This window comes from Myxine glutinosa, chromosome 3 (assembly GCF_964187855.1).
Source record: "Myxine glutinosa chromosome 3, kmMyxGlut1.1, whole genome shotgun sequence".
Lineage (NCBI taxonomy): Eukaryota > Metazoa > Chordata > Myxini > Myxiniformes > Myxinidae > Myxine > Myxine glutinosa.
Window position 1 is genome coordinate 192,620,964 of NC_136263.1, and position 144,179 is coordinate 192,765,142.

The 144,179-nt window shown below is 47.4% G+C and overlaps 2 protein-coding genes across 3 annotated transcripts in view; both read right to left on the reverse strand.

Annotated features, from left to right (window-relative positions):
- Positions 1-43,313, reverse strand: part of POLDIP3 (DNA polymerase delta interacting protein 3) — a 59,595-nt gene extending 16,282 nt beyond the window's left edge. The window contains exons 1-5 of one of the 2 annotated variants that reach the window (XM_078774914.1): positions 42,938-43,313; positions 35,287-35,689; positions 32,384-32,455; positions 7,807-7,887; positions 4,659-4,808 (exon numbers count right to left, since the gene is read on the reverse strand). In XM_078774914.1, the coding sequence (XP_078631040.1) occupies positions 4,659-4,808; positions 7,807-7,887; positions 32,384-32,455; positions 35,287-35,689; positions 42,938-42,996 (765 nt within the window). In that variant the 5' untranslated portion in view covers positions 42,997-43,313. Of the gene's footprint in view, positions 1-4,655; positions 4,809-7,806; positions 7,888-32,383; positions 32,456-35,286; positions 35,690-42,937 lie in introns of both variants that reach the window. The other variant, XM_078774912.1, reaches the window with a different exon arrangement.
- Positions 43,314-60,508: 17,195 nt separating this feature from the next.
- PSMF1 (proteasome inhibitor subunit 1) lies at positions 60,509-112,568 on the reverse strand. The gene is made up of 8 exons (XM_068109605.2): positions 112,447-112,568; positions 106,605-106,746; positions 96,463-96,621; positions 95,101-95,183; positions 94,742-94,921; positions 93,983-94,033; positions 86,234-86,377; positions 60,509-61,093 (listed from the first exon to the last, which is right to left on the reverse strand). The coding sequence occupies exons 2-8, from the start codon at positions 106,725-106,727 to the stop codon at positions 61,042-61,044; spliced, it is 792 nt and encodes a 263-aa protein (XP_067965706.1). The 5' UTR covers positions 106,728-106,746; positions 112,447-112,568; the 3' UTR covers positions 60,509-61,041.
- Positions 112,569-144,179: the final 31,611 nt, after the last annotated feature.

Here is a 144,179-nt window from a genome sequence, read left to right on the forward strand (position 1 = left end):
GGCTTCACGCTGTTGAATCCAAAGCTTTCAGAATCATTGGAATCTCCCGCGATGAAGCTATCTCTGAGGGCCTTTCTCTCACTCACCACAGGCAGGTAGGTGGTCTTTCTGTCTTCTACTGACACCACAGGCAGGTAGGTGGTCTTTCTGTCTTCTACTGACTCCTCTCAGGCCTTGCTCCCCCAGCTCTCTCTGTGCTCTGTCGCCCAAATATTCCTACAGGTCGCACAAGATCTGCCAGCCACCCTCTGATGGTTAAACTGCCGAAATCTCGGCTCTCTGCTCACCTTCACTCTTTCATTCCTCTTTTCTCCCGCCTCTGGAACAAACTCCCACACTCACTTCAATCACACTCCTCCCTCCAGGTCTTCAAAACAGCTGTTCACCACCATCTCTTATCTTCCCCCATCCAAAACCTTGATCTTTTCTACCCCCACTAATTCACCCCAGATCCACCTTGTTTGAAATTCCAACTTCTTTCCTGGAAGTCTTGGCAGTGTCCATATGTTTTATACCTCTCCCACCCCCCCCCCTTCCCATGCCTCCCCCCCAAAGCCCTCTCCCTCCCACAGTTCTCTCGATGTCTCCATGTCTCTCGGTCCCTGCTCTCAAATGTTGTGTTTGTGTCCTTCCCCCTCTCTCCCCATCTTGTCTACCGCTCCCGATGTTATTTGTTTTGTGTGTCTGTTTGTCTTTCTGTGTGATTAATGTTCGCTCTTTCACGAGCCTCGATCTTGTATACAAAAAAAAAAAAAAAAAAAAAAAAAACTCTGCTCACCTTCACTCCTTCATTCCTCTTTTCTCCCGCCTCTGGAACAAACTCCCTCACTCTCTTCAATCCCACTCTCCCCTCCAGGTCTTTAAAACAGCTGTTCACCACCATCTCTTATCTTCCCCCATCCAAAACCTTGATCTTTTCTACCCCCGCTAATTTCACCCCAAATCCACTTTTTTGAAATACCAACTTCTGTCCTGGAAGTCCTTGTGTTTTATTCTTCTCCCACCACCCCCCCCCCCCCTTCCCACACCTCCTCCCCACAAGCCCTCTCCCTCCCACACATCTCCCTGCTCTCAAATGTTATGTTTGTGTGCTTCCCCTTCTCTCCCCATCTTGTCTTCCGCTCCCTCTTTTTATATATTTTGTTTATTTGGTTGATTTGTTTGTGAAATAAATGTTAGCTCTTTAACGAGCCTCGATTCAGTGTACAAAAAATCGATTAATTATTTAATTATTCGATGAATGACTTATTCAATTAATTTTTTTTGAGTTAGAGATTCGGATGAAATGGTGGTGTTTTATGTAATCTATTAGCGAATTGATTAACTATTTAATTTTTTTATGATTATTATTTATTTATTTTCATTTAATTAATCATTTATTTATTTTCTTTCTTTTTTTTCTTCTTTTTTTTGTATACTGAATCGAGGCTCGTGAAAGAGCTAACATTTACTTCACAAACAAATCAACCAGACAAACAAAATATATAAAAAGAGGGAGCGGAAGAAAAGATGGGGAGAGAAGGGGAAGCACACAAACACAACATTTGAGAGCAGGGAGATGTGTGGGAGGGAGAGGGCTTGGGGGGGGAGGCGTGGGAAGGGGGGCGGGTTGGGAGAAGTATAAAATACAAGGACACCAAGGACTTCCAGGACAGAAGTTGATATTTCAAAAAAGTGGAATTGGGGTGAAATTAGCGGGGGTAGAAAAGATCAAGGTTTTGGATGGGGGAAGGTAAGAGATGGTGGTGAACAGCTGTTTTAAAGACCTGGAGGGTGGAATGGGATTGAAGAGAGTGAGGGAGTTTGTTCCAGAGGCGGGAGAAAAGAGGAATGAAGGAGTGAAGGTGAGCAGAGAGTCTTGATTTTGGCAGTTTAACCATAAGAGGGTTGCAGGCAGATCTTGTGCGACCTGTAGGAATATTTGCGGCACAGAGCCCAGAGAGAGCTGGGGGGGGGCAAGGCCAGAGAGGAGTCTGTAGAAGACGGAAAGACCACCAACCTGCCTGCGGTGAGTGAGTGAGAGGCCCTTGTAGTTAGCTTCATCGCGGGAGATTCCAATGATTCTGAATGCTTTGGTTTCAACAGCGTGAAGACGAGCTAGGTGTGAGGCAGGAGCACCAGCCCAGAGGGGAGAGCAGTATTCCATTGAGCTGCAGATGAAAGCCTTGTAATGTGTTGAGGAGCTCAGGTGTGCCAAGGAAGGACTTCGCACGACGGAGGCGTCGGCGACTGGCTTTGGAGGCCAGATTTGAAATGTGGTTTTCCCAGGAAAGATCATGGCAGATAGTGAGACCCAAAAGCTTGAGTGACAGAACTTCTTGGAGAGGATTATTCAGAAAGTGGATGGGAGGGTTGTCTAGTCGGTCTTTTCGGAGAGACATCGTAAGTGTGTGAGATTTGTCAGGATTGAAAGACATGTTCCACTTGTTTGCCCAGTCTGTGATTTTGTCCAGGTCTGCAGAGAGTGAGGAGGCTGCAGACCGCCGATCTGAGGGATGAAGAATGGAGCGACAGAGTAGAGTCATCAGCAAAGAGATAGAGGGGATTTTCAAGAGAGTCAGAGAGATCATTGATGAAGACCAGAAAAAGCACAGGGCCCAGAACACTGCCTTGGGGAACTCCAGCCTGAACAGGCAGAGGAGATGAGAGAAACCCATTCAGGGCCACACGTTGACTTCGACTAGAGAGGAAGTCCGCCAGCCATGCGTGGAGATTTCCATGGATAACAAAAGAGGAGAGTTTGGTGAGCAGACCGGGGTGCCAGACCGTATCGAAGGCACGTGATATTTCAAGGGAGACAGCTCTAATTTCCTGTTTGGCATTGAGGACCTCCATCCATTGTTGAGAAAGCAGAAGCAGCATGTCCAGAGTAGAGTGACCAGGTCTGAAACCAAATTGATGATCAGAGATCAAGCCATTGGAGAAGAGGAAAGATTTCATATCTGAAGCAATGATGGATTCCATGACTTTGCTGATAATTGGGAGAAGGCTGATTGGTCTGTAGTTGCTGGGATCTGTTTTTGCACCTTTTTGTGCAAAGCGGTGATGTTGGCGATTTCTAAGCAGATGGCAGATGACCTTGAGCAAAAGAGAGGGTGAAGAGAACAGAGAGAGGGAGTGAAAGAGTGGAAGAACAGGATTTTAGGATCCGTGGGCTGATGCCGTCAGGTACAGTTGCAGAATCAGAGTCGAGGATTGACAGAAACTTTTCCACCTTGTCAGGAGGAAAGGACACAGAGTCCAGGAGCAGCTGGGTATGACTAGGTACGGTGGGTACAGAGAGGGATGGGTTTGGGACACAAGATTTAGAGGCAAACACAGAGTTGAGGCATTCAGCTTTTTCACGTGCGGAGTCAGCCATGTAGCCATTTGAGGTGAGGGAGGGGATGGAGGGGTAACAAACACCAGAAACAGATTTGACCAGATGCCACCAGGATTTGGAAGAGGGAGACAGAAAAGAGAGTTCGGTCTTGAGAACGGAGAGATATTGTTTCCTGGCTCTCCTGAGGGTGGACACACACTTGTTTCGGGCTTTGTGAAAGGAAATGAGATTTCCTTCCGTTGGATTTGCTTTCCAGGAGATGAAAGCAAGTTGTTTCTGGGCAATAGCCTCACCACAAGATTCCGTGTACCATGGACAGGAGGAAGGGGCAATATCTCAGGGCAATATCTGGGCAATATCTCAGGCACCTTTTGAGCTTGGAAGCTAATATTTGGACATGACAGTGACCAAGTGATGTGACTACAAAGGATATTTTTAATTTATTGATTAATCATTTAATCGATTAATTATTTATTGATTAATCAATTAATTATATAATTTTTTATTAATGACTTATTTAATTAAATTTCTAAAAGATACATCTTCGGATGAAGCATGAGTGGTTTAGTTATGCTATTAGCCAATTGATTAAGAAAATATTTTATGATAATCTTTTATTGATTTTAATTGTGCAATTAATCAATCAATTATTGTACACCTCTCCCTCCCAATGCAGTCTCTATGAGTTGCACTACAGTATTGCCGGGCACCGGAGGCGCCCCGGCAATGCCGCGCTGTAGGATATTTAATTATTTGGCATGGGGGCAGTGTACTTTGAATGTATGTGTACTTGCTTCAAATATGTTAATGTTTATTTTTCGCTTCATGCATCCCCCGGGTACTCCAGCTTTAAACGCTTATGTACTTTACTCAGGGTACAAATAAAAATACAACTTTGTCTGGGGGGGGGGGGGGGGGGGGGGTGGGGGGGTAACATAGTCTATGTGACCGCCGCCTCATGCGGAGGCATGGGGGACCGGGAGAGGGGAGTAAATTCTGGACGTAAATGTGTACCGTGTTGCACCACCTGGTGATGGTGGCAGAGGGTATTACAATTTCATTTTTTTTACCTGGGCAACACTGAGGTTATGAAATACTCTTTGCACGAGAAAAAAATTTCCTCCTTCCTCCTAACCCCTTTTCCTCCTTCCTCCTAACCCCTCCCCCACCCCCCACCCCCCCCCCCCCCCCCCCCAGTACTCCTGCTAGTTGCATATAAATATCTCACGGTAGGAAAGAACAACCATGGTGTATACAAACACTTGTGTGACGTTCCAACATCTCAAAAACATGCAACATGGGGACAAGCAAATGCAAATAGCCATAAACTCACCACCTGTGAAAAGGCTGTTGGGCTGGGGATCTCTTGGGGTGGAGTGATCTTGAGAGGAATCGGGTGAGCTGCCGGAGGGGGCATGCGTGCCGGTGCGTTGTTGCTCCTGCTGTGTCTTTTTGGCAGAGTCTTGTTTTCCACCACCTTCCTCAGCTTCAGGCCAAACAACAATTGGGAGAAGCAACATGACACATAACTGATCAATTCCATTTTATACATCCTCAGTAGCCCAGGAGCATTAGCCAAAAATGAAGAGGAAACCTAGAAGAAATTAGTAGAAAGCTGATTTTTTGCACAAAGCTCCAGAATGTCATGTGGACACCCACAGTACAAAGTCCCACGAGTAACATCTTGTGGCATTTTCAAAATTCAAGATGGCCGCCGGTTAGACGGAAAATGCATAAATTGCGATAACTTCAGCCTAGAACCTCATGAAAATGATATCTTGTGGATGCAAGGCGGGGTGTGGAAAACGATGCACTTGCTACAAGTCTGCCCGCCTCTACCTTGACCAGATGAAAGACCTTGAAAGTACCATGTCTTCAGTGTAGTTCTATAACTACACAGAAAGAGGGTTCTTTTGATAATCGTGTTTGATGGGTATGGCAGTGACTCATCGACAAAAGTAGCAGAACAGCAGCGACGAGCACAACAGAACACATCAGCTGATATTCTGTTTGAGCTGGAAATGAAAACCACCACAAGAAAAAAAGCATTTTTGGGTAATGGCAAGAACAAGGATCGACTGATTAAAAAGATGATGGAAAAATTTGCAGCCAAAGGTGTGAATGTCAAGCAGAGCACTGCAGATGCAGATTGCCTGATTGTATCAACGGCCATGGACACTGCCAAAGCAGATACAGCACCGGTTGTTGTTGTGGGGACCGATACCGATTTGCTTGTGATGCTGGTAGCACAAGCTACCACAGACATGGACCTCCATATGCTCTTTGGATGGAACCCATTGCAAGTGTACTCTATAGGGGCAATTCAGGCAGCCTTCCAGAACATCAAGCAACACCTGATGTTTGTGCATTCAATAACAGGATGTGATACCGTCTCTGCCCTCTACAATCAAGGGAAGAAGAAGGCTCTTGCAGTGTTGGATAATGGTGACAACTGGGATTGCCTGAGTGTTTTCTCTCGATCTAAAAGCACTCAACAATAAATAGCGAGAGTGGGAGAGCTGTTTCTGCTGAAGCTGTATGGAGCAGCTCGATCGAAGTCACTGGACAAACACCGATATCTCATGTATTTCCGATCAATCCATAGAACATCTTTGACGTCATCTGGTTTCAAGCTGGAATCACTCCCACCTACTTCGGCAGCTACCAAATTCCACAGCTACAGAGCATACCATGCAGGGGAATGAACTGCTGCCAACTGAGTGGGGGTGGCAGTACAGAGAGGGACAACTTGTTCCAATCGAGACTGATAGGCCTGTCGCCCCTGAGAAAGTGCTGAAAATGATATCTTGTGGATGCAAGGCGGGGTGTGGAAAACGATGCACTTGCTACAAGTCTGGTCTGGAGTGTACCCTCTTGTGTACTGTTTGTAATGGCCATAATTGCAAAAACTCAGGACATTGATTTAGAGGGTGATAAGAGTGTTTCACAGTCAGGAATAAGAAAAGTGACATTCAGTTAACACGGTACTGTCCAAAACACTAGAATCAGGTTGGGATGACTGGGATCAAAGAGTTGGTCTGCTTTTGTGTCGTATTGTAATTAAATGTCAAATCCCCATGTGTTGTTTACCTCTTGCAGGCCTTGTGGTCACAATGTGAAACATTTTGCATTAAATAAAATAATAGCAAATTAAACTCATCATGATTTTGATGTTTTTTTGCATTACAGCAGCGGCAATTTTGTCAGCCATCTTGGATTATATCTATATATCATTATCTGAGGTCACTGAAATATATTCTATTAAAATCCTAGTGTGCTAAAACATATATTTAGCCACGAAAAGTACACTTTTATGAGGTTCTAGGCTGAAGTTATCCATATTTATGTATTTTCCATCCAACCGGCGGCCATCTTGAATTTTGAAAATGCCACAAGGTGGGACTCGTGGGACTTTATATTGTGGGCAGCCACATGGTATTCTGAAGCTCTGTGCAAAAAATCAGCTTTCTACTAATTTATTCTAGGTCCTAACCTAATGCCCCTGGGCTACAGGAGAAAGCTTTAGAGGAAGAAACACAAGAGCTGATGTGGTCATTTTAACACTTACTTACTTGAATATTTGGGTTAAACAACGATGGTGCAAATAATTAAAATTGTTTTAAAATGCCAAGAAGGATTTCATCTGCAAAATAATCATGCAGGTTTCATAGACTTCAGATTTCTGTAAAAATGTCCATGAAATTCACACACGGCAATTAATTATATTGGCTGTGACGTGAATTTTAAACCATCAATTGTAAAAGGTTGATGGACAAATCAACCAAGAATAGTAATGTCTTTGTCTCAGGTAATTTTCCAACTATTTAAGACATATTTTTGAAGCTTTGTGAACCATTTTACCCAACAATCCTTATCTCGCACGCACAACTAGAATTTAGCCGCTGTTGCTCGGGGCTTGTGTGCATGCACGATTGCACGTAAAGCATTCTGGGGCATATTCAGACATTTTGAAAGTCACGTATTGCTGAGTATTATCGACACACTTTTTGAAAAAAAACCAGGGAGATATTGTAATCAGCTCCATCCGACCGTCGCAGTTTCCAACCTAAACGGTTGTGCAGAAATCCACCAAACTTGGCTGTTATGATCACCATGTGCTAAGAAGGTGCACGAGCAGTATAATTTGTAATATGGCCCCATGGGGTGGGGTCAAACAGTCAAATACTAAAACATGCAATTACAGGCACATTTTACAACATTTTTAAAATGAAACATTGTAAGTGCAATCAACATTGAGGGTCACGAGAAACATGTAACGATTTTATTTTGGATTTGACCCCCAGTTCATGCCCCAGGAAAGCAATAAAAACTAAAAAAAACAAATCAAAAGGAAAGTTAAGCTTCTAATGGAAGAAAGTAACCTGATACAAGATTGAGGTTCAAGGAAGAGCAAGATAAAGTGCAAAACTTAACACCATTTTAACATCAAATCAAAATTGTGATGTAAAAATTTTAAAACCAACCTTCTTGTGAGCGAAGTCATTAAGAGCAGTAATTTGCATCCCATTGTCGAAACCCAATGGCTCTTCTTTCTCTTCATCGATCTAAGAAAAGCAGCCAACCATAAAATTTTACAGTTGCAGTTGTATTGTAAACATTCCCAAAAAGCCTTCATTTTTTTTTTTCTTTTTTTGAGGCTCTGACACCAGCCTCGATCATGTATTCAAAAAATAATATCAATGACAGAGAAGCAAAATCTAATGATGCCAATATTTAGATAAGTGGTTCCCAAACTATTTTTTTTCCACGACCCAAAATTTGAAATTACATTTGCCTCACAACCCAAGTGGCATCGGTACTTAGGACTAAAATTGCCAGAAAAACGCTTCAAACCAGGATTTTGAGGAGGGTGATTTTTTCTCAGTTTGGGTCTATCCTGGATATCGATCCAAATCTATCCTGGATTTGGGAATCCCCAATTTCGATGTATGTATGTATGTATGTATGTATGTATGTATGTATGTATATATATATATATATATATATAATCAACGAACATAACAGCGTGACGAGCGCTGTCCCGATCTCCTGTGGACCGAAGTCCTAGATCAAAGCGTCACCTCCGACCCAAAGGCTCGTCACGCTGTTATGTTCGTTGATTATTATCCCCGCCGATCGCACCGCACCCCCTGGTTTTGGTTTGCACTGGTGGGAACGATGGTCTGTGTGGCAGACAGGCTGTTGGTTCCTTGCGGGTTATGCGGTATTTACCGTGTGAGACATAATTCGTGGCTGGTGCTCACCATTAAAGCTAGGAGGTGCCTTGATCATATATATATATATATATATATATATATATATATATAGTCATCCCTCGCTATATTGCGCTTCACTTTTCGCGGCTTCGGTACATCGCGGGTTTTTCTCGCTAGTATATGTAAAATTATATATCGGATTTTTCATTATATCGCGGGATTCTGCGGCCTATAGGTATTTTTATTTTTTTAGATTTTGCAGGAGGTCACGCGCTCGACCTGTCGTATGATGGCGTACAAATAGAGTTCTTACCGCCAAACACCACATCGCTGATACAGCCCATGGATCAAGGCGTCATTCGCGCATTTAAGGCACTTTATATGCGAAACACCCTGCAGCACCTGGTCGAGGCTATGGACTCGGACGAAAACTTCTCGCTGAAGGCATACTGGCGTGAGTACACCATTGCAACGTGTCTGCAAAATATTCAGATGGCCATAAAGGAGATGAAGACAGAAACTTTGAATGCCTGCTGGAAAAAATTGTGGCCAGAAGTAGTCCACGATTACGTGTACTGTACAAGGGTTTCTCTCCTGACGAAGTCCACCACTCTGCAGTAGATAAGGCAGTGAAGCTGGCAAAATTACGAGGAGGAGATGGCTTCAACGATATGACTCCCGATGACGTTGAGGAGCTGCTCGAGACCCACTCAGATCCGTTAACGGACGAAGACCTGGCGGAGATGACGAAGTCAGCAAGTGAGGAAGAAGAAGAGGGTCCAGGGGATGAAGAAGAAGAAGGCCTATCACTGGAACGCCTCGCAACCCTAGTGAGAATGGCAAAAGAACTTAAGGAAAGGGCTGAAGAATGGGGGACCCCCAGATGATTCGTTCGTTGAAGTTCAGAAATGTAATCGACGGAGGCATTTAAGTCTATAAAAACCTCCTCGCCCAGAAGAAAAGGCAGCGCCAGCAACTGCCCATCACTATGTTCCTCACCCGAAAAAAGAAAGAAGACACGCCTATGTCTTCAGCACGAAAAGAAGTTCCGGACGACGACGAAGATACTGCACCACCTGACGAGGCGCCTGCTGAAGTGGCGCCTCAGAAGAGCTGTAATGCTCTTCTTTGCTGTGCAGTACAGTAAAAGCTATTATTGATATACTTACCCAGTATCTATTACAGTATTTTCAAATATACTGTACAGCTATATATACACGTACAAATATTTTTCTAATACGTAAGGATGGGTATCAAAAGTGTGTTTAAGAGTGTAGAAAGGGTTTATAAGAGCATGGGAAAGGTTTATAAGAGTATGGGGAGGGTTTTTAAAGGCTTAAAATATATAAAAATAATAAAATTAATATATGGTTTCTACTTCGCGGATTTTCACCTATCACGGGGGGTTCTGGAACGTAACCCCCGCGATAAACGAGGGATGACTGTGTGTGTGTATATATATATATATATATATATATGTACATATACAGTCACATGAAAAAGTAAGTACACCCCATGTAAAGTTTTGACTTTTTCAACATATTTCAACATACAGCTATTTGATCTTCATTTCAACAATATTGATAGATAAAGGTGATATAATAAAACAAATATCATGAAACATTTAAATTTTGTAGTCCATTGTATAATTCAAATAAACGTAAATGCAAATTTCGCATGTGGAAAAAGTAAGTACACCCTTGGCTCAAATAGGTGGTATTGCCCCCTTTGGCAGAAACAACCTCAAGTAGGCGTTTCTTATAACTGTCTACCAGTCTCTGACATCGACTGGGAGAAATTTTTGCCCACTCCTCCATGCAGAATTCTTTCAGCTGTGCGATGTTTGAGGGGTTTCTTGCATGCACAGCTCGTTTCAAATCCCCCCACAACATCTCGATGGGATTTAGATCCAGGCTTTGACTTGGCCATTCCAGAACCCTCCATTTCTTTCTTTTCAGCCATTCCTTGGTGCATTTACTGGTATGTTTAGGGTCATTGTCATGTTGCAAGGTCCACCTTCGGTTGAGCTTCAACTCTCCGACAGATGGCCTCACATTATCCTCAAGCACCCTCTGGTACAATGAAGAATTCATAGTGGATTCTGTGATGGTGAGCTGCCCAGGCCCTGATGCAGCAAAGCTGCCCCAAACCATAATATTTCCACCACCATGCTTTACAGTTGGTATCAGGTTCTTGTGGTCAAATGCTGTCTTTGGTTTTCGCCAAACATGTCTTCTGGTACTGTGGCCAAATAGCTCTACCTTTGACTCATCTGTCCAGAGCACATTGTTCCAGAAGTGCTGGTCTTTGCCGAGGTGTTCATTGGCAAACTTTAGTCTTGCCCTGATGTTCTTTCTGGACAGCAAAGGTTTCCTCCTAGCACACCTCCCATGTAGATCAAATTTGTGCAGCCTCTTTCTAATGGTAGACTAGTGCAATTTGACATCAACAGTGGCAAGAGCTACCTGTAGGTCCCGTGATGACATTCTGGGGTTCTTTGAGACTTCTTTCAGCATCTTGCGGTCTGCTCTCGGGCTGAACTTGCTGGGGCGGCCTGGCCTGAACAAGTTGGCAGTTGCTTGGAATCTTCTCCACTTGTGGATGATCTTCCGGACAGTCGAATGATTGATTTCAAATTGTTTCGAGATCTCTTTAAATCCCTTCCCAGACTCGTAGGCATCTGTAACCTTCTTCCTGAAGGCCTCAGAGAGCTCTTTGTATCTGGGCATGGTGACGCCGCACACTTCAACAACAAAGAGCAAACCAAACGAAATGTCTGAGGTTTAAATAACACAGGTTCCTCCAAGATCCTCTCCAACGATGTTCTAATCATTTGCACCTGAGCTGGTGCACCTGATTCTAATTTTAGGTATTTGAAGTAGTGATAAATGTCGGGGTGTACTTACTTATTCCACATGCGAAATTCGATTTATGTTTATTTAAATTATACAATGGACTACAAAATGTAAATATTTCATGATATTTGTTATATTATATCACCTTGATCTTTCAATATTGTTGAAATGAAGATCAAATAGTTGTATGTTGAAAAAGTCAAAACTTTACATGGGGTGTACTTACTTGTGCGCGTGTGTGTGTGTGTGTATATACGTTTTAATAACGTTTTTAATATATATATATACACAGTGAAACCTTGACTTACGAGTGCACCAACTTACGCGTTTTCCGAGATACGAGCCGTCGCTCGGTCGATTTTCTGCTTTGTGATGTGAGCCGAGAACTGAGTTACGAGCGAGCGAGCTTACGCCACCCGCCACTAGGTGGCCCAGCGAGCGTTCAGTTCACGTGGTTTACTTGCCGTGCAAGCATCTCTGCCGTATCGCTGTTGCTTTGTTTTCGCATTTTGTTTATTTTGGAAAATTTCTTAGTTTTAACCATGGGTCCTAAGAAATTGAGTGCCAAGGGCAGTGCTGAGAAGAAGAAAAGGATGATGTGCTTGGATATAAAACACGTAATCGTCGAAAAACATGAGCGAGGTGTGCGTGTTGTCGACTTGGCGAGGCAGTACGATCGTAGTACTTCTACGATATGTACGATTTTGAAGCAGGAGTCGATAAAGGCTATAACGCCAGCCAAGGGCGTTAAGATTATTTCAAAGCTCCGGACCTCTGTCCATGAAGAGATGGAGAAGTTGTTGTTTGTGTGGTTGACGGAGAAGCAGCTCGCAGGAGATAGACAGGGCTCTTCTGGAAAAAGATGCCGAGGAGGACGTATATAACGGCAGAGGAGAAGAGCATGCCAGGCCACAAACCCATGAAGGATAGGTTAACCCTTGCACTGTGCGCGAATGCGAGTGGTGACTGCAAGATTAAGCCGCTACTCGTATATCACTCTGAAAACCCCAGAGCCTTTAAGTCTCATAAGATACTTAAAGAAAAACTGCAGGTTATGTGGAGAGCAAACGCAAAGGCGTGGGTCACCAGGCAGTTCTTTGTGGAGTGGGTAAACCTGGTCTTTGGTCCTGCCATCAAGAAGTACCTTTTGGAAAATAACCTACCCCTGCAAGCCCTTCTCGTCCTTGACAATGCTCCCGCACACCCACCAAACCTCGAAGACGACATCCTTGAAGAATTTAAGTTTATTACGGTCCTCTACCTTCCAGCCAACACCACCCCTATCCTGCAGCCCATGGACCAGCAGGTGATTTCAAATTTCAAAAAGCTCTTCACCAAGCACCTGTTCCGGCGCTGCTTTGAGGTTACGGAGAGCACAAACCTCACCCTTCGAGAGATCTGGAAGGATCACTACAATATCGTGACCTGCCTCAGAATTATCGACATGGCCTGGCAGGGTGTTACAAGGAGGACCTTAAACTCTGCATGGAAGAAGCTGTGGCCTGAGGTTGTGTCCGAAAGGGACTTCGAAGGATTCGAACCTGAAGTGTTAGTGGTGGAGGAGATTGTGTCCCTCGGAAAGTCCATGGGCCTGCAAGTGAATGAAGAAGACGTTAATGACCTCGTCGAGAAGCACAACGAGGAACTGACAACGGAGGAATTAAAAGAGCTACAGCAGCAGCAGAATACGGAGGTTTTGCAGGAAATTAACACGGAGGAGCCAGAGGCGGAGGTGGTTATCGCTACAAGTGAGATTAAGGAAATGTTGGGAATGTGAGAGAAAATTTCAGAGTTTATTGAAAAGAAACACCCTGAAAAAGTTGCAACAGGTCGTGCGTTGGCGCTGTGTAACGACACTTGCCTCACTCATTTTCGAAACATTTTGAAAGGGAGGAAGAAACAAACCTCCTTGGACAGGTTTTTATTGAAACGCCCTGCAAGTGAAAGCGAGGAAAGTGTGGCGAAAAAGGCAAAAGTTATCTCCTCCACCTCCGCCAGCATCTTCGTCTGATCTTCAAGGTAAATACACTTAATAAAACCAGTTTATTTCTTTACATTCTCTTTTATTATGTACAGTATATACGAGGTCGTGCTTGTTTATACATTATTTGTAATTTATAAAGTACATTTTTCTTATTTAAAAACACGTAACAAAAAAAATTGGTGTGGTTTTTGGGGGGCTGGAACGGATTAATAGCATTTCAATTCATTTTAATGGGGAAATTTAATTTGAGAAACGAGCAAATTGAGTTACGAGCTCGGTCACAGAACGAATTAAACTCGTAAGTCAAGGTTTCACTGTGTGTATATATATATATATATATATATATATATATATATATATATATATATATATATATATATATTGTTACAGATACGACTTTGATGGTATGGTGGGCCGAGCGGGATGGCCGCCGTATCCGTACAAGTTACCCGATTGTACCCGGGGTTGACTAATCGCGCTATGCTGGCTCAATAAGAAAAAGAAGACACCCGGCTGGATTATAATGACACAATACGACACCGGGGGTTCAGTTCTCAAGTATATTCGTACGGAAAAAGGTTAGATTACAACTACAAGAGGGACAGCATAGGAAGACAGGCACTTAGACACACTCTTATATTAACCCTAGACAGACCACAGATAAACGGGACAACGCTGACTCACACGGGATTTGATGGCAAGGAAAGCGGCAGTCGATGGCTCAGGTGCACCTGGCTCAGGGACAGAATCACGTACGGTGGTGTCCAGCAGATGCGGGGAGGTCGCTCAGCGCTCGTGGGTCGCGACTTTGGTGGAGATGCCGGGGAGGTCGCTCAGCGCTCGGGAGGGTGGCGTCTTGTCCTTCCAAGCTCGGGGCGCATCTTCGTCACGTCCGGCGCGGGGCCGCGTATATCCGGCGGGGAGTGACACGCCCTCGGCTCGTTAGCGCCGCCCCAGATGGCATCGGCCCATGGCTTCTCATTGGGTGCGGGGGTTACCGGCTCCGCCCTTGACGAGGGGCCGACAGGGAGCCCCTTCGTGGTAACCCCGTGGAGCGCGTGGTCAATGGCGGCTAACCGAGCCGGAAGGAGGACGCCCACTCCCCATGCCGTCACCGCGCCGCCCCCCTCTTTTGTTGTTGTTGTTGTAGTTGGCGCTTCTTCATGGGGAAGAGATGCGGAGAGGTATGGGGAGGTCCTAAACTTCCTAACAGGTGCCATATAATCACATTCTGGTGCAACGAAGAGTCATAATTAATGGAAACAAGTCCTTAACTGACATAGATTAAGAATAACTAGCAAGATGTCCTATAATTGTCTACGTGTGGTGCGGGGGACCTGGGCACGACATTTAATGGGGGGATGAAGGGGAAGATCGGCTCTAATGGGTGTTGTTTACAGACAATGGGACTAGGGAATGGGGTAAGGGAGAGTTGGGGAGTATCGGAGAAAATAGGGGAATATTTACAAGCGGATATGGAGGCCAAATTCCATATTCGCAACATTGCACCCTTCTCTACCCTCGGGGCGTCCCGACCCGATAAATTTTTACCTACTTTAGTGTGGCACGCAATGTAGTTCCCTCTACTATTAACTCTACCCTGAGTGCGACAGTTTTACAGATATTCACAAATGAGTAAATATGTCCCCCTGCGACGTTGCACCCTTCTCCTCACAGAAACACACCCACAGGATAACCGAATCCGGAAAGAATTCTCAAACTAAACATACAGCCGGTAGGGAGCATTATTTACAAGACTACGCTGCTATTTACACTACGATCCAGGACCTGTTTTTGGAGGAACACATGCAGATGTTATGCATAGAGAGAGCGCGCTTGCCAACATCGATACACCAACCCACGAGTGCTCTGTGGCCGACGGCCTTTAATAACGTGCAGAGCACCCTTTCCCAGCATCAAAAGCACCACCCCACCACCAATCGGTGCAGTCACCATTGTTCATTGGAATAAAAATAACTTCAACAACCCCTAACCCTGCAGGTGTCTCTTGCTCTTCTTGTGGTGCACTTGGTGGTGTTAACTATAAAGTGGTTCACCTGTATGGCATAGGTGCCACGTTGACCCATAGGTCCATCCCCGGGTGGTGCTTGGCCGCAAACGAACTGCGGTCCATTGTGGGTGGCCACAAACATTGCGGTCCATATGGTGTATCGATCCAGGCAGCCAACAGCGAAAGTGCAGGCCCACAACTGCGCAGCCAGCACCTCTCTCTCCTCTCTCTCTACCCCAAAGCCAGATCCTCGGAGGTGGGAGACAAAAGAAGCAGACAAGTGAGTAAGGTGGTAAGGGCGCAAAAGTGCACGCAATGTAAGGTAATGCACACTGGGGGCACATGGGAACCAGGTGAGACAGGTACGTTCCTATCGTACGCCCCCCCCACCAGGTAACCTACATGGCCCCTCCCTTACCCCTTACTGTATCAACAAAACACAACACTACCCATAAACATCTACTTTACAAATCCACAAACATCCCTACTGTCTTCCCCGTTCCTCCCATATACCAAATTCGTCTTCTCTCCCTCCTAACCAATCAAATTTGCCATTTTCAACTCTCATCAAAATTTGCCATTTCCAACTCAACATCAAAATTTGCCATCACCAATTCATCATCAGTCCCTCCTAGGGAGGGAGAGATGGAATCACCCCAATGTCTCATCCACGTCGTGATGCGTCTCACAAATCCAACAGCAATTCTCATTTCTGCAACACAAACAACGAAAACACAGGTGTGGAGTCATCATCATCACCACAGGTAAGTGGCTGCGTATGGTGCGACAGGTTCATCAATCCTAACTATTTCCTAAATGACTTTAACAACTTTACACTACCCGGGGTCTTTCTCCGGCCAACCCATTGGCCCTCTTACACTATGGGTTCTAAAAACCAATTCCCATTGGCCAAACTGTGGTGCTCTTCAATTTGGGGTCTCACTCCCCCGATTCATCTCCCGGTGCCCTCGCACAATTTCTGGGCTGCGGCGTGTACCTCTCCCAGTGGGTCTACCCACCTGCACACCTCCACCACTGCAGTTGCCTCCGAGCTTACCTGCTCCTCACCCTAACCTAACTACCTGGGGTAGGCCCTCTGGCTCTCTCCCCACTCCGTGCCCTCTCTGGCACTGGGCTGCCCGATCCACACCCGGGATCCTCAGGCACCCACTCACAACTACCGGCTCCCAGAGCCCACCTGCGGCCTCACCTGGCCGACATCCTCACAGTGGTGGAGTGCCCAACCAACTACACACACTAACAGGCTACACGCCCAGCCATTTCCACAACACTAATGCACCCATTCACAACACCATTCTGCAACCGCACCACAAATGCCAATATCCAACCACAATTTACCTGCACCCTCTACCTAACACTTACACTACCCGCCCCGGGTGCTCGTGAAAGGGGTCCACTCTTCCCCCATCCACACCTTCGCACCATGCACACCACTCCGTACCACTCACTCCAACTCTCTCCACACACCGGTACCTGCACACCTGTGCTCTCACACCTGGTGCCACCTGCACCCTTCTCTCCCCAAGCGCATTCGCGCTGATCCACAACACTCATTACTCACACACTGCTCCACACACCTGTCCAGTTGCACACCTGTGCAATCACACCTGTTCCATCCTCACACACACGGCATCATCTCAGCTAACTACTCCCTTCTGAAACTTGCGCTTCCCAGTCGTCCCTTTAAACTATTGCGCTCCCTCGTCATTATCATCCACTCTAATCTACCTGCGTCCCCACTACAGGTATCAGTCACTAACTAACCTTAACGTTACCTCATGTCATCTTCGCTAGATCCCTACACACCATATCCTAACCCACCCGGGCTAGTTTTCACTGCCATACACCCCATAATCTATTGCTCCTTTGCCCCCCACATGGGAAGGATGGTGGATTTGCCATCCCACCACATCGGGGGTCTCTCACTACCAATTTTGCACATCAAATTTCAATAAATCAAAAATTTGCCAATCACTACCCATCATCTGCCAATCACTACTGCCAATCCCTTGCCAATCATCAAATTTTGTTTTTCTCTAATTTTGGGTCCAAAACACTATCCTCATCACCCAGTCTACTCACTAATACCTCTCGGTGCGCCAATCCCTGTCCAAAGCCCGGCTTCGTAAAGCCAAACAATGAATGTTGGTTGTTTTGTGCCGGCGGCTGGATGCGTCCGGCATTCGGGGCAGGGACGGGGGCTTACCCGTGCCGAGATCCCACGCACCATCTCGGCACGGAGCCATCCCATGGCTCGATCTCGGCCTGCCGGAATGCCTCACCAAAAAGTGGTCGCCATGACGACCCTTCCTATCCTGCCGCCCGCTCCGCCTGGTGGAGCACGGACGCGGCCGTTCAAAGCGAGGCCCAGCACGCACCGAGGGCCCGATTCGGCTATAAGTCGTTCTAAACTCTAACCCGTGTAACGTCGATGCTTCACCTGGACGCTTACACCCCGCAGCCCGTTCCTTGCTCACACATCCAGCCGTGCTCATGCTCCTCGTACCTTTCCTTACACACCCAGGTACTCTCATTCCACTCACAGACTTGGTCACACACCTGACCACCGAACACTTTGGCACACATTCGTTGGTCGCACACCTCACCAAAACACCTCTTCGCGCCCCCTCCTCAGTCACCTCCTCTGTGACAATCACAGGTGTGCTCTCATTCGCACACCCAACCACGTGCCTCACCACCAACTCCAGCGTGCATTCCCACTCACGCTCTACCATTCCAGGTGTGCATCCTTCCATCCCAGGTGTACATCCTCGCTCACCTGTCACAACTAACTCACGCTCCATGTCACTCTCACTACTTTCACCTCCATTCCTGACAGCGCACTCACCCTTACTCTTGACAGCGCACTCTTTCCTCATGCACCTGTCCGTCACACACCTTTCTCGCGCACACTCTTGCGTGACACCCTCTGTAACACTCCCCACAGGTGTGCATTCTTCCTTGCCTTTGACAGCGCACTCTTTCCTCAGGCACCTGTCCGTTACACACCTTTCTCGCGCACACTCTTGCGCACACTCTCCCGTCACACCCTCTGTAACACTCACCACACCGCGCTTCCATGTGCTCCCTCGCACACGCGCTACGACCGACTCACTCTCGCCAGCACCCTCACTCCTTGGCACGCACTTTTTCCTCACACACCCCAGAGTCGGACTTTCTTGCACACCTCCTCTTTCGCACACCAGACCAGTCGCACACTTCACCAACGGCCTCTCACGAACACCCGGGTCTATCTCGACCCCCAAGCTTATTAAATCCCCTGGCGCATCATACGCACGACCATATTGGTCACCACTTACACCGGGTCCTCTTCCTCTTCGCTTCTCCTCCATCACCTGCGAATCCCTCATCCGGTTAATGAGCACATCATCACGATCCAACCACAGACTTTGGACCAATTCTTTTATCTCCTCTTTTATCTCTTTCTTATCCCCTCTCCGTCGCTTCTTAATTTCGCTCATCCCTTCTTCCACTTCTTCTAATTTGTGCTTCACCTCTTTTATTCCCCGGTACGTCTCCTCAAGCTCGTCCTCCAAGGCTACCTTGACCGTTTCCATGTGCGTCCTCACCTGCCGGTCCTTCGTCTCCATTACCTCTATCACCTCGTCCAACCTCGTTGTCAGTCCCTCACGTACTATCTGACATTCCCTCTTTGTCGCTATCAAGTCATCTTTTAGTTCTTTTTGTGTCGCCTTTAAACCCCCTAATACCGCAGTGTTCCTTTGAACCTGCTCCACTAACTCCGTCTGTCCCACCGTCAGCTGCTCTACTCCCAGCGTCAACTCCCCTATACCCCCTTGTAATCTTACAGTCCCCTTTCTCACCTCCTTCTCCATGTGCTCCTTACAGTGCCTCACCTCCTCGCGCACTCCTCCGACCTCCTCACTCACTCCTCTTCTGATCTCCTCTCCCATCACTTGCATCTCCTGCCCAGATGCCACCCTCATCTGCTCCATTTCCTCCCTGTGAGCATCCAGTTTGGTTTCTACCCCTATTCTGACCCCCTCTATCTGCTGCTCCATTTGTTTAACTTCCCTTTCCGCTTGGTCCCTCATGTCCCTCAATTTGCCTTCCATACTGTTTTCTAACCCCTCTAACCCATTTTTCACTCCCTCTATCTGATTCTCCTGGGCAGCCATTCTATTTTCTACCCCCGTTAACCCATTCTTTACTTCTTTTATCCCGTTGTCTAACTCCTCAAAATTATTGTCTAACTTCGCAATTTTCTTGTCTAACTCCTCAAAATTATTGTCTAACTTCTCAATTTTCTTGTCTAACTCCTCAAAATTATTGTCTAACTTCTCACTGGTACCCCTCGCTTCGTCCCTCATTACCCCCATTTGGTTTCCCATTACCCCCATTTGGCCCTCCATTCGCCCACTATCAACCCTCATTTGCTCACTCTGAGCATCCATCCGGTTCCCCAATTGGTTACTCTGCAGTTTGAGGGACGCCTGCATTTGCGCCATAAATTGCTCCATGAGGACCTGCATCTGGGCCATCCCTCCCACTTGTGCAGCGGGTGCGGCCGCCGTAGCTATGTGCGAGGCGCAATTTCGCGCGTCTGCTACCCCCGCTGTTTCGCTCTCCTCATGTCCCTCATGTCCCTCAATTTGGTCCTGGACCGACCCTGCTTCACTCTCCCCTACCGGACCCCAGCCGTCTTGATCCGCCATAGCGCGACTTTCAAAATTCGGTTTTTATTTTTTTATTTTCGTAAAACAAATTGAAATTTCGCCGTTATAATTTCGCGCGGGAAACGCGCTCCGAATCGATTTTCCCTCCCAAAATTTGGGCCTAACTAATTTAGTCCCGGGTTCGAATTCCACTCCTCGACACCAATTGTTACAGATACGACTTTGATGGTATGGTGGGCCGAGCGGGATGGCCGCCGTATCCGTACAAGTTACCCGATTGTACCCGGGGTTGACTAATCGCGCTATGCTGGCTCAATAAGAAAAAGAAGACACCCGGCTGGATTATAATGACACAATACGACACCGGGGGTTCAGTTCTCAAGTATATTCGTACGGAAAAAGGTTAGATTACAACTACAAGAGGGACAGCATAGGAAGACAGGCACTTAGACACACTCTTATATTAACCCTAGACAGACCACAGATAAACGGGACAACGCTGACTCACACGGGATTTGATGGCAAGGAAAGCGGCAGTCGATGGCTCAGGTGCACCTGGCTCAGGGACAGAATCACGTACGGTGGTGTCCAGCAGATGCGGGGAGGTCGCTCAGCGCTCGTGGGTCGCGACTTTGGTGGAGATGCCGGGGAGGTCGCTCAGCGCTCGGGAGGGTGGCGTCTTGTCCTTCCAAGCTCGGGGCGCATCTTCGTCACGTCCGGCGCGGGGCCGCGTATATCCGGCGGGGAGTGACACGCCCTCGGCTCGTTAGCGCCGCCCCAGATGGCATCGGCCCATGGCTTCTCATTGGGTGCGGGGGTTACCGGCTCCGCCCTTGACGAGGGGCCGACAGGGAGCCCCTTCGTGGTAACCCCGTGGAGCGCGTGGTCAATGGCGGCTAACCGAGCCGGAAGGAGGACGCCCACTCCCCATGCCGTCACCGCGCCGCCCCCCTCTTTTGTTGTTGTTGTTGTAGTTGGCGCTTCTTCATGGGGAAGAGATGCGGAGAGGTATGGGGAGGTCCTAAACTTCCTAACAGGTGCCATATAATCACATTCTGGTGCAACGAAGAGTCATAATTAATGGAAACAAGTCCTTAACTGACATAGATTAAGAATAACTAGCAAGATGTCCTATAATTGTCTACGTGTGGTGCGGGGGACCTGGGCACGACATTTAATGGGGGGATGAAGGGGAAGATCGGCTCTAATGGGTGTTGTTTACAGACAATGGGACTAGGGAATGGGGTAAGGGAGAGTTGGGGAGTATCGGAGAAAATAGGGGAATATTTACAAGCGGATATGGAGGCCAAATTCCATATTCGCAACAATATATACACACACATACACACATATATATATATATATCTGTGCAGCGTCTGTCCTGTGTTGTCTCGTCACTGAACTACTTTCTCAAACTTTTGTGAAATCGTACCAAACCTCTGGTATGCACATATCTCTCCCGTCGGTATGTCCTAAGGGTATTGTTTGTGAAAATTTTTCAATTTTCTTTTTTTGGAATTTTTTGGGGGAAATTTTTTTTTTTCAACTTCAATTGTTTATAAAATATGATATCACGTATAACAAATACATTTGTGCAAAATAATTGTTTGAATTATGATTGGTTTAAACCATGACAAAACGCCAACTCGGGTACGTGTGTGTGTGTGTGTGTGTGTGTGTGTGTGTGTGTGTGTGTGTGTGTGTGTGTGTGTGTGTGTGTGTGTGTGTGTGTGTGTGTGTGTGTGTGTGTGTGTGTGTATATTTATCTATATATCTACACATCTGGGCAGTGTCTGTGTTGTCACTTAACGACTCCCTCAAACTTTTGTTTCCATGGTTGTGGAGTGTTTTTAATAACGTTGTGGTGGTTTTGAATCACGTGGTGTTGAAGTATTTTGAATTATGTGGTGGTGAGGTGTTTTGAATTACTTGATGGTGAGGTGTTTTAAATGACATGGTGGTGAGGTGTTTTTAAATCACATGGTGGTGAGGTGTTTTTAAATCACATGGTGGTGAGGTATTTATAATTACATGGGGGTGAGGTGTTTTTACTTATGTGGTGATGAGGTGTTTTGAATTACTTGGTGGTGAGGTGTTTTTAAATGACATGGTGGTGAGGTGTTTTTAATTTCGTGGCTGTGAGGTGTTTTTATTCCGTGTTTTATGGCTGTGAGGTGTTTTTAATTTCGTGGTGGTGAGGTGTTTTTATTACGTGTTTTATGGCTGTGAGGTTGTTTTTATTTCGAGTTTTATGGCTGTGAGGTGTTTTTAATTCGTGTTTTATGGCTGTGAAGTGTTTTTATTACGTATTTTATGGCTGTGAGGTGTTTTAAATTACTTGGTGGTGAGGTGTTTTGAATGACGTGGTGGTGAGGTGTAATCGACTCGAACTTCCAGTCTGCACCTACCCCTCCCCTATGTATGTGCTGAGGGGTTCTTTCTTGGAAAAAAAAACATTCAACCTGAATCTTCAACCTAAATTGCTTATTAAAATGTAATATCACAAACACAACAAATACATTTGTGCAAAATAATTGTTTGTATTATGATTGGTGTAAATCATGACAACACAGCAACTCAGGTACAGTCATTATTCTCAGCTAAAATAAGCCCTTTCCTCAGTAACGACGCTTGGTGAGGCGAGCGCAGTGAGCCGAGCCAAGCTAGTATATACAGACTTGGCATTTAATATGGAATTTTTTTTTTTTCTTGACTTGGGTTTCCTTTCCGAACTCAGTATATCAATCTGGTGAGTTTCTTTTACGCTTCGGTGATTTCTTTGTTGAAAGAACCATGAACCTGATTGTCTGTCGCAGCAAGAAGTCAATAACAGGATTATATCACAGGTGGCGTGACAAAATGTACGGACAGGTACATTTGATGATTGGCTTCACAATCGGGTATATAAGGGTTGTTGCGTTCTGTATTAGTGGAAAACAACTGCTACACGTCTACAAAAGTTATTGCCGCTTCCTCTGGAGATGGTCCGTCAACTCGACAATGCTGTTTGTCATGGAGTGGTGGCTTTACAAAATTCCGGCATGAAACAGCGTGCTATTGCTCGGCAGTATGGCATCACTCAAGGTCAGGTGTCAAAGATCCCGAAACGAAATGCTCAGAGGGGTGTCCCTACTCCATACTCCAATATCGAGGCCAGGACGTCCCCACAGAACCACAAGGAGGGATGATCGCCAGCTGCACCGGTTAGTCCGCAATGGCCGTACCAAGTCAGCTAATCGGCTTCGGGCTGAGTGGCAGCAACTGACAAATGTGCCTGCATCCAGAAGGCTAGTCAACCAACGACTGGTTCAAGAACGCTATCGTGCCAGGCGTCCCCTGAGAAAGCCACGCCTGACAAGACAACACTGCCAGCGCCAATTGCAGTGGGCCAGAGAGCACCGTCAATGGCAGCCAGGACAATGGAATCACGTGACCTTGTGACGAGTCTAGATTTCTGGTCTATCGTTAAGATGGCCGCGTCCGAGTGCGCAGACAAGTGCATGAAGCCCACAACGAAGATTGTATAGTGCCAAGAGTCCAAGCTGGAGGTGGTGGGGTGACCGTTTGGGATGCTTTTCATGCAGGGGGCAAAACTGACCTGGTTGTTCTGAATGGAAACCTGAACCAGTTCAAGTACAGGGCCATTCTGGAAGAAACATTGCTTACATTTGCTCGTGCAGCCTTTCAAGGAAACTTTGTCTTCCAAGATGACAATGCACGGCCTCATCATGCTCGCATGATCCAACACTTTCTTGCTGACCGTGGTGTCGAGCATATTGAGTGGCCTGCCATGTCCCCGGATATACACGATATATATACTATATATATTGTTACGGCCCGCGGAGAAGGATGTTGGTTTGCCGAGCGGATGGCACCGCGGCCTAACAGTTACCCCGACTTACCCGATTCCCGAACGTTGGCCGGATCGCGCCACAGATATTCAATATGGAAAAGACTAAGGCGACACGGATGTGAAGATGAAGCAGAGAAAAAGGTTGGAAATACGAATCTAATTTATTTACTATGTACAGGCTCAATATAACCAAGGAAGAAGGAAAGATAAGAAAATAATTTACAGAAGATTTTAGACACAGTGCAACCTAGCTTATACAAACTTAATTAAATAGCCAGGACAGAACAAACGAAGACGACTCACACGGGGAATGATGATAGGAATGGCGGAGGTGGATGGCTTGGAGGGGGGAGGCCGGTCTACGGATACCGCAGCTCGATCGGCGCGTTTGGCAGCCGCCGTTCCTTTTCGGTCCTGCTCAAAACGTCCGTCCAGGCCCCAAGCTGCTGTGGCTGCAGTTTCGGTGGCTCAAGCTGCTGTTGATGCAGCCGCGGTGGCTCAAGCTGCTGTTGATGCAGCCGCGGTGGCTCAAGCTGCTCTCTTCAGGGGTCCCTTACTCAACTCTCTTCTCGGTGATCTCTTTGCCGCAACTCTTGTCATGGACCTCCTTACGCAACTCCTGAGCACTCTTGCGCGCGCGCTTTTATAACGCCTCCGGCGATCAAGCCGCCGGCCTTCAGGACACGCCCATCGGTGTGCTCACCTCAGCCCTGGTTGGTCGCGCGACCCTCTGGCTCCGCCCTTGATTACGATGGGCGGGCACGCCTTTCTTCCCCAACCTTGCCTCGTGGCCAATGGTGGTTGAAGAAAACCGCCCAAAATGCAGTTGGCCATTGAAATGAAATGAAAGGGGATCTACTCTTATTTCACTTGGTGCAATGGAGTATTTAAATTAATGGGAGACACAGCCTTACCCTAACACACATAATAAGGATATAAGCTACTGAACAAGGGTATTATAGTGTCCTTCAATGTATGCTTTATGGAATTAACTACCGGAACGCCCTTTGACCTTTATACACACTGGAGCAAGGAGGGCTCAGACTAAAACAATAATTCACAACCATTTACTATACAATACAACACAATCAAAAAAACTCAATCCTCATATCCGCAACAATATATACTCTATATATATTTTTATTTAATATATATATACATATTGTTGCGGTTTTGAGAACTCACACAGATAACATCATTAAAGGTTAAAGGTTGCACCCCATAGATAGGCCACATGCAACACGTTGGTCACCTTAGGACGGTAGTTATTTCTTAGTATGTGTTTAGATAAGGCCATGTCCAGTAGTTGCATCTGCGTTGCGTAAAGCAAATAAGAGTAGGCCCCTTTCGTTCATTTTGGCAGCCTCCCTCCAAGCGACGCCATTAAGCGCTCTTCAGTCTATACCCCATCGGCCCTCCCAATTTGTTACGCTCCTTGGCCAGCAGCCTTCGCTGCCCTTGGGCTTCCGTCAAACCAGCCCAAAAGCCACGAGGTGAGGCCCGAAAAGGGGGGGCGGAGCGCAAGGATGGCGGTGCGGCCACCTCAAACAGCCATCAAGGCGGAGCCGGTAAGCCCTCACCAGCCAACCAGGGCTGAGGGGAGATCGCCTGACCGGGCGTGGTTGGGGCTTCGAGAGCGTTCGCTGGCTTGGCTTATAAAAGCGCGGACACAAAGCCCTCATTAGGACTTACGCAGCAGCGCTCATTACACAGGACTGTGCGGAGAGGACTGACTGGGCGAGCTCGCATGAAAAGGACTGGTACGAGAGTTGAGTATGAGAGGGAAAGACGCGCTGTGGCAACCAGCTTGCAAAGGACAAGCGCACGGCACGCATTGCCGAGAACTGCAGCGTGCAGGACATTGGGGAAGGGGCGCTTGGAGCGAGTAATACCGGGAGCGCGTGTAAAGGCGCCGGTATGCATATTACATACGCAGCCAAGAGCCCCAAAGTCGCGCTAGCCCAGCTTACCGACCTTTCCCCGACACACTAATTGTCCGCTCGTGCCTACGCTACGCGGAGAGCTGTCTGCCGTCCACCATCATCGCCTGGTACGGGTCGAGGACCGGAGCCGGACCGGAGCCTGAACGCCATCGTCGGACCTTCCACCCTACCTTCTACATCCCCGCGTGAGTCTGAAGTCTGAGACTGAATCTGAGAGTGATCGGGCCCGTGTCCAGGGAATAGAATAACACTGTTATTAAGGCTGCCCTGTGTTCTTTTCCTTCCTCTTTCCTTGTACATTCTTTCGTTTCCTCTTTTTGTACATTGTAATAAATTGCCTTGTTCTTCCTGGTTTCTTCCTAAGTTTGATCGTCCTAGTCTTTTCTCCATTGGGTACGCGTGGCACGATTAGGAACCGCTATAATCGGGTCTAGTCCTTGTTAACAGCTCGGGTCGCGGATTGCTATCCACTCGGCATATTCAATCAATATCCGTGATTCCAGTGGGAGTTATTTCCTTGCTTCACAGTCGGTGTTAGTACTTAGGCAATAGGACTAAATTCGACCAACAACCCTATTTAACACCGACCGGAAGGAACGTGATAGCTTAGGGATCGCATCGGCCAGATAAAAGGCAAGGGGAGTAACCCCCCCTTGATAAGGGGAAGGCCGACGTCGGAGATCCGTAACAATTGGTGTCAGGAGTGGGATTTGGAACCCGAACCAAATTTTTTATCCTTTGGACAAATTTGGTCAAAATTACGAGCGGCCGGAATTTTTATTAACACCTAAATTTTAAATCGTGCCATGGATAGCCAAGGCGATCGGATGCCGGTGGGGGTAGATGGGGAGGAGTTAGAATTAACCCAGGACCCCCGGGAAGAAGTGGAGCAATTGGCAATGGAGGAGGATGCAGTTAATGAGGGTGCAGCAGCAGGGGTTGCAAGCGAACAAAATGGCGGCGCCTCGCACATGGCGACGAGGGCCGCGCCCGCTGCGCAAATGGGAGGGATGGATATGCAGGCCCTCATTGCGCAGCTACAGGCAGCCATACAAATGGGGGTGGACAGAACGCAGGAGCAAATTGGGGGATTGAGTAAGGAGATGGGAGAAATGATGGCCGATAGTAAGCAATTGAGAAACCAAATTGGGGAATTGAAAAATGATGTGGGAAACCAAATTGGGGGATTGAAAAACGATGTGGGAAACCAAATTGGGGGATTGAGAGACGGGTTAAGTAATTTGGAAACTAGAATCGGGGAGCAATTGGTAAATCAAATTGGGGGGTTAGAAAGCAAATTGGGGGGATTAGAAAGCCAGTTGGGGGGGCAATTGAAGGACATGGGTGATCAAATGAAAGAAATGAAAGAGGGGTTAGTGGGGTTGGAAAACAGGATGGCCACCCAGGAGAACCAAATGGAAGGAGTGAAGGACGGGTTAACGGGGTTAGAAGACAAGATGGGGGGCCAATTGAGGGAAATGGGGGATAAATCCACCCGGGAAATAAAACAAATGGGGGATCAGATAGAGGAGGTAAAAAACTGGCTGGAAAGCAAATTGGACGCCCAAAAGAACGAATTGGCACAAATGAGGGTGGCATCTAAGAGGGAAATGGAAGAAATGGGGGAGGATATAAGGCGAGGGGTGAGTGAAGAGGTCGCGGGGGTACCCGACGAGGTAAAGCAGTGTGAGGAGCGTGTGGAGAAAGAGGTGAGAAAGAGTACGGCTAGATTACAGGGGGGTATAGAGGAGTTGACGCGGGAAGTAGAGAAGCTGACAGTGGGACAAAAGGAGTTAGGGGAGCAAGTGGGTAAGAACACGGCCGTGATAGGGGGGGTGAAATCGGCACAGAAAGAAATAAAAAAGGAGCCTATAGCGACGAAGAAAGAGTGCCAGATGGTACACGAGGGGCTGACGAAGAGGTTGGGTGAGGTGGTAGATGCGTTGGGGGCGAAAGAATGAGAGATCAGAAACCATATAGAGACGACCAAGGTGACCTTAGAAGAAGAACTTGTGGGGGCGCACCGGGAAATAGAGGGGGTGAAACAAAAGTTTGAGGAGGTGGAAGAAGGGGTGAGTGAAATTAAAAAGAGACGAAGGGAGACGAAGAATGAAATAAAGGAGGAGGTGATGGAATTGGTACAAGGTCTGTGCTCACATCGTGATGACGTACTTGCTAGCCAGATAAAGTTTGCAGGTGGCGGAGGAGGAGCGAAGAGGAAGAAGCGCCGAGGTGAGTGGCGATATGATCGGAAATGTATATGGTGTGAGGGGAGGTTCAGCGAGCTTGGGGGTTGGTATAGACCCGGGCGTTCGTGAGAGGCCAATGGTAAGGTGTGCGACTGGTCCAGAGTGTGTGGAGAGTGTGCGCAGGGATGTCCGACCATGGGGAGTGTGAGAGGTGTTGGTGAGCCGGGGTGTGCGAGTATGGAGTGGGCAGCGGGTTGCGACGAGGTGACCCAAGCATCGACACCGACAGGGGTAGTCTTTAGAGGGACGGGGGACGCACGCGAGCCCCCGGGAGGGGGGGCTGCCTGTCAGGGTTTCCCGTCACGACGCGAGTCGACTCCTGGAGCCGGACCTCAACGCCAGTCTGCCTGGGCCTTCTCATCCCCTCCTCCAGTGATTCCTGCCTGCCATTCCCTGTCGTGTAAGTCTGTTTGTCTGTCCTTTTTGTTGTCTGGGATTTTAATATAAGACTGTTTAAGGCTGCCCTGTGTATCTTCTTCTTCTTCGTCCTGTATATTACTTTCGTTCTCTTCCTTTGGTTTGTTGTACATAATTAATAAATGTCTATTATTTCTTACCCTTTTGGTTTCATTCTTCCCCGATCGCTTTAGTCTTTTCTTTCGATTGAATACGTGTGGCACGATTTGGCCAACGCTCGGAATCGGGTTTAGTCAATTAATAACGGCTCGAACCGCGGATTGCTAAACCGCTCGGCAAATACCATCTTGTCCGTGGTTCGAGCGGTACTTGTCTCCCTGTCTTGCGGAGGGATTGGTGAAGGTATTCGGGATAACACCTTGACCAATAACCCTGATCAATCCCACCCCGCAAAATAGCGTTACAAGTACCAGGACCAGAAACGGCCGGCTTAACAGGCCAAGGGGATTAACCCCCCCCCCTAAGGGGAGTGCCGTCTCTGAGATCCGTAAATATATATATATATATATATATACATATATATATATATATATATATATATATATATATATATATATATATATACACACACAGTGAAACCTTGACTTACGAGTTTAATTCGTTCTGTGACCGAGCTCATAACTCAATTTGCTCGTTTCTCAAATTAAATTTCCCCATTAAAATGCATTGAAATGCTATTAATCCGTTCCAGCCCCCCAAAAACCACACCAATTTTTTTTGAAATATACAGTATATATAAAAATATCTCGCGCTTTATATTTCACCTGTATGCAGCATACAAGTTGGCAGGATGGCCTGGACTGGAGGTACGCACACTTGACTCTAAACTGTCCAGCCTGGGTTTGAATCCCAACCCAGCTATAACCTGTCATGTCGGTGTTTCACAGGCAGGGTGATTCATCAATGTGTGTACCGCTAAACTGGGCGCCCCGTTTGTGTCCCATTAGTTGTTGGATGTTAAGGATCTCACCGTGTTTTCCACAAAGAGAAGGCGAGCTGTCGCCGGCACTCTGAACAAGTTGTGGCCTGGCATGCTCTTCTCCTCTGCCGTTATATACGTCCTCCTCGGCATCTTTTTCCAGAAGAGCCCTGTCTCGTCACAGTTGAAGATTTGCTGGGGGATGTATCGTTCGGCTTCTATCAGTTCGGCAAAAGTTATAATAAAATCTTCAGCTGCCTTCACATCCGAGCTTGCTGCCTCACCATGCCTGACGACGGAGTGAATGCCGGTCCTCTTCTTAAAATTATCAAACCATCCCCGACTGGCTTTGAATGACTTCCGATGCCTTGTCCGTTGATGTTCCCGCCGCCTGCTGCACCAAATCCCCGTAAATGTCTCGGGCCTTCTCACACATGATGTTCTCGGTCACGGTATCTCCTGCGAGCTGCTTCTCCGTCAACCACACAAACAACAAATTCTCCATCTCTTCATGGATAGAGGTCCGGAGCTTTGAAATAATCGTAACGCCCTTGGCTGGCGTTATAGCCTTTATCGACTCCTTCTGCTTCAAAATCGTACATATCGTAGAAGTACTACGATCGTACTGCCTCACCAAGTCGACAACACGCACACCTCGCTCATGTTTTTCGACGATTGCGTGTTTATTTCCAAGCACATCATCCTCTTCTTCTTCTCAGTACTGCCCTTGGCACTCAATTTCTTAGGACCCATGGTTAAAACTAAGAAATTTTCCAAAATAACCAAAATGCGAAAACAAAGCAGCAGCGATATACGGCAGAGATGCTTGCACGGCAAGATAATCACGTGACCTGAACCTACCTGGTGGCGGGTGGCGTAAGCTCCAAAATAACCAAAATGCGAAAACAAAGCAGCAGCGATATACGGCAGAGATGCTTGCACGGCAAGATAACCACGTGACCGGAACCCACCTGGTGGCGGGTGGCGTAAGCTCCAAAATAACCAAAATGCGAAAACAAAGCCGCAGCGATATACGGCAGAGATGCTTGCACGGCAAGATAACCACGTGACCGGAACCCACTTGGTGGCGGGTGGCGTAAGCTCGTAACTCAGATCTCGGCTCGCATCTCAAAGCAATAAACCGCCCGAGCGACGGCTCGTATCTCGGAAAACTCGTAAGTTGGTGCACTCGTAAGTCAAGGTTTCACTGTGTATATACAGTCATCCCTCGTTTATCGCGGGGGTTACGTTCCAGAACCCCCCGCGATAGGTGAAAATCCGCGAAGTGGAAACCATATATTAATTTTATTATTTTTATATATTTTAAGCCTTTAAAAACCCTCCCCATACTCTTATAAACCTTTCCCACGCTCTTATGAACCCTTTCTACACTCTTAAACACACTTTTGAGACCCATCCTTAGTCCTTACGTATTAGAAAAATATTTGTACGTGTATATATAGCTGGACAGTACATTGATGCAAGTTCTTTTATAATTGCAATTAATTAACAAACAAACATACACATATGATCATGGAACTACACAAGTACAGTACAACAAAGTATTTACATTGATGCAAATTGTGTTTTTGAAAGCAAAAGGCAATAATTGACAAAAGTGCCTTTAATCAAACCTGAGGCCTAAGCATACAGAAGTCTTCATGAACTATTCAAAATAGAGATGATGATTAATTTTGAAAATTAATAAGAAATGCATTTAGCTTCCTCTTGCATATGCAGCAGCTTCCTGATGGTTAATTTGTAGGAAGCAGTGGGGGGTGGAGAGGAGGTGAGGAGGGTGGTTATTCCTGATCTGATGCAGTGATGAAGCAGATATCTCATCTGTATCAAAAGGTAATGACCGAAAAATCCCATCCTCCACAACCTCGGTCATTCATGTTACTCAGCGACTTAATTTAATTGCAGCTTTAGACAACATCATCGAAATCGTCATCATGATCATGTGTCTCTAAGTTGTAAACATAATTTACTGTAAATTAGAGGTTACCCAAAGTATGATGACTCTTAAAACCATATTGATCATTAAACTGCAGGACACAGTTTGGCATCAACCTTGCAAATTACTTAAAGTAGCGAAGAACCGTCCAAGAACCCTCCTTACGGATGGGTTAATTACCCCCAGAATCATGGACAAGTTAATTACCCCCAGAATACGGGACTTTCAAAATGCGCGATTCTTTGTCTACTCATTTATAATGCGTATTTTATTTCGATTTACTGTAATATTCTTTTAATATAGGTTTTAATTAATGTGTTATATTTTTATTTATATTATTATTAATTTTTTAGGCTAGAAAATGCTTATTTTACCGCAAAAATAATTAAAATCTAAAAAAATAAAAATACCTATAGGCCGCAGAATCCCGCGATATAATGAAAAATCACATATATAATTTTACATATACTAGCGAGAAAAACCCGCGATGTACCGAAGCCGCGATAAGTGAAGCGCGATATAGCGAGGGATTACTGTATATATATATATATATATATATATATATAAATAACATATATATATATATCTATATATATTTTTTTTTTTCACTTTTTTTTTTTTTATAACTTCTTTTTTTCTTTTCTTTTTTCAGCCGAGGCTCGTGTAAGAGCTAACGCATAAAACACGAAAACATAAACAGATACACATAAAACATAGTAAAAGGAGCGGGAGACAAGAGGGGGAGAGAGAGGGAAGCACACAAGCAACAGTCGAGCACAGGGACATCGGGAGATCTATGGAAGGGAGAGGGCTGGGGGGGGGGGGGTACACGGTGAAAACAAATGGACATAACTAGCACTTTCAGGAAAGAAATGGCCAACATTCAGGAAATGGCCAGGAAATTCAGGATATTTCAGGAAATGCCAACATTCGATGCAATAAATCACGAAAGATTGTGAGAGTCGTGAGGATTCCTACTCTCGGTTGCCTTCTTTTCCCTGGCACGAATATACTCATTCCAGTAGTTTGTTTCGAATCTTGAGAGGAGGACTGTAAAAGAAAGAGGAAAGGAAGCAGGGAGGCAGGCAATCTATGAAGAGCGAATCAAATTTCTCCTTCATCTGAATAGCACTAACCTTCAAAACAAACAAGTGTAATTATTACCCGCATTACCGAAGATGGACAACGGTTATGTTTTCACTTGTGTTTGTCTGTTTCTTTGCTATTGCAAAATTGAACATTCACAAGTACATTGGTTGGTGTGTGTCTGTGTCTGTGTCTGTGTCTGCCGCCAACAGGTCGCATTTTACTCCGATCTTGAGGAAGCTTCACCACCAGGAAGAGCTAGTCACAAGCTGGATGCCTATTGTTTGAGGTCAACAGGTCAAAGGCATGAATCGTCAATTTTTATCCAATTCACTTGATATCTACTTCTTGTATATAAAACCGAAAAACACGAGTGGACTATGAATCCTCGGTCGAACCACATGAGTATGTCTATTAATTAAGGACTATTGTAACACAAGTTTTAAACATTTAGACCCTGAGACCCCTTTAGACCTTTTAAAACCCTTTATACCCCCCTTAAACTGACACACCATATTTAGATACTGTTACGTTTGTGGGGGTAGAAGACGAATAGCCATAATGGAGATAGGATTGTATAAATTAGCATGTACCGTGTGCGAGTAGGAAGCCCATCTCAATGTACATAAGCAGGGAAACAGTGAGCTTAAGAGTGTTTATGTGTCACCACACGGAGGGTGGTTTTGTGTTAGTTAAATTGGGCTTAAGGATAATTCCCAGTATTTAATTGCCTCCTGTGATTTTCCTTTATGTTTTTACATTCACTCGACCAGCCGTGCAATCGGCCCCATTAACCACAACAACCGACATAGTGCCGAACATTCCCGATTGAGCAATTAACCCCGCCCCACCAATCGACTAAGGAACACGGCCACACCCCCAGAGTGGGTTGAGGGGCATGGAAACTATAGTGGCCGGCAGACCACACCCTGAGCGATTGGCCAGGGGTGATTGTCAGAGCAAGCTCACTCGGGCCGGAGAAGAAGAAGAAGAATCTGTCGCTCTCTCGGTCTCTTGACACGAACAAGGAAGGTGCCATTTTCCTTTGTTCGTGCTGGTGCGATTTGGCTTCGTGGCAGGTGGATGCCTTTTGTCCCTGGCTTGGCTGTTCCTGGCTCGTGTGCGATCGTGGAGAGGAGGAAGAAGAATCCCTCTCACTCGCTCTCTCTGGTGCTGGCGGTTTGATCGGGCAGTCACGCTTTTTCCTTTGTCTCTCGGGTGGCCCGTGAGGAGAACTTTGCGGAGCTTTGGAAACTCTCCCATCGTGAAGGAAGGGGTGTTGGTGAACTGTGGTGTTTCTCGTGGGAGCTGGAGCCACGTTGCGTTTCAGAGGCAGTGGAGAGCGAGGCAGGACCGGCCGCATGAATTGCCTCATGTTCGTGACGCAGTGAGGAGGAACTTTGAGCCATCTTGTGCGTTTCCCGTGTGGGCGGCTTCAGGCCACATCGGACTGTCGACGTTATTCAACAACTTTGTCGAGACCAGAGCTGAGTGCCGGCAAATAAAGGGGGAGGGGGGGGGGGAGGATTTTCTTTTTATTTGCTTTAATCATTCCCCTGTCTCTTTTTGTGTCTGAGTGGAGACGTCTCAAGTTAGGATTATAGATGTACCTCACCATCCATTTTATTTCCGTGCTTTACTTCATTAAACCATTATTTGTTGCATTTCATTTGTTGTATTTATTTTCCTTGTCTCGTTTCTGTGTTTGTGGGTTCGAGCAATAAACCCGTGGTGACCGTCCGTAAGGGTAAGAACTTTGGTCCGTTCGGCGCACGCCAAAAAAAAGTTCCACCAATTTTCGTTGTATTCGCCTCAGAGTTGAAGCAAACTGTTCGGCTATCTGCCGCCCGTGATCTTAATCAACGGCGACACGACCATACTTTAGACCTTTTAAACCCTTAAGACTCTTTAAACAGCTTAACAGTCACCAAGACCCCTTAAGACTCACCGAGACCCCAATAATTTGTAGACCCCGTTGGAACCCTTATCCGTCCGTCTGTGTCTGTCTGAAGGATGAAATATCCTATAGACCCTGTTAGACCTTTGGCCCCTAAAATCCTTAAGACCCTATAGACCCTGTTAGGACCCTGAGAACCCTAAACTCCTCCATTTCTTGTCGACCCTACAATAACCCTAAGTCCTTATAGTCCCCTAAAACCTTAATAAATCCTTTAGACCCCTAAAACATAGTCAATGCAATTAGACCCTTGAGTCTTGTAAAGACTGTTGGAACATACCCTTCAGGCCTTAAGAACCCTTAGACCATTATAGACTCTTTAGACCGCAACTATTATTGGAAAATACCCTTTAGATCTCAATACCCCTTAACACCCTGAAAGACTATTTAGACAACTTAATGGCACACCACACAAACACCTGTAGTCTTCCCGCAATATACAGACTCTACTTTTTCAGCAAGTAATGTGCAATCTCCACTCACCCAGTGGCTGGGAACTCTACAAGATGGTACATATTTTGCATATTGTGTCACTGAATTGATTGGTCAATCAAAAACAGAAAAGGATGTTGTTTATTTGGATTTCACAAGTATCATGCTATGCATGACATATTTTTGTTCAATTGTGAGCAGGGTATTGAAAAGGTCATTGATGGATTCGGACGAAACTTGGTTTACAGGTAGGGTGTGTGACAAGGACGAATTGCTTCGATTTTGGTGAAGATCCAGATTCGGCAAATCAGTGGGATACAAAACGTAAATTTTTTAGCCTGGTGGAGGTATGTGCTCTACCGAGTGCCATTCTCATTTTGCATTTATCAGCCAAAGCACCGCCTACCCTTATAGTCTTCGTCAAGCCAACTCCATGACCAAACACAGGCTTCGAATGAACCGTCAGTCCCGGGCTGTTAACCTCCTTGACCCTCGGCCAAGAGTCCACCATTGGATTGGGTCGTGTAACCTTGAGGACGGGTGCTTGTACTCTGTCCGAACGCCTGGCATGCAGTTTATAACGAGCGTCTGCGGGACCCGTTGTGGGATTCATTCTAGACGCAGGGCGTACACCTCGGGACAGCAGCTTCTCACGAGCATCCCACATTGGGGCTGGCCTGGAATCTCCCCCACTCAGCTTCATGCGAGCGTCAAATGTGCTCGAGCACATTCCACCTGCTGCAAAGCGTCCTGGATTGGCGTCTCCAAGGCGAGATTTCACCGCAGTCCCAGGTGCCATGGGCCCGATTCTAGGACAAAAGATACAAATCCTTGACAATAGCTCACAACTTTACATTAATGTAGTTTCCTTGAACCAAAATTCTGAACAACCAATCACACAAAAACTAATTATTCCCTAATTATATCGGTTGTACAATTATTCAGTATGTCTTAGATGACATGCTAAAACACTCAGAAGAAATTAAAGGCAAATTAATTTACACCAGTGACATAATGCACGATGACCGAGAAAGACTTGGCTAAAGGTGGTGGAAGAAGAAATGCGGGCAAGGGGGTTAACAAGGAGAGATGCAGAAAATAGGGCAAAATGGAGAAGATTGTCATGGGGACCGCTCCAGCAGGGAAAATGGCCTTTAAATGCCTGTTGTTGTGTTGTTGTTATCTATCTATAATTCCAGCAATCTCTGTGTGTGTGTGTGTGTGTGTCTGTGTGTGTGTTTGTTTGTCTGTGACCGCTGTTTCTCGACAACCACGGGTCCGATATACTTGCAACTTGCCAGGTATATTGCTGGGGACCCGAGGATGTGCCTTTTCAAGGTTTCATATTAATCGGACAAGTAGTTAGCGAGCTATGTCCAAAAAACGATTCAACCAATCAGAGAGCAGCGAGCTATCACGTGTGCCGAACGTGGCGAACAGACTCTGCCTCGGACGGCACATTTGAGAGCGTATTCATTTATTTCACGTTGGCAAACTATGTTGGCGTTAAACTATGTTTTAAAACTAAATAAAACTAATTTGCGATTCATCGTAACTGCGATTTGCGACCTTCCGGACAGTGAAGACTTCACTTCCGGCAGCCAATCACAGAACGCGTTGTTGCGAGCCGAGCCGAGCGCGTGCGCCATTACGGTTCGTAATTCGATTTCTTCCGGAGAAAATAATAATTTCTCGATTTCTTATGCGCATTATTTCTCCCAGAGCGAAGGGCGGAAGCGAAGAGCGTTGTTTTTTTTGTTTACGGGCGTACGGGCGTACGGGCGGGGTAGAGCGTACGGGTAGCGTTTTTTTTTTTTTTTGGCAAGGAACGGGCACCCACGTACGGGCATGCCCTAGTCTATCTATAATTCCAGTAATCTCTGTGTGTGTGTGTGTGTGTGTGTGTGTGTGTGTGTGTCTGTGTGTGTGTTTGTTTGTCTGTGACCGCTGTTTCTCGACAACCACGGGTCCGATATACTTGAAACTTGCCAGGTATATTGCTGGGGACCCGAGGATGTGCCTTTTCAAGGTTTGAAATTAATCGGACAAGTAGTTACCGAGCTATGTCCAAAAAACGATTCAACCAATCAGAGAGCAGCGAGCTATCACGTGTGCCGAACGTGCCGAACAGACTCTGCCTCGGACGGCACATTTGAGAGCGTATTCATTTATTTCACGTTGGCAAACTATGTTGCCGTTAAACTATGTTTTAAAACTAATTAAAACTAATTTGCGATTCATCGTAACTGCGATTTGCGACCTTCCGGACAGTGAAGACTGCACTTCCGGCAGCCAATCACAGAACGCGTTATTGCGTAGGCGTGGCCGATGTGAGAGCGAGCCGAGCCGAGCGCGTGCGCCATTACGGTTCGTAATTCGATTTCTTCCGGAGAAAATAATAATTTCTCGATTTCTTATGCGCATTATTTCTCCCAATTCAGTCAGAGCGAAGGGCGGAAGCGAAGAGCGTTGTTTTTTTTGTTTACGGGCGTACGGGCGTACGGGCGGGGTAGAGCGTACGGGTAGCGTTATTTTTTTTTTTTGGCAAGGAACGGGCACCCACGTACGGGCATGCCCTAGTTGACCTAATGCACGTAACCCTTATCCACAAGTGTTTGTTGTGCATAAGCATATGCAAAAATTGCAGTTTTTAGGATGTGCCTAGTAATTGTCAAATTTGGACGTACGCGGTATCAAAATGTGCGCAAGCCGCTAGGAAAAAGTCGCAAAAGGAGAATTTTAAATGCCCGGCGGTTGCGAAAATTGGCAAGGGGGTAGGGGCTCCAAAGCCCCCCCCCCCCCCCCCCCCATCTCCCAGTGCATTTAGAAAGAGAAAATTTTCATTATGTTTGAAAACGTTTAGTTGCTAAGGTAGAATTTGCAAGGAACAAATAAACTTGAATAGAAAGCATTTCGTGTGAAATAACAATGACAAATGCAAGATGCAGTTGACATCATCGAAGCTTAACGCTCAAAGGAATGACTTAAAAGAATGATCATTCCTCATGCAGAGAAGCAAAGATAAACAGAGAACATTGCACGTATCAGTGTCATTTCATCATGTCGAACACAAAGGATAAAATTCCATGAACCACCAGGTCATGTCAGTCATTAAGAAACTTCCACTTCCGCGTTTAACCCCCTTTACTCCACCAAATCGTTAATGACAAAAACATAAGCTTTTCCATGCTTCCCACGGTGGTTAGCATATCTCCATCAAGGTTCTGTTGTTAACATTCACATGTTAAGCCTTTAGTTTAGCAGCACACCGCCAATTAAACAAAAATGATTACAAGGGAATTTGACACGAGGCGGACATTCGGCCCATTATGCCTGCACTACATCACCAGATTAATCAAAATAAAGACCAATTACTGCACTGTAGTCCCAAGAAGGAAGCCGGACATCAACAATGCATAACGCGCACATATTATACAGTCAGACCCCGCTATTCACGGTTCTGCTATTCATGGGTTCCTTGTATTAGCGGTTGATAAATTGTGACCTGCATGGAGGAGGCATGGGGGAGCGCACGGAGGGGGGAGGGGGCATGGGCGGACCGCACGGAGGAGTGGGGGGGCATGGGCGGACTGCATGGGGGGGGGGCGGACTGCACGGAGAAGAGGGGTATGGAAGAGTGCACGGACAGAGAGGACTTGGGGGGACCACATGGGGGGGGGAGGGCTTGGGAGGACCACACGGGGGGGGGGAGGGCTTGGGAGGACCACACGGGGGGGCGTGGGGCTTGGGGGGACCACACGGGGGAGGGGAGGGCTTGAAGGGGACCACACGGGGAGGGAAGGCTTGGAGGGGACCACACGGGGAGGGAAGGCTTGGAGGGGACCACACGGGGAGGGAAGGCTTGGAGGGGACCACACGGGGAGGGAAGGCTTGGAGGGGACCACATGGGGAGGGAAGGCTTGGAGGGGACCACACGGGGAGGGAAGGCTTGGAGGGGACCACACGGGGAGGGAAGGCTTGGAGGGGACCACACGGGGAGGGAAGGCTTGGAGGGGACCACACGGGGAGGGAAGGCTTGGAGGGGACCACACGGGGAGGGAAGGCTTGGAGAGGACCACACGGGAGGGAAGGCTTGGAGGGGACCACACGGGGAGGGAAGGCTTGGAGAGGACCACACGGGGAGGGAAGGCTTGGAGGGGACCACACGGGGAGGGAAGGCTTGGAGAGGACCACACGGGGAGGGAAGGCTTGGAGGGGACCACACGGGGAGGGAAGGCTTGGAGAGGACCACACGGGGAGGGAAGGCTTGGAGGGGAGGAAAGGCTTGGCGGGGACCACACAGGGAGGGAAGGCTTTGAGGGGAACACACGGGGAGGGAAGGCTTGGAGGGGACCACATGGGGAGGAAAGGCTTAGAGGGGACCACACGGGGAGGGAAGGCTTGGATGGGAACACACGGGGAGGGAAGGCTTGGAGGGGGACCACATGGGGAGGGAAGGCTTAGAGAGGACCACACAGGGAGGGAAGGCTTGGAGAGGACCACACGGGGAGGGAAGGCTTGGAGGGGACCACACGGGGAGGGAAGGGCTTGGAGGGGACCACACGGGAGGAAAGGCTTGGAGGGGACACACGGGGAGGGAAGGCTTGGAGGGGACCACACGGGGAGGGAAGGCTTGGAGGGGACCACACGGGGAGGGAAGGCTTGGAGGGGACCACACGGGGAGGGAAGGCTTGGAGGGGACCACACGGGGAGAGAAGGCTTGGAGAGGACCACACGGGGAGGGAAGGCTTCGAGAAGACCACACGGGGAGGAAGGCTTGGAGGGGACCACACGGGGGGAGAGGACTTGGGCGGGACCACATGGGGGGGGGACCACACGGGGGGCCTTGGGGGGCACCACACGGGGGGAGCTTGGGGACACCACACGAGGGGGGAGGGCTTGGGGGGGACGACACGGGGGGAAGGGGTTGGGGGGACCACACGGGGGGGGCTTGGGGGGACCACATGGGGGGGCTTGGGGGGACCACATGGGGGGGAGGTCTTTGGGGGACCACACGGGGGGGGAGGGCTTGGGGGGACCACACGGGGGAGGGCTTGGGGGGACCACACGGGGGAGGAGGGCTTGGGGGGACCACACGGGGGGGGGAGGGCTTGGGGGGACTACACGGGGGAGGAGGACTTGGGGGGACCACATGGGGAGGAGGAGGGCTTGGGGGGACCACACGGGGGAGGAGGGCTTGGGGGGACCACACGGGGGAGGAGGGCTTGGGGGGACCACACGGGGGAGGAGGGCTTGGGGGACTACACGGGGGGGGGGCTTGGGGGGGGAGCACACGGGGAGGGGGGAGGGCTTGCGGGGGACACACGGGGGAGGGGAGGGCTTGGGGGGACCACGCGGGGGGGAGGGCTTGGGGGGGACCACGCGGGGGGGAGGGCTTGGGGGGGACCACGCGGGGGGGAGGGCTTGGGGGGGACCACGCGGGGGGGAGGGCTTGGGGGGGACCACGCGGGGGGGAGGGCTTGGGGGGGACCACGCGGGGGGAGGGCTTGGGGGGGGACCACGCGGGGGGAGGGCTTGGGGGGGACCACGCGGGGGGGAGGGCTTGGGGGGGACCACGCGGGGGGGAGGGCTTGGGGGGGACCACGCGGGGGGAGGGGCTTGGGGGGGACCACGCGGGGGGGAGGGCTTGGGGGGGACCACGCGGGGGGGGAGGGCTTGGGGGGGACCACGCGGGGGGGAGGGCCTGGGGGGGACCACGCGGGGGGGAGGGCTTGGGGGGGACCACGCGGGGGGGAGGGCTTGGGGGGGACCACGCGGGGGGGAGGGCTTGGGGGGGACCACGCGGGGGGAGGGCTTGGGGGGGACCACGCGGGGGGAGGGCTTGGGGGGGACCACGCGGGGGGGGGAGGGCTTGGGGGGGACACGCGGGGGGGAGGGCTTGGGGGGGACCACGCGGGGGGGAGGGGCTTGGGGGGGACCACGCGGGGGGGGACCACACGGGGGAGGAGGGCTTGGGGGGGACCACACGGGGAGGAGGGCTTGGGGGGACCACACGGGGGAGGAGGGCTTGGGGGGACCACACGGGGGAGGAGGGCTTGGGGGGACCACACGGGGGAGGAGGGCTTGGGGGGACCACACGGGGGGAGGGCTTGGGGGGACCACACGGGGGAGGAGGGCTTGGGGGGACCACATGGGGGAGGAGGGCTTGGGGGGACTACACGGGGGAGGAGGGCTTGGGGGGACCACACGGGGGGGGCTTGGAGGGAGCACACGGGGAGGGGGGAGGGGGGAGGGCTTGCGGGGGACCACACGGGGGAGGGAGGGCTTGGGGGGACCACATGGGGGAGGAGGGCTTGGGGGGACCACACGGGGGGAGGGCTTGGGGGGACCACACGGGGGAGGAGGGCTTGGGGGACCACACGGGGGGGCTTGGGAGGGAGCACACGGGGAGGGGGGAGGGGGGAGGGCTTGCGGGGGACCACACGGGGGAGGAGGGCTTGGGGGGACCACATGGGGGAGGAGGGCTTGGGGGGACCACACGGGGGGAGGGCTTGGGGGACCACACGGGGGGAGGGCTTGGGGGGACCACACGGGGGAGGAGGGCTTGGGGGGACCACACGGGGGAGGAGGGCTTGGGGGACTACACGGGGGGGGGCTTGGGGGGGAGCACACGGGGAGGGGGGAGGGCTTGCGGGGGGACCACACGGGGGAGGGGAGGGCTTGGGGGGGACCACACGGGGGGGGGGCTTGGGGGGACCACACGGGGGGAGGGCTTGGGGGACCACACGGGGGAGGAGGGCTTGGGGGGACCACATGGGGGAGGAGGGCTTGGGGGGACTACACGGGGGAGGAGGGCTTGGGGGGACCACACGGGGGGGGCTTGGGAGGGAGCACACGGGGAGGGGGGAGGGGGGAGGGCTTGCGGGGGACCACGCGGGGGGGGAGGGCTTGGGGGGGACGGCTTGGGGGGGACCACGGCGGGGGGGAGGGCTTGGGGGGGGACCACGCGGGGGGGAGGGGCTTGGGGGGGACCACGCGGGGGGAGGGCTTGGGGGGGACCACGCGGGGGGGGACCACGCGGGGGGGGGACCACGTGGGGGGGACCATGCGGGGGGGACCATGCGGGGGGGACCATGCGGGGGGGACCATGCGGGGGGGGGCATGCGGGGGTGGGGCATGCGGGGGTGGGGCATGCGGGGGTGGGGCATGCGGGGGTGGGGCCACGCGGGGGGGACCACGCGGGGGGGGACCACGCGGGGGGGGACCACGCGGGGGGGGGACCACGCGGGGGGGGGACCACGCGGGGGGCACGCGGGGGGGGGGGCACGCGGGGGGGGATTGGGGGACCACGCGGGGGGGGAGGGCTTGAGTGGACCGTACGGGGGGGAGAAGGGGAACGACATGGGGGAGGAGCAGCGACAAGGGGACACACGGAGGAGCAGGATAAAGAGAAGGGCTCCCGTGTACGTGTCGAGGCACTGCACGTGCACTATATTAATTATCATTTCACATTCCTGTCTCCAAACAAATCTGTTACCTCAAATTCAGCCCACAATGACATGTTTGTAATCAAACTCCATGCCCTCGTTTTTGCCATAAGTATAACATAATGTCGGTTATCGATTCATTAACCAGACGTCGTTTGGTGAATAACCACAGATCATCCTGAAAATCTGTACGAGATAAACACCTTCACCTCGTCCGAGTCGGACGTCTCAAAACCTGCAATTCACATCACAATAAGGAAGTCGGTTTCAACCCCCAAGGCCAATGGTTCATCGTCCTCTTCGCTCTCGGACGGAGAAACTATTTAACCGAGAAGACGAGCTTAAAGCAGCCTATGACCAGCGTACAGTTGCCTCGGTATAATAAACCCCCCCACAGGTCTCGATTTAATCGGAAAACGTCGAAACGTCGAAACGTCGGACACAAACACGTCAACAACAGTAGAACAGAGTACAGTATTCAGTACGAGTATGTATAACTAGTATAATGTGTGCTGACGGAACGCGCAAAAGGTAACCCGAACAAGACCTCAGGCTTTGGCCCTTTAACACAACAGACCCAGAAGGGATCAATCACAAGGTAACCCTTACCTTCTTCGACCGCTCAGGCCTCGTTTTCTTATCACCTCATCAAGCGAGAAATCGGCCATTTTCACGTACGCGGTGCAGTGCCAGTGTGGGATCGCAAAACAAAAAAAACAAAAATCGCTTTTAATTTCCAAAGCACAAGCACACAGTCTTATTTAGGAACTATAACTATGAAGATAAAGATTAATTTACAACCAAACAATGGCGCGAGAAGCGTTGTGCACTTCAAGGATAATAAAGAAGAGTTAAGAAAACGGAGGTTTAAACCTTAACCGACTACACCGCCTAGGCCACTGCAAAGCGAACCATTATTTTAACAAATATTATATTGTATTATATTTCGCTTTCCAAGCCAGTCGTTCCGTATCAACCGCTTTGCAAACCGCTCGGCACATGGAGAGAGCGATTAAGAGAGTAGCTTCGTTATGTTTGCCAAAATGACTGCCGTAGTCGGATTCAAAACGATGCAAACACTTGTTAATATTAAACGTTCAGAGGCACCACCCCTGTTATGCAAATTCATAATATTATTGAAACGTGAATTTCATTATTTTAATTGTTTCTTCTACTTTTCATCGTCATTCTTCACGACCGACAAACACGCAAAACCCCTTCGCAAAAAAAATGCACAGTGGGGTGTACATAGACAAGCTTGGCAGGCGTTCCTCCTTCTGGCTCCCTATTTATTTATCTATATTTCCCTTTTCCTCTGTAGCCGCTGCTAACACAATAAATTCGTTTGGGGAAATTATCACACGAGGGTCGGGTAAAACTGAAAACGACGGCTCGGACAAACATTTTCTCGAGTACCAGTTCCACAATAGCATTGTTTACATGGAGACCGCCATGTTGTTAGGCAGTGCCGAGCACTCCTTTCCGTTGCATGCTTCAGCGCTTTAAATCCGCTTGGCGAGCGGTAGGTAAGCTGCTTGCTAGCTATGCTTAAATAAATCCGTCAAAACTATTTAATTTATTTTAGAGAATGGGGATAGGATGGGGAAATTCTCCCTTGACAAGACGCTTTCACAGACGTCACACAGCCACAGGTGCATGAAGTGTGGTGCTACACACACAACTTGCTTGCCAAAGAGGTAGGCCACAGCGCGTTTGATAACCAAAAGAGTCTTTATTAAGAAAGCTCAAACTGCAGCACTGGGCGGGCTCGAGCTTGGAGCCCGCATATATGTGCGGGGGCCACGCCTAGTCCCCGGGCGTGGCCGATCGGTCGATAGGCGGGGCATGCCTTCCAGTTCCCCGCCTGGACGTTCGCGCCACCTGCTGGTGCGTTGAATTCGTATCCTCTTGCTTGTGTCCGCCACACGCGCCCCCCCAGAATTCCCGCGCACCTGATGAGCAACTCATGGTCGAAGGTGCTGTACCGGCGTTCGTGCGGGCGAAGCTGCTGGCTGAAAAACGCCAGCGGTTGCCAAGCACCACACACCCATTGCTCGTGCACCGCGCCCACCGCGTAATCCGACGCGTCGGTGGTGAGGGCGATCAGTGCATCGGGCGCCGGGTGCGCCAGCATGGTGGCGTCGGCCAGAGCCAGCTTTGCGCCCGCGAACGCCGCGGCCATCGGCTCCGACCATGCGATATCACCTTTGCCCAGCCTGCCCCGGAGGGCCTCATGCAAGGGGCGGAGGAGCTGGGCGACATGGGGCACGAAGCAGTGGTAAAAGTTCACCATGCCCAGGAACTCCTGGAGCCCCTTGACCGTGCGGGGCCGTGGGAAATCCCTGACCGCCTCCACCTTGGCCGGTAAAGGGACGGCCCCATGCTCGGTGATGCGGTGCCCCAAGAGGTCGATGGTGGTGACACCGAAACGGCACTTGGCGGGGTTGATGAATAGGCCATGCTGGCCCAGGCGTTCGAACAGCGTTTGGAGGTGGAGCAGGTGCTCCTCCCGGGACGCGCTCGCGACTAGGATGTTGTCCAGGTAGACGAACAGGAAAGGTAAGTCACGCAAGACGCTATCCATAAGCCGCTGGAACGCCTGAGCCGCATTCTTCAACCCGAAGGGCATCCTCAGAAATTCGAAGAGGCCGAAAGGGGTGATGACGGCCGCCTTCGGCACGTCGACCGGTTGGACGGGGACCTGATGGTAGCCCCGGATGAGGTCCACCTTCGAAAACACGGTCATGTTGGCCAACCGGGCGGAAAAGTCCTGAATGTGCGGGACCGGGTAGCGGTCGGGGATGGTGGCATCGTTGAGCCGGCGGTAGTCCCCGCACGGCTGCCATCCCCCGCCGGGCTTCGTCACGATGTGCAGCGGGGAAGCCCAAGCGCTGTTGGAGCGCCGCACGATCCCCAGCCGCTTCAGCGTGGCGAACCCCGCTTTCGCCACCGCGAGCTTCGTGGGCTCGAGTCGGCGTGCCCGGGAATAGACCGGCGGCCTGACCGTGGGGATGTGATGCTCCACCCCGTGTTGAACGGCCACCGCTGAAAAAGTGGGCCACGTGAGGGCCGGGAAACTAGCGAGGAGGCGGGTATAGTCGTCCGCTGCTGGAAGCGTGCAAACTAAACTCGCCGGGACGGAACCCTCCAGCAAGCCGCTTGGCAAGCCGCTCAGTGAGCCGCTCAACGAGCTGCTCAGTGAACAAGCGAGCGAGCTAAAGGTTTCGGCCTGGACGAGCCGTTTGTGCTTTACGTCGACCAACAACCCATTCGCACATAGGAAGTCCGCACCGAGCAATGCCATCGGCACGCTGGCGGTCACGAACGACCATTGAAAGCGTTGCCCGCCGAACCGCAGGGAGAGGCAGCGCTTCCCGAACGTGTGGATGGGTGTACCGTTGGCGGCAAGCAACGCGGCGCCCCGGCCCACGGTTCGCTTGTCGGACGTGCAGGCTGGGATGACGCTTAATTGCGCTCCTGTATCGCAGAGGAAATGGCGCCCGGACAAGGTGTCCGTGATGAATAGGAGGCTGCCGGAATGGCCAACGCTCAGGGCCGCTACCGAGCGCCGGCCAGGTCGTTTCCCGACTTGTCAAACGAGCACGGCGGGCAACACTTCCTAGCCTTGTGGCCGAACCTGGCGTGGTAAGAGTACCAGGCTTGCGGCGGCGGGGGCTTCGGCGGCCGCGGTTTTCTCGGCGGCGGTGGTGGTGGGCGGGGCGCGGCAGCGGCCACGAGGGACGCAGCAGCATCAGCCTCGAGATCCACGACGGCCGCACCGTAACCCGACCACGTGTCGCAAGCAGCGAAGAACTTGTCGGCCTCTACGGCCAGGGCGCGGGGTTCCCTTATGTTGGAACCGGCCAGCGCGAGGCATACCTGTGCGGGTAGCTGGCGTAGGAAAAGCGCCCGGAATAAAAAATCCGGGGCTTGGTCACCAAGCAGCGACAGCATATAATCCATCCGCACGGATGGTCGTGTGTCGCCGAGTTTGGGAAGGTCCAGGAGGCGGTCGGCCCGTTTGATCTCAGTGAGGCCGAACGTGGCGATGAGGAGGCGTTTGATCGGCCCGTACTTGTGGTCGGCCGGCGGGTGCCGCAGGATGGACACGACTCGGGCGGCAGTGCCGGGCCTGAGGGAGGCGACCACGTGGTAGTAACGGGTCTCGTCCGCCGTTATGCCTCGAAGCTGGAATTGTGCTTCGGCCTGCACGAACCACACATCGGCCTGTGCTTCCCAAAACTCTGGGAGTTTTACCGCGACAGCGTTGTTGGCCATGGCGCGTTCGGTGGTCAGCGACGGCTGAACCAATCGGGGTCACCAGTGAAGTGTGGTGCTACGCACACAACTTGCTTGCCAAAGAGGTAGGCCACAACGCGTTTGATAACCAAAAGAGTCTTTATTAAGACAGCTCAAACTGCAGCACTGGGCGGGCTCGAGCTTGGAGCCCGCATATATGTGCCGGGGCCACGCCTAGTCCCTGGGCGTGGCCGATCGGTCGATAGGCGGGGCATGCCTCCCAGTTCCCCGCCTGGACGTTCGCGCCACCTGCTGGTGCGTTGAATTCGTGTCCTCTTGCTTGTGTCCGCCACATGCACAGGTTACCTACATCCCAATACCCGTCTTCTTTCGTATGCAGCAAAGGACTGCAGGTGGCATCATTATCATGGCTGAAGTCACGGTTGTGCCGCTGATGCAGTTCCTATTACAGGTACACTGGTACTCATTTATGCCAGCCTCGGAAGGATGACAGGCTGAGTCAACCCCAGGTTTTTTTTTGTTTTTTTGGGGGTTTTTTTGTATACAAGATCGAGGCTCATGAAAGAGCGAACATTAATCACACAGAAAGACAAACCGACACATAAAACATATAACATCGGGAGCGGTAGACAAGATGGGGAGAGAGGGGGAAGGACACAAACACAACATTTGAGAGCAGAGACATCGAGAGAACTGTGGGAGGGAGAGGGCTTGGGGGGAGGTGGGAGAGGTATAAAACATATGGACACTGCCAGGACTTCCAGGAAAGAAGTTGGAATTTCAAACAAGGTGGATCTGGGGTGAATTAGTGGGGGTAGAAAAGATCAAGGTTTTGGATGGGGGAAGATAAGAGATGGTGGTGAACAGCTGTTTTAAAGACCTGGAGGGAGGAGTGGGATTGAAGGGAGTGAGGGAGTTTGTTCCAGAGGCGGGAGAAAAGTGGAATGAAAGAGTGAAGGTGAGCAGAGAGCCGAGATTTCGGCAGTTTAACCATCAGAGGGTTGCTGGCATATCTTGTGCGACCTGTAGGAATATTTGGGGGACAGAGCACAGAGAGAGCTGGGGGAGCAAGGCCGGAGAGGAGTCGGTAGAAGACAGAAAGACCACCTACCTGCCTGCGGTGAGTGAGTGAAAGGCCCTCGGAGTTAGCTCATCGCGGGAGATTCCAATGATTCTGAAAGCTTTGGTTTCAACAGCGTGAAGCCGAGCTAGGTGTGAGGCAGGAGCACCGGCCCATAGTGGAGAACAGTATTCCATTGAGCTGCGGATGAAAGCCTGTATGTGGTGAGGAGCTCAGGTGTGTCTAGGAAGGACTTCGCACGATGGAGGATGCCCAGTCGGTGACTGGCTTTGGAGGCCAGCTTGCAAATGTAGTTTTCCCAAGAAAGATCATGGCAGATAGTGAGACCCAAAAGCTTGAGCGACAGAACCTGAACACCAGACAGGTGGTGTTAATTCAACGACCCACAGGGATTCGAGCGCAGCTAGGACCTTTAGAATCCCAAGTCAGCACCCTAACTGTTAATCCAACACCAGGTTTCCTTATATTACCCTCCCCCACCCCCACACCCGCCATCTCCAATACCTCAAGGTAAGTACCTGTTTTGGTTTTGCAATAAAGAACACCCCCCCCCCCCCCCCCTAGTTAATACACGACAACATTTAGTCTGCAGTAGCCAGTTATTTCTTATTAAATGTAATGATTAGCTCCCTTCCCATTGTGTAATAATTAAAGCAGATATGCGTTGAGTTTAGGCAGGATTCAAACCTTCGTATGGTTGAAGGAAAATGTTGGGTCATGTGCAGGTAGGCGTGGCTAAAAATACAGTCCACGTGACCAACCGCGGCTGTGGTAGGCGTGGCTAAAAGAACCGCTCACGTCACCAGCAGGTAACCAATGAGAGGTCGTGGACACGTAAGCAACCAATCACGCCGTGGACACTTCTCCAGTAAACTTCAACAGCAAACGACCAATGAGAGATCGTGGACATGCAAACAACCAATGAGAGATCGTGGACACGCACGCAACCAATCAAGTTGTGGACACTTCGCCAGCAAACTACCAGTGTTGCCTCGGCCAATGAGAGCCTGTGGAACATTCTAGGGAGCTTTTCCACTCGATAAAACCTATGTCCATCGCATATATATATATATATATATATATATATATATCTCTCTCTCTCTCTCTCTCTCTCTCTCTCTCTCTCTCTCTCTCGCTGCCCTTAATCTTGGTCATTCAAGCTGGCTATCCGACGTGCTGGTTCGTCCTTCCTGCGCTGAATCGTTCCTCGACCTGGATCATCGTTCGTGCTGACTTTGACACGGCGGCTCCTGCAAGCTGCGCATCCTGAACTGCCCGGGAGCTGCACACGGAAGCTGGCGAACCCAAGTCCGCGGCTGCACGTTGCTCGGTACGAGTTAACATGTGCGATTCATCCCGCGAGTGTGTGTGCAAGGCGCCTGTTGGGATTTCGATAGGTAAGAATTGATAAGCCTGCCTCTCGTCCTTGTTCTGTGAATAATAAATAAAAGTGTACATTTCGTTTCCTTTCAACCTGTTCGTGTACGTCTTTTCCCCCATTGGCCCAGCATAGTCTGAACCGAATTTGACTCTTTAATTAGGCCCATAAATCACGAAGCATAACCGTGATTCACACTAGCGCAAAAAAACCCGCTCGGCACACTCGATTGGAATAAAGTGTGAAATCACAAGAGGGGGTTCAATTCCCAGTCTTTCTAACCACATGGTCTTGAAGATATTTAGGTAGTGACCAATAACCCTTCATCCGTGGTTTGGGGATTGGCATTTGAAGTTGCTTAGCAACCCGTCGACCGCGAGTTTAGTCGCGATCGACCACCCTGTGGATCCGGTGTCTGTGGGGAAACAGGGACTTCACCACCCACCCCACCCCCCCCCCCTCCACCCCCTCAGTACGTCGACAGACCCGGGATCCGCAACATACCTATCTAGTTACAATTTAAACTTATCTGCTGTTTTTGCTGCCACTACATTTCCATGGAGAACATTCCATGCATTAACTAGATGGTATTCGTGGAGTACATACCCCACGCAGTCGACTTGGTGCGAGCCAACTCTTCTGTTTTTATGGCATAGCCCGTAGGGAAAATCCATCAAGAAGATTGTTTGTCTGTCTGCATGCATGTCCCTCCCAAACGTACACCAATCAGAGCTGAGGACCTCGTCACATGACAGGCATGACGTGACGTGATTACGTCTGTGATGTCATTATGGCATACGACAGCTGACTCCACACACAGCCATTTTGATTCCTATGCCATTCAGGCCGAACATATCGTCGAACCTGTCATATATCACAATCGCCATGCTCTACCTTCACGTTTTTCATTCAGTGTGAAACACATACAAACCGATTGTTAAAATGACCATCAAATATCGAAAGCATAGGCTTTACGGGTCTTCAAATGACACAGTATGTATAGGCCTTAGGCTTCATGCCTTACCTTCAGGCCGCTTCAGACAAATTAGCTCAGGTTTAACAACACAGTAGTGTCGTTTTGGTAATCTATCTATAATTCCAGTAATCTCTGTGTGTGTGTGTGTGTGTGTGTGTGTGTGTTTGTCTGTGACCGCTGTTTCTCGACAACTACCGGTCCGATATACTTGAAACTTGCCAGGTATATTGCTGGGGACCCGAGGATGTGCCTTTTCAAGGTTTCATATTAATCGGACAAGTAGTTACCGAGCTATGGCGATTATTAGTAAAAGTAACGCAAGCCGTTCGCTTTGGCTTTGCGAATGGACCAAACCATTCATGTAAATAGAGGGGGGGGGGGGGTTCTGTGGTCGTTCGCTTTGGCTTTGCGAATGGACCAAACCATTTCATGTAAATAGAGGGGGGGGGGGTTCTGTGGTCGTTACTGCCACGCGGTTTGGAATGTTTTTCCGAACGGGCACCCACGTACGGGCACGTCCTAGTAATAATAACGTTAATAATAATAATAATAATATGGTAAATATAATTGTAACACTGCAATCCCTTTGTCGTGACTGCAAAGTTACTGTATTGAAGCGGTATATGGTTGGTTCATTGTTAACTCGAAACATCTATCTATAATTCCAGTAATCTCTGTGTGTATGTGTGTGTGTATGTGTGTGTGTATGTGTGTGTGTCGTTTGTCTGTGACCGCTGTTTCTCGACAACCACGGGTCCGATATACTTGAAACTTGCCAGGTATATTGCTGGGGACCCGAGGATGTGCCTTTTCAAGGTTTCATATTAATCGGACAAGTAGTTACCGAGCTATGGCGATTTATTTACCAAACTCCGCAAGCCGTTCGCTTTGGCTTTGCGAATGGACCAAACCATTTCATGTAAATAGAGGGGGGGGGGGGTTGTCACCGTACTCGCAAGCCGTTCGCTTTGGCTTTGCGAATGAACCAAACCATTTCATGTAAATAGAGGGGGGGGGTTGTCACCGTACTCGCAAGCCGTTCGCTTTGGCTTTGCGAATGGACCAAACCATTTCATGTAAATAGAGGGGGGGGATATAATTTAAGATATATATATAGTACGGGCATGCCCTAGTCTATCTATAATTCCAGTAATCTCTGTGTGTATGTGTGTGTGTATGTGTGTGTGTCTGTGTGTCTGTGACCGCTGTTTCTCGACAACCACGGGTCCGATATACTTGAAACTTGCCAGGTATATTGCTGGGGACCCGAGGATGTGCCTTTTCAAGGTTTGAAATTAATCGGACAAGTGGTTCCCAAGGTATGGTCACCGTACTCGCAAGCCGTTCGCTTTGGCTTTGCGAATGGACCAAACCATTTCATGTAAATAGAGGGGGGGGGGGTTCTACCGTACTCGCAAGCCGTTCGCTTTGGCTTTGCGAATGGACCAAACCATTTCATGTAAATAGAGGGGGGGGTTCTGTGGTCGTTACTGCCACGTGGTTTCAAAGTTTTTTTTTGTTGTTGTTGTTTGCACGCATGTTTTTTTGCACCCACTTACGGGCACGCCCTAGTATAAAATAAACCAGTGTCTCAATGCAATCTCTTCACTTCCATGGCGACCAAGCTTAGAGACTTAGAGTACTTCAAAATAATTTAATACTTCCATTATTTGCTAACTGGTATCCGCACGCAGGTCATACTATCCTCTTCAACGAAAGTATCAAACAAGCCCGGCTACGCTGCCTTTAGACTTTTGGTCATGTCTTTTAAAAAAATTTGGGATCCAACATGGCTGCCAGACCACATGACTGATGACATCATAAATTTACATTCTCCGATGTAATTGTTGCGTAGATCACAACAAATTTCAAACTGAACAGACTAAGCATTGTACGTATCGAATTATGACGTCACAATGAAGGCACCAATGACGTCATCATTAACAACACATTCCCCATGCGAAGTTCTTTACAACGAGCCATGTTTCAATGTTTTCCAGAGCGGTTTCGGAGATATAGAGGTCCAAAGTTTTCCGGCTTTTACAATATGGCGCCCGTACCACTTGGCCTATGACGTCATAATTACCACCACAAAATTATGCACAGTAGTCGCCTACTATGGTGAAGATTTCGTGTCAATCGGACCAACGGTTGCCAAGAAAATTATTTTTTAAGGCTCTTGGAAGAGCTGCACTCACTCAAATTAGACACTGTGACACATTGTAACCCCCATATAATCAATACTCTTCCCTTAGCACATGGCCTTCTGAATTATTCATCGACCCTTCCTTCATGCCTGTTCTTCCCTCACACATTGTGCACTTTTTTATTCTTTTTTTTTTGTATACAAGATCGAGGCTCGTGTAAGAGCGAACATTGATCACAAAAAGACAAACTGACACATAAAACATAAAACATGATAAAGGGAGCGGGAGAACAAGATGGAGAGCAGGGACATCGGGAGATCTGTGGGAAGGAGAGGGCTTGGGGGGGCGGAGGCATGGGAAGGGGGGGGGGGGGGAGTGGGAGAGTAAAAAAAAACACATGGACACTGCTAGGACTTCCAGGAAAAAAGTCGGTATTTAAAAAAAAGCTTCCTTCAAGTTGGCCTACTTTACTATTCCTACAATCCCTAATCTCCATCCACAGAATCCTGATCTACATTCCCTCCTATGGTACAGTGCCAACACACACACACACACACACACACACACACACACACACACACACACACACACACACACACACACACACACCCTTTATCACAATTCAGAATTTCATTTAAAGAAAAAGTCAGATCAGTTTGTCTCTACTCTTTAACCACCAGATTTTGGAAACAACTGTAATTTAAGAAATAGAGAAGTTACTTATTTATATTTATTTAGTACTTGGGTGTTTTGTTTTGTTTACATGGTAACAGCTGACAGGATGGCCGAGAGGGATGCACACCACCACTAAGCTGTCTCTCCTGGGTTTGCATCCCGACCCATCTATAAACTGTCATTCCCATGGTTCACAGGAATAACACTAGAATGGCACTCAGTAGAGTGCATACCTCCGCCTGGTTGGCCATATCACTCAATGGCGAAGCATCACTTAAACCAAAAAAAATTCTCATATCCGAATCCATATTCAGATCTTCACCAAAATCGAATCGATTCATCCTTGTCACACAAGCAACCTGTCCACCAAGTTTCGTCCAGATCCATCCATAACTTTTTGAGATTTCCCACAATGTATAGTTTTTGGCACCATCACTCAACGGTGAGGAATTGCTTAAAAAATTAAACAATTCATATATCCGAATCCATATTCAGATCTTCACCAAAATCGAATCGATTCATCCTTGTCACACAAGCAACCTGTCCACCAAGTTTCGTCCAAATCCATCCATAACTTTTTGAGATATCCCACAATGTATAGTTTTTGGCACCATCACAGTGGTGAGGAATTGCTTAAAAAATTAAATAATTCATATATCCGAATCCATATTCAGATCTTCACCAAAATCGAATCTATTTGTCCTTGTCAGAGACACCCAATCTGTCCACCAAGTTTCGTCCAAATCCATCCACAACGTTTTGAGATATCCTGCTATGTATCGTTTTTGGCCCCATCTCCCAATGGTGAAGAATCACTTTAAAAACTCTAGTAGCCGGATCCGAATCCGGATCTTCACCAAAATCGAATCATTTCTTCCTTGTCACATAGGCTACATCTCTGCGAAATTTCGTCCGAATCCGTGCACAACCTTTTGAGATATTTTGTTCACAAACAAACAAACAAGAAAACGTCATGCGTAGCACGATACTTGCAAAATGCGCCCTCCCCCAAAAGTTTACCATTGATACAGCAAATTGTCCATTTCATGAAGTTTAAAATTTACAATCTTGATCAACGCTCGGGTCAACAGGATAAAAAGTGACGATTTTTCAGATGAAAAATGATGATTTTGGAAGGTTGACCTTCAGTTGACCTTTGACCTTTTGACCTCAAAAATAGTTAGTTTCCCTATTTAGTGACTCAATGTGCAAATGCTGTTCAATTTTCAAGTCAATTCGATGAAAATAGAGGATTTTAGAAATTTGGCCTATGTTGACCTCAAGAACACTTGGTGGTTGAATTCAGTGACCAATTATGCAAGTCCTCTTCAAATTTCAGGTCAATTGAAAGGATAGGCAATTGAATTGATAGGATAGGATAGGCAGCCGTGAGGAGAATGGCGCGCTGGTTGTGTGAAGACTGCAGTACCTCAGAGATCGCGTTGAGGAGATTTTCCCGCCCGTCTCGATCACCCGATATTTCACATCTCCTCAGGACTCTGCGCTTCGGGCCCCTCCACCCATCCGAAGCGCAGCTTGACTCAGCTGTGGGACGAGGCATCCTTGAGGATAATGGCGCGCTGGTTGCCTGAAGACCACAGTACCTCAGAGATCGCGTTGAGGAGATTTTCCCGCCCGTCTCGATCACCCGATATTTCACATCTCCTCAGGACTCTGCGCTTCGGGCCCCTCCACCCATCCGAAGCGCAGCTTGACTCAGCTGTGGGACGAGGCATCCTTGAGGATAATGGCGCGCTGGTTGCCTGAAGACCACAGTACCTCAGAGATCGTGTTGAGGAGATTTTCCCGCCCGTCTCGATCACCCGATGTTTCACATCTCCTCAGGACTCTGCGCTTCGGCCCCTCCACCCATCCCAAGCGCAGCTTAAGCCTTAACTTGTTAACAGTTAAAATAAACTTCACGAACGGTTGACTTATTGTGCTTTCAATCGTTTCATGGCCAAATAATTGAGGTGATGAAGCTTGTCCCGAAACCTCGATATGTCAATGCGTTGGACATTTTGTCTCGGGAATGATATTATAACAATACAGGCGATGGACATGACACAAAGTCCCGTGTGGAATGCCGAATACAACAAGGTCCAGAAGCGAGACGGACTTTGAACCGTTTAATATCCAGATTTAGTGAATTATCTCATGTTTACAAAAAGTATTCACACACTGGAAGACGTGAAGGTTTGAAAAATTCTGGATGCTTCCAACCAGGTGAAGTCCGATTGGGTGGATCAGTGACGTGGCTGATGTTGCTCTGAACAATCTAAATGGCGATCATCACGTGGTACGAGCAAAGGTAGCTCTATAATACATTAATGACACGGGCTCATGTTAGCAGCACAGACAGGCATGACGTCATTATATATGTTAACAGTTTCAAGTCATTTTCAAGATATGCAAGTCCTTTTCAAATTTCAAGTCAATTGGATGAAAATTGAGGATTTTAGAAATTTGGCCTATGTTGACCATTTGGCCTATGTTGACCTCAAGAGAACTTGGTGGTTGAATTCAATGCAAGTCCTCTCCAAATTTCAAGTCAATTGGATGAAAATTTAGGATTTTAGAAATTTGGCCTATGTTGACCATTTGGCCTATGTTGACCTCAAAAATGCTTGGTGGTTGAATTCAGTGAGCAGATATGCAGGTGGTCTTCAAATTTCAAGTCAATCGGATGAAAATTGAGGATTTTAGAAATTTGGCCTATGTTGACCATTTGGCCTATGTTGACCTCAAAAATTATTGGTGGTTGAATTCAATGACCAGGTATGCAAGTGGTCTTCAAATTTCAAGTCAATCGGATGAAAATTGAGGATTTTAGAAATTTAGCAAAGTTGGTGACCTTTGGCCTATGTTGACCTTTTGACATATTGACCCCAAAAACAATAGGCTTCTGGCATTTGACCAACTCTACCACTTGGTGAAGTTTGGTGAAGATCGGTTGAAAATTGTGACCTGTAGGCCGGTGACAAACAAACAAACAAGAAAACGTCATGCGTAGCACGATACTTGCAAAATACGCCCTCCCCCAAAAGTTTTCAATGTGACATGATGGCCTATGGTGACCTCAAAAATACTTGGTGGTTGAATTCAGTGACCAGATATGCAAGTCCTCTTCAAATTTCAAGTCAATTGGATGAAAATTGAGGATTTTAGAAATTTGGCCTATGTTGACCTTTTGGCCTATGTTGATCTCAAAGATACTTGGTGGTTGAATTCACTGACCAGATATGCAAGTCCTCTTCAAATTTCAAGTCAATTGGATGAAAATTGAGGATTTTAGAAATTTGGCCTATGTTGACCTTTTGACCTATGTTCACCTAAAATATAATTTGTGGTTGAATTCAGTGACGAGATATGCAAGTCCTTTTCAAATTTCAAGTCAATTGGATGAAAATTGAGGATTTTAGAAATTTGGCCTATGTTGACCATTTGGCCTATGTTGACCTCAAGAATACTTGGTGGTTGAATTCAATGCAAGTCCTCTCCAAATTTCAAGTCAATTGGATGAAAATTGAGGATTTTAGAAATTTGGCCTATGTTGACCATTTGGCCTATGTTGACCTCAAAAATTCTTGGTGGTTGAATTCAATGACCAGATATGCAAGTGGTCTTCAAATTTCAAGTCAATCGGATGAAAATTGAGGATTTTAGAAATTTAGCAAAGTTGGTGACCTTTGGCCTATGTTGACCTTTTGACCTATTGACCCCAAAAACAATAGGCTTCTGGCATTTGACCAACTCTACCACTTGGTGAAGTTTGGTGAAGATCGGTTGAAAATTGTGACCTGTAGGCCGGTGACAAACAAACAAACAAGCAAACAGACAGACAGAGTCACAAACACAACCGACCAATATACTTGTAAAATCTTCGATTTTGCAAGTAATAAACGGACAAACAGACAAGGATGAAAACATAACCTCCATCCACCTTTGGTGGCGGAGGTAATGAGTTGGTGTCTTTCTTGGCATTCACGAAAGAAGCTTTAGGGATGGATAAACATCCCAGGGTATTGAAGGAGAAGGCAGAGCTGGTAACCATGATGTTAACATATACAACGTCATGCTTGTCTGCTCTGCCAACATGAGCCCGTATCATTGATTTAATACAGGCCTACCTTTGCGCGTACAATCATACAATGTGATAGCCACGTCACTGATCCACCTGACTTCAACCAATCGTCGGCCTGCAAACTTTTCCATGCCTTCACGTCTTCCAGGGAGTAAATACTTTTTGTAAACACAAGATAATTCACTAAATCTGGATACAAGATGCTTGGAAAGTTCGTCTCGCTTCTGTACCAAGCTGTACTCAGAAATTCATACAGGTCTGTGTTTCCTATAGCATGTATTATTATAACTAGCAACGGTACCCGCCCTATGGGCGGGGCTTCAATTGGGAGGCCCAAATGAAAAGGAAAAATATCAGAAATTGAAAGTCATTTTTTATTTTAAACGATTCATATAAACATCCGTTGAATCATATCACACGCAAATCATCAAAATCTAAACAGTACATGGAGCCCATTTTGAAAAAAGATTGAATTCTGCAAAACGGAAGCGGCCGCTGCACGTCTTTCTCAGTCACACGTTTATTTGTGAAGAGTGCGCGCCGAATCTGTAACACACAAGCGGCCGCTACACCTCTTTCTCAGTCACGCATTTATTTGTGAGGAGTGCGCGCCGAATCTGTAACACGGAAGCGGCCGCTACACCTGTTTCTCAGTCACGCATTTATTTGTGAAGAGTGCGCGCCGAATCTGTAACACACAAGCGGCCGCTACACGTCTTCCTCAGTCACGCATTTATTTGTGAGGAGTGCGCGCCGAATCTGTAACACGGAAGCGGCCGCTACACCTGTTTCTCAGTCACGCATTTATTTGTGAGGAGTGCGCGCCGAATCTGTAACACACAAGCGGCCGCTACACCTCTTTCTCAGTCACGCATTTATTTGTGAGGAGTGCGCGCCGAATCTGTAACACACAAGCGGCCGCTACACCTCTTTCTCAGTCACGCATTTATTTGTGAGGAGTGCGCGCCGAATCTGTAACACGGAAGCGGCCGCTGCACGTCTTCCTCAGTCACGCATTTATTTGTGAAGAGTGCGCGCCGAATCTGTAACACACAAGCGGCCGCTACACGTCTTCCTCAGTCACGCATTTATTTGTGAGGAGTGCGCGCCGAATCTGTAACACGGAAGCGGCCGCTACACCTGTTTCTCAGTCGCTTTGCACACGCTGCCGTGTTACTTCGGAGCCGCACGTTTATATAGGAAGAGTTCTTCAGGAGTCGATCTACTCTCTCCTGGTATGTAGAATAAACAGTATTTGTAGAATTTCAACAAAAGCCACATCACTGTTCATATCGGTAAATATTATTCCATCGTGTTTGTAAAAACTGGAAGATTGGAAAATTTGGAAAAACAATATAGCCTATTTTACTCCCAGGGGTCCCAGGAATACCCACCCAAAATATCGTTGCGATCGGTTGAGCCATTTTTGCGGTACCTTCGAACGGACGTTTGGTGATTTATAGTAAGATATCACAGATAGACAGTGTCCCACGTATCGACATACACAAGCTTGCAGAAAAGCGATGACCACAATTATTTGGCCATGGAAGCACACAAAGCACAATAGCTCGACCAATCGTGAACGTGGGTGTTGTGTTTTCTTTATTTTTAGCTCACCTGGAACGAAGTTCACGGGATGCTTATGCGATGGCACGTCGTCTGTCCGTCCGTCCGGAAACACTTGAAACCTCTTCTCCGAAACCGCTGATGGGATTGCGACCAAATTTGGCACAAATGATATTTGTTATGTTGTGAGTGAAGTTTGTTCTCGGCATTTAAAAAAAATCGGGGTCTAAGGGGGTTTACCGGGGTCAAAGTGAATCCAGGTTTGATCCCCCAAAATAAGTATTTGCTTTTTCCTCTAAAACTACACACACAATTTCGAGGAAACCTGAGCACAAGCTTCACCACCCGTGATGTACCGAAGTTGGTTCACGGCACTAAGAAAATCGAAGTTTAAAGGGGTCTATGGGGGGGGGGGGGGGTCAAAGTGGGTCCAGGTTTGACCCTCCCCCACCCCCCCCCCCCAAAAAGGTATTTGCTTTCTTCTCTGAAACTACACACATTATGTAGATGAAACTTGACCACAACCTTCATCACCCATAATGTAACAAAGTTTGTTCATGGCATTAAAAAAAAAATCGGGCCCTGAGGGAGTGTATAAGGGGGTTGTCCCCCAAAATAAGTATTTGCTTTTTTTCTCAGAATATACACATGCAATTCTGATGAAACTTGACCACGACCTTAATCACCCGTGTTGTACCAAAGTTTGTTCACAGCATTAAAAAAAATCGGCCCATGGGGGCTATACTGGGGGGGGGGGGGGGGGGGGGTTGCCCCCCAAAATAGGTATTTTTTTTGTTTGTTTGTTAGTCTCATGATTATGTTAGTATGATTCTACATACTGCCCTGTCTTCTAGAAACCATTCAAATTGGTTTAAAATACCTTTAGTCATTGTGGTATACTGTTTAATCTATCAGATGAGCACCAGGGGTATTGCCCCTATGTTTGTAACTGTGGCGGTGCTAAGCTAGTGTAACTTGTGTATGTAAGTAAGTAAGGGTAGTGTAGTAAGTGTGGTGTAAGTGTAGTGTAGCTAGTGTAACTAGTGTAGTGTAAATAGGTGTAAGCTAGTGTCACGAACTCAGATTGATTGAGGTGCAAGAGCACCGCTCCGGTGCACTCCTGCAGGACTACACCCCTGATTCCCTCCTTAATTACCTCCACCGCCGAAAGAGGTTACATGCTTTCACCTCCTGTCTGTTTGTGAACAGGATATACCAAAATGTTATGGATGGATTCACATGAAATTTGGTGGACGAGTTGCTTCGGTGACAAGAACAAGTCGATTAGATTTTGGTTCAGGTCCGAATCCAGATCCGGCCTATCGGTGGAATACAAAACATAAACTGTTCACCTGGTGGCGGAGGTATGCGTTCTGTTGAGTGCCGTTCTAGTTTCGTCCTGTTCTCTTCATACAACATTGTCTTTTACCTCAGATGGCAACAACTTATCTTTTCCCTTCCTTGCGGACTTTATATGCAACCAAAGTTATTTTCTTTTTAAAGTGTCCGTGCGTACCAATATAAGGATATCAGAGAAACCTCAACGCAAGAAGTTTCATGAGGTAGTTGACAGGAAGTTCAGAGGGGTCACTAGGCCCATCCAGCCTGCGCTGCGATTGCCAACCTTTGGTTCGCGTCCGTGCTCTATCCTTTTTAAATGCTGAGTGTCAAACAGGGAAGCAGCACGTACCATTTTCAAATATTTGGTACGACTCTGCCAAGGTTCAATACCACTGAGCGAAAGCGTAACAAGACCTGGTGATGGCTCTACTTGCAGACTGGTGTAGTGTCGGTCTATGTCTATGTGTGCGGGCCCAGGTATTTAAGCGTTGTCTCGACGCATAACACCGTGTAGTCATTTTGACTGTCCGTGCTTCCACTTTTAACTGCATTGCTCTCAAACCTCACCTACCTGCATGCTTACACACCTTTATGTCCCATGTCTACCTTGTCCTCACAACACCATTACCAAGACCATTGCGCCATAATGAGACAAATTAAATTACCAGGAGACATGGCAACGATGTTTTAATATAACAGATCAAAGTAGCTCATTAGAGGGGAGGGGTGGAAGAGGACATGGCAAATATGTTTTCAATAAAACATTGATCAAAGCAACTCAAGGGAAGAGGGAGAAGGGGAGGGAATGGGAGGAGACATGACAGTTCCAATTTTATATCCTAACCCCATCATTTAGATACATCTGGAATTGTGAGATGCAAGTGTCATTTATCCAATTGATATTTGATTCACAGCTTTATTATTTGGATATTATATTTTAAATAGTGGACAATACGATTGACAGGGCCTGGACTTTTGCTTCTCCGTTCACCAAGGACATTCAGGGTTAGTTGAAATTGGACCGAAACTCAAAGCATATAATTAATTATACAAGTGTTTCATACATCTCACCAAGCCATATAAACATGGAAAACCCAAATTCAAATATCAGCCATTGTATCCTGCATGTAACATTTACATGAATATATTTACGACTTCAATCAAAAACGGTTCTGCAGTTGAAATTGCAGCCTCTGTGCACATGTTCACATGAACATGTCATCATCATCAGGTGGGCGAAGGTGATCTGGATCAGGCCTGCAATCGAGTATAGGGAGGGTGGGGGTGGAAGTACAGATTAGGACTGCAAATGTGGGGGAGGATGCACAAGGGTGAGGCTCCGTTAGAAGTTCAACTCGGCCCCCATTTCCCATAGTGCATGTTTAAAATAAGCGTAAGGTAATTTAATTGTGATATTGAGATATGAGTCGCTACGTGTGTAGAAAGCTGTCATCTTCCGTCCATAATGTGAGCGTCCAAAACCGCTATCCCTTCACACCATTTATATGTTTTATCCCTTTGTAATCGACTTCATCCATTCAAGTTGGAAAGCTTGAAAGATGCCAAATGGACTCAACCAGCAGGTCAGCCAAGAAGCAAGCCGATTCAGTTACGCCTGACGCTTTAGCGAGGACCTATATCACTGAAAGAGCTTTCTTCCGTCGAGTAAACGATGGGCTAATAGTTTTCCAGACAGCACCAGCTGCTGACCATGGACTAGCTGTGAACTTCAGTTCAGAAGAGCTCAAATCAGCTCTGCATAGCCTGAAGCTTGAGAAAACACCTGGATCAGACAACATCCATGCAGCACACCTAAAGCATGCTAACCCTCACCTACTCAACTGGCTCAGCAGCTCCATGTCCTACTGCCTCTCCTCATCGAGGATACCTAGGCTCTGGAGGCAAGCCAATATTGTGGTTACGTGTAAGCCAAGCAATCCCAGCTATGACCCAAAGAGCTATCAGCCAATATGGCTTCAATCTGTTCCCTTCAAGGTGCTCGAGAGGTTCATCTTAAGCAGGACAGAGCTGATTGTAGAGACAGAACAAGCAGGCTTCAGGAAGAATTGCAGCACTGAAGGTCAGGTCCTCACTATAATTGACCTTATTGAAGCAGCCATCAAAACCAATCAAAAACACAACACAGTGCTGTCTTCATTGGCCTGCCATTCACATATGATAATGTCTGGCACCGAGGCCTCTTGCTGAAACTACACAGTATACTTAATTACCACTATCTGGTCCACTTCATCCAAGTGATGCTGCTTCTGGATTTTCCCGAATGGACAGTCCAGTACGACATACACCCTCAAGAATGGAATTCCTCAAGGCTCTGTCCTAGCACTACTGTTCAACATGAATACATCAGACCTCTCAAAGACAACAATAAACACATTTGTCAATGCTGATGATGTTGCCATCCTGTGTGCAAGCAAGACCAGGAAGTTAAATACACTCTCAGCCGAGATGTTGCAACAATGAGCCTTTGGCGCCTCCATCTCAATGCTCAGAAAACAGTTTGCTCTGTTTTCTATCTGCAGAATAGCAAGGCAATTAGACAGCTGAAGACTCAAGTCTACCTTGGTGTGCAACTTCATCGGACCCAGATCTTCTGGCAGCATGCAGAAAAGGTAGCGGTAAAAGTAGCTACAAGAGTCAACCTGACGCACAGACATGTGGCCATGACGAGAGAACTGACGACTAAAATCCAAACCTCAAAACCAATTAGTGTCTGCTCCTGTAGAATACTGTGTCTCTGCCTAGGGCAGAATCCATCACACAAAGGAGGTTGACGTGCAGTTCAGTGGACGTCTACCGCCCACGCCCACTGACTACTTTCCAGGTCTCACTGGAATTCACCCCCATTACATCCGGCATGCAGCTACGACCAGACAGACAGCTCTCAAAGCTTTTAACCCAGAATACACATTACATAACAAACTCGTGGGAGAATTACCCCCCTCAAAGATTGAAAAGCTGCAAGCCCTTTACCAGAGAGTCTGTGCTCCAATCCGTGCTCCTACATCACTTCATATGACGGGTTGAGCAGACACTCATGGCAAATTCACGAGCCTCGATCATGTACAAAAAAAACAAAAAAAAATTAATCAGTGGTGAACAAAGTATTCCGAAGGCTGTCTGCAATATGTCCCAACCTCCAAGACGCGACTTGCTCCTGAAGAAAGAGTGCCACTTCAACCGCATCTGAATTGGTGTTGGCCAGTTTAGCAGCAACATGCTCAACGGGGGACGAGCTGAATCACCTTCATGTGTGTATGGCAACCTGCAGATATCTAGTACAGGACTCCCCAATTCACCACTGTGAAGCCTGCTTTCTGTTTCCACCTTGCAGAATTAACATTTATCCGATTGACTCAGTCCCACCATCTTTTTAAAGCCATTCGTGTAGTGTCCTTAGTCATGGGCATTAATAACGATTCGTTATCCGTTCCAGTTGAGCTGACCTCTTCTTAGCCATTCCAGTGATCCTTCTTTGTCCATCCCCAATCTGTCAAACTCTTTCTTATATTTCCCTGCTCTTTTGTCTTTCTCAAAGTTGTCACAATATATATATATATATATATATATATATATATATATATATATATATATATATATATATATATACGGGTGGGGAGTCGAAAGCAGACGAACAATGCGGAAACAGTGAATGCTAAAGCATGAAACCAATAAATTTCACATTCCTGTAGCACCGTCAGTTGCACGTCAGACATGGACAGCACGTTCGTGAAAGACTTTGGTAAAAAAAACGGCGAATGGGAAACCATGGAACTAATGAATTTCATATTCCTGTGCCACCTGTAGTCGATCAAGCGTGGACAGCAGGTTCGTGAAGGACGTGTCCGTTTTCCACGATAAATGTACCCGTTTGAAGGGTTCTATACCCAGTCAATGGCGAATCTGCACATGGCGATCCGCGAATGTCACGCTTAGAAAGTAGAAACCCTCCTGGCATGCCATAGTTCACTTGAACTCAATATCTCCATTTTCATTCCAAACAGCACAACTCAATCACAAATTTAATAGCATCAATATTTAAAAAATTAACTTTTACCAACAAGCATGACATAAACAAATATTTAAATCCGGAAGTGGAGTAGTTCCGTACGGTTGGGTGAATACAGTTACGAATTCAAATCGTAATTGTATTCACTCAATTCCAAACATCATTCCAATCATAAATTGATACTTTAACAAAATACTGTTTTAAATTACGATTGCATTGAGATATTATCAAACCAGCTCATTGGCATCATCTGTCCACTTCTGGATTCGCGGCAGGTTCGTATCGAGTCAATTTCAAAATCATAATTTTATTGAGGAATTTGAGACCACCTATCTACCTTACAACATCCGCTGGGACCCAAAACCGTTCCATAGGAGGTTTGGCGGGGTTTGCCCCAAAACTGAGGGAGTAGTTTGGGGACGGACAGACACTCCTGTTATATATATATACACACATATATACACACACACACACACACACACACACACACACACACACACACACACACACACACACACACACACACACACACACACACACACACACACACACACACACACACACACACACACAGTCGTGGCCAAAAATATTGGCACCCTTGCACTTCTTTCAAATAATGCACCATTTCTTCCAGAAAATTGTTGAAATAAAAAATCGTTTGGTATCCACCAATGTATTTCTTTGGTTTGCAGTGGAACAAAGCAAAAAAAGTTGGAAAAATTACGAAATCTTAGCTTATTCCACACAGAAATCCTAAAATGGCCCAGACAATATCATTGGCACCTTTTAGAAGTTGTTGGAAATAATAAGATTTCAAGCAGGTGATTCTCCTTTACTTTGGAATTGAACTCACCTGTCTTGCATTGCAGGTGCCTGCAATATAAAAATCACTCATTCAACCAGCTTGAATTTAGAAAAGGAGTCATTGTGCTGTTTTGTATCACTGTGTGTAACCAAATGAGCATGGAAAAAAGAAAGAAAACCAGAGAATTGTCTGAGGAGGTCAGACACAAAATTGTAGCGAAGCATGGACAATATCAAAGTTACAAGTCCATCTCCAGACACCTTGATGTTCCTGTGTCCACCGTACGCAATGTTATCAGGAAGTTTAAGGCCCATGGCACTGTAGCCAACCTCCCTGGACGTAGCCGCAAGAGAAAACTTGATCGAAGATTGCAGCAAAGGATTGTTCAAATGGTGGAGAAAGCACCTCGATCAACTGCGAAACAGATTCAAGCTGACCTTCAGACACAAAGTATGACAGTTTCAACTCGCGCCATCCATCGCAAACTCAATGAAAGGGGGTTCTAAGGTAGGAGACCCAGGAGGACCTCACTGCTGGGAAAGCCGAATGGAGTTTGCCAAAACACACATGAACAAGCCAAAATCCTTCTGGGAGAATGTCCTGTGGACAGATGAAACCAAATTAGAGCTTATTGGTAAAGCACATCATCTCTATGTTTACAGAAAACAAAATGAAAAGAACGCCTTCAAAGAAAAGAACACCTTCTCTACAGTCAAACATGGAGGAGGTTCAGTGATGTTTTGGGATTGCTGTGCTGCCTCTGGCACTGGATGCCTTGAATGTGTGCATGGCATCATGAAATCAGGAGATTACCAAGGCATTTTGGAGCGCAATGTTCAACCCAGTGTCAGAAAGCTGGGTCTCCGACAAAGGTCATGGGTCTTGCACCAGGACAATGACCCCAAACACTTTAAAAAGCACCCAGGAATGGTTAAAGACAAAACGCTAGACTGTTCTGAAGGAGCCAGCAATGAGTCCAGATCTAAATCCCATTGAACATCTGTGGGGAGACCTGAAAACAGCAGTTGGGAGAAGGCACTCTTCAAATCTAGGAGAGCTGGAGCAATTAGCACAAGAGGAGTGGGCCAAACTGCCAGTAGGGAGGTGTAGGAAGCTCATTCATGGCTATAGGAAGCGCTTGACTGCAGTTCTTTTGTCCAAAGGCTGTGCTACCAAATATTAAATCTTGGGTGTCAATAATTTTGCCAATGCCATTTCCTTTTATTTTCTGTTTTAAAACGATGTATTAAGTTCTGAATCAAAAACAAAGGTTCTGTAATATTAACAGTGAAATAAAGAATTGTGGAGACCAAATACTTTTGTCAATTTCAACTTATTTTTCGAGAAACTTGCGAGTTATTTGAAAAAACTGCAAGGGTGCCAATATTTTTGGCCATGACTGTGTATATATATATATATATATATATATATATATATATATATATATATATATATATATATATATATATATATATATATATACACTCAACCCTCGGCTATCGCGAACTCAGCTATCGCGTTTATCTGCTATCGCGGCTACCTAAAAAACTGCGCAAACACGACTATCGCGCCCCAAATACGCGCTATAGCGCACCGGAAATGGTGGGGAAAAAAATAAATAATCAAACAGTCCGGGTGCTACGTCATCACCGAGCGTTGGGTGATTCACGTGCTGATTGGTTGTGACGTCAGGACGTCAGGAGCACTGTGATTGTCCGCCCGGCGCCATTCAAGTGCGCGTCGCCTCAGAGTGAATACTGTATGTACTGTAATAGCAGTGTCTAAACCTTTTTTTTGTGATATAACAATGGCCGATATACCCCGACCCCGACCCCCCACCATTGCCCAGCGTAATGCAGCGGCACCTGCAAGGGAAATCAAGAAGAGGAAGAACTTAACTTACGCTCAGAAATGCGAAATTGTGCAGTTGATCGACAATGGTGAAACAAAGCGAAGTGTTGGAAAGAAATTTGGGATAAATGAGTCAACAGTGCGAGGTATTTACCAAAACCGTGACCATATCAAGGCCCATATGAATCCTGCCTCATCAGATGCAGGTGCCCAAGCTATGCGAAGCCGTAATCAATTGCTCCTCAAGACAGAACAATTACTCGGACGATATCTGGAGAGGCAAGCAAAGCGAAACTTGGCGATTGATACTCGTGAAATTATGGACACTGCCAAGGACATTTATGCTGCTGTGGCTCGTAAGATGGGTGTGCAACAACCTCCAGTCTTTCTTGCATCCAAAGGGTGGGTAGATAAGTTCATGTCCCGTCATAAAGTGAAAAGTGTGAAGATATCTGGCGAGGCGGCAAGTGGGGACAAGTCTGCAGCCCGTGAGTACCCTGAATCTCTAAAAAATATTATCGATGAAGGCCAGTACACTCCCGATCAAATTTTTAATATGGACGAAACCAATTTCTATTGGAAAGCAATGCCTCGGCGAACATTTATCACTACCAAGTCAGCCAAAGTTCGTGGAAGGAAGGCCATAAAGGAGCGTTTCACCCTGCTGTTGGCTATGAATGCGTCAGGAACATGCCGCCTTAAACCCACAGTTGTGCATCGAGCTAAACGACCCAGGGCCTACAAAGAATGCAACATGAACAAATTAAATGTGCACTGGTTGACATCAAAGAAGGGGTATATGTCGGCCAAACTTTCCCAGGACTGGCTCAAGGAGGCATTCATTCCCGAGGTTGAGGATTTTTGCAAGTCCCAAAACACAAGGTTGAACATTCTCCTGCTCCTCGACAATGCCCCTGGACATTCGCCACTTCTAAGGGCCGAGCATCCTAATGTGAAGGTCGAGTTTTTGCCACCAAACACGACTTCCTTGATCCAGCCCCTCGATCAGGAGGTCATATCAGTTGTGAAGGCGTCCTATTCCACACGGCAATTTAGGAAGATGCGGCAGGCAACTAAAGACACCGCCGTTATCCAGCAATTGCTCGACAGTGAGGATGAGGATGACATGGTTCAATGGGATACTGAGGCAGAACAAAAAGTGATTCGGTATTGGAAAAACTACAATGTGAAACAGGCTATCGACTTAATGGTAGACTGCTGGAACAATGTTACCCCAGCCACTATCAATCATGCCTGGCGTAACATTTTGGAAGGTCTCCCTGAGGACCGCCAGGTGGCTGTGCCAGGTACGCCACAGACTGTTGAGGCAGAAGTAGAGGCAGCGGCGGAAGAGGCACGCCAAATCCCTGGAGCTGGTTTTGCTGAGACGACTGGTGAGGACATCCGAGAAATGATACAGCCTGCTGCAGTTACTGTCGACGAAATAATTGAGGAAGATGATGTGGAACAAGAAGAGGACAGTTCAGGAGAGGATGAGGAAGGTGTAAATGTGAGGCGTGAGGGATTATCCATGGCCGACATCAAGAAGATGATAGACTTGGGTTGCCAGCTTCGCCACCTCCTTGAACAAGATTTAACAATCAACAGCGAAGCAAGGTGCTCCTTTATTAATAAGGCACTGGCAGGTTACGAGGAGCAGTATCACGCCCACATCAACTCCCTCCGCCAATGCCAGATCACCGAATTCTTACGGCGTCGCAACGAGGCACAGCCCTCTGTCTTTGACGAGCCCTCTGACGTTGAGGGCTTCTCTGGTGCTACAGCTGACGCAATCCTGGATGAGTTAGAGGCACGTAGGGGTGGTCAATAAGACTCCACCCAAGCCTGGGAACCTACCCAACCATCTAAGCCCCTCATCGTCCCCAAAAAGTAAATAAAATGGTTAAAGAAAGTGCTTTTTTATCATTTTATTTTTATTTACATATTGTGATTCTTGTTTTAATGTTTCTTTATATGTAAATGTTTCTTTATATGGTAGAAACACTTGGTAAAAAAGTGGCAAAAATAGGTTAAATATGTGGTCAACTTGGGGGTCCTGGCACCAATTAGAATTATTACCACTAGGACGTGCCCGTACGTGGGTGCCCGTACGTGCGTGCAAAAAAACATGCGTGCAAACAACAAAAAAAAACTTTGAAACCACGTGGCAGTAACGACCACAGAACCCCCCCCCCCTCTATTTACATGAAATGGTTTGGTCCATTCGCAACGACCACAGAACCCCCCCCTCTATTTACATGAAATGGTTTGGTCCATTCGCAAAGCCAAAGCGAACGGCGAACGGCTAAATCGCCATAGCTCGGTAACTACTTGTCCGATTAATATGAAACCTTGAAAAGGCACATCCTCGGGTCCCCAGCAATATACCTGGCAAGTTTCAAGTATATCGGACCCGTGGTTGTCGAGAAACAGCGGTCACAGACACACAGACACACAGACACACATACACACAGAGATTACTGGAATTATAGATAGACTAGGGCGTGCCCGTACGTGGGTGCAAAAAAACATGCGTGCAAACAACAACAACAAAAAAAAACTTTGAAACCACGTGGCAGTAACGACCACAGAACCCCCCCATCTATTTACATGAAATGGTTTGGTCCATTCGCAAAGCCAAAGCGAACGGCTTGCGAGTACGGTAGAACCCCCCCCCCTGTATTTACATGAAATGGTTTGGTCCATTCGCAAAGCCAAAGCGAACGGCTTGCGAGTACGGGTAAATAAATCGCCATAGCTCGGTAACTACTTCTCCGATTAATATGAAACCTTGAAAAGGCACATCCTCGGGTCCCCAGCAATATACCTGGCAAGTTTCAAGTATATCGGACCGGTAGTTGTCGAGAAACAGCGGTCGCAGACACACAGACACACAGACACACATACACACAGAGATTACTGGAATTATAGATAGATACGTTCTTCAGTTCGGCTATCGCGATTTCGGCTAACGCGCACCGATGGCGGCACCAATTAGGCGCGATAGCCGAGGGTTGAGTGTATATATATATATATATATATATATATAAATATATATATATATATATATATATATATATATATATATATATATATATATATATATATATATATATATATATATATATATATATCCACGATATCCATTTTTCCATTCTCCAACCTATAGGTTTGTCTTTAAAAACTCAACGTTTCGGCCAGCAACCCAGCGTGCGCCGAGGCTCCACTAGCCTTCATCAAGAGAAGTTCCCTTGTTCACCTCCTCCCAGATATATCTGGGGGGAGGGGTGGGCCTATTCTATCAACCAATCACAAAGCTGCGTTGCGAGACCTCGTGACCATGGACCCATGCTCGGCTTATGTTGCAAGTGTTTTGTGCGTGTTTGAGCGGTGTATTGTGTTTTGTTGTCCGTGTTGCCTGTGTCGGCTATGTCCCACTTTGTCTTTGTCCTCCTCCACGCATCGGTGTCTCTCTGGTGTATTTATGCATGAGAGGTCCGTATGCCTGTGGTAACGCCACAGTCTCCTCTGTCAATGGTGCCCTCGTTTGGCCAGTGTGCCAGGCCTCCAGTATTCGCCTCCTGGCCCGGTTCGGGGATGCCGCCAGCACGTTCACATTGTCCCATAGAGGAACATGGCCCGCCCTTATTCCATGCTTGGCGATAGCAGATCTTTCTGGGTGATTACACTCAAAGGCCTTGTGGTGTTCATTAATGCGCTGGCCTAAGGTTCTTCCAGTCTCGCCTATGTATTCTCCACCACAGTCACATGGAATGGTGTATACCACACCTGTGCAATCATTCTTCAGTCTTTTGTCTTTGACCTTGGTCAGTGCACGTCTCAAGGTGTATATAGGTTGGTAGTTGACCCTCACCCCGACCGGTCTCAAAATCCTGCCAATACTTTGAGATACCCGTGGCACAAATGGTAGCACGCAGAAGCCCTTAGGTGGTTCCTGTGGCACGTCCTGGATTCTTGGAGCCGCCAGTACCATTTCATTTTTTGGGCAGAGGTGGTCTGGGTAGCCATTGGCTTTCAATACCCATTTGAGATGCTTGATCTTTCTCCTTTTGCCCTTCAAGGTGGACGGCATATTCCTTGCCCTTTTTACGAGTGTATTCACCACAGCTCTTTTATGGTGCAGTGGATGGCAAGACGTGAAATCGAGGTAACGCTCAGTCTGGGTGGGTTTTTTTTTTTTTTTTTTTTTTTTTTTTTTTTGTATACAAGATCGAGGCTCGTGAAAGAGCGAACATTAATCACACAGAAAGACAAACAGACACATAAAACAAATAACATCGGGAGCGGTAGACAAGATGGGGAGAGAGGGGGAAGGACACAAACACAACATTTGAGAGCAGGGACCGAGAGACATGGAGACATCGAGAGATCTGTGGGAGGGAGAGGGCTTTGGGGGGGAGGCATGTGAAGGGGGGGAGGCATGTGAAGGGGGGGAGGCATGTGAAGGGGGGGGGGGGGGTGGGAGAGGTATAAACATATGGACACTGCCAGGATTTCCAGGAAATAAGTTGGAATTTCAAACAAGGTGGATCTGGGGTGAATTAGTGGGGGTAGAAAAGATCAAGGTTATGGATGGGGGAAGATAAGAGATGGTGGTGAACAGCTGTTTTAAAGACCTGGAGGGAGGAGAGGGATTGAAGGGAGTGTGGGAGTTTGTTCCACAGGCGGGAGAAAAGAGGAATGAAAGAGTGAAGGTGAGCAGAGAGCCGAGATTTCGGCAGTTTAACCATCAGAGGGTTGCTGGCAGATCTTGTGCGACCTGAAGGAATATTTGGGGGACAGAGCACAGAGAGAGCTGGGGGAGCAAGGCCGGAGAGGAGTCGGTAGAAGACAGAAAGACCACCTACCTGCCTGCGGTGAGTGAGTGAAAGGCCCTCAGAGATAGCTTCATCGCGGGAGATTCCAATGATTTTGAAAGCTTTGGATTCAACAGCGTGAAGCCGAGCCAGGTGTGAGGCAGGAGCACCAGCCCATAGGGGAGAACAGTATTCCATTGAGCTGCGGATGAAAGCCTTGTAAGTGGTGAGGAGCTCAGGTGTGCCGAGGAAGGACTTCGCACGACGGAGGATGCCCAGTCGGCGACTGGCTTTGGAGGCCAGCTTGGAAATGTGGTTTTCCCAAGAAAGATCATGGCAGATAGTGAGACCCAAAAGCTTGAGTGACAGAACTTCTTGGAGAGGATTGTTGAGAAAGTAGATGGGAGGGTTGTCCAGTCGATCTTTTCGGAGAGACATAGTAAGAGAGTGAGATTTGGCAGGATTGAAAGACATGTTCCACTTGTTTGACCAGTCTGTGATTTTGTCCAGGTCTTCAGAGAGTGAGGAGGCTGCAGACTGCCGATCTGAGGGAAGAGGAATGGAGCGGCAGAGAGTGGAGTCATCAGCAAAGAGATAGAGAGGATTTTCCAGAGAGTCAGAGAGATCATTGATAAAGACCAGAAAAAGCACAGGGCCCAGCACACTTCCTTGGGGAACTCCAGCCTGAACAGGAAGGGGAGATGAGAGAAATCCATTCAGGGCCACACGTTGACTACGACCAGAGAGGAAGTCCGCAAGCCATGCATGGAGATTTCCATGGATACCATAGGAGGAGAGTTTGGTGAGCAGAGCTGGGTGCCAGACCGTATCAAAGGCCCTTGATATGTCAAGGGAGACAGCTCTGATTTCCTGTTTGGCATTGAGGACCTCCATCCATTGTTGAGACAGCAGAAGCAGCATGTCCAGAGTAGAGTGACCTGGTCTGAAACCAAATTGATGATCAGAGATCAAGCCATTGGAGAAGAGGAAAGATTTCATCCTATATAATGCGGTACTTAAGCTTCCATTGAGGTTCCTCCTCACCAAGACGTCCAAAAATGGAAGCGACCCATCCTGTTCTTCCTCACAGGTGAATTTGATGGAAGGAAACATTCCACTGATGCCCTCCTGGATTGCATTAACAGCCGTGCTGGGGCAGATGACAAAAGTGTCATCGACATAGTGGTACCAGACACGTGGCTGTGTTGGGAGGGATGGGATAGTGCGTGTTTCCAGCTCTTCCATCACCATATTGGCAACCACCGCAGACACCGGGGAGCCCATCGCAGTGCCGAACACCTGTTTGTAAAATGTGCTGTCAAAGACAAAATAGGTGGAAGACAGACAAGTGCTGAGGAGGTGACAAACGTCATCAACATTCAACTTGTCGGCGGCCTGTTTCCAGCAATCATCCTCCATTAGCCTCTGTCTCGCCACATCAACCGCCAGGGTTGTGGGCACGTTAGTGAATAGCGAAATGACGTCAAAGGACACCATGGATTCGTGTGGATGGATCGTGGTGTGTGTTATTTTGTCCACAAACTCGGAGCTGTTGCGCAATCCTCGGTCGGTTTTTCCCACGAGGTACTTTAGTATATCGGCCACGAACTTGGACAATGCATAAGATGGTCCATTGATACACGACACTATGACCCGTAATGGAACGTCTTCTTTGTGGATTTTTGGTAACCCATACACTCTGGGAGCGACGCCGTTGCTGCTATACAATCGCTGGCATTTCCATCATGCACCAGTTTGTCTTGGAAACGCCAGCGATTCACTCCAGGACCGATGGGTGGTTAACCTCTCAGGTAAACATTTCACGGATTCACATATGAGTGTATTAAGAAAAGGCCTTAACTTTGCGGTCACTCCAAAAGGAATACCGACAGATGTGATCGTGTCACGAGTTGAAACCGCCATCACGGCACTGTCGGATGACGTCAAGAACGAGGTTCGGTCACGTGTGGCAGCAGTTTGACTCCGCCCACCCCGCCGCAGCAGAAATGATTTCAACCTGGATTCAGTGGAACGACGAGCATTGCAAGAGCTGTGCAGGATGGACGACAATGTGGTTGTACCGGCGGACAAAGGTCGTGCGACAGTTCTATTGGACCGCTCGACATACAAGGACAAAATGCATGAGTTATTGAATGATACGAACACCTATGAACGTATAACGAAGGATCCAACGAAGAAGGAAGAACGCACGTTAAACTCGCTGCTTACAAGGTTAAAAAGAACAGGAAGACTATCGAGCACAAACTACCAGAGATTGTATAGCAGCAACGGCGTCGCTCCCAGAGTGTATGGGTTACCAAAAATCCACAAAGAAGACGTTCCATTACGGGTCATAGTGTCGTGTATCAATGGACCATCTTATGCATTGTCCAAGTTCGTGGCCGATATACTAAAGTACCTCGTGGGAAAAACCGACCGAGGATTGCGCAACAGCTCCGAGTTTGTGGACAAAATAACACACACCACGATCCATCCACACGAATCCATGGTGTCCTTTGACGTCATTTCGCTATTCACTAACGTGCCCACAACCCTGGCGGTTGATGTGGCGAGACAGAGGCTAATGGAGGATGATTGCTGGAAACAGGCCGCCGACAAGTTGAATGTTGATGACGTTTGTCACCTCCTCAGCACTTGTCTGTCTTCCACCTATTTTGTCTTTGACAGCACATTTTACAAACAGGTGTTCGGCACTGCGATGGGCTCCCCGGTGTCTGCGGTGGTTGCCAATATGGTGATGGAAGAGCTGGAAACACGCACCATCCCATCCCTCCCAACACAGCCACGTGTCTGGTACCGCTATGTCGATGACACTTTTGCCATCTGCCCCAGCACGGCTGTTAATGCAATCCAGGAGGGCATCAGTGGAATGTTTCCTTCCATCAAATTCACCTGTGAGGAAGAACAGGATGGGTCGCTTCCATTTTTGGACGTCTTGGTGAGGAGGAACCTCAATGGAAGCTTAAGTACCGCATTATATAGGAAACCCACCCAGACCGAGCGTTACCTCGATTTCACGTCTTGCCATCCACTGCACCATAAAAGAGCTGTGGTGAATATACTCGTAAAAAGGGCAAGGAATATACCGTCCACCTTGAAGGGCAAAAGGAGAGAGATCAAGCATCTCAAATGGGTATTGAAAGCCAATGGCTACCCAGACCACCTCTGCCCAAAAAATGAAATGGTACTGGCGGCTCCAAGAATCCAGGACGTGCCACAGGAACCACCTAAGGGCTTCTGCGTGCTACCATTTGTGCCACGGGTATCTCAAAGGATTGGCAGGATTTTGAGACCGGTCGGGGTGAGGGTCAACTACCAACCTATATACACCTTGAGACGTGCACTGACCAAGGTCAAAGACAAAAGACTGAAGAATGATTGCACAGGTGTGGTATACACCATTCCATGTGACTGTGGTGGAGAATACATAGGCGAGACTGGAAGAACCTTCGGCCAGCGCATTAATGAACACCACAAGGCCTTTGAGTGTAATCACCCAGAAAGATCTGCTATCGCCAAGCATGGAATAAGGGCGGGCCATGTTCCTCTATGGGACAATGTGAACGTGCTGGCGGCATCCCCGAACCGGGCCAGGAGGCGAATACTGGAGGCCTGGCACACTGGCCAAACGAGGGCACCATTGACAGAGGAGACTGTGGCGTTACCACAGGCATACGGACCTCTCATGCATAAATACACCAGAGAGACACCGATGCGTGGAGGAGGACAAAGACAAAGTGGGACATAGCCGACACAGGCAACACGGACAACAAAACACAATACACCGCTCAAACACGCACAAAACACTTGCAACATAAGCCGAGCATGGGTCCATGGTCACGAGGTCTCGCAACGCAGCTTTGTGATTGGTTGATAGAATAGGCCCACCCCTCCCCCCAGATATATCTGGGAGGAGGTGAACAAGGGAACTTCTCTTGATGAAGGCTAGTGGAGCCTCGGCGCACGCTGGGTTGCTGGCCGAAACGTTGAGTTTTTAAAGACAAAACTATAGGTTGGAGAACGGAAAAATGGATATCGTGGATATAATTCCCAACCGCCGTTCATTACTTGATATATATATATATATATATATATACATATACATATATATATATATATATATATATATATATATATATATATATATATATATATACATATACATATATCTGTTTATTTTTTTTGTGTGGTTTCAGTTTGGTGCATGTGATCTTGTATTTGCACCTGTTTTTGGAAGTTTGCAAGGTGAATGAGAGATACCTTTTTCTTGCTTCTAGTATCCATGAACCACCTTTAGAGGCGGTTGTACACAAATTGTATTTGGTAGTCTGTTGAGCTTTTCACCTACTCTGCTAATCCGACAGTCGTCACTCTGTGTACTTGATTGAGTTTCATCAGGCTGTTGCAGCCTTTTTCCCTCAGCAGGTACATTATTGGGATGCACTGATTTTTGTGGAATATTTTGTGGATAGTGAGGAATTTCCTTGTTTTGATATCTAGTTTTTTGATTTCCATTTGTGGCCAGTTTTCTATTCTGCAGCATTATTGGAACACTGGGACTGCTAGTTGGTTACGGTTTTGATTTTGTTTCTTCCGGGGAGGTATGTTTTCGGGATCATCCTCCACTCAACACAAACACAGTATTTGAGTCCTTCCGGGGCTCCAGTAATGACATTTTCCCAGGTCAGAGAACTACTTAATTCGTCATCTTCATATAACTCATATATATATATATATTGTTACGGTTTTTAGAACCTTCACATGTAAATTTAGTAGTAAATTCCCTTATAAATGACCCCTGTGTACATGTCCCCTTAATTGGCTGTTAATTAAAGATTAACTTAGTTAGTCCATGTACAACACGTAGGACACATTAGGACCTCTCTATAGTTATGTCATTATTATGTGTTCCAGGTAAGGCTGTGTTTCCAATAGTTGACTCTACGTTGCATCAATCAAATAAGATAGGTCCCTTTCAGTGCCCCCAAACCTCTCTTCAAAGTGCCAGTAAGGCGGCGTTCGTCGCCGTTGCATTGGGCTGTTTTCGGCGGCGTTCGTCACCGTTGCATTGGGCTGTTTTTGGCGGCATTCGCCGCCGTTGCATTGGGCTGTTTTTGGCGGCATTCGCCGCCGTTGCATTGGGCTGTTTCGTTGGCATCACCACGCCCTAAAACTCCATTGCACACGAGGCCAAGATCGGAGAAGAAGGGGGGAGGAGCCGCCGGATCACGGGTATAGCACCACCTCGTCATCAATGGTGGAATCAGAGAGCCCTTGCCAACCAACCATCGCTAAGGTGAGCCCACCGGTAGGCGTGTCAGCGGGGCCGCCAGCTTGATACGGCCAAGGCCAATAAAAGGGACTGTGAGGGACTGCTTATGCAGATGAGTGAGGAGAGGCAATCAGATAAGAAGGAAGAGGCACTCGGCGAGTTCACTTGAAGATGAGAAGGGGGTCACACATCGCGAGCGAATGGTGTTGAGAGAACGCATTGAGCAACTGAAGAGCGCATTGTTCGCGGGAATTGAACTGTTCGCTTATTACGTATGCGGCTGAGCCGCGAGGGTAATCGCCGAAGCCAGCCTACCGTTGCCCTGTGATAGTCCCGCACACGCCAAACGACACGCAGAGAGTTCCTGCTGTGTGGTTCATCTGCTTCGCGGTGCGAGTTGGGGACTGGAGAACGAGCTACCTGGACGCCATACCTGAACCATCTCCTCCAGCCATTCCTGCCTGCAATTCCCTATTCGTGTGAGTCTGTCTGTATTGTCCTGTGGGTTTAAGTAAGACTGTTTAAGGATTTGCGCTGTGTCTTCTTCTTCTTCTTCTTCTGTATATTGCTTTCATTCCTTCTCTTACTTTGGTTTTGTATAGTAATTAATAAATACCTGTTCCTCCTCTTACTTTGGTTTCTTTCTCGTCCGATCGTCTTCGTGTTTTCCCTATTGAGTACCGGTGGCGGATTTCGGCAGAACCGCTTATAATCGGGTTTAGTCCCTTGTTAACGGCCCGTGTCGCAGCTCGCTTCGCTCGGCGCAATCCATCTATTATGCTGCGGCCCGGGCGGGAGTATTTCCTCGCATACCGGAAGGCGCTGGTACTTAGGTCATAGGAAGAATTGGCCTACTACCCTATTCAGCGCTGACCTGGCGTGACGTCATACCCCCAGGACCGGTCGGACGGCCAGCTTAACAAGACAAGGGGATTACCCCACCCTTGCTAACGGGAGTGCCGTCCCCCGGATCCGTAACAAATGGTAGTCAGGAGTTGGGATCTGGAACCTGGGACTAAATGTATTTAGCCCAGATTTTGGACACCAATTGTGCTATTGGCCGTAACAATTGGTGTCTGGGCGTGGGATTTGACCCGAAGTGCGCTTAACGCACTGGAAATTACGAGCGGCCGAAATTGTAGTAAGATCTAAATTAAATCATGCCATGGATGATCAAGGCGGTCGGATGCCGGTGGGGGTAGAAGAAGAGGGTTTGGAGGTAACCCAGGACCCCAGGGATTGGGAGAGAGAGAGGAGGAGAGTGACGAGAATGTGGTAGAGGGGGTGTCAGGCGCACAAGATGGCGGCGCTTCACACGAGGTTAGAGGCGCACAAAATGGCACCTGACACGTGGCTGCGGCAGCCACGCCTGCGGTGCCGATGAACTGGGACCTATTCATGGTGCAAATGCAGGCCTTCATAGTCAAAACGGAGGGAATGGAAAGCAGAATGAGTGAGCAGAAGGGAAACCATATGAGGGAAATGAGGGCCGATAATGAGAAATTGGGAGGCTTAATTGGAGCAATGAGGGACGAAGCGAGGGGAACCAGTGACCAAATTGGGAAGTTAGACAGCAAATTGGAGGGTTTAGACAACAAATTTGAGGGTTTAGACAACAAATGTGAGGGATTCAACAGCAAATTGGGAGGAGTAGGAAACAAGTTAGGAAGCAAATTGGAGGGGTTCGGAAGCAGATTAGGGGACAAACTGGGGGGCATAATTGGCCAAGCCAAATAAATTAATGAGGGGTTGGCGAGGGGGCAAGCCACGTATGAGGAGAAGGAATTGGACAGGGAGGTTAACCGCAGGTTGAGCGAGGAGGTCGCGGGGGTGCGCGACGAGGTAAAGTGGGTTGAGAAGCGCGGGTTGAGAAGCGCGGGTTGAGCGAGGGGGAGCAAGCACAGGTAACTGGACCGGGGTAGAAATCGCGACCCGGGGTATGGGGAAGACCGCTGAGGTAGAGAAAAATTTAATAAAGCCAGCGGTCGTCGAGGAGAAAGAAATTAACAAATTGGTTATAGTTGAAATTGGGATTGAAGAGACGGCAGAGATAGGAATGGAATCGGAGGAGATGGATAATGTACAAAGTCTAAGCTCACACCTTGATGCCGTGCTTAACCCCAATAAAGATTTGCAGGTGTGAGAGCAGGGAGGAAGAAGAACCCCCAAGGTGAGACGGGCTGTGTATGGTGCGAAAAGGTTTTTCGGAAAAGTGTTTGGTGCGAGAGGGTTTGTCGCGCGATTGGGGTCGACATGGCACCCGGGCGTTTGTGGGAGGTCCGTGGTGCGTGGTGTGAGAAAGAATGGCGCGCGTGTAAGAAAAAAGTGTGCGTCAGAGAGTGAGTGTGTGACAGAGTATGGGAGTGATACCGGGTGCGAGAGCGAATGCACGTCGGAGGTTATGTGTGAAACAGAGTGTACGGAGTGCGACACGGAGAGTGAGTTGGTGGTGGAGCGGGTGCGAGAATGCACGCTTGGAATGGTTGAGTGTGCGAGAACGCACACCTGAGTTGGTTGTGGCGCGGGTGCGGGAGAGCACATTGAAGCGCGTGATTGGGTGTGCAGAAGAGTGCACACTCGTGGTGAGTGTTACTGAGGACGTAACGGGGGAAGAAAGGTGTGGAACGAAGTGTGTGAATGATGAGTGTGCGCAAGAAGGTGCGCGAGAGGTGTGGTGTGTACCAGGGTGTGCGAATGGAATGGATGCGCAAGAATGTGCATGAGAGTGTGTGGTGAGCGTTATGAGTAGACCGGAGTATGGAGCGAAAGAGAACGCACGAGCGAGTACGGTGGTGGAATTGACGAAGTGCATGGGATGTATGAGCAACGAACGGAACGAGTGGTGTGAGAATGCAAAGCGAGCATCGACATTAAACGGAGCAGCGGTTAGACCGACGTTTAACCGACGCGAGCTCTCGGTCCGTGCCAGGCGGTGGGTATTGCAGGAGCCGGCGGGGATCGGTGCAGCGTCGCTTCTCTTCGGAGCGTCGTGCACGATCCGGGCCGGGGCCCGCCCCGCACGGTCGAGTCCGGGCTTTGCCGGGCAAGGCGACCGGCCCGGTTCGAGGGCAAATAGGAGGGATCGGAACGGCGCCCCCTTGTGGTGGCGGCGTTCCACCCGGGCAAGGTTGGCCCATCGTGCTTGGGAGCGAGAGGCCCTGCGTAGGCATGGCGCTTTAAACCTCGGCCCAACGCAACCTCCTCCCCTGAACCGAATGCCGGACGGACTCAACCTGCAGGCGACCAAACCACCCGAATTCGTTGCTCGGCTTTGCAAAGCCGAGTTTTAATGATGTAACGACGCACCGAGAGGCTCAAGTGAGTGGACTGTGAAGATGATAGTGTTTCGATTCGAAATTGGGAATAGGGAATATGATTGGCAAATGGGATTGGCAAATTTGATGGGTAAAAATGATTGGCAGTAAAGATTGGCAAATTTTGATTGGCAGGAATTGGATGGGCAAAAGATGATAAGGGGAGATGCCCGATGTGGAGGAATGGCAACTCTGCCATCCCTCACACTGCCGGGCACATGAGCTATAGATTATGGGGTTTGGCAGTGTAAGCTCGCCGTGGGCGGGTTAGGATAAATGGATTAGGAACCTAGAAAAATGACCATAGGTGACATGAGAATTAAGTAGCGACATGTACCTGTAGTGGGGACGTAGAATAGATTAGGTGGATTATAACGACGTGGTATGTGCAATAGTGTAAGGGATGACTGGGGATGCACTAAGTTAGAAGGGCACCAGGTAGATCAGATGATGCAGTGTGTTTGTGGGTTTTTTGAATGAGGCATTGCGTATGGAAGTTTTTGCTGGTGAGCATGTTGAAATGAGGAATTGAGGGGCAATGCTCGGGAAAGATGTGTGTGTGAGCGTGGGAAAATCTGAGTGCCTGAGGCAATGGTTTGGAGAATTGAAAGTGTATTGAGCAGCGTATGGTGAAAAGTGTGAGGTGATTGTGCATTGTATTGAGCGAATGGTCCTGGAGGAAGGAGGGTGCAGGGAGCACCAGGTGTGATGGAACAGGTGTGCAAGTGAACAGGTGTGCAAGTGAACAGGTGTATGGAGAATGGTTGTGTGAAATAGCTAGTATGGAATTGAGTATGGAATGGATGGTGTGGAGTGAGTAGTGTGGAAAACATAGAGTGGAGTGGTTGGTGCGAAAGGAGTGGATGGGGAAGATGGACCCCTTTCACGAATACCCGGGGAGGGTAGTTTCAGAGTTATGTAGAGGGTATAGGTAAATTGTGGTTGGATATTGGCATCTGTGGTGCGTGTGGTAGAATGGTATTTGGATGGGTGCATTAGTGACGTGGAAATGGCTGGGCGTGTGGCCCGTTAGTGTGTATGGTTAAATGGGCACTCCGCCACTGTGAGGATGTCGGCCAGGTGAGGCCGCAGGTGGGCTCTGGGAGCCGGTAGAGTTGTTCGGTGGGGCCCGAGAATCCGGAGGACGGATCCGGGTAGCCCAGTGCCAGAGAGGGCACCGAGTGGGGAGAGCGCCAGAGGGCCTTCCCCAGGTAGATAGGTTAGGGTAAGGAGCAGGTAAGCTCGGAGGCAACTACAGTGGCGGAGGTGTGCAGGTGAGCGGACCTGCTGGGAGAGCCACACGACCCAGCCCGGAAATTGTGTGAGGGCACAGGGAGTAGAATCGGGGGAGTGAGACCCCAAATTGATGAGCACCACAGTTTGGTCAATGGGAGTTCGGTTCTTAAAACCACATAGTGTAAGACGGCCAATGGTTTGGCAGGGAAAGACCCCGGGTAGAGTAAAAGTGTTAAAGTCACTTAGAGGATAGTTAGGATGGAAAGCTCCTCGCACAATCTACATCCATTCACCTGGGGTGACATAACTCCACACCATACCATGGTTTTGTTATTTTTTGCTGCAAATGTTTTGGGATGTAAGACGCATCATGACGTGGGGGTGACATTGTGCTGGTTGCTCCATCTCTTCCTCCTTATGAGGAATTGATGACGAATTTGAATTGATGGCAAATTTGGTTATAGGGATTGTGAACCAATTTGGTATAAGGGGAGATATGGGGAAGACAAGACGATAGTGACGAATTTGTAAATGTGTAAATTGTTGTGTAAATATGGGGTAAGGGCAAGGGTAGAGTAGGTGACAGGGGGGGGGGGGGGGGGGGGAGGTGGCGTACGTTAGGGACGAGCTTTTTTCGCTCGCTCTCCAGGCGCACCTCACTTTGCATTGCCTTTATTGATGTGTACCCTTGCACCCTTACCCATCGCTGACTCTGCTTTGACTTCCTCCCCACCCATGCAACGTGCTCTCTGGGCACTGAGGGAGAGCGTGCGGGAGCCGCATCTGTGTGCCCGAGCCGCCGCTGCCAGCTGCCTGGATCGATGCACCACCTTATGGACCACACGTTTGTGGCTAAGCACCACACCCATATGGACCACGGTACTGTGGCCGAGCACCACTGATGGACCCCACGTGTTGGGGCCTGGCCCCTCTGCTGGGACCGGCCACGATGGCCCAGGAAAGTTGCTTGTGGACCACGGTGAGGTGGCCCCTTTTGCCCTACAGGTGGACCACCCATAGTTCGCCCCTGTGGGCCCCAAATAAAAATGGACGCGTTTTGCGCCTTTTTATTATATTGCAAATAGGCAGCAAGCCAAAAGAAAGGACAACACCAGGAAGAGACATCGGCCAGCAGAGGGAGCAGCAAGAAAAACAAGACCATCAGTTTGTTTTTTTATTGTGTGTGTGCAATGTAGCACTGGATGGTGCTTGATGGTGCTTATTGGTGCTTGCATGCTTGGGGATGCATTGCAATATCAATTCTGCATCCCCGGGCATGTGGAGGTGGTGTATCGGTGCAGTGCATGCTTTTCCTCCCTCCCGCAGGATTCTTTTTGTTTCCCAGAAATGACAGGTCCTGGGTTTGCCGTTTTGTAAATAGTCAAAATAATGTCACTTGTAATTAATGCTCCCCACCGTAAATGTGTAGTTTGAGAATAATTCCGCAATTCGGTTAATTGTGGGTGCGAATCTGTTAGGCAGGATGCAACGTGGCAGGGGGACATACTTAATTGTGTTTAAAATTGTCGCACTCAGGGTAAGGTTAATAGTAGAGGGGATTACACCTGAGTGTCACATTAAGTTAAAGTTATTTTCGGCCCGGGACGTACCGTGAGGAATGAGGGTGCTGTGTTACTGTTTTTAGAACCTTCACATGTAAATTTTGTAGTAAATTCCCTTATAAATGACCCCTGTGTACATGTCCCCTTAATTGGCTGTTAATTAAAGATTGCACCTTAGTTCGTCCATGTACAACACGTAGGACACCTTAGGACCTCTCTATAGTTATGTCATTATTATGTGTTCCAGGTAAGGCTGTGTTTCCAATAGTTGACTCTATGTTGCATCAATCAAATAAGATAGGTCCCTTTCAGTGCCCCAAACCTCTCTTCAAAGTGCCAGTAAGGCGGCGTTCATCGCCGTTGCATTGGGCTGTTTTCGGCGGCGTTCGTCACCGTTGCATTGGGCTGTTTTCTGCGGCAATCGCCGCCGTTGCATTGGGCTGTTTCGTTGGCATCACCACGCCCCAAAACTCCATTGCACACGAGGCCAAGATCGGAGAAGAAGGGGGGAGGAGCCACCGGATCACGGGCGTGGCACAACCTCGCCATCAAAGGTAGAGTCAGAGAGCCCTTGCCAACCAACCATCGCTGAGGTGAGCCCACCGGTAGGCGTGTCAGCGGGGCCGGCGGCTTGATACGGCCAAGGCCAATAAAAGGGACTGCGAGGGACTGCTTATGCAGATGAGTGAGGAGAGGCGATCAGATAAGAAGGAAGAGGCACTCGGCGAGTTCACTTGAAGATGAGAAGGGGGTCACGCATCGCGAGCGAATGGTGTTGAGAGAACGCATTGAGCGACTGAAGAGCGCATTGTTCGCGGGAATTGAACTGTTCGCTTATTACGTACGCGGCTGAGCCGCGAGGGTAACCGCCAAAGCCAGCCTACCGTTGCCCTGTGATAGTCCCGCACACGCCAAACGACATGCGGAGAGCTCCTGCCGTGTGGTTCATCTGCTTCGCGGTGCGAGTTGGGGACTGGAGAATGAGCTACCTGGACGCCATACCTGAACCATCTCCTCCAGCCATTCCTGCCTGCAATTCCCTATTCGTGTGAGTCTGTCTGTATTGTCCTGTGGGTTTAAGGGTGTAGTACTGGTGAACTTTCCAATATGCCTCTTTTTAAAAAAAACTATGTTTTTACGGTTTAGATTCATACGTATTGTATAAACACATTCAGTATTTCCTTTAAAATATCTAATGTTATCTTTACATGCAATTTACAAGAAATATAATATTTTGCATGAAATTTGTTATAACTTTAATTTGCATCATTCTTTTGGGCTGAAATTTGGACAGGATATTCAGAATATCACTTCCTTTAAAATGATGAAGGCTTTTGTTTATAGGAGTAGCCATTGTGGATTTATTGAAGGACAACCAAGTTTTATCTGGTAATTGGCATAATTAGCTAATTAGTGAACATTTGACATAATTTCACAAAATCCTCTCATCAGGTAGTAGAGTAAGACATGTATAATACATGTACCAAGTTTTGTGTGAAAAGAATGACAGGTGACATAGAAGATAGAAGTAGAAATGTGTTCTTTGTTTTTCCTTGTTTTTTATTGACGGTCTAATTTATGCAAATTATATGCATGTAATATGACAAAGAAGCGTTGAAACTGGTCTGAGTTAAAGCCAAGATTATATCTTTCAAGAAAAACTGAAAATTAGATATTAACTTGACTTTGTTTTTGTGTAAAGGCCTCTCAAAGGTACCTATGTAGTTTTCTCAATTTTTCACCAGTACTACACCCTTAAGTAAGACTGTTTAAGGATTTGCGCTGTGTCTTCTTCTTCTTCTGTATATTGCTTTCGTTCCTTCTCTTTCTTTGGTTTTGTATAGTAATTAATAAATACCTGTTCCTCCTCTTACTTTGGTTTCTTTCTCGTCCGATCGTCTTCGTGTTTTCCCTATTGAGTACCGATGGCGCGATTTCGGCAGAACCGCTTATAATCGGGTTTAGTCCCTTGTTAACGGCCCGTGTCGCAGCTCGCTTCGCTCGGCGCAATGCATCTATTACGCTGCGGCCCGGGCGGGAGTATTTCCTCGCGTACCGGAAGGCGCTGGTACTTAGATCATCGGAAGAATTGGCCTACTACCCTATTCAGCGCTGACCGGGCGTGACGTCATACCCCAGGACCGGTCGGACGGCCAGCTTAACAAGACAAGGTGATTACCCCCCCCCCCCCCCCCACACACTTGCTAACGGGAGTGCCGTCCCCCGGATCCATAACAATATATATATATATATATATATATATATATATATATATATATATATATATGAAAAAAACAAAGACCCACTCACGTCTCTAACATGTGAATGGAGGAAATAACCAATCAGCTCTCACCTAATCAATTACCCCAGGTAGCTAGGATTACATAAACTAGGGCATGCCCGTACAAAATTATATCCCCCCCCTCTATTTACATGAAATGGTTTGGTCCATTCGCAAAGCCAAAGCGAACGGCTTGCGAGTACGGTGACAATCCCCCCCCTCTATTTACATGAAATGGTTTGGTCCAAAGCGAACGGCTTGCGAGTACGGTGACAATCCCCCCCCTCTATTTACATGAAATGGTTTGGTCCAAAGCGAACGGCTTGCGAGTACGGTGACAATCCCCCCCCTCTATTTACATGAAATGGTTTGGTCCAAAGCGAACGGCTTGCGGAGTTTGGTAAAGAAATCGCCATAGCTCGGTAACTACTTGTCCGATTAATTTAAAACCTTGAAAAGGCACATCCTCGGGTCCCCAGCAATATACCTGGCAAGTTTCAAGTATATTGGACCGGTAGTTGTCGAGAAACAGCGGTCGCATACACACAGACATACACACAGACACACACACAGACACACACACAGAGATTACTGGAATTATAGATAGATGAATTGACCCCTCTTATGCTCTTCCAGCCGACAAAATCTGACCAACTGCAACCATGAAAGGCTACACAAGGTAAGCCCTTTGCTGTTTCAAACTCTTCCCAGAGTCCCTCCACAGCTGTAACGGCATTGACACATAGCACACACAAGAGAAACCCAATGCTACACCCTCCCTCAGCTGCTGGACTGGTTTCATCATTTATTGGTGAGTCATCAGCAGCAGCGTAGATGGAAACGCTTACCATCAAGGCTCCAAAACACGTGCCATGTGAAAACTTCGAGCAATCAACCTATCTGTGGCTCATCGGCTTCAAGGTTATCAGCCACAAAGATTACGCCCCTCGTGACCCCCCGGACCCATAACAATCTACAAGCATGTGCACACAAACACAATAAGCTTGTGTAAAAAAATACATGGGAGTAATGAGACATGTGGGTAACCATGTGCATTCATAGACAGCTGCAAATGGAAACAACAATGAAAAAAACCACCTAAATGTTTTCTTTTTTTAATCACACTGTGCTTTCATGTTGGAGATCATGATTAATTGTCCAATAATAAATCCAAAACCATTATCAATCTCCAATTAATGGATTGTTCTTACCCAGAGAAAGGTCCAAAAGGCCTGGTTGGGTCGAACCTGGCGCCTGGAGGTACAGCGCCTGGTGGTAGACCAGTGTTCGGCCCAGGGCCACGGTAGGGACGTCCTGAACGGAAGGGATCTACGAGCATTCCTCCACGGCCAAACCTACACAAAAAAACTGTTTATACAAGGTATTATATCACCATGATAATGTACACCGCTTTGTGTGCATCACGAAGGACGGATATAAATAGGAAAGGGTCTTAATCGTGATGGCTTGTGTCATACTGCATTCTCACACATGTAGAATAATGGATAGGAATCAACCAAACATTGTTTGAAATATGCATGCCACTGTGGGAACCAATAAGCTGACACTTCATAACCCATCGTAAGTGTTAACCCATCGGCGCAAAAGAGGGAGACACAAGGTTTATATAGGGTGGGAGCTCGTCAGAGGTGCGTGTGTTGGAGTTATGCCGGAGATCAGGGTGCGCATTGGGTGGGAGAGGACAGCTGAGAGAAGTAAAAGTGTAAAATAAACTGAAGAGGAAAATGAGGAGAGGTGAGATAGCTAAAATGAAATAAAAGGGGAACAAGTACAGATACATTCAAAGTACACCGCCCCCATGCCAAATAAATAAATAACATCCTCTAGCGCGGCATTGCCGGGGCGCCTTCGACACCTGGCAATACCGCAGTGCAGCTTATCGAGAGTGCATTGGGAGGGACAGGTGTACAATAATTGGTTGATTAATTGCATAATTAAAATCAATAAATAATATTCATAAAATAATTTCTTAATAAATTGGCTAATAGCATACCTCAACCACCAGTGTTTCATCCAAAGCTGGATCTTTTTAAAAATTAAATAAATATGTCTTTAATCGGGGGAAAAAATAATTAATTGATTAATCAATAAATAACAAATTAATTGATTAGTCAATAAATCAAAATATCCTTTATAGCCACATCACTTGGTCACTGCCATGTCCGAATATCAGCTTGTGGGCACAAAAGGTGCCTGAGATTTTGCCCAGATGAGAAAGAAAATAAATAAGTTATTAATAATGAAAATAAATAAATAATCAATTGGCTAATAGAACAGCGAAACCACCACCGTTTCATCCGAATCTGTAACTTTAAAAATATGAATCAAGTCATTAATCGAATAACGAAATAATTAATTGATTAATTGATGAATGAGTAAATCAAAAATACCCTTTACAGCCAAATAACTTGGTCATTGTCATGTCCAAATATCAGCTTCCCAGCTCAAATGGTGTCCGAGATATCACACAGACGAAAAGGAAATAAATAAGTACTTAATTAAATCGATAAGATGAAATGTAAGATCGATATCGATAAATCGATAAGATGAAAATCGATAAGGTGCAAGAAGAAATGCGGGCAAGGGGGTTATAACAAGGGGAGATGCAGAAAATAGGGTAAATGGAGAAGATTGTCATGGGGCCCGCAAGGCTAACCCCCGCTCTCGCAGGGAAAATGGCCTTAAAATGCCTGTTGCTGTTGTTAATTAATCGATAATAATAATTAATTGACTAATTAATTAATTGATCAAAAAATAAAAACACTGTTTTTGCCAGAGACATAACCTCCGCCCCCCCCCCCCCCACCCCCAAAAAAGGTTGCACTTGATCCAGCAAATTGTCCATTTCATCAAGATCAAAATTGACAAACTTGATCAAAGCTCAGGTCAATAGGATGAAAAGTGATGATTTTAAATGAAAATTGATGATTTTAGAAGTTTGACCTAGAGTTGACCTTTGACCTTTTGACCTCAAAAATAGATGGTTTCCCAATTTAGTGATTCAATATACAAATGCTGTTCAATTTTCAAGTCAATCGGATTAAAAATGGCGATTTTAGAAATTGGCACTCCAGATGACCTTTGACCTTTGACGTCAAAATCAATAGGCTTCTCAATTGTGACGACCTCAACAACTTGGTGAAGTTTCGTGAAGATCAGTTGAAAATTGTGACCTGTAGGCGACTGACATACAGACAAACAGACAGAATAACGCACAAGACCAATCAATATACTTGAAAACTCTTCGATTTTGCAAGTAACAAATAAAACAACAACAACACAACAACATGCATTTTAAGGCCATTTTCCCTGCTAGAGCGGGGGTTAGCCTTGCGGTCCCCATGACAATCTTCTCCATTTTGCCCTATTTTCTGCATCTCCCCTTGTTAACCCCCTTGCCCGCATTTCTTCTTCCACCACCTTTAGCCAAGTCTTTCTCGGTCTTCCCCGTCCTCTACTTCCTTCTACATTCATTTCCATCACTCTTCTCAACCAGTCACTTTCATCCTTCCTCAACACATGACCAAACCATCTCAACCTGTTTCTCTTCACAGCATCAATCACAGGCTCTATTCCCATCACCTTTCGCAATTCATCATTTGTTTCATCATTCATCTTCCTCTCTCTCAACGATACTCCACACATCCACAGAACGATTCGCATTTCCACCCTTTCGAGCCTTTGTTGCTGCTTTACGTTCATTACCCATGTCTCGCTCCCATAAATCATAACACTTCTCATACATGCAGCATACACCTTTCCCTTCAGCATCAACGACACTCTCCTCCTCATCAGCATGCCACTCAGTTCCCGAAACTTCTTCCATGCACATCTCACTCGAGCAACCGTTGCCAAGTCTGATACACCTCCATTCAGCATGTCTCCGAGGTAGCAAAATGTTTTCACACCTTCCAGCTTCACGCCGTCTCCAAGATCCAACTCAACATTTCCTCCATGTGCAGCTCCCTCTGTGCACACCTTACAATTCAATGTAGCTACCACACTGGTTAATGACCCTCTCAGACCACTACATTTTTAATGAACCCACTCAGCGCACATTGTACATTGAATGGAGTTCACTCCGACACCCTTCCTGCACACAGCACACGGCCACTTCCCAGTTCTTTCCACCTCACCACAAGCTTTACCACTTGCCATCACCTTCGTCTTTCCGATATTCACCTTCAGACCTTTTGTCTCCATACATTCCTTCCACTTGTTCATCTTTTCCTTCAGTCCATCAATACTTTCCGCAATCAACACCAGATCATCTGCATACAACAACTCCCAGGCTAAACCCTCCTTTACGTTCTGAGCCAGCACCTCCATCACAGCTACAAATAGTAGTTGACTTAGTCCCGACCCCTGATGCACTCCCACCTTCACCTCAAACTCACCACTGTTCCCGTCCTTCGTCCTTACAGCTGTGCGCGCTCTTTTGTACATTGCCTTCACTACTCTGATCAACCATTCCTCCACTCCTAACTTCCTCAATGCCCATGTCACTACTTTGCGTGGAATCCTATCGAATGCTTTCTCCAGGTCAACAAACCCAAGAAACAACTTCTTCCTCTTCTCCATGTATTTCTCCTGCAACTGCCTTTCAATAAAAAGCGCGTCTGTCGTTCCTCTTCCTGGCATAAATCCAAACTGCATTTCGTCGATCTTCACTTTCTTCCTTATCCTCGTCTCCAACACCCTTTCCAATACCTTCATTTCAGATGGTGATTCAGATGGCATTTCATGCTCCAATAACTTTATCGCTCGATACGAGCCACAGTCCAGAGGGTCACCTTTCCCCTTGTATAGAGGGACGAGGGTACTCCGTTCACAATCCACTGGAATGCGGCCTTCTTTCACCACCAGATTACAGATCTCTGTCATTCTCTTCACACCCCAACTTCCTGCCGCCTTCAACATATCTCCCACAACTCCCGTCGCCCTCCCGCTTTTCTACTCTTCATTGCTTTTATCGCTTCCTCAACTTCCTTCTCAGTTATCTTCTCTGCCGGTCCTAAAACTGGGTTACTCTCTATGTTGCCATCCCATTCATTCTCTGCATTCATCAGCATTTCCATACATCTCTTCCATCTTCCTTTAATTCCATCTGGGTCCACAACGATTTGTCCCTCTTCATCCTTAAAGCAACTCACCCCCATCACATCACACCTCTCTTTCGCTATCTGCTTTGCAATCCTGAATACCGCTCTCTGACCCTCTTCCGAATCCAAGCGTTCTCCAAACATTTTCCTGCATGCCTCCTGTGCCTTTGCTACCTCTTTCTTTGCAGCCTTCTTGGCTGCCTTATAACTTTCATGCTCTGCTTTTTCTGCCCCCGTACCCTTCGCCTTCTGCCACTCCTTGAACTTCTTCCTCTTCTCGTCAATCCTCTTTCCAACTTCATCATCCCACCACCATGTTTCCGAGTTCCTCGGTGGTCCTTTTGTCCATCCACATACCTCACCAACGGCTCCCAACAGACTATCTTTCATTGACATCCAACCACTTTCAAGCTCAACCACATCATCCTCTACCCTACTCAGCCTCTTTTAATGTCTCCCTGACTGTCACCTCTTTCAGGTGTTGTTCAGGTTCAGGTTTCAGGAGCCTGGTGTTCGCTTAATGGTTAGGGTGCCGGCTTGGGATCCTAGGATCCTGGGTTCAAATCCCGGTCGATCGCTGAATTAACGCCAGGTGGATTGACTCAGCCTGTCATCCTTCCGAAGTCGGCAAATTGAGTACCAGTTCACTGGTAATTCCCTGTGTGTCGCAAGAGTCGACTAACAGGGTTGGTGGCAGGAAGGGCATCCGGCCGTAAAACATTGCTTCAAAAAGGGGACCATGGTGCCCGAAAAAGGCCAACCCCTGCTCTGCAGGGAAAAATGGCCTCTAAAGGTGGTTCTAAAGGTGGTTTCTTACTGTCACCTCTTTCAACCTCCACAGGCACACCTTCATTCTCGATTGGTACTTCACCCGCCGAGCTCTCCTCGCACCTTTCACCCTTATGTCGCAGACAACCAAATGGTGCTGTGAAACAGCCTCCTCCCCCGGGATCACCTTGGTGTCCCGGAGGTGCCCCCTATCTCGCCTACGCACCATCAGGTAGTCAATGGTTGTCGTCGACCCACTTGACGTGTATGTAACAAGCTTATTATCCTCTTTCTGGAACTGAGTATTACAAATCTACAAATCAGCTCCATCAGCAAACTCCAAAATCCTTTCGCCTTCTCCATTTCTCATCATATCCGTAACCCCCATGAACTCCCTCAAAACCATCCATACTCCTTCCCACATGTCCATTTAGGTCTCCTCGTACCACAACAACTTCCTCATCTTTCACGTTTTCCATCAGCTTCTCTATTGCACACCAGAACTTGTCCTTCTCTTCATCGCTCCGACCAACCTGCGGAGCATATCCCGAGATGACGTTCACCAAGAGCTTTCCAATCATCATTTTCACCATCATCAACCTATCACTCACTCTAGTCACACTCACCACACTGTCTACAAACTCCTCAGAAAACAGGACACCAACACCATTCACGCCTTCCGGGCACCCTTGCCACACAAACTTGTATTTCTGTCCCTGCCTACCCTTCACCATTCTCACACCACTTCCCTTCCATCTCGTCTCTTGCACACAATATATGTCCACTCATCTTCTGACCAATACTTCCACCACTTCTCCTGATCTCCCTGTCATTGTCCCTACATTCCATGTCCCAAACCTCAGAAAGCGATCTCCACTTCGGGCATCAGACGTTTCGTCGTCATAAATGGTGATTTCCACCCTTGCTTCGATCGGGTTCCCCACCTTGAGTTTTGACGAGAGGGAGTGAGGTCCCCCACCGGGTACTTCGGGCTGTACCCTGCCCATATGTAGTTGTAATTGTCATGGTTCTCTTTTTGAGGCAATGTTTTTCTGGCTGGATGCCCTTCCTGACACCAACCCTTTTAGTCGCCTCTTACGACACACGCAGGGATACGGTGTACCTATTCTAAACTGGGGTACACACCGGGAAAGTAAGTAAAAACAAGAAAAACCGGGAAAGTAAAGTAACAAACAAACAAGAAAACAAACAACCGGAGTGAAAACCAAGTACTCCCTTTCAGCACGTGTCATCGCCGGGCCCCCTTCGGTGCCCGGTGATGACGTCATGCAGTGCCTGGAGATGGAATAGGAAAGGAGTGGTGTACAAGAACAAAGTAGGATAAAGAATGAAAAGTTATAAAAGACATGTTGTTCATGTCAATTTTTGTTGTTCTTGTGAGGAGCCACCATGCCAATCCTGGAGATGGAATGGGAAAGGAGTGGTGTACAAAAACAAAGTACGATAAAGAATGAAAAGTTATAAAAGACATGTTGTTCATGTCAATTTTTGTTGTTCTTGTGAGGAGCCACCATGCCAATCGTGGAGATGGAATGGGAAAGGAGTGGTGTACAAAAACAAAGTAGGATAAAGAATGAAAAGTTATAAAAGACATGCTGTTCATGTCAATTTTTGTTGTTCTTGTGAGGAGCCACCATGCCAATCCTGGAGATGGAATGGGAAAGGAGTGGTGTACAAAAACAAAGTAGGATAAAGAATGAAAAGTTATAAAAGACATGCTGTTCATGTCAATTTTTGTTGTTCTTGTGAGGAGCCACCATGCCAATCCTGGAGATGGAATGGGAAAGGAGTGGTGTACAAAAACAAAGTAGGATAAAGAATGAAAAGTTATAAAAGACATGCTGTTCATGTCAATTTTTGTTGTTCTTGTGAGGAGCTACCATGCCAATCCTGGAGATGGAATGGGAAAGGAGTGGTGTACAAAAACAAAGTAGGATAAAGATTGAATAATTATAAAAGACAGGCTGTTCATGTCAATTTTTGTTGTTCTTGTGGGGAGCTACCATACCAATCCTGAAGATGAGGTTTGTTCTTTACCATTTAGACATTGATTGGAAGAAGAAGAAAAAAAACCACCAGAGAGTGCCATACATGAGTAATTGCCTGGGGAGATTGAAATGTTGAGCAAACTGTAGGCCAGGAGAAATCTATGTTGTTGGTTCGTATATCGAGCGAGTGTTCATGTTAGCGATCACCCAATCTTCACCCGGTTTCCCCAATTTAAATGTTCTTGCAGAGAGTGCACGTCATTCCAGAGATGATATTCACAGAGGTGAAGTCTCGGTGGTCCGTGACTTTGATACTGCATTTCAGTGCTGATATCAAGTGGTTTTCTTGACGAAAGAGCAGGTGTTACAGCAACTTTATGAACAATTAAATGTTTTTCTGATGGCAGGTCAGGGGATAATGGTGCTTTATCGAGGGAATTTCTCAAAGTTGTTGTCGGGTCAAAACATTTGTTTTCAAACAGCTTGGTGTCAAGATCATTCTGTGAAAGATTGAAGTTTTTTGAGGTGAAGGTTGATGGTGAAGGTATGTCAATGCGAATGGGATCACCATCTGGCTGTTGGTGCCGCTACAATGCACCGGCCTCAATGGAAGTGGGAAAGGCACGCACAGTGAAGAACTTACAGATCTCATTTGATTTTTTTATTTGAGGTCAGAATCATCGCTGCACATATGTCGGAGTGTGAGAAATTGGGAATATGGAATTGAAGTTTGATGTGAGAGGAGTGGGAGGATGAATATAGAAAGTATCTGTGTGGATCTACATCTTTGTAATGGACAGTCATGGCAAGTCTGTTGTCTTTGACTGAAACATTATTGTCGATAAAGGTGACAAGAGATGCTGCTCCAAGTGAAATTGAGGGGGCAAGGGGAAGGAGACAAGAGATATGCGCGCGTGCACACGCACACAGCAATGTGCAGGTCCTTTTTGTGGAGAGCTCTGCATAGTATGTATAATAATGTTAAGTCAAAAGGACAACTTGCCACGTACATATAAATTATATAGAAACAACAAAAGTACAGGATGTCAGAACAACCTACCCAAACGGGTCCAAATCTGCACCTCCCACTTCAAATGGTGGAATACCTGGCCTGGTTACGGAAGGGGAGAAGGGAACAAAGGAAAGGTTAATCTTCAATCTACTCATTTTCTGGGTACAACTTGACTCACGAATTGGGTTTTTTTGTATAATTCTCCATATGAGGAAATTACCTTTACATTTGTTAATGTGCACACAAAGAACTTGGATTTGTTCAGCCATATAATGATTTTGGCATTCCTCATTTCAGAAGAGCCACAGCAATACATTCAAACGTGCCTAAAGTTCAGTCTTTTATATAAAGTGATGGGTAGTTTTAAACATATTTATTCCCTTTCTACTTTGCTTCAGTCACAGCTACACCTACTGTGCGATGTACCATACTCTGTTGCAGAGCATCGGTGCTGCTGAAGCAGTTTCTTGGCAAGGGTTATGCTGTTGCCTTCCCAGCAGTATTCAGGGCAGGAATTTGGAATTTGGCCATGTGCACTGGCACCTACTACTCTTAGCGAGCTCGCCTACTCTTAGCGAAGGACACCATGGATCTTTAACGTCCACCAACTAATGCCGGCGGATGGGACGCCCCGTTTAACGTCCTTCCGAGGGACGCATCGATGAATCACGCTGCCTGTGAAACACCGGGATGATAATTTATAGCTGGGTCAGGAATCCAACCCAGGCTAGATGGTTTAGAGGTGAGACTGTAGCTATATATTCCAAAAATAGAATGAGTGGAATCACATAAATCTATTTAACTTACAGGCCAGGCTGCTGTGAGCCACGTGGATGTTGCAGAGGAACCCTTAGATCAACATCGCGTTCACTCCCAGAACACCTCCCCTTTGACTTGCCGCCATCCCTTTGCATTCCCTCCATATTCAAAGGTACCATCAAGTTCTTCTGCACCAAGCTGCGAAGCTCCGTTTGATTCTTGAATGTCCTACGTGAAATCAAATCAAGATAGCCACATAAAATTGAGGTCACATTTATCAGATCAATGTCATTGTATTTTTTTTTTAAAGAAAGAAACACTTCACTCTCAAAGTCACGATAAAAGTCACAAATATACAAACTAATAAACAACGGTACACTATAAAATGTCAAAACATGCAGCAGTACTTCTCAGTGTCCTCAAAATCTCCTTCACTGATGTAATCTTCCAGTTTGATTGTAGCATCAACGACTTGTTCAGTCTTCATGTCCTTCGGGAGATAAGTGAATAAAACTATTTAGAACTTGATTAACAAAATAAATTCTGAGTGCTTAGTTTTCTAGCATATCCAAAACATGAAAATAAATTCTGAAAATGTCATACTTTTATTTACTAGAATAACTAGATGAACTAGACTGGTACTCGGTGGAGCGCATACCTCCGCCAGGCTGAACAGTTTACGTTTTGTATCCCACCGATAGGCCGGATCTGGATCCAAACCTTAACCAAAACATAATCGGCTCGTTTTTGTCACCGACCTAACTCGTCCACCAAGTTTTGTCATAATCCGTCCACAACTTTTCGAAATATCATCGTTTTTGGTCCTATCTCTCAATGGTGAAGAATCACTTAAAAATTAAATAATTCTCGTATCCGATTCCATATTCAGATCTTTACCAAAATCGAATCGATTCGTCCTTGTCAGACACCCAACCTGTCCACAAAGTGTCGTCCGAATCCGTCCATAACTTTTTGAGATATCCGGCTCACAGACAGCCAGACAGACAAGGGTGAAAACATCACCTCCGTAGAAGTGGAAACATAACTCGAGGTGGAAAGCGTACAGGCCAAGCTTTCAAGTGGTCCTACTCAAATTAGAATTAGTCAGTGCCCATAAGATCACCATTTCAACAATCGGAACTGCAAATGCAAGGAATAAAAAAAAAAAATCCAACTTCCATGTTTACACAACCACAACATCACTGCAAGGAAAAGGTACTATTGCTAACCTTGAAAGATTTACCACCATAAGCGATTTCCTTCGGTCATCACAATTATACAAAATTGATGCCCATCCCTCCCTCTGCCGAGTAAGGGAATTGGGGGAGTGTGGCACGTGATTGGACGCGATTTTCCATCCAACCTTAACCATATGTTTCAAGGATCAATCACGTGGCCACACATGGTTTTCTTTTGGCATGCCTATACGTACCCGGTGACCCTCATGCGTGTTTTTTATGGAGACTTTGGACTGACAAACTCATGTCCAAATGTTATCCAAAACTTTTCTTACTTTTCCATGAACCTCAATTATGTAAACGCATTTTATTTTTTTTCAAAATGGACAATCAGCACAAACAAACTCCGATAAAATACATGAAAATTCCCATTAACAACAAAAAAAAATTCAATACTGAAAATCAACATGACACCGAACATGAGAAGATACTTTGTTTTCTATGTCTAGATTTGGAGAGGAGGTTCATTTATGCTTCTGCGCAGAACGTGATAAAAATAATAAAACTAACAACAGTTCAGTAGCTACTTACGAGAACATTTATAATTGCGTTCCCATCAACCACCAACATTTTCATGAGCAGAGCTTTGCGCTCATCGGGACTCTTGTATCGAAGCGTGTAGACGTCGCTGCTGTTGGAATTCCAGTCTCTTGGGAGCTTTTCACTCTTGACATCCGTTGCGCTGTCACTCTGAGAGCATACACGATGTATTCAAATAACACACAAGAAATCGGAATATACAAAATGGATGTCTGCACACACTTACGGGAGAGCAGAACCTACATTGCGTGTTCGTCCCTTACCACCAAAGTGTCAACAATGTCAGGGCGACATGTCATGAAGGGTGCATAAACTTAATGCTTGCTCTGTGTTCCAAGTTCTACTTGATTTGCCTCTAGATTTCCAAAATGGAGGGTTACAAGTGTAAAGCCCAAGATGAAGGCAATTACCTACAACTCATCAAGGAAATCTGAACACGAGAAATAGGGATCTGAAGAAAATCTTCAACTCTTTGCTTGGCACACCTGAGCTCCTATCCACCTACAAGGCCTTCATGCACAGCTTGATTGAGTACTGCTCTTCCCTCTGGGCTGGCTCGCCTGCCTCACATCTTGCTCAGCTTGACAATGTATAAACCAAGGCCTTCAAGATCGTTGGAATCTCCTGCGCTGAAACCGAGTCGATGGGCCTATCCCTTCACCATCACAGACAGGTCAGTGGTCTCTCTGTCTTCTCCTGCCTCCTTCTTTTTTTTTTCTTTTTTTTTGTACACAAGATCGAGGCTCGTGAAAGAGCTAACATTAATCACACAAAACAAATAATAAGGGGAGCGGTAGACAAGATGGGGAGAGAGGGGGAAGGACACAAACACAACATTTGAGAGCAGGGACATCGAGAGAAATGTGGGAGGGAGAGGGCTTGGGGGGAGGTGGGAGGTGTATAAAACACACGGACACTGCAAGGACTTCCAGGAAAGAAGTTGGAATTTCAAAAAAGTGGATCTTGGGTGAATTAGCAGGGGTAGAAAAGATCAAGGTTTTTTGGATGGGGGAAGATAAGAGATGGTGGTGAACAGCTGTTTTAAAGACCTGGAGGGAGGAGTGGGATTGAAGGGAGTGGGGGAGTTTGTTCCAGAGGTGGGAGAAAAGAGGAATGAAAGAGTGAAGGTGAGCAGAGAGTCTTGATTGTGGCAGTTTAACCATAAGAGGGTTGCTGGCAGATCTTGTGCGACCTGTAGGAATATATGGGGGACAGAGCACATTGAGAGCTGGGGGAGCAAGGCCGGAGAGGAGTCGGTAGAAGACAGAAAGACCACCAACCTGCCTGCGGTGAGTGAGTGAAAGGCCCTCGGAGTTAGCTTCATCGCAGGAGATTCCAATGATTCTGAAAGCTTTGGTTTCAACAGCGTGAAGCCGAGCTAGGTGTGAGGCAGAAGCACCGGCCCAGAGGGGAGAACAGTATTCCATTGAGCTGCGGATGAAAGCCTTGTATGTGGTGAGGAGCTCGGGTGTGCCAAGGAAGGACTTTGCACGAGGGAGGATGCCCAGTCGGTGACTGGCTTTGGAGGCCAGCTTAGAAATGTGGTTTTCCCAGGAAAGACCATGGCAGATAGTGAGACCCAAAAGCTTGAGCGACAGAACTTCTTGGAGAGGATTGTTGAGAAAGTAGATGGGAGGGTTGTCCAGCCGGTCTTTTCGGAGAGACATCGTAAGAGTGTGAGATTTGTCAGGATTGAAAGACATGTTCCACTTGTTTGACCAGTCTGTGATTTTGTCCAGGTCTGCAGAGAGTGAGGACGCTGCAGACTGCCAATCTGAGGGATGAGGAATGGAGCGGCAGAGAGTGGAGTCATCACTCATCAGCAAAGGGATAAGGAGGATTTTCCAGAGAGTCGGAGAGATCATTGATGAAGACCAGAAAAAGCACAGGGCCCAGAACACTGCCTTGGCGAACTCCAGCCTGAACAGGAAGGGGAGATGAGAGAAATCCATTCAGGGCCACACGTTGACTACGACCAGAGAGGAAGTCCGCAAGCCATGCATGGAGATTTCCATGGATACCACAGGAAGAGAGTTTGGTGAGCAGAGCTGGGTGCCAGACCGTATCGAAGGCACGTGATATGTCAAGGGAGACAGTCTGATTTCCTGTTTGGCATTGACGACCTCCATCCATTGTTGAGACAGCAGAAGCAGCATGTCCAGAGTAGAATGACCTGGTCTGAATCCAAATTGATGATCGGAGATCAAGCCATTGGAGAAGAGGAAGGATTTCATATCCGAAGCAATGATGGATTCCGTGACTTTGCTGATAATTGGGAGCAGGCTGATTGGTCTGTAGTTGCAAGGGTCTGTTTTTGCACCTTTTTTGTGTAAAGCGGTGATGTTGGCTGATTTCCAAGATGATGGCAGATGACCTTGAGCAAAAGAGAGGGTGAAGAGAACAGAGAGAGCGGTTGAGATAGAGCGGTAGAGCAGGATTTTAGGACGCGTGGGCTGATTCCGTCTGGTCCAGTTGCAGAATCAGTCGAGGTTTGACAAAAACTTCTCCACCTTGTCAGGAGGAAAGGACACAGAGTCCAGGAGCAGTTGGGTTCGACTGGGTAAGGTGGGAACAGAGAGAGATGGGTTTGGGACACAAGATTTTGAGGTAAACAGAGTTGAGGCATTCGGCTTTGTCACGTGCGGTGTCAACTGTGTAGCCATTTGAGGTAAGGGAGGGGATGGAAGGGGAACCAGAAACGGATTTGACCAGAAGCCACCAGGATTTGGAGGAAGGAGACAGGTTTGAGAGTTCATTCTTGAGTGTGGAGAGATAGTGTTTCCTGGCACTCCTGAGGGTAGACACACACTTGTTCCGAGCTTGGTGGAAGGAACTGAGATTGCCTTCAGTTGGATTTGCCTTCCAAGAGGCAAAGGCAAGTTGTTTCAGGGCAACTGCCTCACCACAAGATTCAGTGTACCATGGACGGGAGGAAGGGTAAGACAACTGAAGATGAGATGGGATAAATCTGTGCATGAGAGAGAGCAGTTTGCTTTGGAAGAATTCCAAGGAAGAATTGATGTCAGAGGCAGTAGAGATGGGAGAGCAGTCCAGGATGATGGATGATGGATTATTGATGGCTGCTTGAAGACCGTGCCAGTCTGCCTGAGTGAAAAGCCAGACTCGTTGACGCTGAGGAGGCTCTCTGAGAATAACCAGAGAGATGTCCACTTTAACAAGGAAATGATCAGAAGAACCGATTGGAGCAGGAGAAGAGCAGCAGACATTTGCAGGGAAGTTTGTCATAACCAAGACCAAGTTTGTTTTAACCTTTCTGGTCTTGCACCCTCTGCTCGTTCCGTGCTTTGTCTACCTCGGGTTTCTACATGGTGCATAAGGTCAGCCAACAATGCTCTTCAAAAGAAACTCCCAAAATCCAGACTCTCTGCTCACCTCCTCTCAACATTCTCTTCAATCTCATTCTTCCCTACTTACTCTTCAAGACAGCCATCTACATCACTCCGATCCAAAAACATGCTCTTTTCTACCCCTGTTAACCCCCCTACTAACGCCCCCACTCCCAAGCCTACCTCCTTCCAAATTTCTAATTCTTCTTTCCTGAAAATTTGTTTCTGTATCCATAATATCCACCCCTCTCCTAGCCCTCAATCCTCCTCACACTCCTCATTTGTCCAAATCTCTCTCTATTTTCTGCTGTTCCTTGTGTTCTGTTACTTGTCTTGACTTTGTATACAAAAAGCCTCTCATAATAGCGCGTCCGCAACCTTAGATGTGTCCAAATATTAACTTACATTGTCAGACATTAATCACCAATTGTGAAACATCACTGGAATAACATTGACATAAGGAAATACCAGAGATTGCATTTATCCACATTAAATCAAATCCCTCCAGGCAGTATACTAACCCGCCCTGAACAAACAAATAATATGTGAAAATACTGTATTAACTTATAGTCAGGGCCCTTAGGGATATTTTGGGGCCGTTTGGTTCAAATTCTTACAAAAGCACCAAATTTGGCCCAGATGTTGCCCATGCCATACTCTTTCGATTTTTGACGGGCGCCCCCCCCGACGGCCCCATATTGGTGAAATACTAAATGGCCGCCACCCGGATTAGAGGAAAATCAGTTAAATAACCAAAAGGGTTGGAATCATGTGTGATACCACTTTTCAGGGGTTTTCGAGGTCGAGGAATCCAATTATGATGTTATTTTGATGATTCGAGGTCAAGGTCAACCCTCAAGGTCATCTTAAAGGTCATTTTTGAGTCAAACACGTCGGTTTTTGAGTTTTTTGTCAAGATTTACGCGAGGTTCACCATTTTATGTTTCTGGGTTGGGTAATCGAACTCTGACCTTATTTTTGACAATTAGAGGAAATATGTACATGTCTATTTCCTAATTTTCAGGCATATGCAGTTCATCAGTCTAATTACAAAGGTACGGATTTTGATGTTTTATGAACTGTATGCCATATCCTTGTGTTTAATTTTGGTGCGATCATGATCCGGGTTCATGTATACATGATTGTATACATGTCATAAATATGACGTCGTAGGTCATGTGACCTGGCGGCCATATTGGATTTTATGAAAACCTTAAAAATGGATCCCTGCCTTCATTTTTCGATCGATTCATTTTGAACTTTGACCACTTATAGTACGCCATGTGATTGGATGCATATCCTAATTATGACGTCATAGGTCAGGTGACATGGCGGGATGGACCGGTATGGTCCCCAGATCATACCGCCCTTGGCGCCCGTCAAAAATCGAAAGAGTACGGCATGGGCAACATCTGCGCCAAATTTGATGCTTTTGGAAGAATTTGAACCAAAATATCCCTAAGGGCCCTGACTATTAGGAAATCAATGTGAAATGAAGAACTAGGCTTATTAATGAGGGGTAGAGTCGTTCTTAGAGCTCTGATAAAGGGTTAACGGCCAAAACGACAGCTTCTTCTTCCTTCCCACAGTGGTTAGCTTACCTTGAATTCAAAATCCTGTTGACTCCATCCATGTGAATAATGAAGCAGATTTAATTTCCTATTTTACTAGATGCATCATCAGCTACCAGTCTGAATTAACGATCAAGATTTGTGTTTCATATTGCATATCGAAAAGACTGAAATGAAAAATACGCACATGCAAATACAATGTTGTGGCGGACACAAAAGCCCACTGGCGTGGTGACATCATTCCGCGCACCAAGTGGGCGGTGGCCACGCACCAGGGGTAGGCGTGGCCTCATGATATACACCGGGCGCCCAGCCCGGAGAGTACAGTGTTACAGTGAGCTCTTACAATAAAGACGTTTATATGTTACCGCTTGTCCGCTTCCTCCTTGCTCACAAGCAGCGCGCGTAACGCCGCGCTTTACTGGTGACCCTCGACGTTGGATCTGCCGGAGCGATCCTTCCACACGCGACGCCATCGCCATGGCCGACTTCGTCAAACTTCCGGAATTTTGGGAGGCTCAGGCCGAAGTCTGGTTCGTCCAGGCCGAAGCCCAATTTCAGCTTCGGCGCCTCACCGGCGATGACACGCGCTATTGCCACGTCGTCGCCTCCCTCGGGCCCGGCACGGCCGCTCGAGTTGTGTCCGTCCTTCGCCACCCACCGAACGGCCACAAGTACGAGGCACTCAAGCGGCTACTCCTAGCCACGTTCGGCCTCACGGACGACGCACGGGCCGACCGCCTCCTGGATCTCCCCGAGCTCGGTGAGACGCGCCCGTCGGTCCGAATGGACCATATGCTGTCACTGTTGGGCGACGAAGCCCCCGGTTCGCTATTCCGGGCGCTTTTCCGGCGCCAACTTCCAGCGCAGGTCCGCCTCGCGTTGGCCGGGACCGAGCTAACGGAACCCCGAGCATTGGCGGCCGAGGCGGACAGGTACTTCGCCGCTTCGGACACGCGGGCGAGCGTCGGCGTGGCCGTCACGGCCCTCGAGGCTGATGTTCAGCAGCATGTTCCACAGCATCAGCTTCTACAGCATACGCAGCATGCTGATACGCACCTCGTGAACGCCGCCACGCCCCGCCCACCGCCGCGGCGAAAACCGCCACCGCGGGGAAACCCGCCAACTACACCGGCCTGGCGGAGCCAGCCGCGCTCCTCCAGCTCCACCACCTGGTGCTGGTTCCACGCCAAGTTCGGCCACGAAGCTCGGCGGTGTCATTCGCCGTGCTCCTTCAACGGGTCGGGAAACGCCCGGGCCGGCGCTCAATAGTGGCGATGAGCGCCGGCCGTTCGAGCAGCCTGCTGTTCATAACGGACACCTTCTCCGGGCGCCGTTACCTGTGCGACACAGGAGCGCAGGTGAGTGTCATTCCCGCCGGCACGTCAGACAAGCACGCCGCGGGTGGGGGCCCCGCGCTGCTTGCCGCGAACGGGACGCCCATCCGTACGTACGGAAAACGCTGCCTCTCTCTGCGGTTTGGAGGGCAGATTTTCCGATGGACGTTCGTCACCGCCGACGTGCCCATGGCACTGCTTGGCGCGGACTTCCTGTGCGCTAATGGGCTCCTGGTCGACGTCAAGCGCAGATGTCTTGTCCAGGCCGAGACGTTCAGCTCGCTCGCTTGTGCGTTGCCCAGCTCAACGAGCGGCTTGCCAAGCGGCTTGCCGAACGGTTCGGTTCCGGCCACGTTGGTCTGTACGCTTCTGGCAGCGGACGCATTCACCCGCCTCCTCGCCGGCTTCCCGGCCCTCACGCGGCCCACCTTCTCGGCGGGGGCCGTCAAGCACGGGGTGGCCCATCACATCCCCACCGTCGGGCCACCGGTCTACGCCCGGGCACGCCGCCTCGAGCCGACGAAGCTGGCGGTGGCAAAAGCGGCGTTCGCTACCCTGGAGCGACTCGGCATCGTGCGGCGCTCAGAGAGCGCTTGGGCGTCGCCGCTGCACATCGTGCCGAAGCCCGGCGGGGGATGACGACCGTGCGGGGACTATCGCCGTCTCAATGACGCCACGACTCCCGACCGCTACCCCGTCCCCCACATTCAGGACTTTTCCGCCCGTTTGGCGGGCAGGTCCTTCTTCTCGAAGGTGGACCTCATACGCGGCTACCATCAGGTCCCCGTCAGGCCGGAGGACGTCCCGAAGACGGCGGTCATCACGTCATTCGGACTCTTCGAGTTCCTGCGCATGCCCTTCGGTCTGAAGAATGCGGCTCAGGCGTTCCAGCGACTGATGGACAGCGTCCTGCGCGACTTGGATTTTGTCTATGTCTACCTGGACGATATCCTCGTCGCCAGCGCGTCCCGCGAAGAGCACCTACGCCACCTCCGCACGCTCTTCGAACGCCTGGGCCAGCATGGCCTGATTGTGAACCCCGCAAAGTGCCGGTTCGGCGCCGCCACAATCGATTTTCTGGGGCACCGTGTCACCAGGCACGGAGCCGACCCCCTGCCGGCCAAGGTGGAGGCGGTGAAGGGGTTTCCGCGCCCCCGCACGATCAGAGGGCTGCAGGAGTTCCTGGGCATGGTGAACTTTTACCATCGGTTCCTGCCCCGTATCGCCCAGCTCCTGCGCCCCCTGCACGAAGCTCTCCGAGGTAAGCCGGGCAAAGGCGACGTTACCTGGACCGAGCAGATGGACACGGCGTTCACGGGCGCAAAGCTCGCCTTGGCTAACGCCACCATGCTCGCGCACCCGGCGCCCGATGCACCGATCGCCCTCACCACCGATGCCTCGGACTACGCGGTGGGCGCGGTGCACGAGCAATGGGTGCGTGGAGCTTGGCAACCGCTGGCGTTCTTTAGCCGGCAGCTTCGCCCGCCCGAACGCCGTTACAGTACCTTCGACCGCGAGTTGCTCGGACTTCACTTGGCGGTCAGGCACTTCCGCCATCTGCTCGAGGGCCGTGCGTTCACTGCCTTCGTCGACCACAAGCCGCTGATCTTCGCGATGGGCAAGGTCACCGAGCCGTGGTCGGCCCGGCAGCAGCGTCACCTCTCGGCCGTGTCCGAGTACACGACGGACATCCAGCACGTCGCGGGGAAGGACAACCCGGTGGCGGATTGCCTTTCCCGGGCCGTCGCCCATGCAGTCCACCTCGGCATCGACTATGCCCGGATGGCAGCGGACCAGGCCGCTGACCCCGACGTCCAGGCCTTGCGGACCGCCGTCACGGGCCTCCGCGTCACCGAGGTGCCGTTCGACGGCGCGGGCGCGGCCCTCTTGTGCGACGTCTCCCTCGGGCGTCCTCGCCCCATCGTGCCCGCGGGCTGGCAGCGCCAGGTGTTTGACGCCATCCACGGCCTGTCCCACCCGGGCGCGAGGGCCTCCCAAAGGCTGATCGCCGACAAGTTCGTCTGGCATGGCCTCCGGAAGGCCGTCCGCGGCTGGGCCAGGACGTGCCTCGCGTGCCAGCGCGCCAAGGTGCACCGGCACACCCAGGCCCCGTTGGCCCCGTTGGCCCCGTTCACGGTGCCGGAACGCCGGTTTGACCACGTCCACGTGGACCTGGTGGGACCTCTGCCCCCCTCGCGGGGTTTCACCTACGTCCTCACCATGGTGGACCGCACCACCCGGTGGCCGGAGGCCGTGCCCTTGGCGTCGACAACGGCGGCCGATGTCGCGCAGGCTTTCATCGCCACCTGGGTCGCCCGGTTCGGCGCCCCCTCAGACATCTCATCCGACCGCGGCCCCCAGTTCACCTCGGAGCTCTGGGGGGCGGTTGCGCAGGGGCTCGGGGTCCGGCTGCACCGAACCACGGCCTACCACCCCCAGGCTAACGGCCTGTGTGAGCGATTTCACCGCTCATTGAAGGCCGCGCTCCGGGCCACCCTCCGCGACGGCGGCTGGGTCGACAGGCTCCCCTGGGTCCTGCTGGGCCTCCGGACGGCGCCCAAGGAGGACCTGCGCGCATCCGCGGCGGAGTTGGTCTTCGGGCAACCGCTGCGGGTGCCGGGCGAGTTCCTCCCCGACTCCACGGCACCATGGTCCGCGGCACAGCAGCGCTCCGCTCTGCAAGAGACCGCCCAGAGGTTCGCCCCGGTGCCAACGGCATGCCACGGGCACCCACCGACGCACGTCGCCCCGGAGCTTCGCACGGCGGAGTACGTCTTCGTCCGCCATGATGCCCATCGGACACCACTGCGGCCCCCGTACGACGGGCCTTTCCGCGTGCTGGAGACCGGGGCGAAGCACTTCACCCTGGACATCGGCGGTACTCCTGACCGCGTTTCGGTAGACCGCCTCAAGCCGGCCCACCTCGATGTGGACCATCCACCGCCAGTGGCCCGACCCCCACGTCGGGGCCGCCCTCCTGCGGGCGGACCCCCGGCACCGCCCAGCCCCGCCGCCACGCCGCCCCCCGGTCCTGCACCCATCCCAGGAGCAGCCAGGGGCATCCCACCTGGCATCCCTGCACCCCGGACGCCGCCGATCGCCAGGGGGCGCTTCGGCCGGGTCATTCGTCTGCCCCGCAAACTGGCCCTCCAGGTGCGCGGGAATTCTGGGGGGGCGCGTGTGGCGGACACAAAAGCCCACTGGCGTGGTGACATCATTCCGCGCACCACGTGGGCGGTGGCCACGCACCAGGGGTAGGCGTGGCCTCATGATATACACCGGGCGCCCAGCCCGGAGAGTACAGTGTTACAGTGAGCTCTTACAATAAAGACGTTTATATGTTACCGCTTGTCCGCTTCCTCCTTGCTCACAAGCAGCGCGCGTAACGCCGCGCTTTAATGTCAGACGCACGTGCAATCACACCCACAGACAAACCCTCAGAATTATTGAGGCCCAAACTACGGTTCGAAATAAAACGACGATATATTTTGTTCAATCAGCAGTGGGTGGTTCGTGTGCAGCCACCCGGCTGCTGGTTGCATCATTTTTCTGTGGGCGCGTCTGCTGCTGATGCAATGCCTCTCTATAACCAGTAATCTGGTACTCATTTTGCCGACCTTGGAAGGATGACAGGTTGAGTCAACCCCACCTGGTGTAAATTCAACGGGATTCGAACTCAGGACCTTAGGATCCCAAGCCCACCACCCTAACCATTAGATTAGGCCAACACCAGGTATAATCAGCAGTGAGCTACCGCTTTTGTTTGTGTGAAGGATTTACCTTTCTGTCAAAATGTGTGGATTCTCTCAAGTTTTTAGAAAATTAAACTACTAAATTAAAGCTTGGAACCCCCACCCCTTCCTATACACGGCACACACCTGCTCACCGAGCCCCACACAGTGCAGGCCATCTTGGATGAGGCTCCAATGCAGGAAACACACGAGAGCATCGGCAGGACTGACGGGCCGAGCCGCAGCCAACAGTAACTCCAGGCCAGGCATATGAACCAGCAAGAATCAGCTGTAAATGGGAATATGCAGCAGTAATCACCAAAAATCGGATTATTGAGCATCAAGAGAAACAAAGAAAAATGACAAGTGATGATGATTACAAGTACAGCGTCAGCAAATATTTAGAGACCAAAATTTATCAGTATTGGTACTTAATATATAAATAACATGATATTTTAAAAAGTTGTGAACGAGTTATGACTAAACTTGGGGGACGAGTTGGTTAGGTGACAAGAACAAGCCGACTAGATTTTGGTTCAGGTCCGAATCCAGATCCGGCCTATCAGTGGGGTACAAAACAAACTGTTCAGCCAGGTGGAGGTATGCGCTCTACCGAGTACCGCTCTAGTTCTTGTATTATTTTAAGGATTATCTAAGCCCTCTGTGTCCAATAGGATATTAATGATCATTAAACTTTTTTTTCTTTTTTTTGTATACAGAGTCGAGGCTCGTGAAAGAGCTAACATTTATCAAACAAACAAATCAAACAAACAAGCAAACAAAGTATATAAAAAGGGGAGCGGTCGACAAGATGGGGAGAGAAGTATATAACTTGTGGCGAATAGGTCACTATATTCGCCACCTTTTTTATTAACTCAACTGGACTATGTCCAGCTGAGTTTTTGTCGACACCCAGTGTCCGTCGTCCGTCTGTCGTCTGTCTGTCTGTCTGTCGTCTGTCGTCTGTAAACAATTCGTCTACGCTCTAAAAGTCACAAATATTGATTAAATTTGATGAAACTTGTTATGCAGCATCTTTAAGACAAACTAGTTTGGGATTGCATTTGGGCGTTGCACGCCTAAAAATGGGCGTGGCAGGGCGGCCATATTGAAAAATCAATTTTTGTCATATATTTTTAGCACATATAAACTACATCGTTTGTGGTTCTATTATGCATATTCTAACCATATTGATATAGACCAGTTGAGTTCAGGTTCCCTGGAACCTCTCTAGTTTATATAATTGTTGGTGTTTATGGTTGTCATTGACTATTTAAGTACACTGTCAATTTGAAAAAGTGTGGGGGTGGGAAGGGGAGGTTAGGTGGCCACCTACCAGAGCATTCAATTTAAAGAAGAAGAGAACGTTAGAGATTAGACACAATGTGGGGATATGAATACACATTAAATATAACTGAACGGTTACAGAATCCACATTAAAAGGAAATGTTATGAATAAATCGATTGGTATAACGATAACTTTACATGGTGAAACAGCTTTCCCAGCACTAATGAAACAACGGCGTTTGTCACATTTACTATCTCTTACAACACTTCACACCATAGTCACCAAACATCATCTTCCTATATAATAAATAATAATATAATAACCACCTTTAGAGGCCATTTTTCCCCGCAAGCGGGGGTTGGCCTTTTTCGGGAACTGTGGTTGTTGTTGTTTTTGGTCCCATTTTTGAAGCAATGTTTTACGGCCGGATGCCCTTCCTGACGCCAACCCTTTTTGCCGCCTTTAACGACAAGCAGGGAATTACCAGTGAACTGGTACTCAATTTGCCGACCTCGGAAGGATGACAGGCTGAGTCAACCCCCCTGGCGTTAATTCAGCGATTGACCGGGATTCGAACCCAGGATCCTAGGATCCTAAGCCGGCACCCTAGCCGCTAGCCCAACACCAACACCAACACCAACACCAACTAGCCCAACATCTATATATATAAAGTAGAGTTGGCCTCTATCTATGATCTCTAAGATCTCGAGAACCCGTGGACGGATTTGCGAGCGGAAAGTACTGTTCGACTCGGGATGGTCCCAGGAATGTCACGGAGACATAAAAATTTAAAAAATTTCGAGTTTTAAAATTAGCGTTAGTTAGTAATTAGCACTAGCAGAAGAGAGAGGGATTCGAAGGGAGGGAGCGCAGCGCTTCTAGCGCTTCTGACTACAGCACACCTTAAAATTAAAAAAACTTCGGGTTTTAAAATTAGTGTGTTACGCGTAATTAGCGCTAGCAGAAGAGGGAGGGAATCTAAGGGAGGGAGCGCAGTGCTCCCTCCAGCGCTTCTGTTAGCGTAATTAGCGTATTTCGGAACGTTAATTTTTCAACTTCATTATTCGGAATCAGTACGTCCCAGAGAACCTTCGTAACGTTAATTTTTCAACTTCATCCGATTGACATGGGACCAACGGCATGTGACAAAGAGTGAAACATACAGGCTACATTTATTTGACGACAATGAGTTCCGACTTCCGACCTCGGTGGGATGACAGGCTGAGTCAACCCCCCTGGTGTGAAGGGGGAGGAGGAGGGGAGGGGGAAGAGAAGGGGAGGGGAACGAGGGGGAAGGGGATGGGAGGGGGGAGGGGGAGGGGGAAGGGGGAGGGGGAGGGGGAAGGGGGAGGGGAGGGGGGGGAGGGGAAAGGGGGGGGAGGGGGAGGGGAGGGGCCCTTCTTCCCCTGGGCACCCCCGCACCCTTCCCTCCCCCCTTCCCCTCCCCCCCTCCCCCCCCTTCCCCCTCCCCCCCCATTCCCCTCCCCTCCTCTTCCCCCTCCCCTCCTCCTCCCCCGCTTCCCCCTCCCCCCTCCCCCCCGTTCCCCTCCCCTCCTCTTCCCCCTCCCCTCCTCCTCCCACTCCCGTGCAAAGCCGGGTACCTCTGCTAGTCTTCCTATAATTCACCAAATGTCTGTCCGTCCATTCCCACTTCCCAGGTACCACAAAAACGGCTGAACTGATAGCAACGATATTTTGGGTGGGTAATCCTGGGCCCCCCTGGAGTAAAATAGGCTATATTGTTTTTCCAATTTTTCCAAATTTTCCAATTTTCCAGTTTTTCCAAACACTATGGAATAATATTTACCGATATGAACAGTGGTGTGGCTTTTATTGAAATTCTACAAATACTGTTTAGTTTTTGACGATTTGCGTGTGATATGATTTAACGGATGTTTATATAAATCGTTTAAAATAAAAAAAAGCCTTCAATTTCTGATATTTTGCCTTTCCATTTGGGCCTCCCAACTGTAGCCCCGCCCATAGGGCGGGTACCGTTGCTAGTAGGCATAATTAACAATGTCTGGGAATTCCAACCGGTCCAGTCCAAAAAAATATGATGCCATGGGTCACATGGCATGGACGCCATCTTGTTTAAATTCATTTATTCATTTTCTTGGCAACCGTTGATGCGATTAACACGAAATTGTCACCATTGTATGCGTCTAGTCATGTAGAATTTTTTTATTGATATTATGACGTCTGGAGAAGAATGGAGAAGATTGTCATGGGGCCCGCAAGGCTAACCCCCGCTCTAGCAGGGAATATGGCCTTAAAATGCCTGTTGTATGACGTCAACGGACACATTGTACGGACACCCTCTTGGAAAAACCGAAAAACGTTGCATCTCTATATCTCCAAAGTCGCTCCATGGAAAAAAAATTTGAAGCATCATTGTAAAGAAATCTGCATGGGGAATAAGTGTTGTTAACGATGACATTATTGGTGCCATTATGACATCATAATGACAAGTACAATGCCTTGTCCAATCAGTTTGAAATTTCCCTTTGAGCTAGGAAACTGAAATTTGGGCACAATAGTGAGCACGTGCTTTGGCAAAAACGGTATTTTTAATATTTTTAAAATTTAATCAATTAATTGATTAATCACTCAATTATTATCAATTTATTCTTTCCTTATTTATTTTCTTTCTCATCTGGGCAATATCTCAGGCACCTTTTGAGCTGGGAAGCTGATATTTGGACATGACAGTGACCAAATGATTTGGCTATAAAGGGTATTTTTTATTTGATTAATCAATTAGTCCATTAATTCTTTAATTTTTCGATTAACTGCTTAATTTCCAAAAAGTTACACATTCGGATGAAACAGTGGTGGTTTATGTAAGCTATTAGCCAATTAAGAAATTAATCCATTCTGATTATTATTTACTTACTTTACGTATGCAATTGATAAATCAATTTATTGTACACAACTCCCTCCCAATTCCGTCTCCACGTCCTGCATGGCAGCATCGCCCAGCACCAAAGGTGCCCCGGCAATGTCACGCGCCGGAGGATGTGTTATTTATTTATTTGGCATGGGGGTGATGTACTTTGAAGAGAGCTCTACTCGTCAAAAGTCTCATTACAAAGCGTCTGGTATTGCACCAATTACAGAAGGCACCCATGACATCATCATTAACATATCTTATTCCCCATGGGGAGTACCTGACAATGCGCCATGTTTCGATTTTTTCTATCGAGTGGTTTCGTTTTTCAAAATGTTCCAAGATGGCGTCCATACCACATGATCTATGGCGTCATAATTATAAATAAAAAAATTCTACAAGTGGAGGTGCTCCAATGGTAAAATTTTGGTTATTTTTTTTACAAGTTGCCCATAAATTCGTACACAATGTTTAGACCCAGAATCGATTATATCTTGTCATTTCTGACAACTTTTCTATGTAGCAATGTCGCGGCAAAATATTATTAACGGAGAAAAAACGAATATAAATTACCCCCTTGACCCTTCCGACGAGAAAGAGCCATCGGTTCCATACGCCACACTTACGGAACCGATCACCTAACCCTGCTTTTCACTTCGCGAGTGCAGGGTAATAACCAGAACGGCACTCAGTAGAGAGCACACCTCCACCTGGTTGGCCATATCACTCAATGGTGAAGAATCACTTAAAAATTCTACTATCTGGATCTGGATCTTCACCAAAATTGAATCTCATCGTCCTTGTCACACACACAACCTGTCCAACAAGTTTGGTCCAAATCCATCCATGACGTTTTGAGATATTCCGCTATGTATCGTTTTTGGCCACGATCTCCCAATGGTGAAGAATCACTTAAAAAATCAAATAATTCTCATATCCAAATCCATATTCAGATCTTCACCAAAATCTAATCGAATCGTCCTTGTCACACACAACCTGTCCAACAAGTTTGGTCCAAATCCATCCATGACGTTTTGAGATATCCCGCTATGTATCGTTTTTGGCCACGATCTCCCAATGGTGAAGAATCACTTAAAAAATCAAATAATTCTCATATCCAAATCCATATTCAGATCTTCACCAAAATCGAATCGAATCGTCCTTGTCACACACACAACCTGTCCAACAAGTTTCGTCCAAATCCATCCACAACTTTTTGAGATATCCTGCTATGTATCGGTTTTGGCCCGATCTCCCAACAATGGTGAAGAATCACTTTAAAATTTCTACTAGCCGGATCCGAATCTTCACCAAAATGTAAGCATTTCGTCCTCGTCACAAACGCCACATCTCTGCCAAATTTCGTCCGAATCCGTCCACAACTATTGGAGATATTTTGTTCACAAACAGACAGACAGGGGGTGAAAACATAACATTAACATCCATCCACCTTTGGTAGCGGAGGTAATCACCACGAATATTTACTTACACCTGTGCTGTTAGTTATTCAGCACGACCCTCCACTAACATATTGGCTAATTCTGATTGTGATGTACCATAGTCGCTACAGAACGTCGGTGCTTGGCAAGGGTTACACTAGGTGGTTTGCCATTGCCTTCATAGCCGCACCACTTACGGCAGGAATTTGTAATTTGTTCAGGACGCCAGTGATAGCTCGCCTACTCTTCACGAAGTACACCGTGGGGTCTTAAACGTCCACCAAGTAATGTCGACAGACGCTACGTCCCGCTTAACGTCCATTCGAGGGACGGTACACACAATGATGCATCAATTACTAACAATGTACTCACCTAATCACCAAGAATCGTCTCTCGGAACCAAATACTGTATAAACATTCAAAAGGAACCAACTGTACCAAGAAAACAGTTTGTTGTTGTTGTTGTTGTTGTTGTAGTTTCTCAAAGGGTTTTTTAAGACTTCGCAACAAAGCTGAGGTAAATAAGAAGGAATTAATCCAAGGTCATATGTAGCTTTAAAATAAGGAAGTTATCTCCCACTTAATGCAACAAATGGTCGCAATTACAGCTTGCTAAACGGAAGCGGTAAATGAGGAAGAAGATGCAGACTTTGCCATGGCAACGCCTGTGAGAGGAGTGTGCGGTAAACGCGAGGCACGCCGTGCGTGGGAGGGAAGTTCGTTATGCTTTTCCTCATCATTGTCGTTGTCGTCGTCGTTGCTGTTGTTGTTGTTGTTTTGTTTGTAGCTTCGACTTGCAAGAAATCAGATCCGGTCCACAGGACAGGTGCACAATCTTTCTATTCTTCTTCTTCATTCCATTGCCGTATCCCGTACTCGAGCGCCCTCTTCTGTCCAAAGTGGAGTTAGCATTTACATCATCAAGTAAGGCGCAAAGCGCCCCTCCCTTTATCTATACTAGGGCATGCCCGTACTATATATAAGCTAGGACGTGCCCGTACGTGGGTGCCCGTTCCTTGCCAAAAAAAAAAAAAAAAAAAAATTTGTGTAGGGGTGTGTGTGTGTAAACATCCTAGGGCGTGCCCGTACGTGGGTGCAAAAAAACATGCGTGCAAACAACAACAAAAAAAAACTTTGAAACCACGTGGCAGTAACGACCACAGAACCCCCCCCCCCTCTATTTACATGAATGGTTTGGTCCATTCGCAACGACCACAGAACCCCCCCCTCTATTTACATGAAATGGTTTGGTCCAAAGCGAACGGCTTGCGGTGTTTGGTAAAGAAATCGCCATAGCTCGGTAACTACTTGTCCGATTAATTTCAAACCTTGAAAAGGCACATCCTCGGGTCCCCAGCAATATACCTGGCAAGTTTCAAGTATATCGGACCGGTAGTTGTCGAGAAACAGCGGTCACAGACAAACATACACACATACAAACACACATACAAACACACATACAAACACACATACACACATACACACAGAGATTAATGGAATTATAGATAGAGATATATAAAACACAGTGTGTGTGTGTGTGTGTGTGTGTGTGTGTGTGTGTGTGTGTGTGTGTGTGTGTGTGTGTGTGTGTGTGTGTGTGACCGATAGACTCCTAAACGGAGAGGCTTACGTGCTTGATATTTGGCATAGACATGCCCATTGAGCGTGGGACGAACATGGCTGAACTCAAAATATTTGACGATCCATATTTTTTTATTCATATTTACCTCAGCGCATTTCAGCGAAGTACCCGCTAATCTCAACCGGTTCCAGAGCAGCTCGCTGATTCGCTCAGAGCGATCACGTGATGTTCCATCCCGTCACACGTCACTTCACCTTTTATGCGATCGTGTTTTGTATCGATTTTGTGCGATATGAATTAAAGACGTCTTTGAAACAGCTGTGAAACGTCTTTCCACAACCCTTCCGTAACCGATTGGAGCAGTTTCTTGCCGCACAAAACGAGATCCGCGAAGCGAGTTGGTCGAGTCGTGCTGCCCAAGATGGCGACATGGCGGCTTCACTTTTCATGGAGTATGAGCGTTCTATATATTTTCAATTCAGTGCGCCCGTGATTTGTGGCATAGACATGACCATTGGGCCTTCACGGTGTAATTTGTGCGAGGCTTTTGTCCGAGTGAGCTTGAGTCGAGAGGGCAAATGTACGGGTTGGGAATGTACGGGTCTCCCTTCCCCCGCCCGGCAACGCCGGTACTGGAGGACGTCACAGGATCGGTGAGTCTCCAAAAATCCGCTTCGTGCTGTTGCGAATATGCAGGACTATGTCCGATTGTTGTGCTGCTCTCCGACCATGAGAACTGCAACATCGTTGTTGACTGTCCCTCCCCTTTCCCCCTCCCCCCTCCGTCCCCCCGGCCCTTCCCCCTCCACCCTACCCCCTCCACCCTACCCCTCCCCTTCTCCCCTCCCCCTCCCCCTCCCCCTTCTCCCCTCCCCCTCCATTTCCCCCTCCCCCTCCCTTTTCCCCCTCCCCCTCCTCCTCCCTTTTCCCCCTCCCCCCTCCCCTCCCTTTTCCCCTCCCCCCTCTCCCTCCCTCTCCCTTTCCCCTCCCCCCTCCCCCTCCCCCTCCCCTCCCCCTTCCCCCTCCCCCTCCCCCCTCCCTTCCCCCCTCCACCATACCCCTCCACCCTACCCCCTCCCCTTCTCCCCTCCCCCTCCCCCCTCCCCTTCTCCCCTCCCCCTCCCTTTTCCCCCCTCCCCTCCCCCACCCTTCTCCCCTCCCCCCTCTTCTCCCCTCCCCCCCCCGTTCCCCTCCCCCCCCCGTTCCCCTCCCCTCCCCCGCCCAGCAATGCCGGGTACTTCTGCCGGGTCCCCCCTCCCCCTCCGCCTCCCCCCTCCCTCCTTCCCCTCCCCCTCCCCCTTCCCCCCTCCCACCCCCTCCCCCCCTCCCACCTCCCGCCCCTCCCCCTCCCCCTCCCACCTCCTCCCCTCCCCCCTCCCATCCCTCACCCTCCCATCCCTCACCCTCCCCATCCCCCCCTCTTCCCTCTCCCCTCCCCCCTCCCCCCTCCCCCTCCCTCTCCCCCCTTCCCCTCCCCCCCTCCCCCCTCCCCCCTCCTCCCCCTCCCTCCTCCCCCCTCCCACCCCCCTCCCACCCCCACCTCCTCCCCCCTCCCATCCCTCACCCTCCCCATCCCCTCCCTCCTCCCCTCCCCCCTCCCCCCTTCCCCCCCTTCCCCTATCCCCCCTCCACCCTTCCCCCCTCCCCCCTCCCCTCCCCTCCCCCTCCCTCCGGCTCCTCCCCCCCTCCCCCCCTCCCCTCCCCCCTCCCTCCTCCCCTCCTCCCCTCCCCCCTCCCCCCCCTTCCACCCCTCCCCCCCGTTCCCCTCCCCCTCCCCTCCCCCCGCCCGGCAATGCCGGGTACTTCTGCTAGTATAGCAGGAGGTTCTTCTTCTTTGCATCTTGAACTTCTTTGTTTGTGTCGGAATCAAGGGTCTCAGTCTTAGGTGGCCCAGTTCGCTGTCCAACATTGTAGGTTGGTAGCATCAATGGGGCAGGACTGATGCTCCTCTTCTTGGATTTGCTGACTGCAGGCAGGACCTTCTGTGGCATGGGCCCTGCAACTTTGGGTTGGACAGCAATGCCATTGACCCTGTGAGAGGTGCCTTCTCCACTCAGTGTCTCTTCAAGACGGTCAATGTTATCCCAGGCCAGGGTGGTAAACACACCAGGATGCATGTCTTCTGGCAGTGGTATGTCCTCTGCTGAGCACGTTCCAGCTTCTGGACACAAAGAGCTGTGTCAATCTCCTCTACTTTGGAGTAGGAAATAGCATGGCCAAGACGATTCAGACTTCGTATCAGTTCTGTGTTTCCTGTCAGTGACTTCACAGCAAATGGGAGGAGTATGTGCATGGGTGGCTTAGTCTTGCCACAGGTGACAGTGTGGAAATGTAACTCATTGAGTGGGACTGGTAACTCATTGATTGGGACTGGTAACGAAGCAGATAGACGATTTCGTAAATGAATGTCAGGAATGTGCACGAACGCGGTAATCTCTTGTTCACCTGGTCACAGCCCCGGCTAGAGCACCCTCCTATTGTGAGGCAAATGTGACTCCCAGCAGGGGGGGCGGGGGGCGAACCGGCTCCGTAAGGCTAGCGGGATGACTGAGTAACATTTCTGCGGAGAAGGGATTAAGATTTAGCGCATGGAGGATTAACTCGAGTGTGCCGATATAAACGAGGACAAACTTTGAGTCGAGAGCACTTGTCCACGAGAACCTCTGCCCGACGGAACGAACGAGTACGCAACGGGAAACAGCGCCAGGAGAGCACCGGCGAACGAAGAAGAACCAACGACTTGAATTACTAAATTCGTTATAGTATTGTAGTTCTTTATTATATTGAAACAAGTGAATTATTAGTTAATAAAGCTTTGCTTTTGTAAAATCCCTGTTTAGTTATTTTGTATCCTCCTGAGTCATATAACTATTCCCGAACAATATGGAGGCACCGCTGGGATCAATTGGACACATACAAGATCTTTAAAGGTAAGTGTGTCTTGTTTTTTGTCCAGTATGATTTACGAACCTGGAAATAGTTATTTTGTATATACATGGAGGATTTGGTGTTTGGGCTTCCCCACGCACCATTGGTGCACGGAAGCCCTGATAAGGAAAATATAGATGGGACCCTTTGCTCAGGTGCTGTGCTTGCGACACAAAGGATCCATATGAGCGGGGCCCGGGTGCTGTGTAATTAATTAGTACACAGAGAACCAACTACTAGGGTGCTGCATATTCACAAAGATCCATTTTTTGAGCTGGTTCTCCCGGTGCTGTGTTTATGCAAAGAACCAATGACTGTGTGATTAAGATGTATTTTGAGGTACCTTGTAAATAAATGTAATGATGTAACGAATTTTGTAACGATCGTCCGAGGTAAAAGTCCTACAAAATGTCTGCTCGTTTTCTGGCCGAGTCGAAATTGCGTTGAGTTCCTATGGCATGCGCCATTAAAAGCGCTGTGTAATGGTTGAGCTCCCTTTATCTCGTTTTGGTCACACGGAATGAGCAGACAAAATGACGAATGCTGCGGCTGGAGCAGTAGAAGCGATTTTTCTTTTAATTGTTTAATGATTATTCGTGTTTTTTCTAGCGATCTCTGTTAATACGGGTTTTTGCGCTGTGTAAATGAATGCGCCAGTTCGTCTGACACGCGTCACTGAGAAACGCGCGTCTCTAGGCTTGCCTGCATTCACCTGTGTAATTGGGACCGTGTGTTTGCGAGGATGCGTACGTTATACGCTGGGTATTAAAAGCCTCACTCTGTTCTGGAGGCAAATCGACCCATGAAGTGCACCATGGGGCGATTTGTTTGCCGGTTCGGTAAGGCCCGTACACGTGTACAATCGTGTACACCCGTTTTGCACTTACAAACGTACTTTTGAGTTGCCCCGCCCAAATGCTGGAGGACTCGCTTAGCGTGCGAGAGAGGGCGGGAAATGGAGATATCTATATTATAATAGCCGTAGATGATTCTGTCTGTCTGTCTGTCTATCTGTTGGGTGTCTGTCCGGGGGTGTGGCTTACTCGGTTTGCAGAGTAGCTCCACCCATAGCTCCACCCATTCTGGGAGTGGCTATAAACAAATATCCACCATTTTATTAACTCGCATAGCTTTGAGTCCTGTTTTGTAGGCCCGTGGTGTCTTGCTCTCCCCCAGTTTTATTTCAAATCAAATTCGATAAATCATTTCATTTTTCACAGTCGCTAACATAGTTTTAGACTCGGTTGAAAAAAACGGGAAGAAAATCCGATGAAAGTTGCCGTTTATAGAACGAAATGAATTCTCAAAGGCCTGTAACTTCAAGGCCATTGAGTCTCTCTCACGCCTTTATCTCCAATCTAACTCACCATATGATTTCATTTTTATCGATGGTTTTACTTTTAGACTCGGTGTCAGCAATAATTGAGAACAATCCACACACGCGGGAAAATGCAGAGATATATTTTTTAAAATCGCGTCATGGTGTATCATATACCGCCACAACTGACACCGCCGGCAATGTGTCGATATATATTAAAAATTCGCTTTTGCTTTTCCGTTATGATATATTACTATTTCGTTTGATGATAGTCGTCACAAAAACGTCAACAATGATGCCGACATATATTTCTTCGTTTTTATTTCATTCAACATATTAGCCGGAAGTAAAATATGTTTCAGGAAATTACCGAGATATTTCTTCGTTTTTTTTATTAGTTATGTGCGCATACACTTTAAATAGGTTTATTTGAAATCTTTAATTTTCCACAAACATTCCACACACGCGGGAAAATGCAGAGATATATTTTTTAAAATCGCGTCATGGTGTATCATACACCGCCCAACATGACACCGACGGCAATGTGTCGATATCTATTTTAAAATTCGATATATCATTTCATTTTTCACAGTCGCTAACATAGTTTTAGACTCGGTTGAAAAAAAACGAGAAGAAAATCCGATGAAAGTTGCCGTTTATAGAACGAAATGAATTCTCAAATGCCTGTAACTTCAAGGCCATTGAGTCTCTCTCACGCCTTTATCTCCAATCTAACTCACCATATGATTTCATTTTTATCGATGGTTTTAGAGTCGGTGTCAGCAATAATTGAGAACATTCCACACACGCGGGAAAATGCAGATATATTTTTTAAAATCGCGTCATGGTGTATCATACACCGCCTAACATGACACCGACGGCAACGTGTCGATACATATTAAAAATTCGATATATCATTTCATTTTTTCACAGTCGCTAACATAGTTTTCGACTCGGTTGAAAAAAAAACGGGAAGGAAATCCAATGAAAGTTGCCGTTATAGAACGAAATGAATTCTCAAACGCCTGTAACTTCAACTTCAAGGCCATTGAGTCTCTCTCACGCCTTTATCTCCAATCTAACTCACCATATGATTTCATTTTTATCGATGGTTTTGGACTCGGTGTCAGCAATAATTGAGAACATTCCACACACGCGGGAAAATGCAGAGATATATTTTTAAAAATCGCGTCATGGTGTATCATACACCGCCCAACATGACACCGACGGCAACGTGTCGATCGATATATATTAAAAATTCGCTTTGGCTTTTCCGTTAAGATATATTACTTTTTCGTTTGATTGACAGTCGTCACAAAAACGTCAACAATGATGCCGACATATATTTCTTCGTTTTTATTTAATTCAACATTATTAGCCGGAAGTAAAATATGTTTCAGGAAATTACCGAGAGATATTTCTTCGTTTTTTTAAAATTAGTTATGTGCGAATACACTTTAAATAGGTTTATTTGAAATCTTTAATTTTCCACAATATAATTTACTTGCCATTTATCATTTGATGATTACGAGACAAATTCCCTCTTGAGGATCGTGACAATTCATGCGCTGCGTGGAAACTTCTATTTCCAAAATGAATGAGACGATCGATGAAGAACGCAGACTTGAACAGGATGCAGCAAGAAAACGAATGAGACGGGCGAACGAGTCCATCGACGAACGTCAATGCAAACTTGCGGGGTCACCCGTGGGAATCCCACGGGCATGGATGTGTGTGACATTTCGACATATTGAGTTAGATGCTGCACATTCATTTTTTACAAAATAGTTACTGGCAAGTCATCAGATCCAGAAATGGTGTAAAAACCACCGTTTAGAGGCCATTTTTCCCCGCAAAGCGGGGGTTGGCCTTTTCGGGGACCGTGGTAGTTGTTGTTTTTTTGTCCCCTTTTTGAAGCAATGTTTTACGGCCGGATGCCCTTCCTGACGCCAACCCTTTTTGCCGCCTTCAACGACAAACAGGGAATTACCAGTGAACTGGTACTCAATTAGCCGACCTCGGAAGGATGACAGGCTGAGTCAACCCCCCTGGCATTAATTCGGCGATCGACCGAGATTCGAACCCAGGATCCTAAGCCGGCACCCTAGCCGCTAGCCCCAACACCAGAAATGGTGTCATGAACACAATTTATTTACGCACAAGCACAAAAGCAAGACGGGCCGATTTCCGATTCCGACGGGCCGACGGGCGAGACGGGCCGATTTCCGATTCCGATGGGCCGATTTGGAGCAAGAAAAAGAACGAGACGGGAGAAAAAGGAGAGAAACGAGACGGGGAAAGCCGATTGGAGAGGCGAGTGAGGCGCGATTGGAGAGGAGTGTGAGGCGCGATTGGAGAGGAGTGTGAGGCACGATTGGAGAGGAGTGTGAGGCGTGATTGGAGAGGAGTGTGAGGCACGATTGGAGAGGAGTGATTGGAGGGGAGTGTGAGGCACGATTGGAGAGGAGGTGTGAGGCACGATTGGAGAGGAGTGTGAGGCGCGATTGGAGAGGAGTGTGAGGCGCGATTGGAGAGGAGTGTGAGGCGCGATTGGAGAGGCGTGTGAAGGATTGGAGAGGAGAGGAGTGTGAGGGATTGGAGAGGTGAGGGATTGGAAAGGAGAGGGATGTGAGGGTTTGGAGAGGAGAGGAGTGCTAGGTGGAGAGAGGAGAGTGTCAGGTGGAGACAGGAGAGTGTCAGGTGGAGACAGGAGAGTGTCAGGTGGAGAGGAGTGAGGGGTCACATATTATGTGAAATAAATAAATTGTGTTCATCACACCATTTCTGGATCTGATGACTTGCCAGTAACCATTTGTAAAAATGAATGTGCAGCATATAACTCAATATGTCGAAATGTCACACACATCCATGCCCGTGGGATTCCCACGGGTGACCCCGCTAGTATTTATATAATATGTATCTTCTACTTATCTACTATATAAGAGAGATGTCTGGCTGTGTGTCTGTCAGTCTGGGTGTCACCATTTTTCTCAGATGGCTGAACGGATCTTCGTCAATCTTTCAGAGGTTCATCAGTGAGTGCCTGGGAGTGTTTTAGGCAAAAAAAAAATAATTGTAATTAAAAAAAAAAAAAACGATCGTTTTTTTTGGAGTTAAAAAAACAAACAATAATAATAATAATAATAATAATCGCTCGATAATGCCTAAGCCTTTTTAAAATTTATGACAGTTATATACAAGTACACATTGTAAATAAATAAAAAAACAATCACCAAACATTTGAATACAAATAAATCAAACAATTTCGGAAGTGTACGAAGTTAATAGTACGGCTTCTTCTTCTTCCTATTCGGCATCCCACTTAACTCAGAAACGTGCTGAATGCCACATTCACCCATAGTCCATGGGCCAGAGCAGATATCGGTACCACCTGGGGGGACCAAACCAAAGTAGTACTAAAATGTTTATAGGGTTGATATGAGTGTAATAAGATATGATAGCCTTTTGAGATAGGTAGCTTTGTCAATAATTTTTAAAACTCATTTTTTTGTCCTTAGCACCATTGTGTAATTTGCAAAAAATGAAAGATACGCCAGTGTCAAATTTCTATCTCCACCAATGTGGATTAAAACAATGCAAATAAGGTTATTTCCCTTTGATTAAAAAGCAAAATGCAAAATAAATGTGATTCACACTATTTTTTACATTGTATTGTGTTTACTGCCTGCAATAATTGTATTTATCTTCAGCTGGAAACTTAACATTTTGAATTACAGGTAGATTTAAGCGTTTTTTTTTCACCAATTATACTTACTAGGGCATTGCCCGGACTATATCTATATCTAAAATTATATCCCCCCCCTCTATTTACATGAAATGGTTTGGTCCAAAGCGAACGGCTTGCGAGTACGGTGACAATCCCCCCCCTCTATTTACATGCAATGGTTTGGTCCAAAGCGAACGGCTTCCGGAGTTTGGTAAAGAAATCGCCATCGCGTGCACAAACGCGCAGGAAAGCGAATGAATCGCAAATTCGGTTTTATTAGTTTTAAAACATAGTTTAACGCCAACATAGTTTGCAAACGTGAAATAAATGAATACGCTCTCAAATGTGCCATCCGAGGCAGAGTGTGTCCTCCACGTTCGGCACACGCGATCGTTCGCTGCTCTCTGATTGGTTGAATCGTTTTTTGGACATAGCTCGGTAAGTAATTGTCCGATTAATATGAAACCTTGAAAAGGCACATCCTCGGGTCCCCAGCAATATACCTGGCAAGTTTCAAGTATATCGGACCGGTAGTTGTCGAGAAACAGCGGTCACAGACAAACAAACAAACGTACAAACGTACAGACGTACAGAGATTACTGGAATTATAGATAGATACTAGCGGGGTCACCCGTGGGAATCCCACGGGCATGGATGTGTGTGACATTTCGACATATTGAGTTATATGCTGCACATTCATTTTTACAAAATGGTTACTGGCAAGTCATCAGATCCAGAAATGGTGTGATGAACACAATTTATTTATTTCACATAATATGTGACCCCTCACTCCTCTCCACCTGACACTCTCCTGTCTCCACCTGACACTCTCCTGTCTCCACCTGACACTCTCCTCTCTCCACCTAGCACTCCTCTCCTCTCCAAACCCTCACATCCCTCTCCTTTCCAATCCCTCACCTCTCCAATCCCTCACACTCCTCTCCTCTCCAATCCTTCACACGCCTCTCCAATCGCGCCTCACACTCCTCTCCAATCGCGCCTCACACTCCTCTCCAATCGCGCCTCACACTCCTCTCCAATCGTGCCTCACACTCCTCTCCAATCGTGCCTCACACTCCCCTCCAATCACTCCTCTCCAATCGTGCCTCACACTCCTCTCCAATCACGCCTCACACTCCTCTCCAATCGTGCCTCACACTCCTCTCCAATCGCGCCTCACACTCCTCTCCAATCGCGCCTCACTCGCCTCTCCAATCGGCTTTCCCCGTCTCGTTTCTCTCCTTTTTCTCCCGTCTCGTTCTTTTTCTTGCTCCAAATCGGCCCGTCGGAATCGGAAATCGGCCCGTCTCGCCCGTCGGCCCGTCGGAATCGGAAATCGGCCCGTCTTGCTTTTGTGCTTGTGCGTAAATAAATTGTGTTCATGACACCATTTCTGGTGTTGGGCTAGCGGCTAGGGTGCCGGCTTAGGATCCTGGGTTCGAATCTCGGTCGATCGCCGAATTAATGCCAGGGGGGTTGACTCAGCCTGTCATCCTTCCGAGGTCGGCTAATTGAGTACCAGTTCACTGGTAATTCCCTGTTTGTCGTTGAAGGCGGCAAAAAGGGTTGGCGTCAGGAAGGGCATCCGGCCGTAAAACATTGCTTCAAAAAGGGGACAAAAAAACAACAACTACCACGGTCCCCGAAAAGGCCAACCCCCGCTTTGCGGGGAAAAATGGCCTCTAAACGGTGGTTTTTACACCATTTCTGGATCTGATGACTTGCCAGTAACTATTTTGTAAAAATGAATGTGCAGCATCTAACTCAATATGTCGAAATGTCACACACATCCATGCCCGTGGGATTCCCACGGGTGACCCCGCAAGTTTGCATTGACGTTCGTCGATGGACTCGTTCGCCCGTCTCATTCGTTTTCTTGCTGCATCCTGTTCAAGTCTGCGTTCTTCATCGATCGTCTCATTCATTTTGGAAATAGAAGTTTCCACGCAGCGCATGAATTGTCACGATCCTCAAGAGGAATTTGTCTCGTAATCATCAAATGATAAATGGCAAGTAAATTATATTGTGGAAAATTAAAGATTTCAAATAAACCTATTTAAAGTGTATTCGCACATAACTAATTTTAAAAAACGAAGAAATATCTCTCGGTAATTTCCTGAAACATATTTTACTTCCGGCTAATAATGTTGAATTAAATAAAAACGAAGAAATATATGTCGGCATCATTGTTGACGTTTTTGTGACGACTGTCATCAAACGAAAAAGTAATATATCTTAACGGAAAAGCCAAAGCGAATTTTTAATATATATCGATCGACACGTTGCCGTCGGTGTCATGTTGGGCGGTGTATGATACACCATGACGCGATTTTTAAAAATATATCTCTGCATTTTCCCGCGTGTGTGGAATGTTCTCAATTATTGCTGACACCGAGTCCAAAACCATCGATAAAAATGAAATCATATGGTGAGTTAGATTGGAGATAAAGGCGTGAGAGAGACTCAATGGCCTTGAAGTTGAAGTTACAGGCGTTTGAGAATTCATTTCGTTCTATAAACGGCAACTTTCATTGGATTTCCTTCCCGTTTTTTTTCAACCGAGTCGAAAACTATGTTAGCGACTGTGAAAAATGAAATGATATATCGAATTTTTAATATGTATCGACACGTTGCCGTCGGTGTCATGTTAGGCGGTGTATGATACACCATGACGCGATTTTAAAAAATATATCTGCATTTTCCCGCGTGTGTGGAATGTTCTCAATTATTGCTGACACCGACTCTAAAACCATCGATAAAAATGAAATCATATGGTGAGTTAGATTGGAGATAAAGGCGTGAGAGAGACTCAATGGCCTTGAAGTTACAGGCATTTGAGAATTCATTTCGTTCTATAAACGGCAACTTTCATCGGATTTTCTTCTCGTTTTTTTTCAACCGAGTCTAAAACTATGTTAGCGACTGTGAAAAATGAAATGATATATCGAATTTAAAATAGATATCGACACATTGCCGTCGGTGTCATGTTGGGCGGTGTATGATACACCATGACGCGATTTTAAAAAATATATCTCTGCATTTTCCCGCGTGTGTGGAATGTTTGTGGAAAATTAAAGATTTCAAATAAACCTATTTAAAGTGTATGCGCACATAACTAATAAAAAAAACGAAGAAATATCTCGGTAATTTCCTGAAACATATTTTACTTCCGGCTAATATGTTGAATGAAATAAAAACGAAGAAATATATGTCGGCATCATTGTTGACGTTTTTGTGACGACTATCATCAAACGAAATAGTAATATATCATAACGGAAAAGCAAAAGCGAATTTTTAATATATATCGACACATTGCCGGCGGTGTCATGTTGGGCGGTGTATGATACACCATGACGCGATTTTAAAAAATATATCTCTGCATTTTCCCGCGTGTGTGGATTGTTCTCAATTATTGCTGACACCGAGTCTAAAAGTAAAACCATCGATAAAAATGAAATCATATGGTGAGTTAGATTGGAGATAAAGGCGTGAGAGAGACTCAATGGCCTTGAAGTTACAGGCCTTTGAGAATTCATTTCGTTCTATAAACGGCAACTTTCATCGGATTTTCTTCCCGTTTTTTTTCAACCGAGTCTAAAACTATGTTAGCGACTGTGAAAAATGAAATGATTTATCGAATTTGATTTGAAATAAAACTGGGGGAGAGCAAGACACCACGGGCCTACAAAACAGGACTCAAAGCTATGCGAGTTAATAAAATGGTGGATATTTGTTTATAGCCACTCCCAGAATGGGTGGAGCTATGGGTGGAGCTACTCTGCAAACCGAGTAAGCCACACCCCGGACAGACACCCAACAGATAGACAGACAGACAGACAGAATCATCTACGGCTATTATAATATAGACTAGCGGGGTCACCCGTGGGAATCCCACGGGCACGGATGTGTGTGACATTTCGACATATTGAGTTAGATGCTGCGCCTGCACATTCAGTTATATAAAATGGTTACTGGCAATTGATCACATCCACAAATGATGTAGTCCACACAATTTATGTACTTTACATAACGTTAATAGGAATACATGCCCGTGTAGATGGGAAATACAGTTTGTTTGAAATAAATCACAAATATCAGAAGAAAGTTTTTAAAATTTAGAACTATTCTCACTCAGAGTTAAACATCACCGTAATATTATGCGGTTGCTTCAACGTTTTCGGTGAATTATATGTCATTCCCATCTACACGGGCATGTATTCCTATTAACGTTATGTAAAGTACATAAATTGTGTGGATTACATCGTTTGTGGATGTGATCAATTGCCAGTAACCATTTTATATAACTGAATGTGCAGGCGCAGCATCTAACTCAATATGTCGAAATGTCACACACATCCATGCCCGTGGGATTCCCACCCGTGGGAATCCCACGGGCATGGATGTGTGTGACGAATTTTAAATATATGTCGACTCTTATTTTAGGCGGTGTATTTTCGTTTATCATCATGGCGCGATTTAAAAATATATCTCTGCATTTTCCTCTCCAATACCTCCTCACACTTTACACACACACCGGCCCATGTTTACATATACACACACACACACACACACATATACACCCACACACATATACACATACACACACACGTACATCGACACACATGCACACACACACACACACACACACACACACACACACACACACACACACACACACACACACACACACACACAGACACATATACACATATGCACATATGCAAATATGTATACACATATGTATCCACATATACACATTATACACATATATACATCTCCACACACACACACACACACACACACACACACACACACACACACACACACACACACACACACACACACACACACACACACACACAAACAGACACACACACACACACGTACAGACACATATACACACATACACACACACACAGACATATATACACATACAACAACAACATGCATTTTAAGGCCATTTTCCCTGCTAGAGCGGGGGTTAGCCTACATACACACACACACACACACACACACACACACACACACACACACACACGCACGCGCACACACACACACACACACACACACACGTACACACACACACGTACACATGTCCCACATGTATATATACCACATCCCACATGTATATACATGTTTAAAGTGTACGTGCCCTTCCCCCCTCCCCCGCCCGGCAACGCTGGGTACTTCTGCTGGTAACTAATAAAATAAAAACGAAGAAATATCTCTCGGTTTCTCTCCACCCTCCCCCCCCCCCCCCTTCCCACGCCTCCTCCCCCCAAGCCCTCTCCCTTCCACACATCTCCCTGCTCTCAAATGTTGTGTTTGTGTGCTTCCCCTTCTCTCCCCATCTTGTTTTCCGCTCCCTCTTTTTGGGTATTTTGTTTGTCTGGTTGATTTGTTTGTGAAGTAAATGTTAGCTCTTTCACGAGCCTCGATTCAGTATACAAAAAACAAACAAACAAAAAAAAAACTCGGTGGAATTGGATGAAATTCGCTCGGTGAATTCACTCGGTGTATTCGGTTCGGCTCGGTTCACTCGGTTTAAAGAAAAAGCGATAATGTCGACATGTTGCTGTCTGTGTCATGTTGGGCGGTGTATGATACTTGTTGGCTGTTGGGCGGTGATATGGTGTATTTTTAAAAATATATCTCTGCGTTTTCCCGCGTTGCTGACACCGAGTCTAAAACCATGATGGTGAGTTATATTGGAGATAAAGGCGTGAGAGAGACTCAATGGCCTTGAAGTTACAGGCATTTGAGAATTCATTTCGTTCTATAAACGGCAACTTTCATCGGATTTTCTTCTCGTTTTTTTTCAACCGAGTCTAAAACTATGTTAGCGACTGTGAAAAATGAAATGATATATCGAATTTAAAATAGATATCGACACATTGCCGTCGGTGTCATGTTGGGCGGTGTATGATACACCATGACGCGATTTTAAAAAATATATCTCTGCATTTTCCCGCGTGTGTGGAATGTTTGTGGAAAATTAAAGATTTCAAATAAACCTATTTAAAGTGTATGCGCACATAACTAATAAAAAAAACGAAGAAATATCTCTCGGTAATTTCCTGAAACATATTTTACTTCCGGCTAATATGTTGAATGAAATAAAAACGAAGAAATATATGTCGGCATCATTGTTGACGTTTTTGTGACGACTATCATCAAACGAAATAGTAATATATCATAACGGAAAAGCAAAAGCGAATTTTTAATATATATCGACACATTGCCGGCGGTGTCATGTTGGGCGGTGTATGATACACCATGACGCGATTTTAAAAAATATATCTCTGCATTTTCCCGGGTGTGTGGATTGTTCTCAATTATTGCTGACACAGAGTCTAAAAGTAAAACCATCGATAAAAATGAAATCATATGGTGAGTTAGATTGGAGATAAAGGCGTGAGAGAGACTCAATGGCCTTGAAGTTACAGGCCTTTGAGAATTCATTTCGTTCTATAAACGGCAACTTTCATCGGATTTTCTTCCCGTTTTTTTTCAACCGAGTCTAAAACTATGTTAGCGACTGTGAAAAATGAAATGATTTATCGAATTTGATTTGAAATAAAACTGGGGGAGAGCAAGACACCACGGGCCTACAAAACAGGACTCAAAGCTATGCGAGTTAATAAAATGGTGGATATTTGTTTATAGCCACTCCCAGAATGGGTGGAGCTATGGGTGGAGCTACTCTGCAAACCGAGTAAGCCACACCCCGGACAGACACCCAACAGATAGACAGACAGACAGACAGAATCATCTACGGCTATTATAATATAGATATACATACTTTATACCCCTTTAAAATATTATTGCAAGAAAAAAAATTCTAACGTGCTGGCTAAATGGATAAAGCATAAGATTCCCAAACTAGGGGTTGTGGGTTTGAATCCATCTGGGTTAAAAAAAGTTTCCCCTTATTTTTTCAAGTCTTTTATATCGTCTTGAATAAAGTCTTGTACAATGAACAAATGCATTTTGTTTGTCTTTAAAATGTATCTTGTGAAAAATGCCAGGGGCATAGAAAAGGCCCCTTTATATAAGGGTAGGCAAAGTAGAGAAAATAGGGGACATTCAAAAAATCTCCTGTGCCTGCTGAACTACCCTTGTGTTCTTAGGAGGAACCATGGAATGCTCTAGAAAAGTTCATATAAAGGGGCACCCTACATCTGGCAAATAAAATACATTTACTTCTTCATGCAGGTGTATAAATCAAATTGGCCCTTTATATGAACTTTTCTAGAGCATTACTTGGTTCCTCCTCAGAACACAAGGGTAGTCCAGCATGCACACGAGATTTTTTTGAATGCCCCTTATTTTGTATTGTTTGGCATTTTCTATAAGCTATGGAATGTCGATTCTTATTTATACTTTGCCACATGGCACATGCCCTTATGTAAAGAGGGGCCTTTTCTATGCCCCTGGCATTTTCCCCAAGAATATTCAACAGGAAATTGCGGAATAACGAAGCTCATTTCACATCCTTCGTGTGTCAGGAACTCTTACACCAGGTGGCGCTGGTGCCTGCACACTTAACATTCACCCATCTTTTTATCACCAGGTGACACCCGTTGTATTCCCTCGACAGGGAATTTAACCTGGTTCCGCCACAAACCTGTCTGCTCATTTTGAGAGCTGAACATCCGACACCATAAATAGGTACAGGTAGGAAAGCAGACTTCACATTCCTCTCCTGGAGTGCATGTGCCTTGACTTGCAGCACAACCTGCGGGGTCTCAGCGGGTCCTGCACAGAGTATGCGGGTCTCACAGGTGGGGATCAGGTTCTAGCTCGACATATTTACTTGTCACAGTCGAGTCGAAAGCAATTTAACTTATCAACTCTCCCAATCTGACCTCGAAACTCAACTTGCTTAAATTACGGTGTAACCTTGGCTCTCTTTCCTTTTTCTATAGATACTTGCACATTACCTGAAGGGTGTGATTGAATCATCCCCGACAGTGGCACACACACACACTCACACACACACCTGCAGCCAATTACATTTTTAGCGCACCTGGAAAGAAGTTCAGGGGAGCTTATGCGATGGCGCGTCGTCAGTCCGTCCGTCCGTCCGTCCGTCCGTCCGGCAGTCCGTAAACACTTGCAACTTCTTCTCTGAAACCGCTGATGGGATTGTAACCAAATTTGGTACAAATGATATTTATTGTGTTGTGACTAAAGTTTGTTCACAGCGTTAAAAAAAATCGGGGACTAAGTGGGTTTTCCGGGGGTCAAAGTGGATCCAGGTTTGACCCCCCGAAATAGGAATTTGCTTTTTCTTCTGAAACTACACAAAATATTTCGATGAAAATTGACCACAACCTTCGTCACCCGTGATGTACCGAAGTTTGTTCACGGCACTAAGAAAAAATCTGCCCCTTTGGCGTCTACAGGGGAGTTGCCCCCCACAATAGGTATTTGCTTTCTTCTCAGAACCTACACATGTAATTTCCATGAAACTTCACCACAACCTTCATCACCCGTGATGTACCAATGTATGTTCAAGGCAATAGAAAAATTGGGGTCTGAGGAGGTATACGGGGTTGGGGGAGTGGGTGTATTTTTTTGTTTGTTTGTTTAAAGTCTTATGATTATGTTGGTATGATTCTACATTCCTGCCCTGTCTTCTAGCAACCATTGAAATTGGTTTAAAATACCTTTAGTCAGTGCAGTATACTGTTTATTCTACCAGGTGAACGCCAGGGGTATTGCCCCAATTTTTACTGAGAGAACTTACACATCCAATTCTGGCAACTCCTTAACCCTCTCCCACCCCCACACTGAAAGTGTTCCCCCCAGCAGAACCTCAACCTCCCCCTCCCAACTAACTCTGTCACATCCTCTCCCACCCCCCTCTTCCCCCCAACCCCATTCCTCACCCTTCACTTTCCAAACCTAGGGCATCAATCCCTTCCACGCTTCAAGCCCTTCCCCCATACCCACCACAACTCCTCAACCCCCCCCCCCCAACCTGCCAAAAGCCCCCAACCACCCCAGTCCCCACACTAATGCCTCAACCTCCCCCTTCCAAAATCTGTCCCATCTTCTTTATTTTATTTTTACATAAAATTTTACAGATTTACATATTTTTTACATTACATTCTTTTGCAAAATTTTGTAATTTTACAGATTTATTTTACATTTTGTAATGTAAAATAATTACATTATTTTACATATTTGTCATTTACAGATTTTACAAAATCTGTCCCATTTTACAAGACAAAATTATTTTAACCTTCGCTTTCGTCATTTTACACTGAAGGGAAAACTTATAGGGAGGGCATGGCGATTGTGAATATGACAGCTTCGAAGATGTCTTTGATTTCACATAGCATTAAGCAACAAAATGGTGGCCGTAGTATAGAAATTGTGGGCGGAGTCAGGTGAACTGTGCATCCAATGGGTAACCCAGACGCGTGCACGGACGGACGCACACATCGCTCCTTTTATATACTTCGGTTTCTGCTCCCTAGAACTGGCTGCTTGTATACCTCTGTCTAGCTCGACCCCGAAAAAACTCGGCAAGCCACTACATCACATTATTACCCTTGCCTGAGGAGAGGGTATTGCATTTGAGTCCGTTTGTCTGTTTGTCTGTTTGTCCGCACAGAATAAATATGATTTTCTATGCAACCGTTGGTCCGATCGACAGAAAATTTTCATCATAGGTGCAACTCCACCTGTATAATTTTTTTATGATAATTATGACGTCATAGGACACGTGGTTCGGCCTCCATCTTGGAAAAACCGAAAAACTTTGCACCTCTATATCTCCGAAAGCACTGAATAGAAAAAATTGAGAAATGGCTCATTGTAAAGAACTCTCCATGGGGAATAAAATATGTTAATGATGATGTCATAGGTGCCTCCGTTATGATGTCATAATTCGACAAGTACAAAACTTTATCTGATCAAGATGAAATTTATTGAGCATCATGTAGGCATAAATTGGTGGAGAAAAACAAAATGATGGTCACGTGGTTCGGCCGCCATATTTGTTTTAACACAAAAGCCTTAAAAACCACTGAAAATACATCCTGGCGAGGGTTTGCAATCTCTGATTGCTCTTTTTCTTCTTATTGTGTTGCCATTGGCTCAAGGCTCAACTCGAGGGTGGGCCAGTAAATTGTTTCTTTCCTTTCACCGACAAGCTCTGTAATTCTTTACCTTACCATGTCCTTCCTATCAATTATGACCTTTCACTTTTCAAAAGGAAAGTTTTCCAGTTCCTCAAAAACTCCGAGATTATTTTTCCTTCATTTCACTTCTCTATTTCTTCAGTTCTTCTTTTTACAGTAGTCGGCATCTGAGATCTGTGTCGGTTAACTGGTCGGCATCTGAGATCTGTGTCGGTTAACTGGTCGGCATCTGAGATCTGTGTAGGTAAACTATTCGGCATCTGAGATCTGTGTCGGTAAACTAGTCGACATCTGAGATCTGTATAGGTAAACTAGTCGGCATCTGAGATCTGTGTAGGTTAACTAGTCGGCATCTGAGATCTGTGTAGGTAAACTAGTCGTCATCTGAGATCTGTGTGGGTAAACTAGTCGGCATCTGAGATCCATGTAGGTAAACTAGTCGGCATCTGAGATCTGTGTAGGTAAACTAGTCGGCATCTGAGATCCGTGTAGGTAAACTAGTCGGCATCTGAGATCCGTGTAGGTAAACTAGTCGGCATCTGAGATCTGTGTAGGTAAACTAGTCGGCATCTGAGATCTGTGTCGGTAAACTCGTCGACATCTGAGATCTGTGTCGGTAAACTAGTCGACATCTGAGATCTGTGTCGGTAAACTAGTCGGCATCTGAGATCTGTGTAGGTAAACTAGTCGGCATCTGAGATCTGTGTAGGTAAACTAGTCGTCATCTGAGATCTGTGTAGGTAAACTAGTCGACATCTGACTTTTCATTACCATCATCCATGATGAGCCAATATGGAAGGTCATGTGTGATGGTTAAGCCCAAAAGTAATCTAAGGATGATTTCTTCCAATGATTGGTCACAGAAGGCTGACAGGATAGCATAGAGCAGGGGTTCCCAAATCCAGGGTCGCAACCCGGACTTGGGTCGCGACCCGAACTTGGGTCGCGAGGGCCTTCTGATGAGTCGCGGATGACTACGCGCCACTTGATCTTACAGCGATATACCTTATTCAAACCATGGCAGCTTGCCAACCTCTCACATGGGGGGTTTCCATCAAAAGCTTTTCTCCGACAATTTTAGTGGTAGGTACCAGTATCAAATTTGGGTCATGAGGCGAATGTGATTTAAAATTTTGTGTTGTGGACAAAAACGTTCAGGAGCCGATGGCCTTGAGGTACGCACACTCTCCTCCAAGCTGCTCAGCCTGGGTTTGAATCCCGACCCAGCCATAAATCACCATCCCGGAGTTTCACATTCACAGACAGGGTGATTCATCATTGTGTGTGCCGTCCCTCGGATGGACGTTAAGCCGGGCGTCCCATCTGCTAGCATTAGTTGGTGAACGTTAAAGATCCAACAGTGTCCTTCGCGAAGGGTAGGCGACCCATCTCCGGCACCATGAACAAATTACAAATTCCTGCCCTAACCAGCAGAGAGCATTGAGTTAGCGGCACCGCCTTGTCCCTCAGCCAATGATGCCACCCAGCAGCCTTGTTCTTCATACAAATGAAGAAGAGGAAGCATTGGATAAGATTGTTCACATAAAGTTTTTATGGCATAGCCCATAGGGCAGAGCCATCTAGAACAGTGTTTGTCCGTCTGTATGTCCCCTCAAACGTATACCAATCAGTGCTGAGGATCTGGTCACATGACAGGGTGATGTGATTACGTCTGATGTCATTATGGCGGTATGGTGGCTGACTCTCCACACTCCGGCATTTTGATTCCAATTTCGTTCAGGCCGAACATATCGTCTAACGTGTCATATATCACAATCGCCATGCTCTTCCTCTACGTTTTTCATTCAGTGTGAAACACAAACAGACCGATTGTTGAAATAACCCTCAAATATCGAAAGCATCGGTGTTACGGCTCTTCCAACGAAACGGTACGTATAGGCCTTAGGCTTCATGCCTCACCTTCGGACCGCTTCAAACAAATTAAGCCCTGGTTTCTTAATACAGTAGTGTATCGTTTCAGTAGTATCGTTTACGTAATAGTAATAATAATAATACAGTAAATATGACCATAACACTTGAATCCCAATGTCGTGAATACAAAGTTAATGGATTGAAGCGGTGTATGGTTCATGAATCATTGATAAGCGGTGTATGAAACTAACAACCGCGGAAGTAAGGAATTCGCATCGGTTTTTTGATCGCTTGTTATCTACCCAACTATTGTGGGCATATAGATTACAGTAGATCTTCCCTCAGTTTTGTAAGTAAAGCTTACCTCACGGATGTCAGGATTCCTCCAAATTTCTTTGTTTAATGTTATAAACAGCATTAGCAACTGTTTGCATGGCTAATCATGTGTTTTTGTGATTTATAATATTTTACAAGCCCGGCTACGCCGCTGTTAGACTTTCGGTCTTGTTTTATTGTACATTCAGTATATGTGCAATCTACATTGGTTCAATATCATATTACAAGTTTCAAATCATATTCTTGTAATTATAGGAATGGAAGCCATTTTATCTCCTTTACATCAGTTATTCCCAATACATAGTTTTATTTAACACAAGATAGTGTTTCAGTGATCAAAGAAAGCAGATTTTTCAATCCGAGGCCATGACAAAAGTGTGTGATTTCCATTTTGCCATTTGTACTCCGCAGAGTCTGGCATGACGTGTTGACCTCAGCATGACGTGTTAACTACAGCATGACGTGTTAACCTCAACACCACGTTCTCCCCACACACTAGGCCTACAGACTCTGGAATCGGCTAAACGAGCAAGGATGACTAATGGACAAACTTCCGGTGAAATAAACCATTATACAGACTTGGCATTTAATGTGGAATTTTTTTTTTTCTTGACTTGGGTTTACTTTCTTAACTCAGTATATCAATCTGGTGAGTTTCTTTTACACCTTGGTGATTTATTTGTTAAAAGAACCATGTCACATTGTCTGTCGCAGCAAGAAGTCAACAACAGGATTATATCACAGGTGGCGTGGCAAAATGTACGGACAGGTGCATTTGATGATTGGCTTCACAGTCGGGTACACAAGGGTTGTTGCGTTCTGTATTAGTGGAAAACAACTGCTGCACGTCTCCAAAAGTTATTACCGCTTCCTCTGGAGATGGTCCGTCAACTCGACAATGCTGTTTGTCACGGAGTGGTGGCTTTACAAAATTACGGCATGAAACAGCGTGCTATTGCTCGGCATTATGGCATCACTCAAGGTCAGGTGTCAAAGATCCTGAAATGAAATGCTCAGCGGGGTGTCCCTACTCCAATACCGAGGGCAGGACGTCCCCGCAGAATCACAAGGAGGGATGATCGCCAGCTGCACCGGTTAGTCCGCAATGGCCGTACCAAGTCAGCTAATTGGCTTAGGGCTGAGTGGCAGCAACTGACAAATGTGCCTGTATCCAGAAGGCTAGTCAACCAACGACTGGTTCAAGCAGGCTATCGTGCCAGGCGTCCCCTGAGAAAGCCACGCCTGACCAGACAACACCGCCAGCGCCGATTGCAGTGGGCCAGAGAGCACCGTCAATGGCAGCCAGGACACTGGAATCACGTGATCTTCAGTGATGAGTCTAGATTTCTGGTCTATCGTCAAGATGGCCGCGTCCGAGTGCGCAGACAAGTGCATGAAGCCTACAACAAAGATTGTATAGTGCCAAGAGTCCAAGCTGGAGGTGGTGGGGTGACCGTTTGGGCTGCTTTTCATGCAGGGGGCAAAACTGACCTGGTTGTTCTGAATGGAAACCTGAACCAGTTCAAGTACAGGGCCACACTGGAAGAAACATTGCTTCCATTTGCTCGTGCAGCCTTTCGAGGAAACTTTGTCTTCCAAGATGACAATGCACAGCCTCATCGTGCTCGCATGATCCAACACTTTCTTGCTGACGGTGGTGTAGAGCTTATGGAGTGGCCTGCTATGTCCCCGGATATGAATCCGAAAGAGAACTTGTAGGCAGAATTAACGCATCAAATCGACCACTTGGACCAGCAGCCGACCTCTGTGCGTGAATTGCAGCAGACTATTGTCACTGCATGGCAAGCGATTCCTGTCCAAACCTTGGCAAATCTCGTGAACAGCATGCCTCAACGTATACGTGCTCTCCTGAATGCTCGTGGGGGGTTACACGAAGTACTGAACTGTAATTTTACTGTCCGTAATCCCAGTCGTAATTTAACTTTTGTTTTTGTTAAATAAATTTTTTGGCTAATGTGCAAAATAAAGAGATACTTCTGGAAAACGTACTATACAGAAGTTTAACACAGTACTGTCCATGAATTGAGTTCGATATCAGTTTACATCACTTTCAAGGATCACTTTATTTGTTTCGAAATGTCAAATGTGGTTTTTGTTTCTTTTAAAGGTCACATTAACAAAATCTAGAATAATTTCAACATAATTCCAATGAACTTTGGGTTCTAAGACATCTTGAAAAGTAAGTTCACCCCCACAAAAAAAATATTCCATATTAAATGCCAAGTCTGTAATTTTAACAAGCTCAAGGAAATCCTGTCCTCTCAGACATCCATCTTAGTTATCGTGAAAAATTCCTTCAATAAGAAATGCGACAAGAAAAGGAAACAACTATCAATTTTAATGACAACCTGATCAGATTCTGAAGACAAAAATAACTGAACATGATGACAGTTGTAAGTTTTCCAAGTTCGTTGTGCATGTCCTGGTGGATCATGGACATTGTATAAACACTAAAGATTGATTATTACACTCACACGTGAATTACTATTACTTTACTATGTATTACAGAAGTCAACTATGGAGAGTTCGTAGAAAATTATTCCCTGCACAGTGTTCAAGTATATGTATACAGTATATTTAAATGTTTTTATTATCATTTTATTTTTTGTATACAGATTCGAGGCTCGTGTAAGAGCGAACACATTAAACACGAAAACATGCACAGACACATAAAACATGCAATGAAGGGAGCGGGAGACAAGAGGGGGAGAGAGAGAGGAAAGCATACGAACACAACAAAAGGAGAGAACAGGGACGTCGGCAGATCTGTGGAAGGGAGAGGGCTGCAGAGGAGGGGGTGGGGGGAAGGGGAGGAGGGGTACATGGTATGAAGCAAATTAACACGACCAGGAATTTCAGGAAAGAAGTTGGAGATTGAATGAGGAGGATTTAGGTTGTTTTACCAGGGGTAGAAAAGCTCAAGTATATATATATATATATATATATATATATATATATATATATATATATATATATATATACACAGTATTTACATATACCAGTGGGGTATGCTTACACATTGTAAGTAACTAGGGCATGCCCGTACTATATATATATCTAAAATTATATCCCCCCCCTCTATTTACATGAAATGGTTTGGTCCATTCGCAAAGCCAAAGCGAACGGCTTGCGAGTACGGTGACAATCCCCCCCCCTCTATTTACATGAAATGGTTTGGTCCATTCGCAAAGCCAAAGCGAACGGCTTGCGAGTACGGTGACAATCCCCCCCCTCTATTTACATGAAATGGTTTGGTCCAAAGCGAACGGCTTGCGAGTACGGTGACAATCCCCCCCCCCCTCTATTTACATGAAATGGTTTGGTCCAAAGCGAACGGCTTGCGGAGTTTGGTAAAGAAATCGCCATAGCTCGGTAACTACTTCTCCGATTAATATGAAACCTTGAAAAGGCACATCCTCGGGTCCCCAGCAATATACCTGGCAAGTTTCAAGTATATCGGACCCGTGGTTGTCGAGAAACAGCGGTCGCAGACAAACAAACAAACACACAGACACACAGACACACAGAGATTACTGGAATTATAGATAGACTAGGGCGTGCCCGTACTATATATATATCTAAAATTATATCCCCCCCCTCTATTTACATGAAATGGTTTGGTCCATTCGCAAAGCCAAAGCGAACGGCTTGCGAGTACGGTGACAATCCCCCCCCTCTATTTACATGAAATGGTTTGGTCCAAAGCGAACGGCTTGCGAGTACGGTGACAATCCCCCCCCTCTATTTACATGAAATGGTTTGGTCCAAAGCGAACGGCTTGCGAGTACGGTGACAATCCCCCCCCTCTATTTACATGAAATGGTTTGGTCCAAAGCGAACGGCTTGCGGAGTTTGGTAAAGAAATCGCTATAGCGTGCACAAACGCGCAGGAAAGCGAAAGAATCGCAAATTAGTTTTAATTAGTTTTAAAACATAGTTTAACGCCAACATAGCGGCAACATAGTTTGCCAACGTGAAATAAATGAATACGCTCTCAAATGTGCCGTCCGAGGCAGAGTCTGTTCGCCACGTTCGGCACACGTGATAACTCGCTGCTCTCTGATTGGTTGAATCGTTTTTTGGACATAGCTCGGTAACTACTTGTCCGATTAATATGAAACCTTGAAAAGGCACATCCTCGGGTCCCCAGCAATATACCTGGCAAGTTTCAAGTATATCGGACCCGTGGTTGTCGAGAAACAGCGGTCACAGACACACAGACATACAGACATACAGAGATTACTGGAATTATAGATAGACTAGGGCATGCCCGTACGTGGGTGCCCATTCCTTGCCAAAAAAAAAAAATAACGCTACCCGTACGCTCTACCCCGCCCGTACGCCCGTACGCCCGTAAACAAAAAAAACAACGCTCTTCGCTTCCGCCCTTCGCTCTGACTGAATTGGGAGAAATAATGCGCATAAGAAATCGAGAAATTATTATTTTCTCCGGAAGAAATCGAATTACGAACCGTAATGGCGCACGCGCTCGGCTCGGCTCGCTCTCACATCGGCCATGCCTACGCAATAACGCGTTCTGTGATTGGCTGCCGGAAGTGCAGTCTTCACTGTCCGGAAGGTCGCAAATCGCAGTTACGATGAATCGCAAATTAGTTTTAATTAGTTTTAAAACATAGTTTAACGGCAACATAGTTTGCCAACGTGAAATAAATGAATACGCTCTCAAATGTGCCGTCCGAGGCAGAGTCTGTTCGGCACGTTCGGCACACGTGATAGCTCGCTGCTCTCTGATTGGTTGAATCGTTTTTTGGACATAGCTCGGTAACTACTTGTCCGATTAATTTCAAACCTTGAAAAGGCACATCCTCGGGTCCCCAGCAATATACCTGGCAAGTTTCAAGTATATCGGACCCGTGGTTGTCGAGAAACAGCGGTCACAGACAAACAAACAAACACACACACAGACACACACACACACACACACACACACAGAGATTACTGGAATTATAGATAGATAACAAAGCATGCTTTGTATGTAGGTACATAATAAATAGAATAAACCTAACTCGGGAGGGGAGGGGGGATGGGTGAGGGGAGGGGGGAAGGGGGTTTCAAACTTGAACACTGTACAGGGAATATTTATTTATACGAATGTGTACTTGTATATAACTGTCATTAATTTAAAAGTGCTTCGGCACTATCGAGCGATTCTTTTTTATTTAATTATTTTTTTAACTCCAAAAAAACGTTTTTTTGTTGTTTTTTTTTGTGTTTTTTCCTAAAACACTCCCAGGCACTCTGCCAGGTTCATCACTGATGAACCTCTGAAAGTTTGATGAAGATCCGTTCAGCCATCTCTGAATAAAACGCGGACACAAAAACTGGACACACACACACAGACAACTTGCGTATATATATATATATATATATATATATATATATATATATATATATATATATATATATATATATATATATATATATATATATATATATATATATATATATATATATATTGGTACGGATCTCGGACGTCGGCGCTCCCCTTATCAAGGGGGGTGGGGGGCGGTTAATTCCTTGTCTTTTTATCTGGCCGACCCAAGTCCTTGGAAGTTATAACATTCCTTCCGGCCGGTGGTAAGTAGGGTTGTTGGTCGAGTCTTAGTCCAATTACCTAAGTACTACCACCGGCCGTAAAGCAAGGAGATAACTCCCGCTTGAACCATGGATATGATGGAAAATGCCGAGCGGATAGCAATCCGCGATCTGAGCCGTTAGCAAAGTGACTAAACCCGATTCTGAGCGGTTCCTAATCTTGCCACGTTTACCCAATTAGAGAAAAGACGAATGCGATCGGACAGGAGGAAACCAGAAAATAGGAAGAACAAAGATTGATTTATTAACAATGTGCAAAGAAAGAAGAAGAGGAAACGAAAGGAACATACAAGATAGGAAGAGGAAGAAGTAGCACATAGGGCAGTCTAAAAGCAGTCTTATCCTTAATACCCAGGACAACGGGCCTGTCTCAGACACTCACACGGGGATTGTAGATGGTAGGGCGGAAGGTCCAGCGATGGGGTCCAGGCTCCGGTCGGCTCCAGTCCAGGCTCCGGTCCAGCAGGCGAAACCCGGCAGGCAGCTCCGCGTGGAGTTGAACGCGACCGGACAATTATATAGCAGGGGGAAGCTGGTGTCCTGCGTATGTAATATGTGCACACCTGTGCCAAACGCACAACTTGTGCACACTTGTGGGGGGACAGAGCACAGAGAGAGCTGGGGGGCAAGGCCGGAGAGGAGTCGGTAGAAGACAGAAAGACCACCAACCTTCCTGCGGTGAGTGAGTGAAAGGCCCTCGGGGTTAACTTCATCGCAGGAGATTCCAATGATTCTGAAAGCTTTGGCCTCAACAGCGTGAAGCCGAGCTAGGTGTGAGGCAGGAGCACCAGCCCAGAGGGGGAAACAGTATTTCACTGAGCTGCGGATGAAAGCCTTGTATGTGGTGAGGAGCTCAGGTGTGCCAAGGAAGGACTTCGCACGACGGAGGATGCCCAGTCGGCGACTGGCTTTGGAGGCCAGCTTGGAAATGTGGTTTTCCCAAGATAGATCATGGCAGATAGTGAGACCCAAAAGCTTGAGCGACAGAACTTCTTGGAGAGGATTGTTGAGAAAGTAGATGGGAGGGTTTTCCAGTCGGTCCTTTCCGAGAGACATTGTAAGAGTGTGAGATTTGTCAGGATTGAAAGACATGTTCCACTTGTTTGACCAGTCTGTGATTTTGTCCAGGTCTGCAGAGAGTGAGGAGGCTGCAGACTGCCGATCTGAGGGATGAGGAATGGAGCGGCAGATAGTGGAGTCATCAGCAAAGAGATAGAGAGGATTTTCCAGAGAGTCGGAGAGATCATTGATGAAGACCAGAAATAGCACAGGGCCCAGAACACTACCTTGGGGAACTCCAGCCAGAACAGGAAGGGGAGATGAGAGAAATCCATTCAGGGCCATACGTTGCCTACGACCAGAGAGGAAGTCCGCAAGCCATGAGTGGAGATTTCCATGGATACCATAGGAGGAGAGTTTGGTGAGCAGAGCTGGGTGCCAGACCGTATCGAAGGCACGTGATATGTCAAGTGAGACAGCTCTGATTTCCTGTTTGGCATTGAGGACCTCCATCCATTGTTGAGACAGCAGAAGCAACATGTCCAGAGTAGAATGACCTGGTCTGAATCCAAATTGATGATCAGAGATCAAGCCATTGGAGAAGAGGAAGGATTTGATATCTGAAGCAATGATGGATTCCATGACTTTGCTGATCATTGGAAGCAGGCTGATTGGTCTGTAGTTGCAAGGATCTGTTTTTGCACCTTTTTTGTGTAAAGCGGGAATGTTTGCTGACTTACAAGATGCTGGCAGATGACCTTGAGCAAAATAGAGGGTGAAAAGAACAGAGAGAGGGTGAGATAGAGTGGCAGAGCAGGATTTTAGGACCCGTGGGCTGATGCCGTCTGGTCCAGTTGCAGAATGAGAGTCGAGGTTTGACAAAAACTTCTCCACCTTGTCAGGAGAGAAGGACACAGAGTCCACGAGCAGTTGGGTTCGACTGGGAAAGGTGGGAACAGAGAGAGATGGGATTGGGACACAACATTTTGAGGCAAACACAGAGTTGAGGCATTCGGCTTTGTCACGTGCGGTGTCAACTGTGTAGCCATTTGAGGTAAGGGAGGGGATGGAGGGGGAACAAACACCAGAAACGGATTTGACCAGATGCCACCAGGATTTGGAGGAAGGAGACAGGTTTGAGAGTTCAATCTTGAGTGTGGAGAGATAGTTCTTCCTGGCACTCCTGAGGGTAGACACACACTTGTTTCGAGCTTGGTGGAAGGAACTAAGATTGCCTTCAGTTGGATTTGCCTTCCAAGAGGCAAAGGCAAGTTGTTTCAGGGCAACTGTCTCACCACAAGTTTCAGTGTACCATGGACGGGAGGAAGGGTAAGACAACTGAAGACGAGATGGGATAAATCTGTGCATGAGAGAGAGCAGTTTGCTTTGGAAGAATTCCCAGGAAGAATTGATGTCAGAGGCAGTAGAGATGGGAGACCAGTCCAGATGATTGATGGCTGCTTGCAGACCGTGGCAGTCGGCCTGAGTGAAATGCCAGACTCGTCGGCGCTGAGGAGGCTCTCTGAGAAAGGCCAGAGAGATGTCCACTTTAACAAGCACATGATCAGATGAGCCGATTGGAGCAGAAGAAGAGCAGCATACATTTGCAGGGAAATTAGTCATAACCAAGTCCAGAAGAGAAGATACTCCATTGACTGAGATCCCGGTCGGGAAATTGACAGATTGTGTCAGTCCCAATGAGTCGCAGAAGTCCTTTGCTGAGGTGCCATGGCTGGTGAGAGATGAACCCACACCCAGCCAGCTGGCATGATGACAGTTGAAGTCGCCACATATGAGGAAGAGAGAGTTTGGATGAGTTGATAGAAGTTGGTCCATGTTGTCCGACAGCGAAATGTAAATGGAGTCATCACTGTTTGGAGGATGGTACAGAACACATATGAACAAAAGGTGGGAGCGGAGAGGAAGCCGTAGCCAGAGGTACTCCTGGGGGTGAGGTGGAGAGAGGGCAGTGCAAGGAGAGTGAGGAAGAGAGTTTTTGATAAAGATAGCCACCCCACCACCACGACGAGGCTCAGGTCTATCATACCGGAGGAGGGAGTAACCAGGAAGAGATATTAAGGAATCAGAGACATCTTGAAGGAGGAAAGTTTCTGTTAAGCAGATCAAGTCTGGATTGTCAGCAGCAACCTGAATGGAGAGATCAATCAGGTTTGAGCGAAGGCCCTGGATGTTTGAGGTCCATACCATTAATGAGAGAGGGGGAGCATCGGGTGCAGGACAGGGGAGGGGAGAGGTAGGGTCAGATGAAGGGTGAGAGGGGGAGGTAGGAAGAGCAGTTGATAGTGTGTCAGAGATTACAGAAGAGTTACAAGAAAGGGAAGGATGAGGAGGACGAAAGGTTTGATGGTGATGGGATGAGGCACAGAGAGGGGTTGTTTGAGGAGGGGCAGAGGAGAGTAGAAGGTTGGGGGAGGTGGAGGTATGAGATAGAAGGGAGACGAAGTGGGGAGGAGGCAGCTTTGAGAAGGAGGTGGGAGGAGGGCGAATTTGGGAGGGATGGTTGGGGGAAAGATTTGAAGGGGAGGGATTGGGGGAGAGAGTTGAATGGGAGGGGCAAGGGGGGAGTTTAGGAGGGGAAGGGCAAGGGGGAATTTAGGAGGGGAGGGGCAAGGGGGGAGTTTAGGAGGGGAGGGGCAAGGGGGGAGATTTAGAGGGGAGGGGCAAGGGGGGAGATTTGGAAGGGAGGGGAAAGGGGGGAGTTTAGGAGGGGAGGGGCAAGGGGGGAGTTTAGGAGGGGAGGGGCAAGTGGGGAGATTTGGAGGGGAGGGGCAAGGGGGGAGTTTAGACAGTGGATGATTAATGTTCTTCTGATCATGTGCTTGTCAAAGTGGACATCTCTCTGGCCATTCTCAGAGAGCCTCCTCAGCGTCGACGAGTCTGGCATTTCACTCAGGCCGACTGGGACGGTCTTCAAGCAGCCATCAATCGTCTGGATTGGTCTCCCATCTCCACTGCCTCTGACATCAATTCTTCCTGGGAATTCTTCCAAAGCAAACTGATCTCTCTCATGCACAGATTTATCCCATCTCGCCTTCAGTTGTCTTACCCTTCCTCCCGTCCATGGTACACTGAATCTTGTGGTGAGGCAGTTGCCCTGAAACAACTTGCCTTTGCCTCTTGGAAGGCTAATCCAACTGAAGGAAATCTCAGTTCCTTCCACCAAGCTCGGAACAAGTGTGTGTCTACCCTCAGGAGTGCCAGGAAGCACTATCTCTCCTCACTCAAGAATGAACTCTCAAACCTGTCTCCTTCCTCCAAATCCTGGTGGCGTCTGGTCAAATCCGTTTCTGGTGTTTGTTCCCCCTCCATCCCCTCCCTTACCTCAAATGGCCACACAGTTGACATCGCACGTGACAAAGCCGAATGCCTCAACTCTGTGTTTGCCTCAAAATCCTTAGTCCCAAACCCATCTCTCTCTGTTCCCACCTTTCCCAGTCGAACCAAACTGCTCCTGGACTCTGTGACCTTCTCTCCTGACAAGGTGGAGGAGTTTTTGTCAAACCTCGACTCTGATTCTGCAACTGGACCAGA

Excerpts from the sequence above, each read along its gene's own strand:
- PSMF1 (XM_068109605.2), bottom strand. The coding sequence starts at position 106,727 with ATGCCTGGCCTGGAGTTACTGTTGGCTGCGGCTCGGCCCGTCAGTCCT. Across the intron at positions 96,622-106,604 it reads GTGTGGGGCTCGGTGAGCAG|AGTGACAGCGCAACGGATGT; the intron begins GTGTGTGCCGTG and ends GTATGCTCTCAG. Across the intron at positions 94,034-94,741 it reads GGCTCACAGCAGCCTGGCCT|GCCAGGTATTCCACCATTTG; the intron begins GTAAGTTAAATA and ends TTCCGTAACCAG.